Consider the following 140,060-nt stretch of genomic DNA (forward strand, 5'->3'; position numbering starts at 1 on the left):
AAACGTTAAGGGCTGTGCAGTGATCTATTGCAGAGGGCAGAACAGTGAGGGGAGGAAGGGAAGGCTGTATTTCCCTTTCAACACCTCTATCTTGCTCCCTTCGTACTTGTTCACTGTGGACTGCAAGAAAAAAACAAGCAATGCTTTTCTGTTTGTTCTGGGAATTTCTCAGAACTCCACACTCCTGCCTTTTTGCCCAGAATTACTAGCCTCTTCCTCTTTCCTTGAGCAGCTGCCACTGCTTTCTTCGTGATTCTTGGTCATGTTCTTGTCCTAACTACAACACTTTAAACCTAAATCAGAAGTGATTAGGCAGGCTTAGGAAACAGCAAGAGCTTCAAAGGATTAAATGCTACAACTTCCATCTACCCTTAGGGAACTCAAGACATTCTGCACCATGAGCCCTGCAGCAGCGAAAAAAAAAAAGTCCTAAATTTTCCTGAGCAATGGAAGGATTTTAGTGTGGTTGCATGTAAGTAAGAGAAGGAGACTGAGTTATGGGAAAAGATTAAAATGGCTATATTTATATCTCTCTTGGCCATGCCACTGCTAAGGAGCAATGTGGCACCCACACAGAAGAACCTGAAGAGCACAAAGAACACAGAGTTTCATGCTGTTGTAAAGGTCTGTGGCCAGCATGATGGCAGAAATGACACACAGATGACTGACATGCAGGAATGATTACAGGGATCATTGCAGGATGGCAGCGCAATGGCTACAACCAGATTGCAGAGGAGCACTGTTGCCCTGTGGCTGCAAAGCGACTGAGTCATTCCCATCTCCTAATTTCCAGCCTCATGGTCCTGGACCTTAAATCACAGTGGAGTCAATGCCAGGAAGTGAAACTGCAAATATCTGTTAAAAATATATGTATTCATTTTGGTGACCTGAAGCCGCCCAGGCTACCTAAGAAGCTGGATACAGCTCTTTTTGGCTATATACTGAGTTAAGAATCAAAGACCACTTTTGAAATTGCTTGGTGTGTGTATGGGAAATACACGCCGCTCTCCGATAATGAAAAACAAAAACACGGAGAGTAATCTACTCCAAGAGTCCACGTAGCTGATAAACTGCACCAAATTTAAAGCAAAAAAGTAGTTTTTCCTCCGAGGAGCACAAAACTCTCCACGGGCGGCCCTCCTCCCCCGCCCGGGCAGACCGGGTAGGGCGTAGGCCTTCACCCGGCCCCGGCCCCTCCTCGCTAGCGCTGCCCGCCTGACGCCTCCCCGAGGCGGCGCGGTCATGGCGGCGCGGCGCCGCTGAGTGTGGCGGCATGGCGGGGCCCGGTGCGGTTTCTTCGCGGCTGGCGCTGGCCCTCGCCGCCTTGGCCGCACTGGCCGCCGTCAAGTACTACCGGGACGCCGAAGCCGCCCGGCAGCAGGTACCGAGAAGATGGGGGTGCGGGGGGGGGGGGGGCGCCTGTAGCCGCGCTGCCCCTCATGGAGGAGGGTGCGTGCGGAAATGGCGGGAGGAGTCGCTCCCGCCGCCGCCGTGGGGTCGGTGCCGGCGGTGGTGGTCGCCGCAGGGCTGACGGGACCGCAGAGGTGAGGGGACGGCGGGCCTCGAGGGGGCAGCTGGGGTGGAGGTGGTCGTCTCTGGACTGAGGTAACCACAGAGCTTTGGTAGCCAACAGCCATCAGCGGCTGCAGGGCTTGGGGTGGCTGTGGGTGAGGTGACCATAGAGCTGTGGTGCTCACCGTACGCGACCGTCTGTGGGCTTGAGATTTTGTAGAGCAGGCTGAGGTTTTCTGGAGCAGTGGCAGGCACTGGCCTTGAAGTCGCCACTGGGATTGTGTCGGCCACTGCCAGGCTGAAACGGCCGCGGAACTGTGAGCACCACCAGGCACTAATGGTGACCGCCAGGCTTGAGACGGCCGCTGTTGGTCTTGAGATGGCTGCCAAGGGCTGAGGTAACCACCAGACACCAGTGACCATCACACAGCCCTGTGCAGGGCAGTGAGGTGCAGGACACAAGCACCTCCCAATGAGCTCCATGATGGCAGAGCTTTAGTGCCAGCCCCACGGGTTTGAGCTGTGCCTAGCCACCATGCTTAGGATTTGCCCTGAGGATTATTTCTAACTCAGTCATTGTGTCTGGCTGGGCCTCCAGCTCCTCCCCTATCTGCTTTGAGTCCAGTGGCCCCAGCCAGAAGAGGGAGGGACAAGCAAGAGCATCAGACACCCAGCCCTGTTCTTGACATAATGCTTTACACCTCCTCGCATGGCCTCTAAAGATGTCTTTTCTTGCTACTTTATTTCCTTTAAAAAAGGCCCCAAATGCTCAGATTTTTTTTTTCATACTAAAAATGCAGCTTTTGTGTGCCTTGAATGACTCTGTCAGTGGAAGTAACAAAAGAATAGAGAATGGGAGCTGAAAAATGCAATTTTTTATTTTTAAATTTGGCCTCTTGATATTGTTTCTGATTGTAATTTTTATAATTCAGTTGACTTGCATTAAAACGCAGGCTTTGGTATTTCTATAAATAAAAAGACAAGTGTTTTTAAAGTTGTGACAGGGCACTGCTGGAGATAGGAACAAAATGTGAACAGTCCAAGGTGTTTATTTTTTTCCATTTAGCTGAGCAACCCACAAGCAGGTGGGAGAAGAATACTCTTTGTGAACACCATAGCTCTCTTCCTCTACAAAATGACCAAGAAAGCCCTAGTTTGTGAGTATGAAAATGAATTTGTGAAGGGAGTGATCCTGCAGAGCTGACACACTGTGACACTACTTTCTGGGGCACATCTTTCTCTGTTGTAGCTGGCTCCTTAAAGGGATACATTGTTTGGTGGAGACAGGAGGCCTGTAGGGCTGCTGTATTCAGCTAGCTGCTGGCGTTCATGAGATGTGTTCATGCATGCACAGCCGTAAGTCACCTGACCACAAAGCTACTGTCTATCTCTCTGACCGGTTGTGGTCGTAGGAATAATTTTCTGATGGTTCTGCAGCTGATGTTTTTTCATTGTTTAACCAACGTGAAAAGTGGTGGCTCAGAGGACTGGAGTACGCTCTCAATTCTTACCTGTAGGTTGAGTTTTGGATGATAATGTGCAACACTAGGCACCCATATTGCTCCCTTCATATTCTGCCATTTTAGATGCACTCAGAGAGCATAACTGATTCTCATTCTGCCTTCAGCCCTGTTAAGCAAATGATCATGTCTTTTTCCCAATACTACAGCAGCAGGTGGTCTAACCAGCCAAAAACTTGGTCGCTCATTTGCCTTCCATCCCTTGAGGTCTGTGTCTGTGACGTGCAAAAGAAGAGACACTCTGAAAGATTAATAATTCTAATATGCTGTGGAGAGGACTAGGAAGTGGACTGTCTCCTCAGAGCCTAGTATACATCCAGGTCAGCCTCCTGTGCAGAGCAGGATGTCATTGTGCAATTCCCTGTACTGTGTGCTTGCTCCCAGAGAGTGAGCGATCACATGGGCCCTTGCAAGATTAGTGCAGTACGTGCTATGCCCAAGCAAGCTCTGGAGCAGAGAAATATACTGAAGCCTGGCCCAATGGTTCGTGACATGACTCTGGCATCTGGCTGTCAGGTAACAGGGCAGTTGTTCAGGAAAATGTTGCTACTGATTTATACGGCCAAGTATGTTTGTTCCCATTTGTTGGGGTTATAAAGGCAGAGTTTTGTCCCCAGGACTGTGGGGATTCTTGAGTGGTTTGCTCCTGTATGTAGATAAATAACCATCTTGTTCCTTCATTCATTTTTTCAGCTGTGTAGTTCCTGTGTATTCCTCTGTGTTCCATGTTTTGGATCCTTGTCTTTCTCCAGTTGTGTCTGGGTCCATGTTTCTGGTTTATATTCCAGGCTCTTTATTTTTGTCTCTCAGTCCTGAAATTACCTTGGAAGGCTCTTAAGTGCTTCTGTTGCTGCAGTTGACTTCCAGGCTGCATTAGTTCTGCTTCAGGCTGGCAGGCAACAGATGGAAAATAAACTAGTTCAGGAGCTCTGGGGATGGTAACAGTGCTGCAGGCAATAGAGAATAAACACAGTGAAACAGCATACTACAGAGTATTTGGCCTTGCAGCTTTAGGCTTTTACTTGGGTGACAGGGGAAGCTGCCCCAAAATGATAGATCACAGGGGATCTGCCGTAGGCTGGCTGGAAGTGATGTGAATTGTCTGACTTCCCAGTGCGGAGCTTTCTCATTCTGCCTGCAGGTTGTCCTTTTCCCTTCAGTGAATCATAGAATCATAGAATATCCCAAGTTGGAAGGGACCCATGAGGATCATCAAGTCCAACTCCTGGCACCGCACAGGTCTACCCAAAAGTTTAGACCATGTGACTGAGCGCACAGTCCAATCGCTTCTTAAATTCAGACAGGCTTGGTGCAGTGACTGCTTCACTGGGGAGCCTGTTCCAGTGTGCAGCCACCCTCTCGGTGAAGATCCTCTTCCTGATGTCCAGCCTAAACTTCCCCTGCCTCAGCTTAACACCGTTCCCACGGGTCCTGTCACTGGTGATAACAGAGAATAGGTCACCTGCCTCTCCACTGCCCCTCGCGAGGAAGTTGTAGACCACAGTGAGGTCCCCCCTCAGCCTCCTCTTCTCCAGGCTGAACAGGCCCAGTGACCTCAGCCGCTCCTCATATGTCTTCCCCTCTAGGCCCTTCACCATCTTCATTGCCCTCCTCTGGACACCCTCCAACAGTTTCACGTCCTTTTTGTACTGTGGTGCCCAGAACTGCACACAGTACTCGAGGTGAGGCCGCACCAGCGCAGAGTAGGGCGGGACAATCACTTCCCTCGACCAACTGGCGATGCCGTGCTTGATGCACCCCAGGGTACGGTTGGCCCTCCTGGCTGCCAGGGCACACTGCTGGCTCATATTCAACTTGCTGTCAACCACAACCCCCAGATCCCTCTCTGCGGGGCTGCCCTCCAGCGTCTCGTTGCCCAGTCTGTACGTGCAGCCAGGGTTTCCCCATCCCAGGTGCAGGACCCGGCACTTGTTTTTGTTAAACTTCATGCGGTTGGTGATCACCCAGCTCTCCAATCTGTCCAGATCTCTCTGCAAGGCCTTTCCACCCTCATCCGAGTCCACAGCTCCTCCAAGTTTGGTGTCGTCGGCAAATTTGCTCAAAACACCTTCTAGTCCTATATCCAAATCATTTATAAAAACATTGAAGAGGACTGGCCCTAAAATGGAGCCTTGAGGGACCCCAGTAGTGACCATCTGCCAGCCAGATGTGGTCCCATTTACCACAACCCTTTGAGCCCTGCCCGTCAGCCAATTGCTCACCCATCGTGTGATGTTTTTGTTAAGTTGTATGCTGGACATTTTGTCCAGTAGGATCCTACGGGAAACCGTGTCAAAAGCTTGGCTGAAGTCCAAAAAAATTACATCAGCCAGTTTCCCTTGATCGACTGGATGGGTGATCTTATCATAAAAGGAAATCAAATTTGTTAGGCAGGACCTGCCCCTCATGAACCCATGTTGGCTGGGACCAATGACTGCATTGTCCCCCAGGTGCGCTTCAATAACTTCAAGGATCAACTTTTCCATAATTTTACCAGGCACTGATGTGAAGCTGAGTGCTGTGAGTGCTGCAGACTGGAAATGACCAGAATAATTTAGTCTTTCAGGAACTGTTCCAAGTGAGACATTGCATTTCCGTGCACATCGGTGCTGTTTTCCATTGGAGGACCTCCACGTGGGCTTTGCAGGCTGTCCCGCTAAGTATTACAGAGGGAGAAACTGAGGCACAGGGTGGCTGGGATTGTGTAGGGTTTCTGGAGAAGGTGGTTTGAGTTGTGGCTCCCAGCGTATGGCAGAATGGGTAGGCTGTAGTCCCTGTGGAGCAAGGGGTCAAAATGCTCAGCGTAGTCCTGACACTGGAGACTTGGATGGCAACTGGCTGCAGCAGGACAGCGTGCACCATACAATTGGTATGGATCTTGGCCCCAGTTTAAGTTACTTTTTGCAGAAGTACAAGGGTTCAATTGACTTCCTTTGTGTTTTTGTGATGTGACTAGTGACATATTTGACTGACATTGTTTCACTATGCGTTAGCTAATTACAGAAATCAGGATCTCCTGGTGCCCTGAATATTCACGGTTTTAGGAGTGTCTTATAAAAGTTGGAAATTTTTCTGACAATAGACTTTTTCATTTGACTCTGAGCAAATCATTCAGTTTGAATTACTTAGCCAGATGTAGTTTTAACATGTTGATGCCAGCTATTATTCCTGGACACTGATCCTTACTGTAAATAGCACAAAATCTTGCCAAAGGGCATTAATCTTTTGATTTGATCACTGTGTTTCTGTGCTGGAAAGAATGCAAATGAACTCTGAAGCTGAGAGGGGTCAGTGATTTTCTTTGAGAGGTAGGAGTGAAATCTCAGTTGTCTCTTCTTCCTGAATTAGGAGCTGGCACTGAAGTCTTTGGGAAGCGAGGGACTGTTTCTCTTTTCTTCTCTGGACACAAACGATGATCTGTACCTCAGTCCAGAAGAATTCAAGCCAATAGCTGAGAAGCTGACAGGTAGGTTTCTACCTTGCAGAATTCTCTCTGCATAGATGGAGCAAAAGCCAAAGTTAGTGTCCTCAGCAATTTCTCTTGATGTCTTTACTTTTTTCTGTGTGCTGTTTTGGGTCTTATTTACATGAAAAGAGGCTGGTAATGCTTTACATGTTTTTGAAGAGCCTTAAGCAGTAAACATCACTTTCACAAAGTTCAGTTTTTGTAAGACTAAGGGTTCCATTGCTGGACTTAGCAAAGTATGTAAGTTACTTTGTCTAGAGTTTACAGAGGATTTGGGATGGGTGAATGCAACAAATAAAGCTCAGTCCAGCCTAGGCCAACATTATTAGTGAGTCTTATTTCATTCATACGCTTCTCTGGCTATAGCAGTCTCTCTCAGATAGCAATTGTGAGAGATCATGCTGGGAGACAGTAGCAAATGTCTCTTGGTAGTGCCAAACAGGAAATGTGGTTATGATAATGTACAGGAGAATTTACAGTACAATTAAAATACAGAGAGTTGTTTGCTTATGCTGTAATGAATTGGTTAAAGCATGTGTGTCCTCTCGTAGGTGACATAAGAGTGCTTAATTGAGCCATGGGGGTTTGCAGTGTCATCCACTGAAAAAAGGGCTCCCCTTTAATTCACGTGGCAGAAGCCAGTCTCTGGAGTGGGTTTGAGTTCTGGTGGGTGTTCCCTTGCATACAGCATGGTAACAGCTGGGAAGTTCCCAGTGCTCCTGCATTAGCCAGGAAAAAATGTATAATCACTTCAGATGGCTGAAGAGGGGAGGAAGTTGAAACAGCTGCTTAAATTCCTGCCTCTTTGTCTAGGGGTTACTCCTGTCTCAGAATTTGAAGAGGAAGAGACGCCTGATCCAACCGGGGAGACATTGTCCATTGTGGCTAAATTCCAGCCTCTGGTAATGGAAACGATGACAAAGAGCAAAGATGGTTTCTTGGGAGTACGTATCACGCAGGACATGTATGGCCAGAAATTCCAGTATGAACACATCCTATGGGCTGGTGTGATAATCAGGAATAAGCACGAGCGAGGTGGTCTGGCTCCGGCCAGTGGTATTTGCTTTGACCAGCAAACTCATTGCTTTCTTCGTTGTTGCATTGTTTTCAATGCATTCAGTGCTGAGTCCCAATTAATACGCCCTTCCTGGGAAGCTTGAAGCAGACATTAGAGGTGGTTTTCCTGGAACAAAGTCCAAAAGCAGTGGTGTTAGTTGGCCTGTTCCACTGTCTCCCATTTTCTGTTGCTCACATAACTGAAAGTTGACAGAACTATTTGGATGTGTTTGGGGTGGTGGGAAGAATTTAAACATGATTTTTTTTTCCCCCTCTCCTCCAAAGCATAGTTATATCCATCAGCATTGCTGCATGTTTGAGGAGTCTGGTCTAGGCTCTGATGCTATCTTTTGTTGACAGATTTCTCACGTTGCTCTGTCTGGGCTGAGGAATTGGACTGCCCCCGCAGCCCATATGAGTGTAATGCTTGCCAAACAGTTTAAAGCCTTTCTTCCTCCGAAGAATAAACTTGATCTTGGGGATCCGTGGTGGATAATACCTAGTGAATTGAACATCTTCACTGGATATCTTTCCAACAACAGATTTTACCCTCCACCTCCCAAGGGCAAAGAGGTGAGATATAAAACTTGAATTCTGTATATTTGAGAGGTGGCTCTTGTATAAATGTGTACTGCCTTATGGCCCAGATTAATTGCGTGGACAAGGCTGTTACATTATGTCTCCGTGGACTTTCAAAGACAGCTAAAAGGCTGCAATGTACAGCCAGGAGTACTGTCTTCTAAATCAGAGGTAAAAACTGAGAGCAGGCAAAAGCTCTGTGTGTCTGTCATAGACAGATGAGCTGACCAGAGTAACTTCATCTTGCTTTAAGTGTTTGGAAGCACTTGAATGAGGTGATTGTATTTTGCAGAACAGTTGCTTTTTGCCACCCTGGAGGTGAGATATTTCATTGACAACTGAAGCGACGTGTATACATAGTTTGTAAAGCCAGGTGTTTATATTGCATTCACCTGGGGTGCCCAGATAGGTGTTTGTGATCACATAATTGATATACCTTCACAGCCTGGTGTGTTTATTGATTGCATACCCACTCTTTGAAAGTCTTAAGTAGTATTGTTGGATACAGCCCCATAGATCAGTTTACCATACTCAGACATTCACCTGACTGGGAGGATGGAAACTTGGAACAATGGGAATAGCATAAAAAACATGGAGGATGGATTTATTTTAAAGCCAGTCTCTAGTTTTATCTCCTTACTTTGTGACTAGGCAAGTCTCAGAGCTGATTTTTAAGCCATGGCAATTTTCTTGTCTTCCTGATCTGGCAGGTAGTTATTTTGGAGCTGCATCTGACCTGTGATCTGCACTAGGGGAACCATTCTCATTTTTGTTCTCTAACAATTCTTCCCCTAGATCACAATCCACAGACTTCTGAGCATGTTCCACCCACGCCCCTTTGTAAAAACCCGCTTTGCTCCCCAAGGATCTGTGGCCTGTATCCAAGCCATCAGCACCTTCTACTATGCCATAGCATTCAGGTAAGGCCAGGGGTCCAGGTTGTTAGAGGTGTTGGGTAGACCTCTGATTTTGTACCGTATCTCAGGGGAGTGGAGAAAGCTGCTGTGACCCAGTGCCATAGTACTGGATCTGCAGTCATGTTCCCAGACAAGACCAGATGTGCTCTGGCTGGGAGGGAGGTGAAGCAGTTCTAGGAGGAGGGTGGTACCCAGTCAGCTCTTGCCCATGTGTGATGCTTTGCTGGTGCCCAAAGGAGGCGCCCATGATCCCAGTGGCATTGAGTCCCTGGTGAAGCAGGGACTGTTGCCTGGGCCCAGGACAGGAGCCATCCTCTATTGCCCTTGACATAGAAATGTCCCTTGTTGAACAGAGAGAGCCTGATTATCAAAGGAACTTGCTAGATTTTGTTTAATCATGGGATAGAGTGTTTCTCCAAGGCGGGGGGAGGATTCTGTGGAATTGTTCTCATGTTTTGCTGTGATTGTTAAACACAATTTTATTTGCCTGATCAGGATGGAAGGGAGGCTGAGGGAGTTCTAGTCTGTTCCTGTGTTTCAAGGACTGATAATGTAATTCATCCTTCCTGGATGTGCACTTACTGCCCACTTCCAAAAGGCATCAGTACCAGAAACACTGCTGATCCAGGAAATCTGCTCCACTCTTTTACCTTTTTATTGTGTGACATCAAAAGCTTTTTGAACTGAACCTCTCTCTCCTAATTTAGCTTTGTAAATCTGGTGCCTGGAGATCACTTCTCCCTGCTATCATTTGCAGTACATGATCCCTTCTTTCCTTCCGGCACTGGAGCTGATGGCTCCCTTCTAATTTCAGGATCCACGCTGAGTTCCAGCTGAATGAGCCACCAAACTTCCCCTTCTGGTTTTCTCCAGGCCAGTTCACAGGTCACATCATCCTCTCCAAGGATTCTTCCCATGTCCGAGAGTTTAAGCTCTTTGTCCCTAACAACAGGTACAGCTGTTTCTCTCTTTTCTGAGTGCTGAACAGACTTGAGGACAGTTATAAATGAGACCCAGTGGAATCCAGGGACTCTGGGATCCTGTCCTGTACGGAGGTGGGGGACGTGTGTGGGAGGAGACTGGTGGGTTCTTTTTGTTTAAAAATATGGGTGTCCTGAGCAGAGCAATGTCCCTTGCGGTACATGGGTATCTTGGCTTGCACAGGGTAGACATATCTGCAGTCTGAGCTCTGTGCAGGCTAGTTCTGCTGTTTGCTTATCTGTTTTCCTCACACATTCTACTCTCCTAGCGGTCATCACAGTTGTCCAGTCTTCAATACTGTAGATACAGCTGCTCCCAGATTGGATCTGATGCAGTTTTTCAGGAAAGATTCTGTTTATCAACAGGTCTGGGGGGCATCAGGCTGGAAGAGGCAGTGAATGACAAGGGCTTGTCCCTGAGGAGGAACAAGCTGGACAGAGGTTGGAGGGGGCATGGAGCATGGCATGGGCGATAGGTGTCTTTGTGCAATTTGTCTGCAACCAGTACTTGCTTCAGTTGAGAATCCAAGCCTGAGCAGTCCTGTGCCAAACCACTTCAGAAGGGAGGTACCTGCAACCACATGGGTAGGCACATGGGGATAGTGAATTTAAGTTTTCCCAGTATTGTCCAAGAGACGGGCAGCAGCATCTTCATTATTAGCACTTCTGCAAGCTGTCTGTGATCCTCTTCACCTGTTCCAGCAGTCCCTGGCTGTGGTAAGGACTTTTACACATGTCAAATGCCTGTTGCAAACTGAAGAAGGCTCCTTGGGTGTTAGCGCTGGATGAGCTGATGCTTTTCAGCCAAGTCCCTGGAAAATCTGAGTGAAATGAACTTTGCAGTTTGTAAAACTGGCAAATGCATCTCTACAATTGCTGAGGATCCCTGACTTATTTCAGGGTCTGATTCATCACTCACCAGTAACTGTCCCTTTGTGCTTGGAGCATGGGGAGAGACCGGCAGGGTGTGAAGAGGCATCCCCTAGTGATTTTAGTGCCTGGCTGAAAACACTGAAGTTCACCAAAGTCTGATGCTCATGCTTCAAAATATTTTTGATTGTCATTTCACAGGTTAATGTTTTGTGTGCGTAGCTTCATGCTGGCTCGTTCCTGCTCTCTGGCAAGCAGCTGGAAGCATTTGAGGGGAAAGAAGCCTAAAATCTCTTTGTCCGTGATGGCCGGAGTGAAAATTCTGACATTATCCTGGTGACTCAGTCCTTATGGCTCTGTCAGCGCATTTGTTAGAGCAAGCAGACACTTATGGCCCTGCCAGAACTCCTTGCAAAAGCCTTTCGCTTCCAAAAAAAAAAACAATTTTAAAAGTTCAGCAGGATCAGAATGTGCAAGTTAAGTGTTGTCAGGAAAGGGTGTGCAAATATACTTCTTCCCTTAGTTTGACAGTACTCAAAGGTATGAATGCATTTGCCCAGAGGGTTCGGTAGGTGCCTGGACGCTGAGCTAACAGGGATCTAGTGTTGCTAGTCTTGTGCAGGGAACACTGTGATCTCCAAGGACCTAGTGGTTCTGGGCCTCAATGATGACCCTGCAAGAGGAGCATTGGGGTTTTCCATACACAGCTTTAGTATTGGGTGACTCTGAACATATTGGGTTCACCTTGCAGGTCTCTGAACGTTGATATGGAGTGGCTGTACGGAGCGAGTGAAAGCAGCAACATGGAAGTGGATATAGGTTACCTGCCTCAGGTCTGTAGCCACAGTCAGTCTTCTGTATGCATGCAGTATCTTGGCAGGAATTCGTGCTGCCGTGCGCCTGAGCTGTATAACCTCAATTATCCCTGCTCTTCAGAGTTTTCTGTTCAACACTCCAATATAATGATATAATCTCAGGTGATCTGTGTATGTCCTCCGCAGTAATGTGGCTTACTATTGGCAGCTTTTATGATCCCCGCCCCCCCCCCGCCCCAGGTTGAATCTTAAGCTCCTGGAGTCATGCGACTTTTTCCATTTTAAAAAGTTGTCTGCCAGGCAGGGGGAAAATGGAGCTAAACCCAGGCGGTGGGCCCAGAGGGGGATGTATGAACAATGGTGTATCTGGATGTAGAAACTGCATGAAGATATTTGGTGGTAATCCCAGCTGTTGGGACAGGAAACATAAATCAGTATTGTGAACGCCTGAATTTAACGGAACCATTTTCTCCTAATCTAGATCAATGTTACCTTTTTAATTAGCAAAAGTCATGAAAACAAACTTAAAAAATAATTTGTTGTACCTGAGCTCTAAGCTACAGGGAAGCTCCTGAGCAGCTTCCCTGAACAGCACCCTCTCGGACTAGCCATGGGCTGTATAAGGGCTTTGTTGATGGTATGAATGAGACTAGCCCTGCAGATCCCAATGATTTTAAAGGGCTGGTGTCCCACAATCAAAAATCTCCTCTGGGAAGATGGCAACATGGAATGAAGAAGTCTCATGCATTTACAACCTAGCAAGCAGAGGCAGACAATAATTGAAGGAAATGAAGATGCTTTCCTGTTAATCCCCAATAATAAAACACATCTGCAACTGTTAAAGTGCAGCTCCAGGAGACATAGATCCAGCTCTATCTTCATTAGAAGCTGTACAGTCTTAATTTGCATCTTCATCCTGTTCTGGGGTACAAAATAAACAGGAGTGGGATATCCACAGTTTCTAACTCTGAGCTTTTTCTCCTGCAGATGGAGCTGGAATCCACAGGGCCTTCAGTCCCCTCTGTGATCTATGATGAAAACGGAAATGTGATTGACAGCAGAGATCCCTCAGGGGAGCCTATTCAGTTTGTTTTTGAAGAGATAACCTGGCAGCAGGAAATCCCCTGGGAAGTGGCAGCCCAGAAGCTGGAAGTGGCCATGTATCCATTTAAGAAGGTGAGGAAGGGGCTGTACTCTTCCTTGACATGTTTAATTAGGGCAGGTCATTTTTACTGAGATGGCCATTCCACCTTGAGGACGAGCAGAAGCCAGAGGCCATAAACTGATCAGCACTTAGAGTAGTGTGGGGGTGTCAGAGCTCAATGTGTGCCTCCCAGGCACTGGGTGTGTCGTTTGATGGGCCTCCAGTTTTCAGGTGGGGGAGAACAGCATCTCTGAAGGCCAGCTGGGGTTGCACAGCAGCACAGGCAGGAGCAAGGCCTAGATGTCGTGTGCCCCAGACTTGTATTGTAAATGTAGGCTCATCCTTCCTTCCTCTTATCAGTAGCCACCAATGCTGTTTCTGTGTGAGGCAGGTAATTGCACAGCTTTTGAACTCGTTTTTCTTTGGCGCTGCTTTTGCAAATTTCAGCTGCCTTTGGATCAAGCTTTCCTTATCAGCAGAAAACACACAATCTGCCTGTGCTGCTGCATCCTGCAGTGAGACACAAATTAATAGCATTGGGTGACCTAAACTATTTAACATATCAGTAGCCTGTGGAGCAGTGGCAACTGCCTGTTACTGCTTCCTTGGCTAAAGGAATATTTCAGTGGCTGCCTTCTTGTGCTTGAGCTTACAAATGTCCCTTTGTGCTGCCAAGATGTTAATAAAGTTCCCTTCATTTGAGTAATTGAAACGATCTCACTGCATGGTCCCTCACAGACAGATTTTAGGCCATTTCAGTGAGGTTTTGTAGTAAATATTTGAAGTCCAGATTTCATAGGCTGCTGAGGTGCATTTGCAGACAGCCTGCCTGCAATTGTGCAGATGCTGTCTGCAGTGTGTAAATCTGGAGCTCTGTGGGTACCAGTAACATCCCACCTTGCTGTTAGGAGCTCATCGGCTGTTTGTCAGGCCTGAGGGTAACTTTAGCTTCCTGAACATTTCCCAGAGGAAAGACCCTGTGTCACATGGCAACACAGTTAATGCTTCAGACTTAGTATCTGCTGTGCTACATCCTACCTGAGCAGCAGTAACAAGATGACCAGCTGAAAGTGAGGGTGAGAAGAGATTGCTCCTGCCTAGGAAATGCCTGTCTGCCCACTGTAGTCCCTGAAGTGAGGGAAGATAAAAGCTGTCCCTGGGGAAAGGGACAATTGTAATTTGCTTTGATCTACAGAAACTACTGCAGATCTGTGTATGTCACCTGTGGGATGTGGCAGGTCTGGTTCCTTCAGACCCCACTCATATGTGGGAGCTGTTCTGTGTCTGTTTCTCAAGCCGTCTGTCTGCCTCCAGGTCTCCTATTTTCCCTTCACACAAGCTTTTGAGAGAGCAAAAGCAGAAAAGAAGCTGGTGCACTCGATCCTGCTCTGGGGTGCCCTGGATGACCAGTCCTGCTGAGGTGAGGGACACTACCACAGTGGCTGGAGGAATGATGCACCTCGTTCAGGATCTGAGAAGGGCTGCGTGTCAGGGAGCTGGTCAGGAGCCAGGGATAAATAAATGTTGTATTACTCATTTTGGGTGCCTGCACAGAAAAGGGCTGGAAGTGGGGAATTACTGATCAGAGCTTAGGTCCCCAGAGGCAGGATTAAGTCCATTTTAGACAAGTCCTCGACCAACTCGCTAATTCATGTGACTTTGTTGAGGGTGAGCTGTGGATCTGGTCTTTCCTCTTTCTCTTCCCCTCTCAGTCTGCTAGGGTAGAGGCTGCATCTGTGGAGTAAAATGGACGCTGTTCTCTGCTTTGTTGTTAACACTTGCACAGGAGAAGCCAGAGCCAGGGGTGGGATTGAAATTGTCCTGATGTGTAGCCATTCCCCAACGTGCCCAATAATTTGCATACCACATTGGGCAGGAGTAATGGGTGGGAGAGGTGCAGATATCTTTAGTCTTATTTGCTCTGCTCAGTATGAAAAGCAAGAGGCACTCAGGGTAGATGTGCAGAGCCTGATCCTTTCCAAAATGCACCAAACCAGTCAACTTCTATGACAAGCTTGTTCTGGTCCTTGTGTTGTCTTTCAAGTGGATGGGGTCTGCTCTGGTGAGCCTTCTCTGCCAGCAGCACACACTGGAAGCAGTAAGCAATGGAAAACTGCCAGCAAAGGGGAGACTCGACAATATGCCAGGCTGGGGGGGAGCTCAAACCAGCTGCTGCAGCAACTCAAGCAGTGGCATGAATCATGGCAATAGTCAGCGTGGGAGTCACTGCAAACTGCTGTCTGCCTTTCTTTGTATGCCAGGTTCGGGGCGAACTCTCCGGGAGACTGTCCTGGAAAGTTCGCCCATCCTTGCTCTGCTGAATGAGAGCTTCATTAGCAGCTGGTCGCTGGTAAAGGAGCTGGAAGAGCTGCAGGTGAGTGCTGGAGCCACATCTGCCTTCTTTGTGTTCCGTGCTGGTGAACACAGTGCCAGGAGGTGCTGGCAGGAGGGGAGAGCTCACACCTGTACCAATGGGGGTTCCAAGCCCTCTGTGACCTAGCAACTGCAGTGGCAAAACAAACACTAGGTGGAGGCAAGCTAAGAAAACAGCACAGTGAACCCTTTCATTCTGTCCTGTTGCCAATATTAAAAAACAAACCAGATGCTTCACTGCCATATCCCCATCCAAGGCTTTTTGTGGTATCAGCAAGCTGACTTCTCTGTACCCAAGGGAGCAACCAAAATAACTCTCTGAATCCCGATTCCCTGATCGCACCTTTCCCCTCTTGTGAGCCTGCCCCTGGGCCTGTGCTGTCAGCTGGGGTCAGTTACAGAGCTGGAGACATTAGAAAAAGCTAGGGTTGGACTGTTCATGTGACTGGGAACTGCCAGTAATGGGATGATCTTATTTTGTGGGGAGAAAAGCTACAGCTGAAATGTGAGGAGGGGACACCGGCTGAAAGGGAATAGTAAAGCAGATCATGACAGTTGAGACAGCTATCATGGTGGCTCTTTGGGTTGCCCCCTCATCCCACATTAGCTTTACTCCTTCCACTCCATTCTGCTCATTTTGGTGTATGTAAGAGTGTTTCTCTGGGTTCTCCTTACAGACCAACAGAGAGAATGAGTTCTACAGCAAGCTGGCTGACCTGCACCTTGAGAAATACAATTTCCCCGTGGAGATGATCATCTGCCTCCCCAATGGCACGGTGGTATGTTCATTACCCCTTCAGCTGGGCTTGGTTCTCCCCACCAGAATGTGTTTTCATCTGCAGAGTCTCAAGCGAGAGTTGTGCTACTTCAGCTGTTCTCTGGCTCCTCAGACCTTTGTGGGGCTGTGCTTTGCTCTCAGGGATGCTGTGACAGGCAGACAGCAGCAAGTGCTCTACCAAGAAGTCTGATACAAATGTCTTTTTATTCTGAGACAGAGCAACAACATTAAGGGGGAAAAACAATAAAAAATGAACCACATGTCTGCCTACATTTCCTCATTGACCTTTGTTGGAGTTGGTGGTGTTTGAAAAGCCATTGTAGCTTTTTTCCTGCATCCATTGTCCCTTATGTTAATGTTCTGCTTAATTCTCTCCTTGGCAGCAGCTTCTAAGTACGTTTACCTGTATCTTGCTTCCCGGAGTTTTTCACAGCAGATCAGCCATTAACAAGTCCACACACTTTGGCTTTGCTGTGCTCCCCAGTGACCCCTTCTGCCTTGGATTTGGAGAACGACAACAGCTCCTGATGCTTCATGCTGTGGGGCTTTGCTGTTGGTCAGTGGCCTGGCTGCCTGCAGTGGAGGATCCTGCCATTGCTAATTTGATTGTCCCCTGCACTACCCAGACCTTAGCTAGTAATACTTGCAGTGACTCCTTGCTGTCTCTTTAGTGGCTCTGCTCCAAACCGGGCTGCGGACTGGTGAGTGGCTTCTGCTCAAGAAGTTACAGCCTGTAAGGGTTTCTGTGGTCAGTGGCCACACATCCCCCTGTCCTTTATCCTTTGGGGAAATGGAAGGCACAGCAGCATTTTAAGCTCACACACTGGTTTTGCAGCTATGCTAGTCTGAGAACATGCACCCCAGCAGTTAGCATGGGTGGGCTACCATCTCCCTAGCCCTTGATCAGAGCCAAGTTTTACGGCTGCATGACTTTTTCCAAATCACCTTCATATTTTTCTTAACCTAAGTGAGGGCTCAGCACTTCTGGGGAGAAGAACAGACCATTGTCTTTCACACATCTTTCTCTGACTAAAATAGGAACCTGAGTCCTGGATGCTGAATTAGGATTTGCAAAATGTTTGAGATTCTTTAAGAGTTGCTACAGTATTGTCACCTGTGCCCTGGCAAGAGTCCAAGGCAGTAGATGAGGTATTGTGCTTGTCTTTAAAGTCTCCTCTCCTCATCTGTTTTCTTTCCCAGATTCACCATATCAATGCCAACTACTTCTTGGATATTACTTCTATGAAGCCTGAAGATGTTGAAAGTAGCGTCTTTAGTTTCTCAAACAATTTTGATGACCCTTCTACTGCAACTTACCTCCAGTTTCTGAAGGAAGGACTGCAAAGAGCAAAATCATACATGCAGACCTAAAAACAAAGGCACCTGTGTGCCCCCGTGGAGATGGCCAAACACTTCAGACATCTATTTTGATTGCAGCAGTTCTTCCTCATCTTCATGCCACTGATTATAAGATGCAGACCGTTCCAAGAGTGGTGTCCTCCATACCTCCTTGCCAGCAGCAGCAGCAGCTCCAAGCTGTAAGCTACTCTGTGGCATGGATCCCAGTTCTTTGTGGTGACATTTATTGACAGCTATGGCAACCAGTGCATAGTGGGACTGTGGCTGAAAATGCGTAGACATGGAAGTAGGACCTGGCTGGAGGCTTGATCTCTGGAGTAGCCTCCTCCCAGCTCCCTGGATGCCTCAGACACCTATCCTGTGTGACATGGTGTGGGAGCTGTCTCATTTATGCATGTTCTTTGCATCTGGTGAAGATGGTGAGGTTGATACAGTGAAATTAGGAGTGGAGAACAGGGCATTTGAGATATGGTGTAGTTTAGAGATGTCAGTTGTGGATTAACTTGGGGATTAGGGACCAGAGTCTCTGGAAGTGAGCTCTACCTGTACAGTATGTGAGCAACAGGCTATGGACACCATAATGAGCAGTGCCCCCATCCCATTCATACCAAGGCTACTCCCACCCCACATGGTGTGAGAGCTTTATTCTTCCAGTGTCTCTTCAGTGGTGATGAAATACTCGGTCCATGTTTGCTCTGATTTTCCAAGTCCTACTGAATGATGAGCCATGATGAAGTTCCCTTTGGGAAGGGAAGGTTCAGCATTATCCTGAGAGCATTAACTGCTGAGAACTGAGCAGTTTTAAAGGCCAGCAGTATAAAGAAACTGTCAGGAGACTGTCCCAAATAAGCAGTTGTTTAACCAGAACGCCATTGTCCCTTTTCTGCAAACATCCTGAGCAGTTGTTCCTACTCCATTCCAATGCCTGACTACACAGTGAGTGCAGTTTGGGGAAGGAAGGGTTAAGTGAAATGGAGTTTTTAAGCATATTCTTGTAAATAGGTGAGATTAAGCATCTTCAATAGATGGCTGCAAACAGCTATGGCTGTTGATGCTTTTTCTGCTCTCTGAAGCACAGTTTTCTTGGACCAAATCAAAAGTGGTGGGAATGCCTTTTTTTTTTTTTTTTTTTTTTTTTTTTTTTTTTTTTTAGGGAGGGGGTAGAATCACAGAACAGTTGAGATTGGAAAGAAGCTTTGGAGGTCATCTGGTCCAACCCCCCTGCTCAAGCAGGGATGCCCAGAACAAGTTGCGCAGGACCATGTCCAGCTGGCTTTTGAAGATCTGCAAGGAGGGAGATTCCACAACCTCTCTGGGCAGCTTATTCCAATGCTCTGTCACCTGCACAGAAAAGAAGTGCTTCCTGATGTTTAGATGGAACCTCTTGTGTTCCAGTTTGTAGCTGTTGCCTCTTGTCCTGGCACTGGGCACCACTGAAAAAAGCCTGGTTCTGTCTTTTTGCACCCTCCCTTCAGGTATTGATACCCATTGATAAGGTTCCCCACAAACTTTCTCTTCTCCAGCCTGAACAGTCCCAGCTCTCTGTGCCTTCTTACAAGAGAGGTACGACAGTCTCTGTATTGTCTTGGTAGCCCTCTGCTGTACTCTTTGCAGTATGTCCAGGTCTCTTGTACTGGGGAGCCCAGAACTGGACACATAACTCCAGGTGTGGCCTTACCAGCGCTGGGTGGAGTGTAAGGGTCATCTCTCTTGACTTGCTGGCAATGTTTTGCCTAATGCAACCAAAAATAGTTAGCCTTCTTAACAGCAGAGGCACATTGCTGGCTCACGTTCAACTTGGTGTCTTCCAGGGCTCCTAGGTTCTTTTCTGCAGAGCTGCTTTGCAGCGGGGTGGCCTCCAGCATGTACTGATGTCTGGCATTTTTTCCTCCCCACATGCAGGACTTAACACTTTGCCTTGTTGAACTTCATGAGATTCCTGTACCCTTTCCTCATCCTGCTCCAGCCCTTCTGTCTTTATCCATGGCTACAGGCTGAGTTTAGATGGACCTTTGGGTAAGCCAGTGTAGCTTTAGTAATTGCTCTAGTGAGATTAATTACCTGTGGGATTTTTATTTTATGGACTTTATAACTATGCATTAGCTCTGCACTTTTATAGCACTCCAAGGGGCATGTGGTAGTTACAGGATTGGGTTACAGACAGCACTTTTAGTGGTGGCTGTGGAAAGTGTCAAAGCTTCTAGGCAGCATTAGAGACCAAGCTCCTGTCATGCTGGCAGTTTCAGCCCCCTCTGTGTTCCAAGCCAGGAGCAACAGAGCAAACCAAGCGCTTACCTCCCTCCAGCTCCTTGGGTAGCACAGCTTTAGTGTAGATCATCTCTCCTATCTTTTACAGAGCTTTGTGAGTTTGTTTTGTTTGCATCTTTTGTTAGTCCTGCAGTCAATGGCTTCAGACTTCCAAGTGGTGTTTCTTGGTTGTGTGCATGTGGAGAACTCATTCCATTTGCTTTCCTTCCACTGGTTTTGCAGCAGAAGGGGTCAGAGAGGACAGGCAGTAGCTGAGCGCTCAGGGATTGTCGTCTTCTCAAGGCATGGAAAAACAGCTGCAAGAGAGGTTCTGTATAGCCGGGGGTAGTGGGTGGAGGAGGGAGGGGCGCCCTTCGCTCTTGTGTTGTGGTGTGTGCACAGGATGGCAGGAGTGGCTTAAATTGTGGCAGGAGCCCAGGCAGCCACCCGCAGGCTGGAGCCATGTGGGGCATCCTGGGTTCGACTGTGTCCCGGTGTTAGCTCATTAACTACAAAACTGCCCAATCTGATCAACCTGTCACTGTCCATTTACTGCTGTGGGTGGGGCTCTGGACAGAAACTGTTGCCTGAGGCCTTCTTTTTAACGTGTGCCAAGCTTTTTCTTGCATTTGTAAACTTACTACATTTTTTTTCAGTAACCTTGTAATACTTTGGGGGGGGGGGGGGGGGTCGGAGACGCTGCTTTTCACGATCTGCTGTGCCTTGTGATGCTCTGGTCTGAAACCCACACGCGGGTCAGAGCTGATGTCCCACAGCAGCGATGCGGGGGAAAGTGGCGCTGCTCCCGCCTCCCTGCCCTGCGCGGGTCGGGTCGGGTCGGTGCCGTTGGCTGTGACGCGCTGCCCGGCGGGCTGGAACTGCACTAAAACCGATCCCGCACCTCGGCCTCGCTCAGTCCTTGCCTCCTCCGGGGCGGCGGGCGGGGAGGGGCGGGGGCCCGGCCGCGGCGCATGCGGGGGGCCCGCGGCGGAAGGGCGCGGGGCGAGCTCTGCTTCCGGGCCGCGGCGGCGGAGGGGCCGGCGGAGGGGCCGGCAGCGGGGCCGCGCGGCGCCGCCGCCTCTCAGGTACGGCCGGGGGGGCGGGGGGAACGGGGCGCGCCGCGGGTCCGGCGGCCTCCTCGGGCAGCGGGGGCGGGGCCGGGCCGGGCCGGCCGAGCTCGGCGGGGCGCCGGCGACTCGCTCGGCCCGGCCCGGCCCCGCCTCTCGCGGATCGGCTCTGCGGGCGGCCCGGTCCGCAGCAAAGTCGCGCCTGTCTTCCAGGGAGAAGCCCCGGCGCGGCCCGCAGCGGCGTACGATGAAGCCGGTTCGCGTCCGCGGGACCCGCAGCACCCTGCCGTGAGCCCGTCCCGGGGGCGAGTTGCCGGTGCCCGAGATGGCAGCTGATTCCGTAAGCAGGCTGCCCCCAGACCGCGCTCCTCAGCCCGACGGGCGCCGCCGGGGCTGCTTTCCCACGCGGCCTCCCCGAGGCCGACGCCGTGGTCAGCGCGCTTCCCCTTCCGACACTGAATTTAAAATACGTGCTAAGGAGCGTTAAATGTAACTATGTGACTATTGCGTTGAGAGCGACACTCAGGCTTTGTGTACGTAACAAACTCTAGCAGTAAGTTCTTTAATGGACTTGGTGGACTTGGTGGACTGAGCAAAATAAGCTCTTTGGATTCCAGTCTGTCACTGTAGTGTTTGCTGCCCGGTCTCGTGCTGTGTCTTGTCAGAAGGCCAGTGGCAAAGCTGTAAGAATGGCAGAGGGGAGAACAGTCACAGGGGCAGAGCTTTGCTCTTGAATCTGTTCCATTAGTAACCAGAGATTGCTAAAATATTATCTGTTTCTGAAGATGATTGCCAAGACTGTTCTGATTAGCACCCAGTGTAGATAGGTGGTGTGGTTTAACCTGGCCGGCAGCTCAGCACCACGCAGCCGTTTGCTCACCCTTCCCCCTCCCTCTCAGGGATGGGGGAGAGAATCAGAAAAAAAATGAAAGCCTGTGGGTTGAGATAAAGATAGTTTATTAGGACAGAAAAGAAAGGAAAATAATAGTAATAATAGTACTACTACTAATAGTGTGTACAAACAAGTGATGCACAATGCAATTGCTCACCACCCGCTGACCGATGCCCAGCCTATCCCCGAGCAGCCGGCCCCCCACCTGGGCCAGCCCCATCTATAATATTGTTTAGCATGACGTCAGATGGTATGGAATACCATACTGGTATGGAATACCAGTATGGAATGCTGTCCCCGTTGGCCAGTTTGGGTCAGCTGTCCTGGGTCTGTCCCCTCCCAGCTCCTGCTGCACCCCCAGCCTGCTCGCTGGCAGGACAGAGCGAGAAGCTGAAAAGTCCTTGGCTTAGTGTAAGCACTGCTCTGCAACAATTAAAACATCAGTGTGATATCAACATTATTCTCATCCTAAATCCCAAACACAGCACCATACAAGCTACTAGGAGGAAAATTAACTCTATCCTAACTGAAACCAGGACAATAGGCATTGAATAGACTTAATGCTTTGCCATTGTCCAGGAAAAATTCACGGTTTTATCAGTGCGGGTTACTTTCAAGGATCATGAAAGTGAAGGTGTTCCTTTAAATGAGACTTTTCTTCTGATTTAATTTTTCTTCTGGGTTATTCACATGATAACGTTTTCCTCCTTTCCACATAGTTTAATTTGTAACTCAGTGTCTGTTACCGAGTGCTTTTAGTTTTCAGTCCTGAAAATAGTACACCCGTGCTTAAAATACTCCCTAGTAACTGGCTGGCTGTCATTTATGTTAGGCTAAAACACAGTGTTATGGAATTAGGACCTAAACTATTTGTGGGTTCCAAATTAAAAGTATCTCTCAACAAATAAAAAATGAGAGATCAGATTGCATGTGATGATTTCCAATTTAATAGATTTTAAAAAGGACGGGTGACTTGAAATGTTAATAATATAACATGGCTTCTTGTAGACAATCCCCATTTGGCAGAACAAACCCCATGGCTCAACACGCAGCGTTGTCAGGAGGATTGGGTCAAACCTTCCTTTAAAACCCTGTCCCAGAGCAACCTTCGAGGTAAGTAGACTCATAAGGAATTTGGTGATTGCATGTAGGAAGCTGCCATTCTTGAGCCAGACGAGGCACTGTCATGAGCTGCAGTGCTGTGAATCAAATGCGTCTGTAGACTAGTACTTACAAAACCTTTTATGTAGCAGTGTATTTAATTTTTAAGAATTTACTATTTCTTTTTTGTAAATCCTGTGCTTGTAACTGATCATTGGCAAACATTGAGGAAAATACCTCCTAAAATATTGTCTGTGCACAGAGTTAGAGAGATGATAGCTAGAAGAGACAGAAACATGTTGCTGAAACACTGCTTTGTTTTGTGACCTCCAGCAGCTGCAGGTAAAACAAGGTTTATATGGAAATGCTTGCATCACTGTTTAAGCTCAAGGCCAGTGCTGGGATTTGTAATGGCAAAGTGTTGCGCGTGGCCTTGGCAGTGTGTTAAGCTGTATCAGGTACCCATTTGCTGCCTTCCTATTCAGTCCCAAAGAGCACAGTAACACCAGCGCCCCCAGGAACACACACGTAAGCCAACACACTGAAGCACTGCATTTCTGTAAGCTAAATGGTGTTTCTGTCAAGCATCTGGCAGATGCAACTGCTGGCCTGGTGAAGAGGAGAAAGTCTCTAATGGCCAGTGTAGCAAATCTGGGGCGGCTTCAGGAAACAGGGCCACTGTTAACTTACTGTAATTTTCTTCTTTTTAGGTTCTACCAAATGTTTCAGAGCTCTATTTAAATGATGTCCCTCCAGTCCCAACCTTGGCAGACATTGGGTGGATAGCAGCAGATGATGAAGAGACATATGCTAGGGTCAGGTTGGTTTCCTCTTTGTGTCTGCTGATCTTTTTTTTTTTTTTTTTTTTATGAGCTGGTTTATTTTGCCTAGCATAGTCCAGTAATTGATCAAATGCTTGGAACCTACAGTCCTCTTGAGATCTGATGCAATGCCTGTTGAAAGGTATTTTTCCCAAGAGACAGGAAAAATAATTTGGACAAAGGACCCTGGGAGGAATTCACAGGAAGTGCTAAGAGTACTAAGAGCTGAGTCATGCCATGTTTTACTCACTGAAAGATCTGGGCAGAGTAACCAACTGACTTGTGTTATTTTCAGCCTAGAAAGTTGAAGCGTTGAGTTCACAGAATCACAGAATGGTTGAGTTTGGAATGGGCCTCTGTAGGTCGTCTAGTCCAACCCCTCTCCTCAAGAAGGGATGCCCAGAGCAAGTTGCGCAGGACCATGTCCAGTTGGCTTTTGAAGATCTGCAAGGAGGGTGACTCTACAACCTCTCTGGGCAGCTTATTCCAATGCTCTGTCACCTGCACAGTAAAGAGGTGCTTCCTGGTGGTTAGACGGAACCTCTTGTGTTCCAGTTTGTAGCTGTTGCCTCTTGTCCTGGCACTGGGCACCACCAAAAATTAGTCCCAGTTATCCTGGGACTGAAACATTCTGCCCCAGGAGTTTGGTTCTGGTCAATTGAACTTTTGTGCTGTGATACTTTTTGTATCTTGTGAAAGATACTTTTGAAATCAAAGGCAGAAGTTAATGGGTAAGTGACACTTGCCCATCTGCATCCAGCCTGCTCCTCAGTATGGAGACAGTTAGCAGGCGGGAAGTGACTTGTAACTCTGTGAGCACACCCTGACTTTTGTCCCTGCAGCCTTTCACCAATTCTTCTGTCACTTGGCCACGATTTCTTTGACTTTGTGTTCCTTGTAATGTGGAGAAGCAGCACATACAGTGGTGCAGCCTACCTAAACAACTGTGTGTAGAACATAGTGGTGCAGAGGCTTAATTCATTGTGTTGAAGTGTTTTGCTGTCCTGAGGTGGAGGCAGAGAAATGACAAACATTTTCACTGGACTTTGTCAGTGATCAACATTTTTTTGTCCTGTAGAAGCGACACGCGCCCTCTGAAGCACAAATGGAAGCCGAGTCCCTTCACTGTTATACAGCGAAATGCTTCAGTCCCCAACCTGAGGAAGCAGGGAGAGAAGCTGCTTGCCTTGAAAAAACCTGGTTTACCAGCACTGAGCCGAACAACAGAGCTCCAGGATGAGCTGAGTCACCTTCGAAGTCAGATAGCTAAAATCGTTGCTGCAGAGTCAGGTAGGAACACAATGAGTTTTGTTGTTGTTTTTGAACAAGAAGGGCTGAGTTAGAGAACCATGTTATTTCCTCCATACAGAACAGACTTGCTTGTTTTTATTTTAGCAGAACTGTCACTCTTGTTGGCAGGATGCCATCTTTGGTGCCAACTCAGTGCTGGTTCTTTGTCTAGGTGTTTGTTTTGTTGCAAGAGTCCTGCTTGTCTTTAAGAAATACCAGGTGTTGCTTTGTGACTGCATTTGCTTCATTTGATCTGGAGGCTGTCTCATTTCAAATGCCTTGTTTCGTGAAAATATGTGGTGTATTCTTGCCGTTCCTGCTCCAAGTTGGCCATGAGTGTGAGGGCTACATCTTGATTTGGGTAGGAGTGAGACGACAGTGCTTGTTTCTTTTATAAACATGGTAGTGTCATATACATAACAAATAAAGTACTTGGGGAAGAGCCTGGCTGAACTGATTTATTTATTTACTTTAGTAAATTTGTATGCAGCTAAAATTCATGTTTTAGCCACAAAACAAAACTATGAAGAAACAGTTCATCCTTCTCTTCCTTTCATGGCCTTCCCTGTATACTCAGCTCTTGAAATATGAAGATGCTTGGTAGAATCCAAATCCTGGTAGTTCTACAAAGGTCACTGCTACAGTGGCTATTTTAGATTGTGGAAGCTAGTGAAGCCAAAAATGCTTTGGTATCTTTATTTATGGAGTAGTCAGAAGACAGAGTTGTTGATCTCAGAACTCAAAAAACATTGAAAAATGAACAGTTCTGCAAATTTACAGTGATTTAAATCTTATTGACGGCAGTTTTCTTAAGGGCTGCATTCCATGTATGCAGAGTTCTTTGGCCAGTGACCAAGATGACAGATGTGTTATGGCTGTTTTCCAGAGCAAAAGAAGGATCTGTAATTTTCCTGGTACTTCAGAAAACAAAACAGGATTGTGTGATACTTGAAATGATGTCACGAGGCTTAATTCCTGCTTGTGGTTGGTAATAGTAGCTGAAGAAACTTTCTTTACCCTATATATGAAAGCAAATATTTTTTTAAATTCCCAAATTGCTACTCAGAGCCACAATGCATACAGAGTGTGTGCATGGGACCAAATCTCATGATCTGTGAAATACAGCGTGGCTATCTGATTACTGTAGCCCTAAGGCACTTGCAACTTTATTGACTGCTTATATTTAGTCCAATTATCCACGAGACATAAAAGCATTTGAATGTGGAACAGAGTTCTGTTTGATTTAGTTGGAGTGGTGGTTTCTATATGAGAAACTTTTTCAGTTCTGTGTGATTGTCAGTGGATTCTATGAATCTATTTGATAATGTTACTATGAATGTATAGATCACCACCTGAGAATCGACAGTGTTTTAGCATGTGAAGTTGTATTTAGATGAAATTAGGTATTTCTTCTGAGGATCCTTTCACTGCCATGGGAAAATACTATTGTGAGGTAATACATGCAGAGTATACTGGTCTTCCTGTGCTTGTGTTTCCCGTCACCTTCAGTTCTGTAATAATACACTGGATCCTGTATGCCACATGCTTCCACTCTTAGAGCAGCATGGTTAAATGAAGCCACTGGAGGCAAGGGAGCCACATTGTCCTCAACTCTGCAGGGAATAATTGTAAAACAGGGCATTGCAGATGTCTGCTTCAGAGAAGATGCGTATTTCCTCTTCCCCCTTTATGCAAGATCACACGGACAAAGCAATTGGAATAAAGAACAGGGCAAATTCTGTTGTTTTACTCCCCCTATATTGTGAGAATAGTTCTTACTGACTTAGTATCTTCTAAGTCAGTAATGGGGAGGTACGGTTTAGGGCCTAGCTGTAGCTCAATAATCTGAACTATTTAGCAGGCTAATTTTAGAAAGATTGATGTCAGAAAAGAAGTATTGTGCAATCTGCTTTATTTTATACTGTCAGAGAAATCCCCTAATGGGCAATTAATAACGATCTGCAAGTGTACTGTTGAGGCTAAGAACATTTTGGGTTTATTCCGCCCCCCCCCCCCCCCCCCCCCCCCAGTTTTATGTAATAAATATCTAACTCATTTTCATTTCATAACACTTGGAATTTATAGAGATGTTTTTATCCTGATGGCATTTAACAACACGAGCAAAGTAGTCTCATTTTTCCTTTGAAGCAGGTGAATGGTATTCTCATTTTACAGGTGGTGATGGAAAGCAAGTAAGGTCAAAACTGCCTGTAGTCACAGCAAATTGCTCTGAACATCTAGTGTAAAGTGCCAGAGCTTTTGAACCAGCTCTGCATTCACACCAGTCATAATGGTATGGGGATGAGGGAGCATGAAAGTAAACGAAAGCTGTTTTCATAGCGGTGAAGAGCAAGAAGAGAATAATTAAGGCAATTTCGATCTACGTTCTGACACAGGTTCCACCTGTGATCCTGAGCGGCAGCTAAATCTCTGTTTGTCCATTACTTGTCTGTAAAAATGGAAACAGTAAACATTATCTGACTTCTTCAGGGACTGGGTGCAGTATTTGAACTGCAGGGGTGATACAGTGATGAGCACAATAGGAATAGAGATACATAGGGTGAGTTGGTGGTATAAAAATTACTGGAGAAGATCTTGTGTTGCCACATGGTGTTTTAAGAAGCAGAGTAACCATGGAGGGTAACAGAGACTATGATGTGTTTTTTTGTTTGTTTTTTAAATAATATAGGGGAGGATATCTGATAATGCCTCCAGAATTATATTCTGTTGTTTTGGAGAAAAAATAAAAAAGGATATATAAGTTGGCATTTGTTTATCTATCCACCTGTATTTTCTCTTTCAGCTTCTCCTTCATTCACGCCAGATGTATTATCTCCAGGAAGCTCAAATGCTTCTTCTCCTTTACCTTGTTTTGGACCCTCTTTCCAATCTACAACTTCCTTTGTCATTAGTGATATCACAGAGGAGGAAGCAGAACTGGAAACTCCTGAGCTTCCATCAGTCTCCATGCTTTGTTCTGCAACCTCCGAGTGTTGTAAAGTGGAACCAAAGGATCCTGATGAGGAAGATTCTGTGTCTCTTTCCAAGGCCAGCAGTTTTGCAGACATGATGGGCATTCTTAAAGACATTCATAGGATGAAGCAGAGCAAAGACTTGTAAGTGCTTCTTTTACTCTGATTGTATGTTCTCTTTCAAAGTTTGTCATCTTTTTTTTGTCTGTCATATCACTGTAGACATTGGACGTAGCATTTATCTTTTTGTTAGTGCCGCTGTATACTCATGACATGGGGGGGAGAGGAATGTCTGTTTGTACTAGAACTTGCTAATATTTATGCTTTTTGGTTTTTTCCTTTTTGATGGCTTATCTGCTTGGATAGAAAGCAGTAGAGGGGAACTTAAACCGATTAGCACGATGTTTGGCTATTTCAACCTGTTCAACTGAAAAAAAGAGTGCTTTGCCCAGTTGAAAGCCAGAACTATATGTACAAGCAGCTTTCAGAGCAAGGGCTGCACTCCTGTTCTCTGCTTGTAGTGGTTCCAGGTGCTGGTGCTTATGCTGTTTGAAGGCCCAAGTTGTCTCTGGTTGGGAAACTGCAGGTTTTTGTACAGGAATTAAACATGTGGAGTGTCTCATGTTCCTGACTTGCTCTGATTTGCATCGGGCCCAGCTCTGAGCATGGGCAGAGTATGTTTTCATTTGCCCCATGATGAGTTTATACACTGATCATGAGAACACACCTCAAGATGCTGATATGCTGACTGCTGCATGGCTGAGGCAGGATTCTGCCCAGCTGAAAATGTACCTTCTTTAATACATTAGCTGTACTATCTTCATCTTATATGTGAAATCACAGTAATGAAATTCAGTTTTCAAATTCTTCATTACCAAAGCTCTCTCCACCCATTATGCCGTGTCAGTAAGATTCCTGGCCAAAAACATATTGCATGATGGTTATTCACACCTTCTATGCCTAATTCAGTTTAAAAGAAATGTAATTCTCAGCATAGAAAACATTACATAGACAAATGAGAGAAATTTGTCTGTGGTGCCACTGTGGTGTCAGACAAAAAGGAAGGCTTTTTCAGATATGTCAACAGCAAGAGGAGGTCAAAGGAAAACATTAGACTGATACTTGGAGCGGATACCTAAAAAGTAAAGAGGAGGAAAAGGCAGAGGCATTTAATGCTTTTTTTTCCTCGGTATTTAACAGTAACAACAGATCTTGGGCTGCCTGGACCTCAGAGTTGAAGGACCATGACTGGGAGAGCAGTGACTTTCCATCTGTGGTCATTGAAATTGTAAGGGAACAGCTGCATCAGTTCAACAATCATGAGTCCACGGGGCCAGATGGGATTCATCACACAGGGCTGAAGAAATCAACAAATGTTATAGCTGGGCCCCTCTCAACAATTTACCAAAGGTCCCGCATAATTATCAGGTCCAATCCTTCCAGTGATAATCTTAATTCTACATCTAGTGACTGCAACAAGTCTTGCCCTAGCAGGCAAGCTGGAGATTCCTCTGCTAGAACAAATCTTCCCCAAATGCTCTTATTTCCTGGAGTTAATAACAAAGGTTTACTCAACCTCTTCTTTTCCGCTGTCACTCCATGAGTCAAAATAGTTTCCCTAGTCTCAGCATTTCTGGGGATGAAATTTAAGAAGGACAGGGTAGCTCCAGTGTTGACTAGAATTCTGTTTCTTGCCCATCCGCTTTGCCAGCTGTGTGTCCCATATAGTTTATTTCTGTTCTCCACAGAGTGTAGATTCCAATCTCTGAGGTTAGTTTGTCTTTATCACATTCTGGCTCTAGTCATTGAGTTTTTTCTCCACCCAGCTGCTTTTGTAGTCATCTGCTCAATTGCTGTGTGTGTGTCAATGGGGGGCCCTTTGGTACAGTGGGCACCCCTGCTGCAAATGTCCCATATTCCTGCAGTAGTAGCATTCTCTCCTCTCCCTTATTCTTCCTATCCCTGTATCCAGTCCCCCTTCCTTGACCTAATCCATGGCCTAACTTTCCCCTTCCTTGGACTTCTCCATTTCTTCTTCTAGCCTGCAAATTCCTCATGAGTGCCACTGCCTATAAATTAGCCTCTTGTTCTTTAGTTCTCTTTCATTCTTTCATCATTATCACCTTTGTTTTTTTCCTTCTGCTCGTCATAAACCAATATTGCTACACTTAGAATCTTCTGTAATTTCTCCCCTTGACAACCTGGCATATACATTGAAATATTTACGAATGTCATGGGCATCCTGATCTACAAAAATACTTACGGCTTGGACGGTGTTAGAATTCTGGGGGGTCATCTCCCCCCATGTTTGAGCAAAGCTTGCCATAATTGCCTCCAGAAATCACTTGGATGTTCGTCTATCCTTTGTCTGCACTTCTGTGCCTTGGCCCAATTCACCCTTACTTCTCCACACACTCGCATGGTCTTGACTAAATTTCTCAAGGCTGTTTGACGTGCTTCCCTATCCCTCAAAATATTATAGTCCCCATTAGGGTCATTCGGGCCCAAGGATTCCTATTTCTTCCTACTTGTGCGATTTCCGCATCTTTAGCCAGAATTTTATCTTTCTCATCAGACATAAACAGCTCTCTCAAGAGGACTTGGGTGTCCTGCAGATTTGGGCTATAACCAGTGCAAGTTTTAGAGAACAGCTGGGCACACCTTTCAGCATCCTTTCATAAAATAGGCATCTGGCTTCTCCGGAGTGTTTAGTCCCTAGGATTCCGTGGTTGACCAGCCCATACCTGTATCCCGGAAGGAATCTATTGCCTTCCGCCTCCTCGTCCACCCCCTCCATTGCCACATGGTTCAGTAAAACGTGGGGTACCATGGGACACATTCCTACTGGCTGTGGGAATGAGCAAGGTGGAGCCCTTCAAAGGTGTTAAAACTGATCCCAATCCTAATATCCTTTCCTCTTTACCTTGTCACAGGGTCTTCAGCCTCCCTCTGGGTGGGACGTTTTCTTGCCTGCTCTTCCCATACATACCAATGCTGATCTTCCATGTGATACCGAAGGAAGGTTAATTTCTGATGATCGAAGGTCCCATTCAGTGATCACTACAATTGTGAGCCTCCATCCCGAGTGTAGAAAGGCCACTCTTCTGTACATAAGGTCATAGCCTGCTTCTTTGATAGTCTGACAGTCCCAATTTTGTATTCTAATATAATTTTAATATTTTCTCCATTTTTCTAACACTTTTGCTAAAGGGGTCCCTTTCTCTGATTCTGGGACATTCCCCATAGTTTCTGAGGACTCCAATCACTGCTTGCATCTTAAGCTGATCAGCCTGTGTAAGTCTTCCTGCAGTTCTTTCTTTCTCTTCTTGGGGATTGGGAGCAATGACTCTAGCCTCTCTGCTAAAGGAAGTGCACTCACCTCACCAGTCACAGAGTTTGACTTGCACCATCCATGACTTTATCCAGTAGGACTTCATAGCGCCTTTGTGGAGGGCAGTTCCAGTGAGCTGATGGGTGCCCCATTTAGACTCCAATATGCACAGATACGCACAGACACAATTCCTTTGACTCTCTAAGTTTCCGGCTGCTGTAGCAAGGGAGGGACTCAAACCCGCCATGGCATGAGGGGGGACTTGAACCCAACCTAGTCTCTGGATAGTATCTCTCACATGTTGTTGCCACTCAGCCTGGAGGTCCTAAAAGGAAAAAATCCCTTTTATGCAGGCTCTGGATAGCCAAGTTCAAGCAGCTCAGGATGGTGATGTAACCTAGGGTCCCATCTAGGGTGCCAAAACTGCTAGGGGATCCCATTGTTTTCCCAGCAGAATGGGTCTCCCCAGGCATCTGGAATTCACGCAGTCAACTCTTATTTAATGTGGCAAGAATTTAATGGTACCCGTATATCAGCTAGAGCTGGGTGCCTCCAAGGAGGGACCCCACTCAAAACTTTCCCTGGGTTCCTATACCTGTACAATCTTTGTTTCATCCACTACAGTCTAATTAGCTCTGGACACATACAAGTTACATTCCTTCAGATCGGCCGTTCTCTGTTTTGGGGCAGGATGGCTTCTGTTATCTCCCAGGGCAGGCTGTCATCTGTATACTTTTTGTTGTTCTAGCACCTCCTCTATTTGTAACAAAAGGTGATGATAAAGGCCGAAGAAAAATGCTTAAAGAATCTCACCAGAGGTGCCAACGATCAGCTTGGGTGCTTCTGTTTACTGATACACTGCATGTTTGTCTTCCATGTAGAAACCGAACTTCAGTGAAGGAGGAAGACCCTGCTGTTCTTATAGCTGAAGTTTTGAGAAGAAAGTTTGCCCTAAAAGATGAAGATCTAACCGTGAAAGAGAAATGATGTTACTGTTACGAAACTCTGTAAGCAAAAGTGTTAAGCTCCTAGATTTTTTCCACAGTAGCTGCCTTCCTAAGGATTGAACCTTTTGCCACTTTTATTTATTACAAATTTTCTGCACTGAACACTTAGGAAAGACCCTTCAGATTTGACGTTTTGTTATATTAATTTTTTTTTTTTTAAGATGGAAGTTTGTTCCCCTCTGTATTTTGATGCTGATTTTTGCTAAGGATCTTCTAAAGAGTGCAGTGAGTGCTGCTAGATTATATTCTTTCTGCTTACTCAAATTAAGTCATGTTAACGTAAAACTTTTTGTTGCAATATAACTAGTTACCATTTCCAGTATAAATGTATGTCACACATCCAGTTCTTTCTGTTCTGAGTACGGTACAGAGCTACCGCGAATAAGCTAATTAATGCTTCTAGGTCTTCAGCGTTTATGAGGCTGTGGAATCACGGATGTAAAAGGTGTCTTCGCAGTAATGTTGTCTAACCTGATGGTAGGATGAAACTGAAGTCAATGATAAAACCAGTAATGTCTAAGGGCTGTTGGCTGAATTCAGTATGTCCTTGGTATTTCTTAACTCACATATTATCTGCACAGTTGCATGACAAAACAGCCTTAATTTATTGCCAGTAAACTTAATATTTCATTAAGAGTTTGTATTCAGATAATGTATTTTATTTGGCACTCAAAAGGTATATTTATTGAACCACCAATGCTAAGAATGGAGCACCCACCAGAAGAACTGGCATCAGAGAAAAGGGAAGACAGTTCTTGACATTGGCTATGGGTATAGTTCTCACTGACTGAAAATGTTTCCTTCAGCTACACGTTCTCTGCAGTGTTCCTTATCGCTCTATTTAAAGTATGATTTTTTCTCTGTGTAAACTGAAGCCTTAAAAAGAGAGTAGTTGTCCTTGATGTTATTAACATGTCCAAAACATGTCAGAAATGGTGCCTTGTATCTGGGGGGGTGGGAGATTTCAGCTGCTACAGATGAGGTGTTAGATGATAGTGCTGCAGATGAATGTTTCCAGATGCCAATGATTTTCTTAATCCACCAGTCCCTCAGGCTTTGAAAAATTAAATCATCATCCCTACCTTAAAACTGAGAGAAGAGGCTTGTATTTCCTCTGAAAAGGAAACGAGTGAGTGAGACTAGAAATAGAATTTAAGATTTAATCAGTTTTATTTATAGGATACGCAGCTGCAGTTTTAAGAACAGCTCTTCCCCACTGAGATGCAAACCACAAGCTGATTATTCTCTCTGAACCAATAAGGATTGTTCGGATAAGGATTTGGTGGGAATTAGTATGTCTCCAGAGAAGATGGGACTATAACCGCGAGTCCCTGTTCCTGGAATGTGCTCCACGTGCAAGCTGGATTTAAGAGACAGTATCGGCTCAACTTTTGGACTATATCCTAACTCCAGTTTGACCTGTTGTACTGAAATTCTAGCCCAAGGGGAAAGCAAAGGTATCTAAAATGGCAACATTTTCAAAGTTAAAGCAGTGGTTAAGAAAAACTAGATGTACTCAACTTTTTTTTTTTTTTAGATCGTGTGGTTTTTTTCTAACAAAGTAGGTTGTTTTGAAGTGTGATCGGGGTCTTAGATGGACTATGTTCTCCGCTGCTTAGGACCCCTGGGGTTTTTGAGCAGTTAGCCCCTGCACTTCCAAACAGATAAAATACAAAATGCTACATATCTAAAAGCAGGGAATTAAGTTGAATATGCTGTAAAAGCATAATACAGGAAGTACTACTGCTGTTAGTGAGATGGGGCAGCTGCCACATGCAGTTCAACCACTACTGACTATAGTGCTTATGCTGACTGGGAGTGCTCACTGTACAACTTTTCACCTCTATCCTGCTAGCACCAACCTGTGGCTGTTAAGAACTTGAGGAGACCACTTGCCAGCACATCTCGGTCTGTCAAGGTGCATCCTGTCCTATGAAAGAGCAACCCACAAATTCAGTTTCAAGATTACAGTTCAGATTTACCCAGAACAGATGCAATGTTGGAATTCCTGGTCTTTGTCAGTATTCCTTGTTTTAAACCTTTGCTGGACTTGGCAACAGCAGTTAAGTGGTGTGATCTCACATACAGCTAGCAAATGTGTCTCTTTCAGAACTACAGATGCACAAGCAACATCTGAACCACCCTTCATTTCTCTACACAAACATGCACACACACACATCAGTTGTCATGTACAGAGGATGGCACAACTGCAGTTCTGAGATTCCAGATAGGTAGCTGAGCCTAGCACTTCCTTGAGGCAGCAAATGTGAAGTAGATGGTATGAGCTGGTCCTAGAAAAAACTTAATTTGAACATCTAAGATTCTAAGTATTTAGCAGGCCGAAGAGCAGCATGTTACATAAACGCTGGCAGCTGTACTAGAGCCAAGGCCTTAGTCACACAGGCTGTAATCATGACCAAACAGTCAAAGTACTATAAACATACTCCTTTAAAATTTTATTTTCTTTAAAGCAAAATTTCAGAGCACACAGATCCTGTCTGTTGTATGAGTCTACCACATATGCTGGCTAGACCGTACATATATGAAAACAATGGTTACACTTAATTCTGTTTTCTTATAAAAAATGCTTTCCTGAGGCTTCACGCTTACCAGTGTTTAATCACTCTGCTTTCTTCTGAATCTTATGTAAACAGTACGTCATAGCACACATCTAGTTGATGCCTTCCTAGTTTGCTCATAAAAAAGGCCTTAGGCCCATACTGAACAGCAAGAGAAAGCAAACACCAGGTAAGCACTGGCTCTGGCAAAGTATGGGAAAGCTTTATGTCTGGCAAGCCTCATTTTTGAAACAGTTGGTTTTCCGACTCAGTTTTTTAAATGTAGTTATGACTGAGACACAAAAAACTCGCACCAAGTGTTGAATATATGTCCGGTTAGAGATTGTCTCATTTGTGTTAAAAATTTTCAGACAAGGAAGAAAGCGCGGTCATAAGAACAACTTCTGTTTGATCAGTATTACGTGCAGGTTACTGTCAGTGCTGCGACTGCCCTCAGAGTTTCGTGCTTCTGAACCCTGTGAATCTACCGCTTTTGGAGATTCTGATATATCAAGCTCACTTGATAGGGCTGCTGGTGTGTAACAGCCATAAATATAGTGTCACGGGCCAGGCAGTGAAGGAGAATGGAGAGAGCAAGAAATTAGCTGGCAGAGAATATTTGCATTGCATTGATTCTCTGAAAAACGGAAAGGCAAGGCTCTTCTTGGACTCTTGTGGTTGGAAATGCGGAACTGTTGGCCAAAGAACCCAAAGTTTTGTACCCGTGCTTAACGGCAGCCCCTGAGCACTACCCCTTGGCTTATGGCCTCTCTGAAATCTCAGGAACTGCTAACAGCTGCCTCTCAATGTTGCTGTCTCTTTTTAGGGCAGCAAGCCAGCTTCTAAATTACTGTTCTTTATTTTGCTCAGAAAGAAAATAAGGTGGTCAAAAACATTATTAATATTTGAATGGAACGGCTTGGAAGTTTTTGACAACCTGCTGATGAATTCAGGTAGTTTTCAGGTGGCCCTCCTTAAGAGAGCTGCAGTATTACAAAGTAAAAATGAAGGAAGTGAGGGGAAATGAACAAAGGTTTGCATGTATATTTTTAACTTTTGATTCCCCCAGCTGCCTATAGTCTTATGGCAGGGTTGGACTGCTCTGGGACAGGAGTCCTGGCCTGTTTCCTGAACCATCTTATCTTTCTAGTTGTTTTCTAGGAAAACCTAAGAATGGATCCACAGAAGAAATAGTCAGAAGTTGCAGGAATCAAATGCTAACATCTGGAATTAGTGTGACAGCTGCAAACCAGAAAAGCAGCCGTGCCAGTATGTAGTCATCATAGCAGTATTGAGCTTGTCTGCCCCCATATCACCTTTCATAGTCCCCTTTGTTCCCACATTTTTAGAAGACAGTGGCTCTTCTCACAGGCTTTTCTGAGGATTACAGCAAACTCCTTATTCTTGAAATGAATTCCTTGCTCTTGATGCAAAACGTTTTGTCTGACCGTTTGCTTAATTTTAACTCTGACTAGTAATTATTTTCTAGACTGTGCCCAGAAGAATGTGAAAACACCCGAAAAATCAGAGTGATATCCGTGAGGCACCCAATCTGCACAACCAATAAATAGCTCCAGCTGGATCACCGAGCACTTTAAAAAAAAAAAAAAAAGGCAATCAAACAAAAATGCTTTGGCATTCGTCTTTGTGAGTTGCCACTGGCAGGGTGCTCCACCAAATGCATTCCAGTCAAGAGGAGGTTTGTGCAGTAAAGCGGGAGGGAGGGACACCGCTTGACACCTGAAGCCTGGGGCCCCCCAGGGGAAGGGGAGAAAGCACAGGCAGGGAGCCACGCTGCAGCGTCCTTCCCTCCCAGGAGTCCTGCGCATGAGTTAATAAAGAGTTTGCTTTCTGACGTGCACTGCTGTCACTGTTTGCGGCCACAGTGAATGGCTGCTGCCGTGTCCATGGGTGCAGGTTCTGTAGCAGAGTGGGTGCGGACGGGGCAGGAGCTGAGGTTTGGCCCTGCGTTCGTGGGCTTGATTCGCGGAAACGGACTCCACAATCAGTAAGGTTGTAAAGTAAGTATGTTTATTTAGCGCTGGGCAGCACGGGGGGGTAGTCCCACCATAGTCGTGTACCCTTAACGTGGCAACTTGCTTTGGTTGTATGCATTAAAGAGTTACATATGCATGAAGTTTCCCAGTACGCCTATACATATGCATAACCTGTCCCAGCTTAGTATTATAATTAGCGCCAAGAAGTCATTTCCATAAACTCCTCCCATCTGCGCTTGCGCGGTGCCTTCTGGTGGTCGGCGCTGAGGGTTGTGAGGATGAAGTAAGACGTCTTCATCAGGGTTGAACTTTTCACTTCGTGTCCTTGCGTATGCTCTCTGAGCCCTTGGTCACAGTCCAAACCATAAGGTTGGTTTGATCTGGTTCTTGGGGTCCCAGGGGCTCCTGTTATCTGGAGGCCTAAGTGCAGCACAGGCACAGTACATCGCAAATGTAGCACGTTAAGCAATGAGTGTTGCGTACATATTCATTCTTAATCAATCGCTCTCTAATTTCTAACCCCAAGTCTCAGGCTGGGGGTGTGTGATGGGTGTGGACGACCCCTTTGGCTGGGGGGCCGCCTTGCCGGGGGGGGGGCTGCAGGCTCGGACCAGGGGAGGAGGGAAGGGGGAAGAAGGAGGAGGGGGAAGAGGGAAGCGGGGGTAGGAGCCCTGTTCCTCGGGGCGGGTATGCCAGGGCTGGTCTGGGTGGAGGGAGCGGCTGCTTGTGGAGGAGCGGGGGGGGGCCCGGAGGGGCGGGCGGGGAGGATGGCGGGGAGGCCACGTCCCCTGGGATCAGCGGCTGGAGCAGGGGAAGCTCCCGGCGGGGGGGGGGGGCGGGTGTGGAACCGCAGCGCGGGGGCGCTGGGCGGGCCGGGGCGAAGGCGGGCGGGCGGCGGGGCGGGAAGCACCGGGCTGTGCCTGGGGCGCCCGCAGGGTGAGGCGGCGGGGAGGGGCTCGCCCCGCAGCGTGCCGGGAGGTGCGGCCTTCGGGCTCCGGGCTGCCGCTCGGCCACGCTGGTTTCCACAGCACGCCGGGAAATGTAGTTTCGCGTTGCCGCTTGGCTTCCAAGCCGGAAGTGGCACGGGACCAATTAGGATGGGCAGTTCCTGCCGCCGCGGGGCCTTCCCGTGTGCTCTGCGCCGCTCAAAATTGGGGAGGGGGGGGGCGTAGCCCCAAATTAGGGGGGGGTGGAACCTAAGAATTGTGGGAGGCAACCCCAAAACTGGGGGAAGAACCCTTAAATAGGAGGGTGAAACTCCAAAATTGAGTGCAGACCCCCAAAACTGGGGGGGAATCCCCAAAATTGGGGTGGCAGCCCAAAACTCGGGGGGCAAAGCCCCAAATTACAGGAAGGAACCCCAGAAATGTGGTGAGAACCCCAACATCGGGGGAAAGAACCTTAATATTAGGGGGGACAGGCCAAAAAAGGATGGTGGGGGACCCCAAAATTGTGGGGGGAACACCCGGAATTGGGGGGGGAAATCCCCAAAACTGGGGGGAAGCCCCAAATTAGGGGAAGGAACCCCAAGATTGTGGGGCAGAACCCTGAAATGGACAGGTGAAAACCCATAATTGAGGGGAAACCCCATAAACACAAAACAGAAGGGGGAACGTAGAAGGGCAAATAATGGCGTCCTCCGGCAAGCAGCGAGGCTCAATTTTCTAGGGAGTGCTGGGAAATGTAGTTCTCGGTCACATGACTTCCGGGAGGCCATGGTGGCTTCCCCGAGCATGTCGGGAGATGTAGTTCTCGGGCACTGGACTTCCGGGAGGCCATATTGGGTGCCCCGAGCATGTCGGGAGATGTAGTTCTCGGGCACTGGACTTCCGGGAGGCCATATTGGGTGTCCCGAGCATGTCGGGAGATGTAGTTCTCGGGCACTGGACCTCCGGGAGGCCATATTGGGTGTCCCGAGCATGTCGGGAGATGTAGTTCTCGGGCACTGGACTTCCGGGAGGCCATATTGGCTTAGGGTTAGTGTTAGGGTTTGGGGTTAGGTTTAGAGTTTTTTTTTTTTTGGGTCTAGGTTTAGGGTTAGGGCAGGAAGAGGTTCTTCACCGAGAGGGTTGTCGTGCACTGGAACGGTCTCCCCTGGGAAGTAGTCACTGCACCATGCCTGTCAGAGTTTAAGAAGCATTTGGACTGTGCACTTAGTCACATGGTCTGAATTTTTGGGTTTGGAGCGGCGGGTGGGGGGGTGGTTGTGTGTGCTTGGCCGACTCCCCTCTGGGTTGGATGGACTGCTCTGTTCCAAGGCATGCTGGGAGCTGTAGTTCTGCTGTGCCGGGAGGCCACGTGGGCCCCGGGGTGTGCGGCCAGTCTTTCCCCTGATTAGGGAAGCTGAGGCGATTCCAGATAAGAAAGGGTTAAGAATGAAACTATTAAAGGAGAACAGAACATTAGGTGTAGGGCAGGAAGCAGATGTACGGACAATGTATCTCAAAATAGGACATACGGGCAATATATCTCGAACAAGACATTGGAATCCAAGATAAGAAAATAATGAGCAGAAGATTCGAAGAAAAAACAGTCCTCGTGGTTAGGAAGAAAGCTAATTCAGCAGAATCCTGACCAAGGGTGAAAAGTACACTGTGAGGAAGACTTATGGCCTTCCTCTCTGAGACCACCGACCACAGCTCGACGACCCCTGCCCAAGACCACTGAGAGGATCTGCGCAGGCGCAGGACACAAAAAACTGATTAGCATGAGAAGCGAGAGTAGGTGGTGTTAGATAATGAATATGTATAGGCGTTAATAAAATATTAATCACTGTGATGTATAAATTTGGGACGGCTTTTCACTTCGGGATGCACGATAGGCGGAAAGATCCCCCGTGCATCCGGCGCCGTCAATAAAGAATAAATCACTTAAAGAAATTGGATTTATGATCTTTGAATCAATCTGGCACCCCAGATGGGACTTCTTCTCTGTCGGACCGCAGGACCCGCTGGGAACAGGACTCCCTAGGGTACCCCCGGGATTTCCCGGAGGGACTCCTCGACTCAACGGATCACTGCGGAGGCAGACACGGACCCCATCATTGTAAGTGATTATATTCTTTATTTTGGTTTATTTGGTTGACCGGTCAATTGGGGTCGTCTGTAAGTCGGAAAGTAAAAGTTTTCTGCAGGACGGCATTTGGTTTTTTGGAAAGCACTCAGTTGCTGTTGGGAAACAAATAACCTTTGCATGCGAGGTTGGTATTACGTTGTGTTTAAATGTGGAACTTGACCTTGGCTATTGTCTTTGGGATTCTGATTGTACTCTTTATAACGTTACTAGGATCTTGGTGTTATTGTGGAAAGCTGCCGGCTTGTATTGTGTAACAAGAAACATTCTGAACTGTAACATGGGGGGGCAGCAGAGTAGTGGGATTCCGAAGAAAAGCCCGTTGGGATGTATCTTGAGTCATTGGAAAAATATAGGGGGATCCCCCGGTGGAACTGAAAATAAGAAAACGTTGATAAAATATTGTAATCAATGGTGGCCACTTTATAAGTTGGATTGTGAGGAAAAATGGCCACTGAATGGAACCTTAAATTATAATACTTTACTACAGTTAATGTTGTTTCTAAGGAGAGAAGGAAAGTGGGATGAGGTGTCATACGCAGATATGTTTTTCACTTTGAGAAACCACCCGTAATGGCAGAAGGAGTGTGGAATTAACTTAGCCCCACAGGATCCTTTGATCCTGGCAATAGAAAAGGATATGAAGAAGGAAGGGGCAGGAAAAATGAAAAGATGTTTTTCGGCGTGCAGTATCGGGCAGAGATGTTTGAAATTGAATGAGTCAGAGGAGAGAATGGAGGATTATGTCCTCCCGCCCCAGATAATAGAACGAGGCGTGGGGGCGAGCTCAGGAAACGGCAGAATAGATAAGAAAAATGAGAGTTGGGGGAATGGAGACTTTACTCCGATCACGGCTCGAACCCGAAGTAAGGTCGGGCCCATTATTCAAGCCCCGTTACGACAGGCTATGGGGGCTAACGGACCAGCTCGGATAAAAGTACCTTTCACAACTGCTGAGTTAGATTCATGGAAGGAAGCTGTGAAAGGATACCGGGATGATCCAGAATCAGTGGCCCGGAGGTTTGAGCTGATTGTAAAGAATTTAGATCCCAATTGGAAAGATATAGAGATAATGCTGGCAGCATTATCGGAAACGGAAAAGCAACTGGTAATTAAGAATGCACAAACTCAAGTACAGACCCAGGTAACGTCAGGAGTTTTACCTGGAACTGTGGAGGTATATGTGCCCAGAGTGGACCCAAACTGGGACTATAATGATGAGGGTGATTATAGGTTATTAAAAAGATATCAGGAATGGATTAGGATCGCCTTGGAAAGTGCGATACCAAAGTCTGTAAACTGGTCTAGGTTATATACCATAAAACAGGGGCAAACTGAGACCCCGTCAGAATTTCTCGATCGGCTAAGGACAGCAATGCAAAAATTTACAACGATAGACCCCTCTTCTGAGGAAGGTAAAGTCCAGCTAGTATCATTGTTCTTGGGTCAGTCTGCGGACGATATAAGGCGGAAGCTTCAGAAAATGAAAGAGCCGGATGTGAGAGATTTAGAAAGGCTGGTGGAAGAGGCATGGAGGGTATTTAGGAATCGAGAAGGGAATGAGAAACAAAGGCTGGGTAGGGCTATTGCTGCGGCAACTGTTGCGGCCTTACAGAGGCAAGAAGAACCTTTTCGGGGAAAAGGAAGAGGGAATGGGATAAGGGGAAGGTCAGTAAAGCCTCCCCTGAGACCGAATCAGTGTGCATATTGTAGGGAAGTGGGTCATTGGAGAAGGGAATGTCCGAAACAACGGGAGAAGAACAGGTTGATGGTAGCTAGTGTATCTCCCGACCAATGAAGTGGACCGGGGGATTCTACCCTAGCAGATCCGCTGGTTAAAATTAAGCTAGGGAAATCAGGACAGGAAGTGGAGTTTTTAATTGACACAGGAGCGACTTATTCTGTGTTAAACCAGAAATTGATACCAGAGGATGAGGATTTTGTGACGGTGATAGGAGCTACAGGCCAGCACGAGAAAGCCTTTTTCCTAAGGCCTTTAAAATATAAGTTAGGGAAACAGATGGGAATACATAGGTTTTTATATTTACCAGGATCCCCGAAGTCTTTGCTGGGGCGAGATTTACTAGAACAATTAGAAGCGGAAATTGTCTTTGAAAAAGGGAAGGTGGGGTTAAAGGTGAGAGAAGAAAAGCTGATAACCGCGCTAAGCTTAACGCTGATACAAGCAGACCCCATCGGTAAAGTACCTTCGGAGATTTTAGACCAAGTTTACCCAGGAGTCTGGGCTACTGACATCCCTGGGCGAGCCAAAAATGCAGCCCCGATAGTGGTGAGATTAAAGCCAGGGGAAAGGCCAGTTAAGATTAAGCAATATCCCCTAAGATTAGAAGACAGGAAAGGAATTAAGGGGATAGTGGATAAGTTTTTAAAACATGGACTGCTGGTTGAGTGTGAATCTGAATATAATACTCCCATACTACCAATTAAGAAGCCAGATGGGAAGAACTATAGATTAGTGCAGGATTTAAGAGCTATAAATAAGATCACTGAAGATATACACCCTGTGGTAGCCAACCCGTACACATTACTGACTAAATTAAAAGATAATTTAGTTTGGTTTACCGTACTGGATTTAAAAGATGCCTTCTTCTGCCTGACTTTAGCCCCAGAAAGTCAGAAGCTTTTTGCTTTTGAATGGGAAAATCCAGACTCAGGACGAAAGGCTCAATTGACCTGGACCGTATTGCCGCAGGGATTCAAAAACAGCCCCACGATTTTTGGGAATCAACTAGCAAAAGAACTTGAGGTTTGGGAGGCCCCAAACACCGAAGGAGTTCTGCTGCAATACGTTGATGACCTTTTGATAGCCACTGAGAATAGAAGCAGCTGCATGCAATGGACGATAAGTCTCCTTAATTTTCTGGGTTTGAATGGGTATCGAGTCTCTCAACAGAAGGCTCAGCTGATTCAGTCACGTGTAACTTACTTGGGGTTTGAGATTTCAGGGGGACAAAGGGAGTTAGGAACAGAACGGAAAGAAACTATCTGCCGTACTCCAGAACCACAGACCATTAAGGAATTACGAACTTTTCTAGGGATGACAGGTTGGTGCCGTCTATGGATTAATAATTATGGACTAATTGTAAAACCCCTATATGACCTCATCAAGAATAACCAATCAAAATTGGTCTGGACGGGGGAAGCACGGGCTGCCTTTAAGAAGCTTAAATTGGAGTTAATGCGAGCACCAGCTTTGGGTCTACCGGACTTGTCTAAACCCTTTTGGTTGTACTCCTATGAGAGACAAGGGATGGCTCTGGGGGTGCTGGCACAGAAGCTGGGCCCCTACAGGAGAGCTGTGGCCTACTTCTCTAAACAACTGGATGAAGTAAGTAAAGGTTGGCCGGGTTGCCTTCGAGCGGTGGCCGCTGTCATCATGAATATACAGGAGGCTCGGAAGTTCACTATGGGACAGAAGATAACCGTGCTGGTATCACACACTGTCTCGGCAGTCTTGGAGCAGAAAGGGGCACACTGGTTATCCCCTCAAAGATTTTTAAAATACCAAGCAATACTGGTGGAGCAAGATGACGTAGAAATTGTGGTTACTAACATTGTGAACCCAGCTTCTTTCCTTAGTAACGCTCCTGACGAGCCAGTGGTCCACGATTGTATCGAAACTATGGAAACTGTGTATTCTAGCCGACCAGATCTCAAGGAGGAGCCCTTGGAAGACGCGGACGAATCATGGTATACTGATGGAAGCAGCTTTGTGAAACAAGGACAACGCAAAGCAGGGTATGCGGTGACGACCACTCAACGGGTAATTGAGTCGAAACCATTACCCCCTGGGACGTCTGCTCAGAAAGCAGAAATAATTGCCCTTACGCGGGCATTGGAACTAGCAGCAGGAAAGAAAGTAAATATCTGGACAGACTCTAAGTATGCATTTGGTGTGGTGCATGCACATGGGGCTATCTGGAAGGAACGAGGATTATTAACGGCCCAAGGAAAACAAATAAAATATGCTGAGGAGATTTTGAAGTTGTTGGAAGCGGTAAAGCACCCAGAGAAGGTGGCTGTTATACATTGCCGGGGACACCAAAAAGGAACCGCTGACTTCGAGGTAGGGAACCGACTGGCTGACCAAGAAGCAAAAAGGGTGGCCGGATTGGCTGAGGCAGAAGCGCTCACTTTAATACCAGACGGTAAAATACAAACTTTAGGTGAAGGACAGGAACCTAGGTACACACGGGAAGATCAAAAGTTAATTGGGGACCTGGGAGGAAAAGCAAGGAGTGATGGATGGGTATACCTGAAAGATAATAGGGTTGTACTACCCTCTAATTTAATATGGCCTATGGTCATGGCAGAACATAATAAGACTCATTGGGGAGCAGACACCTTATATAAAAATCTGAGTCGAGTCTTGGTGGGAAGAAATCTGTATACTACGGTAAAACAAGTAACCCAGCAATGCAGTATTTGTTTGCATCATAACCCTAATACAGAAAATAGGGTAAAGTTCGGAATAATCAGTAAAGGAAACTATCCAGGACAACAATGGCAGATAGATTTTTCAGAACTGCCAAGAAAAGGGGGGTATCGATACTTGTTGGTTTTGACAGATACTTTTTCCGGGTGGCCGGAGGCTTTTCCCTGTCGAACCAACAAGGCAAGAGAAGTGGTTAAGGTTTTACTGAATGAGATAATACCGCGTTTCGGAATTCCGGCAGCAATGTCCTCGGATAGAGGCTCTCATTTTTGTGCGCAAATAGTTCAAGAAGTAAGTAAGGTCTTAGGGGTAGACTGGCAACTCCATACCCCTTACAGACCACAGGCAAGCGGACAAGTGGAAAAGATGAATCATCTAATCAAACAACAAATAGCCAAAATAGGGCAAGAGACTAATTTATCATGGCCTCAGTCTCTCCCTTTGGCTTTACTTAGAATTAGAGTAAAACCACGGACAAAGGAAAATCTAAGCCCTTTTGAAATATTATACGGAAGACCCTATCAGTTTTTGTTCAGCGGGGAGGACCTGACGCAACTGGGGTCGGGATACTTGTATAATTATTTAATAGGACTCCAAAAACAGTTGGATCAAATATCTAAAGTTGTCTCAGGAACCAGGGCTAGAGGGCTGGACCAACCAATCCACCCCTTTAAACCTGGGGATTATGTGTATGTAAAAGCATTTGCAGGTCGCCCTTTGGAAGAAAAGTGGACGGGACCATACCAGGTGCTGCTGACAACACATACCGCCATCAAGATTAAGGAGCAAACGGCCTGGATCCATTATTCGAGAGTGAAGAAAGCTCCAAAAGCCCCCTGGAAAGTAACGCTGGGTGACGGTGAACTGAAACTAAAGTTCAGTCAAGCAAAATGAAGACACTATGGTCAGGAGTATTTAGTAATGTAGTTAGCAGAAATTTAGTTAACAGAATTGTTTTATTTCTGTGGCTTATAGTTGTAATTGTGATTCAAGAATTGGAAGGTGCTTCTATGATGATAGAGAATGGTGGGTGGCCTTGGTCTGAAGCCGTAACCATGGAGGATAAGAACATTAATGGAAAGTTAGCTGTTGTGGTTATTTGGCGAACAAATGGTGATCATTTACATGCATTATCAGAATGGCAAAATTTAGGGGAAGGGTGGATACACCAAAGAACTGTAGGGGACGAAATTGAAATAGGGTGCCGAATGATTAATGGAACAGCCCACGAGAAAGCAACGGGGATTTTAGTAAAACCGACTTCCAAAAGTGGCCAACAAGAAGGTTGTATCCGCCCAGGTAAATTAGATTGTTGGTATAATTTTATATTAACACAGACTGTAGCAGTTAACTGTTTTTGGACTAATAATGGTCAAAAGCTCGAGATCAAGGAAGGCGAGAGCCTCATGATAAATTTTACAATATATGCTATACTTCCTACGACAGTGAGACCCCCTATAGCACTTCCTTCCCCTACAACCTATGCCCAAACCCCAGTCAAGCTGGAACCCAAAATTTATGAAACAGGCCCGTATGTAGTAAGGAACACAGGCCAACAACAATTGTTATTTAATCCAGAATGGTCTCTCAAGCATGTTGAATTGCTAATACAAATTAACATCTCAGCAGTTCAACCAGCCTATTCTCCTTTCCTAAAGACATCATTAGAAGGCTGGACAATATGGTCACAAAAGCAAGTACACCTCAGGGGCAGAACACAAAGAGACTTAACTGGAATGCTAGGAACAGGATTAGGAGTTTTAAATGGAATTGATTCAGAAATACTAATGAATAAGCTAGCCACAGCAACAAGCGATTTGACAAAGCTAAAACAGCCCCTGCAATCATCCTTACTGGCATTGGGAACTAGCCAATGGCAAGTTTCAAAGGTGTTACCAATATGGGAAAAGGCTGAAGACCAGGACCACAGACTAATAATAGATGCACTTAGTATGGCACAAGATAATGTATCTTTAGCTCTTAGTTGTATACAGGTACAGTTATGGATGCAGGCAACGGCTGCCTTGATCATTAGGGAAGGAAGTGAAGGCATTTTTCCGGCTGAAGTCCGAAAGATTGTTTGGGACAATGCCAATGATTTTGAAAAGAAGTTCCAATCTTGGTGGACTCTGGTAAATTTTACCTATGATCCCATTATTAACATGGCTACTGCCTTTGTGCTTACTATACGTAATGCTACAGTTTATGTTATCCACCCCATTGTTGCACTAGGGTTAAATCATGAGGAAACAGTGCTCTATCCTTCGGAGCATAGAACCTGGGCCCGGATGAAGAACGGGAAATGGCAGTCTGTGAATCTAGAATCATGTGTTACCCGGGAACAACAAGGATTTATTTGTGAGAGCAACACAATTGATGCTCAGGATGTCTGTCTTGACACTGAGCAAGGTGTTTGCCACTTTGAAATTCATCCAAATACTAGTCAAAAGACTGTGCTTGTATATATTGGTCAAGGCTGTGTGTGTTTAAGGACTGCTTGTGCTTTTGTAGAAGTAGATGAGGAAAACATAACTCTACCTAGCAAAAATCACTCTAACTTTTGTATTTGTAACTTTGTTAGAATCATCGGGTGTGATTTTTTATATTCAGCACCAGTGGTATCCCACCAGTTGATCAAGTCCAACCACACAATGTATCCCAAGTTATTACCCACACCTATTGGGATGAACCTCACGCTAGTGAAGCAATTACTTAAACACCAAGACCTGATCAAAATTTTAAAAGGCATTCAGGAAGATGGAGAGAAGACTTTAATCACTGTCCACCATGATACAAAAGAAATAAACAGAGTTTTGCAAAGAGTAAAACAAGACACAGATCATAGCTGGTGGGACAAACTCTTTGGATGGTCGCCAACTGCAACTGGGATTTTGAACACATTGTGTCACCCAATTATTGTTCTATTGATGTTAGTTGGTATAAGTTTAATATTGTCTTTTGTAATACTTGTTTGGAATTGGAAATTGTTACAACGAATGGCAATATTAGCTTCCCTGACGAAAGTACATGGCAAGGTATTGAGAGATACATATCGTAGAGGCTGGGAAGAAGAATTTTTGTATTCGGAAAGGTCTCTACCGACATAGAGGAAATATAGAAACAAACAAAGGTTCTGTATAAGATTAGTAAGGATAACATTTCATGGGGCTTTGAGGAAATATGGAATAAGTTAACTTCATGGTTACCCAACTTTCAATAGTTAGAACAAGTTTTTACTGATCTGGTTATGTTATTGGTAGTAGGAATATTTGTATGTATGTCACTGCGATACTGCTAATGATAAGGGCATGCAATGCAAAAGAATTTGCATGGGGAAAAGAAAAGGGGGGATTGATTAGGGAAGCTGAGGCGATTCCAGATAAGAAAGGGTTAAGAATGAAACTATTAAAGGAGAACAGAACATTAGGTGTAGGGCAGGAAGCAGATGTACGGACAATGTATCTCAAAATAGGACATACGGGCAATATATCTCGAACAAGACATTGGAATCCAAGATAAGAAAATAATGAGCAGAAGATTCGAAGAAAAAACAGTCCTTGCGGTTAGGAAGAAAGCTAATTCAGCAGAATCCTGACCAAGGGTGAAAAGTACACTGTGAGGAAGACTTATGGCCTTCCTCTCTGAGACCACCGACCACAGCTCGACGACCCCTGCCCAAGACCACTGAGAGGATCTGCGCAGGCGCAGGACACAAAAAACTGATTAGCATGAGAAGCGAGAGTAGGCGGTGTTAGATAATGAATATGTATAGGCGTTAATAAAATATTAATCACTGTGATGTATAAATTTGGGACGGCTTTTCACTTCGGGATGCACGATAGGCGGAAAGATCCCCCGTGCATCTGGCGCCGTCAATAAAGAATACATCACTTAAAGAAACTGGATTTATGATCTTTGAATCACCCCGACATACATAAAAATACAATTTTCTGTATTCCAAGGTAGTCGTGTAGTCATAATAAGGGGAAATGCTAAGTAGATAAGTGTAGTCCTGGCTTTAAGCGTAGGCGTAGCTAATGATTGTTACTCAGGTGGTTTGATTGTTACTCAAGCTAATGATTGTTCCTTTATCTTGAGTTGAATTTTTGTGCAGCGCTGTGTTTGCAGTGGTAACATTGCGGCCGAGGTGTTTTTGATTAAAAACGATCTTAACTGTAATAGTGAATTCACTGATTGTGGCTTTGTATAATGACTCCCACGATCATAACATTTTTCTCCTTTGTCACAGATAGGAGAAAAGCTCTTTCCAGAGAGATAGATAAGGAATTAATTATACCTCTGCCTCATCCTGTGAGACCAGAAGACATGGAGTAACTGTAAGCTGCGATTCTCAGGAGACATACTAAGAGTCTTGGGTTCCTTTTCTGCCTTTCCCCCAAGGCCTTGGGCATGTTGGGTTCACCCAGGGAAGGGCATGTTGCTCAGGGCAGTTACTTCCTCCCTGAGACGACGTGGGGTGCGTTTTTCTGCTGCACTTGTGGTTTTCCACGTGGTTCGCACTGCTTCCATTATTGAGAAAATGGTTTGGAAAGCTGTGTCTGCCGTTTCTCAGGATTTTCTGCCACCACCTGCTGGCAAAAAAAATCAGTAACGCAGGTGGAGCCATGTAGGACTTCTCAGAGGTATGGGGACCCCTAAAATCATGTGCCGAGCATGCAAGACAAATGTCCGTGGCACAAAGATCAAGGACGACTTCTCAGAGGTAAGCAGCTTTTCCTTTGTTTCCACGTCCTCTCAGGAGCCCTCTTTACGATGCTTGTACACACTTCAGGATCACAACACTCATTTTCTCCTCTACTTAGTATTCCTAGTCCCTGCCTAACCTGCCCTCTCTCCCCCCACTTTCCAAAGACCTATGTGCTCTGCTCAGGTCTCTTCTGAGGTCTTACAGATCTTTTAAATCTGCTCAGCATCCTTTCCGGCTTGTACTGTTCCATTATTTTTTCCCTGCTCCTTTTGAGAATGTCTGTACCCTTTTCAGATCTTGATTGGGTTGGCTTTTTTGGACCCATCTGCATAGACTTTTGTTTTTTGGATAGTCTACTAAGGTATGTTACTTCTCCTGTGAGTTATTTTACTACATTGAATTGTATTTTTGTGGTTTGTAATCTGTTACACTCCTAGATTATTTCTACCTATGTAAAGAAAGGTTTCAGCTAATTACAGTCAAAAACAGTTTTAGTTACCTACTTGGTCATGTTGTCATTTCAATAATCAGAACTGAAGCAAAAGCACAGGAATTGTCGCTTCTAGTAACACTCCACACACTGTTGAGCTAAGCCAAATAAAAAACACAGCTGCTGCTCTCTTTATCCCTTCCTGTGCTTTGCCCCTCCGCTTTCCCAGGTGATTGGGTTTGGGTGTCGGGTGGGGCCTAATGGTATATGAGCCCCAGCTGTGCTATTAGAGAGCTCATTCTGCCTGGGCTGCTCTTTGGGGTAAGTGCTTTGTTTTTCCTTCAGTCAGTTGCAGGGTTCTTTGGGCAGGTTGGTGTCTGTGGATTTCTAGATTTTAAGTGCTTGGAAATCACTTACTAGAGGGATATTTAGCAGAGGTTGCTGGCTCACTTGTTTTTGGGATGGTGGGATACACTTCTGGTTTTGGGTTATGTTTTAATCTCTAGATGTATCAAACCACTTGTGTAACTCTCCAGAGGACTAAAAAGAGCTTGATTACACGCTACAAAGAGGCTTGACCATGTAGGCGCAGTATTACCAAGAGACTGAGCAGGGTCGTATCAGAGTTACCTCTTTCATCTGTAAAGGGTAAGTCTGTGATTGCTGGCACTGCCCGGGCACATTTATCTCAGATCGAGCTAACGAGCAGCTGAGGTAAAGCAGCTGGGAAGAGGGAGGTATTGCAGCAAGTGCAGTGTGGCTGTGAGGTGCCTCAGGGTGTGCTTTTCTCTTGTCTCTGCAGGTGCCTAGTGCAGTCTTGGACAGGGAAATCCCCATGTCAGGGAGCAGTGAGGGAAGGTGAGAGTGCTGTCAGCCTGATTGTCCCTTAACCGAAGTGAAGGGATGTAGTGGGTTTACGTGGCAAGGTTTTGGTAGCTGGGGGCTATAGGGGTGGCTTCTGTGAGAAGAATCTAGAAGCTGCCCCACGTTAGTTAAGGGCCCTACTGCTGACCAGAGTGGAGCCAATAAGTGGTGTTGTTTGCGCGTCTGTGAGAGCATATTTAAGATAGGAAAAAAAACATGCTGCGCCACACAGCAGCTGGGAGAGTGAGAGGAATGAGGAACAGCCTTGCAGGCGCCAAGGTCAGTGAAGAAGGAGGGGGAGAGGTACTCCAGGCGCCAGAACAGAAGTCCCCTGTGGCCTGTGGTGAGGACCATGGTGAAGCAGGCTGTCCCCCTGCAGCCCATGGAGTACCACAGTGGAGCAGGGTTCCACGCTGCAGCCTGTGGAGGAGACCTGACAGAGACTGACGGAGGCTGCGGCCTGTGGAAGAATCCTGCCGGAGCAGAATCTGGGCCGGAATCTCAAGTATGTGATTTTTTGTGCAAGTGATGTTACTACATTGAGTTGTTGTGTTTTTTTGGCGTGTACTCTGTTATGTTCCTAGATTTTTCTTCATTCATAAAGAAAGGTTTGAGAGAATTCCAGCTGAAATAGTTTGAATTGCTTGCTTGTTTGTATTGTTCTCTCAGTGTTCAAAGCTGAAGCAAAAGCATGGGTATTGTTGCTTCTAGGAACACCCCAGTTCTCATCTGCACTCTGCATGCTGTTGAGCTAATCTAGATTTGAAAAAAAAAAACTACAAAAAAAACCCACACAGCTGGTGCTCATCCTGCTCTTTCTCCTTTGTTGCTTTTTGCCCCTCCCCTTTCCCAGGTGATTGGGTTTGGGTGCTGGGCGGGGCCAAGTGGTATATGAGCCCAAGGCAAGGCATGAGGGAGCTCATTCTGCCTGGGCTGCTCTTAGGGGTAAGTGCTTTGTTTTTCCTTCTGTCAGTTGCAGGGTTCTTTGGGTGGGTCAGAGTCTCTGGAGTGCTTGGAATTCACTTGGTAGAGGGCTATTTAGCAGAGGTTGCCGTCTCGCTCGTTTTTGGGATGGTGGGGTACGCTTCTGTTTTGGGGTTATATTTTAGTCTCTAGATGTATCAAACCACTTGTGTAACTCTCCAGAGGACTAAAAAGAGCTTGATTATCTTGACCACAGGCGCAGTATTGCCAAGAGACTGAGCAGGGTCATATCAGAGTTACCTTTTTCATCAAAGGGTAAGTCTGTGATTGCTGCTGCTGGGGCTGCTGTGTGTGCATGGCTTTTTGGCATTTGTGGAGCTCTTTTTTTTGTAAAAAAAAAAAAAAAAAATTGTAATAGAGGGATAGAGGATTAACAAACAAAAAAAAAATTAAAAATAAAAGAAATTGTAGTAGAGGGATATTTAGGAGGGGTTGCTGGCTAACTTGTTTTTGGGACATGGTGATATATGCTTCTGTTTTTGGGTTCTATTTTAATCTCTAGATATATCAAGCCATTTGCATAACTGTCCAGAGGATTCACAAAGAGCTTCAGTATGCACCACACGGGGCTTGACTGCATAGGTGCAGTATTACAAAGAGGCTGAGCAGGGTCACTTTTTTCATCTGTCAAGGGTAAGTCTGTGATGACTCCTGTCGGGTCTGCTGTGTATTCCTGGCCTTTTGGCATTTGTGGACCTGCAAGGAGCTGTGCCATTAGCGTGTCCATCATGGGCATGACCTTCTCTTTTTGTTTCTAGTAGCCCAGGTCATAGGCACGGACTACGCTGGAAACTTGCACAAGGGTGAGTGGATGGCAGTGTGGGCCCTGAGTTGGTGGGTGGATTATGTTAGTCTTTTTGGCCTGTTGGGCAGGCTTTGCAAGCACCTTGCAACAGCAGAGTACATCTCCTGCCACGTTCCTGAGTCGTGCCAGATGTCATCGGTTCCAGTTTCTGAAATGCTGGAGAAGCTCAGAGCGTAAAAGGAGCAGGGAGCGTGATACATCTCTTTGGGATGTTAGGTGAGCGGTGGTACTGGGCTGGGGGGATGTGGGTCTGGGGCTTCTTGGCTGTTGGGGTAGAGGACAAAAGGAGTGGGTATGGACTGTTTTGTGGATTATTGTCACGTTTGTCTGCTCTTTCTCCTTGGTCTAAGCCACGTGACCTTGGCTCAGCATGGCGAACAGAAGCACTAAGCCTGGATTGGAAGGTGAGTGGAGAAAAGTTGGAAAACAGGCATTGTTTTTGGTTTGGTAGTCTATTGGTCCACCTCTGGGTGAGTCCTCTTTTCCAGTGATAAAGATGATACTGGGAACATCCTAGTTGGCCTCTGTGTTCCACATTGAGGATGGATTCTGAGCCCTGAGAATTAAGTCCAGGGGCAAATACTACGTGTTGGGGGTGGTTGGCAGGGGGAGGTGGGGAGTTGTGTAGTGGTTGTCTATCTGATTTCAGTAGCAGAGCAGGTGAGTTGACTACTGTTTTGTTTCTGAGGTGGGTGTTTCATTGGAAGATGCTTGGCCTGCGTGCCTTTGCCTAATGGCACTTTGTTTCTGCAGGTAAAGTGGAGCCTCGTGCCTGAAGCAATGTCCTGGCTAGCCTTTGTGTTCCTTGTTGATGATAGAACCTGCCTCCCAGCATTCCCAAGCTAAGTTGGGGGACAAGTGCTATGTTTGGGTTGGGGTTGTGAGTGGACCCATAGGGTTAGGGTTATGAGGGTCTGTGCTTTTAAGTCATTGCAGTGGATGGGGCCTTTTAGGATTGAGCATGGTCAGACAGAGAGAGGGGGTGGGGATTCTGTCAGGTACAGCTTGAGCACGCGCCAGGCAGGGCAGTTCCAGCTTGGTGTCTGTGTTTTGTGTTGTCTGTGCTGTGGGTCTTGGTGCTCAGTAGGCCCTGGGGAAGCCATCCTGAGGGTATTGAACACTTGGTCCCATCGGAATACTGCTGATGCTCAATTGGAAGCTGAGCACCTCTTGTCTTGCAGTGGGAGCTTGAGATCATTTTTTCTGTGCGTGTAATTTTTTTTGTCAAATGTTTCCTGATACGATCATCATATGTTACGTGCTCCTCAGGTCTTGATATCCTCGTTGCCTTCTTCCACTGGACAGATTAGATGGGCAACTTGCTAGCCACACCAAGGGTCCTAAATGCCAGTTTCATCGTGGTAGGGCTGATCTGAGCACTTTTTGACTTGCAGTCGCAGCTTAAAGCGCAGATGCATTTCAGGTCTTGTGCATCGTATTCGGTTTCAGATCGCATCTGTTTCCATCGTCGTTGTTGTGGAAGTCACGTGGGCTTCATCAGGAGCTCTGGCTTGGGAATTCATTTCCGAAGCATTTCTCTTAAGGGGTTTGCACTCCCCATCCTTCTGGTCTCTGGTCTTAAAGGCAGGCTTTTTATGCCTCCATCATCCCAGTTCTGGCAGTTGCTTCCAGTCACAGGTCTTGACATTGGAGTCTCTCCTTGGGTCTGCTGCAGAGCACCTGTTCTGGCTTGCTGTCACTGTAGGGCTTCCCTCTGGGAGTCTTTTTTTGTTGGTGGTGTGCCTTGCGTTCTGTGTTTTGTTCGTAATGTTTGTAGCGTGCCTGTGTGTGCGTTTGGCCTAGAGCTGTCCTGCCTGGCAGTTAGTGATGGTAGCTAATGTGGCAGTCCGTCGGTGTACTAATACATTGTCCAGACTGTTTTGGCAAAGACATCCGGTGTGCCTCTGGGCACGTACTGAAGGGCAGCTGGCACAGAGTCATCTCCGTGGTGTTTGGCAGATGTGGAGGTGGAGACTTGAGCTGCTTGCAAGCAGCTCTTCACGTAGTGCTGGAGAAGGTCCGTTGTCGAATCTTGAAAGATCGCAGATGTAGGGTGTGTTTTGGTTTTGTCCCGACATTTTTTTTTTTCTCCAGCCTTAGGTAAACCTTAGGAGGAACCGATCAAAGGAAAGAGCGCCTTCTGGAACTGTCAAGCTCTCGTTCGGCAGCTCGGTGACTGGCTTGGTCTACTTCTGAGGTACCAAGGCAAGTTGTCTGCTGTTCCGGTATGATAAAAATAGAAACGGGGTCACTTGTGTTGTTGAGGGGTGGGTGCTAGTGCTGGCAGCTGAACGATTATCTTCTATGTTTTCATTTGTTAAAGCTTAAACGCAGTGTACAACCTGGGATGTCACACCCAGAGCTGCCTCTGGCTAGGTGAGCGATGAACAGATGGAGCAGTTATAGTTGGGTTGCGGTTCTTGCTGTTGCTCTAAGTGTCCCCTCTTTTCTCTTTTAGAGGTGTTGTAGCTGGCTTAAGAGGGTAGATGGAAGCATCTGCCTCGGGGTAGGTAAGCGGGTAGAGAGAGGTAAGGCAGCAGATGAGAGTAACTGTCCTAGCTGTGCTGCGGCTTTGGATGCTGCCTCGGCCTATGCTTTTCTTCCTCTTTCACAGGTGTCTCGCACAGGCTCAAAGGAGCAAACTGCATTCTGAAGAGCTGCTTAAGTAGGGGGGCTGGTCATGAGCTGGGCTGGAGCGGAATGGCCAGGTAGTGCGAGGTGACTATGAAAGGTCTCTGTCTTGCTTTGCAGGTGCCATGGCAGGCTCTCCACAGAAATGGCTGAGGACTTGAGATGAGGCTGGAGAGTGACAAGGAGCAGCACGTGCAGGGATGGTTTCCAAGCGCTGCGGTTGCTTTCTCTTCTGTTTATCAGGTGCCACAGGCAAGGTGGGCTGTGATGTTAGTCTTTAGAATCGGAGCAGAGCAGGTCACTTGAATGCTGCAGGGCATCTGAGAAGGGTATTTTAACAGGAAAAGTTTGTCTGGTGAAGAGGTGCCTGAGCCCCCATCCTGTCTAGCTTGCGCACACCTTGCTGAGAATGAAAGCTGCTTTCCAGTAATTCAGACAGCCAAGTTACGTCTCAGCCTTGAGCATCTGGGGGCATGCACTTTTGGGCCTGTCTGTAGCCTTTGGCACCTGCATTAATACTTTGTTGGCATATGTTTAGGCTTTTGGGGCCTGCGTTGCGGGGGGGGAGGTTGGGGCCAGTGTCTAGGGGGGGTGTGCAACTGCTTGTACACCTTTGGGGTGCCCCTCTGGGGGGGGGGTTTGGTGCCTGCATCTGGGGGGGGGGGAGTGGTTCAGAGCTGCTTGTACACTGTAGGAGCCTGCATTGGAGGGGTTTGGAGCTGCTTCTACACCTTTGGGACTTGTATCTGGGGGGGGTTGGGTGCTGGTTTTACACTGTAGGGGCCTGCTTTGGGGGGGGGGTTGAGGCCTGCGTCTGGGGGAGGGATGGGAGCTGCTTGTACACTGTAGGTGTCTGCGTCTGGGGGGGTGGGGTTGGGGCCTGGTTGTACACCTTTGGAGCTTGCATTGGGGGGGGTTGGGATCTGCTTGTACACTGTTGGGGCCTGTGCCTGGGGGGGGGGGGGGCTGGGACCTGCTTGTGCACTGTAGGTGTCAGCCCTGGGTGGGGTTGCGAGCTGCTTGTACACTGTAGGGGCCTGGTTCCTGGAAGGGGGTCGGGGCTGTTTGTACATTTTTTGGGGCCTGCCTCTGAGGGGTTGGGAGTTGCACGTACACCTTTGGGGCCTATGTCTGGGGAGGGTTGGAGCCTGTGCCTGGGGGGTTGGGAGCTGCTTGTACATGGTAGGGGCTTGCCTTGGTGGGGGTTGGGAGCCGCTTGTACACTGTAGGGGCTTGCCTCTGGGGAGGGTGGGGAGTTGCTTGTATGTCTCTGGGGCCTGTCTCTCGTGGGTGTTGGGGGCCTGTGCCAGGGGGGTTGGGAGCTGCTCATACACCCTAGGGGCCTCCCTCTGGCGGGCTTTGGGGCCTCCCTTTGAGGGGGGGGAGTTGGGAGCTGGTTGTATGCCTTTGGGGCTTGTGTCTGGGGTCCTGGGTCAGGGGCTTGCATCTGGGTGGGGGTGGGATCCAGTTCTTGGGGGGGGGGGGTTGGGAGCTGCTTGTGGACAGTTTGGGTCTGCATCTGGGTGTGGTTGGGGCCTGCTTGTAGACTTCTGTAGCCTGCATCTGCGGTTTTGGGGCTTTTCTGTAGCGTTTGGGGCCTGCATTTTGGCTTTGAGATGTGTTTTGAGCTTTTGGGGCCTAGCTGTAGTGCTTGGGGTCTGTGTCTGGGGTTTTCTGTAAAACTGCTGACTTTGCACGAATGTGCAGTAACTTCTGACAGCCGGCCAAGAGACCACTAGATAAGGAGGAAGAATATGAGCCTCCCTGTCTCCCTGTCTGAGCGGCCCCTGAGAAAGTAACAGAGACTGATAAGCAGGTGCACCTGGAAGGACGTCGGATTCGGGAAACCAATTATAATAACCTTGCCTCTTTTAGAAGTAGTAATAAATATGTATTAGCCTAGGAGTATAAAAAATTAGATGCCTTACGTAACGGGTGTGCGTCCCGGTGGAGCAGAGACTCCCGGCGCACCCAGCGCTGTTTGCTTGCCTCTATTTGTTTAATAAATTGTAAACTCTGATTGTAATCCTATTTGGGACTCAGTCATTTATAACAATTGGGGGCTCGTCCAGGATGGTCTTGGTTCCTGAATTCTGACTTGATCTAGGAGGGGCGCCCCCACCATTTGGTGGCTCCTGTTCGAGTCAGGTCGGGACTAATGCCATCTCGAACCTGAATAAGGGCAAGCAAAGATTTAGATTTTTATGAGCTCCCTTTTGCCAGCTGCAGCACTATATTTTGCCCGTAATTCTGCACGCGAAGATCCGAACGAAGACGACTGAGTCGTAAGTATTTAATGTGTATACCGTTCGGTTGGGTGGGATTCGGTTGCCTGTGTGTGTGAGAGTGTGACTGAGCCGGAATGTAGTTCCGAAGCGATTGTGGAGGTCTTCTAACCGCGGTTCCAATCTCCCGCGAGGGCCTTGGCCGGTGAAGGACCGAAGCGATTCCTATAGGATTCGTGGGTGGGTGATAGGTCCTAAACCCCCTGCAAGGCACTCTCACTAAGGCAACCAAGGGCTGTAGGAATTGCCACAGTAAAATTCCTAGATGGGTCAGATTAAATCGAAGACCCGGGACCAGAGAAAAGGGAGCAAATTACCAGACATACCACCAGAAAGTCCATTAGGGATAATGATTAGAAATTGGAACGATAGGGGCCCCAGAAAAGCAAAAAGCAAAGTAAAAATGATTCAGTATTGTATGATAGAATGGCCAGAGGAGCCTTTAAGACCACATGTCTTTTGGCCTATTTTCAGATCTTTTGAAGACTGGGTTTGCCAGGCTTTAAATCTACATGTTAACTCAAAAGGAACCTTTTAGTCAGGAGGAAAGTGATTATGCAGGATTATGGATCAGGACTTCACGTCCTTTTCCAGCCTCAGTATTTACACTAAAAACAGAGGAGGAGTTTGAAGAAGGAGAAGAAAAACGGGAAAAAGAAAAAGAGGATAAATGGGAGCCATTAGATAATTTACCACCTCTATATTCTAACAATCCACCTCTGGCAGTGGCCCCACCTCCGGCAGCTGTGGTATCTCCACCGCCGACAGCACCGGAATCAGACCGACCCCCGGCTGCATGTACAAGAAGTAGGACTGCCACATCTGAGGGAGCTTCTCTATATCCCTTAAGAGAGGTACCCCTGGGAGGCAATCAGGGAGGCATTGGGTTTGTGGCAGTCCCCTTAAATACCACAGATGTAAGGAATTTCAAGAAAGAAATGGGGGCCTTATTAGATGACCCCCTTGGAGTAGCTGAAAGACTGGACCAATTCCTAGGTCCCAATACTTATACCTGGGAAGAAATACAGTCCATTTTAGGGATCTTATTTACTGTCGAGGAAAAAGGAATGATTAGGCAAGCTGGAATGAGAATGTGGGAGAGACAGAATCAGGCAGGACCCCCAGGAGACCAAAAATGGCCAAACGTGGATCCCCACTGGGATCATCAACAACCCCAAGGAAGACAGAATATGAGGGATTTGAGAACATTAATCATACAAGGAATAAGGGAAGCTGTTCCCCGAGGGCAAAACATTAATAAAGCATTTAATGAGCAACAAGGGAAAGACGAATCTCCAACAGAATGGTTGGAGAGATTAAGGAGAAGTTTACAAATGTATTCTGGAATTGACCCGAATACAGTGGCTGGAACTGCAGTCCTTAGAACGCAATTTGTAGCTAAATCCTGGGGGGACATAAGGAGGAAATTAGAGAAGCTGGAAGATTGGCAAGAGAGGGGATTAGAAGAGTTACTTAGGGAAGCACAGAAAGTATATGTTAGGAGAGATGAGGAAAAACAAAAAGCAAAAGCTAAGATTTTTGTAGCAGCAGTAAGAGAAAGTCAGAGAAGTAAGACTCTGTCCGGAGAAAGGAGGGAGACGGGAATAGAGAAAGCCCCTAGGGGGCAGTCTTGTCGAGAGAAATACACCATTCCCGCTCGTTACTATTGCAACAAGAAGGGACACATTCAGAGGAACTGTCGTAAGCGGGAACAAGATGAGAAAACATTCAAAGAAGAATAGGGGTGTCAGGGGCTATATCTTCTGGGGACGTCAACATCAACGGAGCCCTTGATGAAACTACTAATTGGTCCCCATAAAGAGGAAGTTTTGTTTTTAGTGGACACAGGAGCTGAAAAATCTACTATTCAAAAACTTCCAAAAGGAGTAGAGGAAGGGAACAATTATATGTCAGTGATAGGGTCAAAAGGAGAGCCTTTTAGAGTGCCTGTCTTGAAAAATGTAAAAGTAGAAACTGGGAAGAAAACTTATGTTAATGATTTTCTTTTGCTCCCTGAAGCGGAGTACAATTTACTGGGGAGAGATTTGATTTTAAGATTGAATTTGAGCATTCAGAGTCAAGGGGACGAATTGCAGATTAAATTATACACTTTGACACAAAAAGATGAAGTCATTAACCCTTTAGTATGGTATAAGGAGGGGGAGACTGGAAGGATAGAAATGGACCCCATAAATATTCAAATAATGGATCCCCATCGTCCAATCCGAGTCAAACAATACCCTATACCAATGGAGGGTTGAAAGGGGTTAAAACCTGTAGTTGACAGACTTCTGGAAAAAGGAACTTTAGAACCGTGCATGTCGCCTCATAATACACCCATCCTCCCCGTAAAAAAATCGGATGGGTCATACAGGATGGTGCAAGACCTGAGAGCTGTAAATCAGCGAACACTCGCTAAATTCCCTGTGGTGGCAAATCCTTATACTTTATTGAGTCGCATATCTCCCAAACATAGCTGGTATAGTGTAATAGATCTGAAAGATGCATTTTGGGCCTGCCCTCTGGCTGAGAGATCCAGAGATTATTTTGCCTTCGAGTGGGAGGACCCCGAAACGGGACGAAAACAACAATTAAGATGGACTGTGCTACCACAGGGGTTTACAGAGTCACCAAATCTATTTGGACAAACTTTAGAAAAAATTTTACAAGATTTCACATTACCTAGGGGGGTCAAATTATTGTAATATATGGATGATCTATTAATAGCAGGAGAAACTGAAGAGGGAACCTGAGAAGCTACTATTAAATTGCTAAACTTTTTAGGGGAAAGGAGATTAAAGGTGTCTCGATCGAAATTACAGTTTGTGGAACAGGAAGTAAAATACTTGGGGCACTGGCTGAGTAAGGGGAAAAAGAAATTAGATCCTGACAGGATATCAGGGATTCTATCTTTAAGACCCCCACAAACTAAAAAGGAAATTCGGCAAGTATTGGGATTATTAGGATATTGTAGACCGTGGCTTGAAGGCTACAGTGAAAAGGTCAAATTCTTATATGAGAAATTAACTAATAACCAGCTTAAGTGGTTCACAGAGGATGATCAGAAATTTGAGGAAATAAAAAGGGCTTTAATACAGGCACCTGTACTGAGCCTTCCAGATCTGGAAAAACCTTTCTATCTCTTTGTAAATACATCGAACCAAACAGCATATGGAGTTCTCACTCAAGATTGGGCAGGGATTAAGAAACCTGTAGGGTATTGCTCTAGGTTGCTTGATCCAGTAAGTGGAGGGTGGCCTGCTTGTCTTCAAGCTCTGGTCGCTACAGCATTATTAGTAGAAGAAGTTAGGAAGATTACCTTTAGTGCTCCTTTAAAGGTGTATACTCCGCACAATGTTAGAAGTGTCTTACAGCAAAAAGCAGAAAAATGGTTAATGGATAGTCGGATCCTAAAGTATGAAGCAATACTAATTGACTCACCTGACTTAGAACTGAGGGTAACCTCTGCTCAGAGCCCAGCACAATTTTTGTTCGGAGAACCACAGGAGGGAGTACAACATAACTGTTTAGAGGTAATTGAGACTCAGACAACAGTGAGGCCAGATTTAAAGGATGCTGAGTTGGAGAAAGGAGAGGCACTGTTTGTAGATGGCTCCTCCCGAGTAGTGGAAGGGAGGAGGAAATCAGGATATGCAATAATTAATAAGAACTTAGAACCTGTGGAATCCGGACCTTTGAGCCCATCATGGTCAGCTCAGGCTTGTGAGCTGTATGCCCTATGTAGGGCCCTGGAACTATTAAAAGGGAAAAGTGGGACGATATATACAGACTCTAAATATGCATATGGGGTGGTCCATACTTTTGGAAAAATTTGGGAAGAAAGAGGTCTAATTAATACTCAAGGGAGGAATCTTATACATCAAGAGTTAATAAGAAAAATTTTAAGGGCATTAAGAGAACCAAAGGAGATAGCAGTGGTACATGTAAGAGGACACCAAAAGGGATTGGATTATCGAATCAGAGGAAATAATCTAGCAGATAAGGAGGCCCAGGAAGCAGCCCTGAGGACTCAGGTTGTTAAAATCAATGTGATACGAGAGGAAGAAAGGCGAGAAAGAGAAGAAAAGAAATTTACCCCTGAAGAACAAGCAAAATTGGAGAAAATAGGGGCTAAGTTAGAACAAGGAGAATGGACACTGCCTGATGGGCGAGAGATATTGCCAAAAGCCTATGCGAGGCAAATACTGGAACGTTTACATGCACAAACACATTGGGGTATGAAGGCATTAAGCGATCATTTCCTTAAACAATTTGGTTGCATTGGAATTTTTGAAATAGCGAAACAAATTACACAGGGTTGTTTAACTTGTCAGAAAATAAATAAGAAAGTGTTTCGACAAGCAGCTATGGGAGGGGGAAAAACAGCTTATAGGCCTTTTGAGAAAGTACAAGTTGATTTCACTGAATTGCCCAAGGTAGGGAGAATGAAATATCTATTGGTAATCGTAGATCATTTAACACAACGGGTAGAAGCTTATCCTGTAGCACGAGCTACTGCACAGACAGTGGTAAAAATTTTATTGGAACATTTAATACCAAGGTATGGGATAATCCAGTACATTGATTCTGATCAGGGCACACACTTTACTTCTAAAATAATAAAATTGTTGTGTCAATCATTAGGTATTCAGTGGGAATACCACACTCCCTGGCACCCACAGAGCTCAGGGAAAGTAGAAAGGATGAATCAAACAATAAAACAACACTTGACTAAGTTAATGATCGAGACACAGCTGCCCTGGACGAAATGCTTACCATTGGCACTTTTAAACATAAGAACTAAACCACACAGTGAGACTGGATTATCATCATACGAAATGTTATATGGTATGCCTTATTCTCAAGGGATGCCCCTAGGGAACAATGTAATTGAGGATCATAGTATCCAGAAATACATAATTACCATTGGAAGGAGATTACAGGAGCTAAGAGAAATTGGGATGATGACTCAGACACCACCTTTAGGATTTGCTATTCATAAGATACAACCAGCAGACAAGGTCTTAATAAAAACCTGGAGAGAAGAATCATTGAACCCCCGATGGGAGGGACCGTACCTTGTTTTACTTACTACTGAAACAGCTGTGAGAACAGCAGAAAGGGGTTGGACCCACGCATCCAGAATAAAAGGACCAATAACTACCGAAGCCTGGAGGGTTGAGTCCACTCCTGGGGAACTGAAACTGAGATTAAAGAGGAACTGATATCCCAGCAATAAGGTTCTGCATGAATTAAGGGCACTGGATAAAGAGGACAAGTCTGAAGGGAGGAAAGGGAGAAGGCAAGACCGGGGTAGGACCCTCTACTGTGGTGTGTATGGTCTACCGAGGGAGGCAACCCCTATGGGTATTGACCGCCGAGTGAGAGGGCCTCGACCGGACTTCTCCCGTGCTAAGATCAGGTTGTCCTGAGAAAAACATGAGAACCTCTTAAGCCCATAATGAAATTGTGATTAGTTTTTCCAGGAGCTGGATCACCCCAAAGGGCTGAATGGTAACACAAGCTCTGAAAGCGGGCCCAACCTCATGATTGAAGGCGTTTCCCACACTCTCAAGATTGGACGATGAAAAAGGATAAGAAATGCTATACTTTCTGGTATTGTTTTTACAGGGGCAATTGGACCATGGGCAAGAATGGAGGAATAACTTTTTCACTTTGGGGGAGGAAGTGGCTAGGGCCTTTAACCTTAGTAACTGCTGGATTTGTGGAGGACCGGGGGGAACTGAAAGTTGGCCCTGGGTAGCAGGTCCAGTTGAACCCAAGTGGTGGGTCAGTAATCTGAGCGAAGTTCATAATAGGACGCAATTTTGGAAAGAGGAAGGAGGCCCATGGCAGTTGCACTCGTCAGCTCGGGGTGTATACTGCTTGAACAGAACAGGAACAGTGGCGGTGGGAAAAAGCATTTGCAATTGGACTCTGTCTCCTGGATATGATTGTACCGATCCTGGATGTAGTCCTATAAACTGTACAGCACGTAGTGGGAAATGGAACACCACACATGTTCAGCTGAGAAATGGGACTTGGCTGAAATGCTCATACAGATAATTTTTTGGATCCGGATGTAAAACTGTGGCAAGAGCACAAGCGGGGGGACAATTCGATGGTCAAATCTTGAGCTGTCAGCGCGATAACACCACTAAGGAACAGCATGTGGTGTGGGTCTATCGCTGGAGATGGCAGAATGAGAATGGGAGGCGAGTGTTCTTTAAGCATTTCTGGTCAGCTTATAATATAACTGGCCACCAAGGAGAACTGAATTGTGACTGTAAGTGGAAACCCGATGCGGGAGCTTGGAAGTGCGCATATACGAGTACGAACGGGGCAGACATTGTAACAGGACCACTCGGTAACAAGGACACTCTGTATTATCACGCCCCAAGGGCTAAAAAGGGATGGAATGGTCCTTTTCCAAATGGGACATGGGCCCTAAAGGGACATTATTGGGTGTGTGGCAAACATGCTTACAAGAGGCTACCTGAAAATTGGTCAGGAATATGCTATGTGGGGTACATAAGACCCTTGTTCTTTTTATTGTCACAAACACAAGGAAATCATTTAGGAATAAGATTATATGATGACCTGAACAGAATGAAACAATCTATAGATACTTCCTTAACCGGGGGTAGTGCCCAAAAATGGGGAAAGGATGAATGGCCTCCTGAAAGAATCATACAGCATTATGGGCCAGCTACCTGGAACCCGAATGAGTTGATATCAGGAGCCCGAGAACCTATTTATAATTTGAACCGAATAATTAGGTTGCAAGCTATCCTCGAAGTTGTAACAAATCAAACAGCGACAGCCTTGGATCTTTTGGCTGATCAATCCACTCAAATGAGAAATGCTATATTCCAACATAGAATAGTCTTAGACTATTTACTAGCAGAAGAAGGGGGAGTATGTGGAAAACTGAACGATTCTAATTGTTGTCTACAGATTGATAATGGAAAAGTGGTCAAGCAGATAACAAAGGAAATTAGAAAGCTAGCCCACGTCCCAGTACAAACTTGGAAGGGTATGGATTGGGATTTCTTTTCATGGTTGCCTGGTGAACCATGGGTTAAAAGGATGCTGTTTTTATTTTTATGTGGTATAGTGACATTATTGTTTATACCTTGTATGATACCTTGCTTTACGTTGTTGATATGGCGAGTAATAAATAGCACCCAATTTGTGATGACTTCAGTGGAGAGAAAAGGTGACGTGTCGATAATGATGCTTAAGAAGTGGACACCCCGAGAACTGACTGATGAAATCCAATTGTTACTGACAAAGGTTGAAGGAGAGACACGAATTGATGATTAAAAAAAAAAAAAAAGGGAGGAATTGTAAGGAATAGTCCAGCAATTCGTGCCACTAAGGGGTTTTGAAGGGTTAACATTGAGGCCTGGGTTTAGGCGAGAAGAGAACAAAGGGATTTCTTCGGAGAAAAACTGCTGACTTTGCACGAATGTGCAGTAACTTCTGACAGCCGGCCAAGAGACCACTAGATAAGGAGGAAGAATATGAGCCTCCCTGTCTCCCTGTCCGAGCGGCCCCCGAGAAAGTAACAGAGACTGATAAGCAGGTGCACCTGGAAGGACGTCGGATTCGGGAAACCAATTATAATAACCTTGCCTCTTTTAGAAGTAGTAATAAATATGTATTAGCCTAGGAGTATAAAAAATTAGATGCCTTACGTAACGGGTGTGCGTCCCGGTGGAGCAGAGACTCCCGGCGCACCCAGCGCTGTTTGCTTGCCTCTATTTGTTTAATAAATTGTAAACTCTGATTGTAATCCTATTTGGGACTCAGTCATTTATAACAAGTGTATAAACTGTGTTATGGAACTAGTAGGTGGCTTGTGGGACGCCTGCCATTGCAATCGCGGATAAAAATGCTACTTCAATGAGATCCTCGCCTGAGCCTATGTTATCGGCTACAGCGTGTTTCTAACAAGGTGTTGGTTTTAGGGTTTCAGGGCTAGGGCACTAGGGTTGGGTTTCAGGGTTAGGGTTTTCAGGGTTTAGGGTTAGGATTTTAAGGCTTTTAGGGTTGGAGTTGTAACAGTTAGGGTTTTAAGGGTTTGGGGGTTAGCGTGTTAGGGTTTTAGAGTTTTTTGGGTTTTAGTGTTATTAGGGTTTTTAGGGTTAAGGTCTTAGGGTTTTATGTATGGTCAGGTATTTAGGGTTAGGGTTTTAAGGTCGTAATTGTTTTTTTTCAGGTTAGGGGTTTGAGGGTCTTAATTTTTTTGGGATAGGGTTTTTAGGCGTAGGTGTTTAGGGGTTTAGTGTGGAAAATTTTATTGGGGTAGGGCTGTAAGGGTTTCTAGGGTTTTTAGGGTAAGGGCTTTAGGGTTTCTAGCATTTTTAGTGTTAGGATCAGGGGTTGGATTAGATCCGTGGGGTCCTTAGGGTTAAGGGTCAGAGTTCATAGGGGTTAGGCCTTTATTAGTGCAGAAGGCCAAAATAAGAGGGTGGGGGACCCCCTTATTGAGGGGTCGAAGCCCCAAATTAGGGGAAAGAACCCCAAAATTGTGGGGAAGTACCCTGAAATGGAGAGGTGAAAACCCAAAATTGAGGGGAAATCCCCAAAACGCGGGGAAAACCTCCATAAACACAAAACGGAAGAGGGAATGTAACAAAGCAAATAATGGTGTCCTACGGCAAGCAGCGAGGCTCAATTTTCTGGGGAGTGCTGGGAAATGTATTTGTTGGGCACTGGGTTTCGGGGAGGTCATGTTGTCTTCCCATGGCATGCCGGGAGGTGTAGTTCCTGGACATTGAACTTCCGAGAGGCCATATTGGATTGGGGTTAGGCTCGGGTCGGGGGTTAGGCTCGGGGACCCGCCGGGAGTCACCGGCGCGGGCCCTCCGGGGTGCCCGTGGACCCGCCGGGAGTTTCCTGGTTCAAGTTAGGACAGAGTTAATTTTCCTCCTAGTAGCTGGTAGGGTGCTATGTTTTGGATTAGGATGAGAAGAGCGCTGATAACATGCTGATGTTTTAATTGTTGCAGAGCAGTGTTTACACCAGGCCAAGGACTTTTCGGCTTCTCGCTCTGTCCTGCCAGCGAGCAGGCTGGGGGTGCAGCAGGAGCTGGGAGGGGACAGACCCAGGACAGCTGACCCAAACTGGCCAAAGGGGTATTCCATACCATCTGACGTCATGCTAAACAATATATAGGGGTGGCTGGCCGGAGTGGGGCGCCGGCTGCTCGGGGATAGTCTGGGCATCGGTCAGTGGGTGGTGAGCAATTGCATTGTGCATCACTTGTTTCTTACACATTATTATTATTATTAATACTATTATCATTATCACTATTATTATTATTGTTATTATTATTTTCCTGTCTTAATAAACTGTCTTTATTTCAACTCACGGGCTTCACTTGCCCGTTTCTCTCCCCCATCCCAGAGAGGGAGGGGGGAGGGTGAGCGAACGGCTGTGTGGTGTTTAGCTGCCAGCCGGGTTAAACCACAACACAGATACTTCACAATATTATTCGAATTTCACGTAAATAGAACAGACTAGCAACTTACTTAGGAGAAGTAATACGATTTCAGAAATATTCAAAACCAAAGGCATTCCAAACTAAGTTTAAGTTCAGAGGAAATCCAAAGGAAAAACTAATTTAGAAACTAATAATCAGAGAACATAATCTTCTACAAACGATAGATTTTCCTCCTGCATTGGGTAATTCTGATCTGTCTTTAATGATCATCTCGACATGGCTTTGACACTGAGTATTTTGCTTTGCCACTGCATTAAGTCTTCTTCTCATGTGTGGTAAATGTCCTGCTCTCATGGGATGGGCCTAGGAGACATACGCACTGTGTCTCATGATGCTTGGATATCATCTTAAATCTGTGAGAAGAGGAAAGGTCTCACTGCTTCCTGAACAGGGAATTGGATGTCTGCAGTTGAGAACCCTCTGTCTAATCTAGAAACGTGAAGGAAGGAGTTTGCTGGATTGCAAGTGACAGTGAAGAAAGCCACAGATGACATATCAAACTGATTAAAATGTTATTTAGCTCAGGGCATGGCTAATGATGTGGAGCTGGAATAGTCTGACGATTGTAATTACACTCACTATCATTGTTATTTGTTTACAGGATGGTAATGCCTAAAGGTCCCGCTGGAGCCTGAAACAAGGTTGTGCTGGGTGCTGCACGTGCATATATCAGTGGCGATTTGAGAGCTAGTGATACAAACAGACAAACCAGAGATTGAAAGGAGAAACAGAAGGATAGAGATAAGAAGATCTCCCTGCAGGTCATTTAGGGTAACCAGCCATGAGTGCAGTGCATCCAGGTCTCCAGTGCTCTGCTGGCCCAGCCAGATGAATGGAAAACATTGCAGCTTTGGAAAAATAGTGTTTCTTCGAATTCTTTGGCCACAGTTTTGATGTTTTAGGACTGCTTTTTTTTTTTTTCTTTTCCCCATTTGTGCTAGAAAAGGTGAACTTTTCAAATACCTATTCTGAATTAAAATATCGTTTTCATTGTTATGTTTCTGTTTTGTTGGCACTATTCATAATGACTTCTACCCTTCGGTGGAAGCAAAAGCTTATCATACCATAAAATTGGAAAGATCACAGAAAACTTCAGAGCTTTTGAAGAAAGGTGAGGAAAATCCATTCCCTGCTCTAGGCAGAGAGAGTGGCTGATTTCCAGAAAGGTAAATGGGCACGATAAGGCCGCTTCATGTTCACTGATGGCCAGTTGTATGGACTGTGAAGATAATGGACTACCAGCACAAGAGACGGTGCCAATAATCTAATCCAATACAATCTATTTCAAGTGGTGGAGACCTGATACTCTATGACAATGTGAGGAAGACCTAACTGTCAGGCAAACTTTGAGATGATCATGTTCAGGATCTAAAACTGTTATGACAAGTGTTAATACAGGAAGGGTGAAACAAAGGCATGAATGTCATACAAGGACCGATAAATCTCAGGAAGGCTGGAAACCAAGGCAAATGGATGGAATAAGATGGTGCTTTGTGTTAGCAAGAAGCAGAGGATAGAGAAATTAAATGTTATGGGTCAGCAAAAGCGTGGTTTTGTGCAAATCACTGCTAAAGATAGACAGCCTTGCTAGCCTGCTCTTTGCTCTTAGCTCCAGTGTAATAGTGAATTATCTCTGTACAGTTATCAGACACGTAAACAATAATGGGAATTATGGGAGACTTTAACTTCCCAGCAAAAGATTGAAAGATAAATACCACTTATGTTCATACAGGTATACTATGTGATGGATTTCTTCCCAAAAGTGAAAAAATATAAGACCATTTTAGACTTGGCTCCTGTATGGGTTTAAATGTAGTAAAATTTGAATAAAGTTTGATCGTGAGCTGACTTTTCTCATTTTACATTTCAAGACAGACAAAACCAGGTTTAGAATGAAGGTTCTGAGGCTTAGAAATGCAAACTTTGAAATCTAAGGAAATGAATAATTGAGTCTGACTAAGCAGCTCTGGGACTTGAGTGCAGAGAAGGCATAGTTAAAATTCAAACTTCAAACAGGAAAAAAAGTGATGAGAAAAGGTATGTTTCAGAGGTTAAAAACTGCAGAAATAAAGTAGGAATGACCAAAAACCTCCTTCACGTAGGAAATTAAACAATAATAGTAAGTGGTACTTAAGCCACAGAAACCAGGGGGAAGAAAGAGAACAAATTAGGACAGTTGCACACTTGAGGCAAAAATAGGTCAAAAGTTACTGATGTCTCAAATGCTGCAAATCTTATTTCCTGCATCTAACAGCAACAACAATGTGATATTAAGGGCAGTGACAGGACTCCCATTGAAAAAGAGGGTAGGGCACTAGGCGCAACATCATCTGGGGTGAAATAAAAATCTATAGTGATTCAAGTGAAAAATGAAAAGCTGATATCTACCTAGCCTGTTAACAGCATTGGCACGCAGAACAACAAGTCAAGTAGGAAAAATGCATAACAATTGTGCAAATCGGGGATAGTCCCCAGAATGGGAGAGTAACAAATATACTTCTGTCCAGAAGAGGGTAAAGAGTCATCCAGACAAGTGTGGGCCTGTTAGTTTGACATCAACACTGTGCAAAGTTTTGTAGCAAGAACAGATAAGACCAGGGAAGGAGGGGGTAATGTGTAATTTACAAGATAATTTATCAGAGCTAAATTGTTTCCAGATAATTTAGTAGCTTTCCTTTGTAGGACCAGTTCTTCCCTACACAGGGGATGAACTCCATCTATTTCACTTTCTGTGAGCTTCTGATACATTATCTACGGATTTGGGCTTTGGGGCTGCAAGTGAATAAAGGGAATTTGCAATTGTTCACACTGAAGAGGGAATTACCAGCAAAGGAGTGGTTACCTATGGTAATTCTCAGAGACAGTTCTGAAACTGCAGCTGCTAAGGAGGCAAAGACTCATGGAGAAATGTAGGCTGGAAGGGACCTCTGAAAACCCAACCTCCTATTCAGGGCAGAGCTGACTTCAAAGTTAGATATGTTCGGTATGGACATGGTGGCTGAAGATTAAAAATTACACAGGAGCTTTGAGATTTGCAGGTGACATAAGGTTGGGAAGTACTACCAAGCCTGACAGAAGGCTATCGCTTGTGATTGAAATGGGTCAGGTGAAGTGACGTGATAATACAAAGCAGAGCCATTCTCAGAGATTCTCAAAAAAGGGTGTTTTTTGTCATATTTGCTATATGGTAGTCAGGAGTTTAAAACAAACAAACAAACAAACAAAATGACAACAAAACCTCACGTTCATGCACTGTTAGCACAAGGAGGACTGAAAAAGTTAAGTGGTTATATAGTGTGTATGGCTATTCATTTTTTTTCCCCTCCAGTATGAATACACTGGACAAGGCAGCCCTGACACTCATTTGAGACATGAGGCACAGTTCTGCCACTTGTATTCACATTGAACTTAGGAGGAAGAGTTCACAAGACAGAAGGAACAAGTTGCCTATTGTCTGGAAGGGAATTAAAGGACATCATTCTGCCCAGCCAGAGGCCAGTTGAGAGAAGAATATGTTGTCTCTACGTAAATGAATTTCTTGAGTAAATATCAAGGAGAAATAGGAAATGTGTAAGTTGGGAGACACATCTGAAATGATGACTGCAGTTGGCTTATGAGCAAGTTTGGACAGGAAATTGGTAGAAACTTCCCATTTTAAGAATGAAGTGCACCATAGCTATGAAGTCAGCATTCACCTAAGCAGTAATGGCCAACTCAAATCCCCCACAAGAAAGCAGTGGACAAACCAGAACACTAATAAACATGTTGGGGTCTAGAGTCAAACAGATATACCTAACTTTATTATACCTCAGCATCTGAGGGACTGCTTTTAGAGGCTGAGGGCTTGTACCCCATTTCCAATCACTTTCTCTGTGCCCCCTTCCCCAGAGAAGGAAGCTGCTTGGCTTCACTGCCCGCTGAGGCTGCCCGCTCCTCAGCACCTGTAAGCAGCAGCACCTTCAGGTCTCCTCCTGCACCAGCAGCACATCAGCGTCTCTTGTTCCAGCAGCAGGACATCGGCGTCTCCCATTGCACCATGCAGACCTCCACGCCTCGAGTGCCACCAGCAGTACTCAATGCGAGCTGGACGCTCAGGGCACTTATGGCCACCCACCTTTGTGAGGTCAAAGGCTGACAGTGACCCTCTGCTGACCTCACACGGCTCTCGGGCGCCCCGATGGCAGAGGTTACGGCGGTAAGCTGACTGCCAGGAGAAAAGGCTGACATGAAGTGGCTGCTCCACAATGCCAGGAGCGAGGTCTGCTGGAATGGGGGTTCGGAGGGGAGCTCGGCCTTCGGCCTGGGAACTGTGCCTGGGAGCCAGGGACGTCCTTGGTGTGCAGCTGGACACCTGGGCCTGAGAAAGCAAGGTTTCTTTAGAGAGAATTGGAAGCATCGTCACCTAGTGGCTGTGTCAGGGGGACGAGAGAAATGCACAGCATCTCTTGGTTCCCTGAAGTGCACGTGTCCTACGCCCTTGGATGTCTCCATGATAGAAAAAGGGACTGATTTTTACCCAAAACAGAGCTCCTTGCTCTCGGGAGCTTCTCATGCTGCGTGTCCTCCTCTCTTTCTTGTTGTCCTGGTTCCAGTTAGGACAGAGTTAAGTAGCTCATAGTAGCTGGTAGGGTGCTATGTTTTGGATTAGGATGAGAAGAGCGCTGATAACATGCTGATGTTTTAATTGTTGCAGAGCAGTGTTTACACCAGGCCAAGGACTTTTCGGCTTCTCGCTCTGTCCTGCCAGCGAGCAGGCTGGGGGTGCAGCAGGAGCTGGGAGGGGACAGACCCAGGACAGCTGACCCAAACTGGCCAAAGGGGTATTCCATACCATCTGACGTCATGCTAAACAATATATAGGGGTGGCTGGCCGGGGTGGGGGGGGCCGGCTGCTCGGGAATAGGCTGGGCATAGGTCAGCGGGTGGTGAGCAATTGCATTGTGCATCACTTGTTTTCTTACACATTATTATTGTTAATACTATTATCATTATCACTATTATTATTATTATATTCCGGTCTTAATAAACTGTCTTTATCTCAACTCACCGGCTTCACTTTCCCGTTTCTCTCCCCCATCCCAGAGAGGGAGGGGGGAGGGTGAGCGAACGGCTGTGTGGTGTTTAGCTGCCAGCCGGGTTAAACCACAACACTTGTATTTGGCTATGACTTTAGGCTTGTTCTTGCTACTCCTTAAGCAGACTGAAGCTTCCTGGGAACATCACGTTAACTGATTTTCACTACCTCTAAGTGCCTTTCCTCCACTTCTCATCTAATTAATTAGTGCTATCCTCTTCACGCCTGCTACAGAGGTATCTTTCCTACCTGGTACAAGCTAGAAGAGCTTAGCAGCATCCATACGTCTCTTTCCTTTAGTCATCACAGTTACTTGCTCGAGGTAATTTGTGTTGAGCAGTAATCAACAGGAAGTGTCACCAAGCCAAGGCTGCATTTGCTTGTGTCTTATGGAATCCCTGCAGCTGTGTCCCCTCCCAGCTTCCTGTGTGCCCCAAGCATCCTCGCTTGCAGGGCAGTAGAAGATGCAGAAAAGTCCTGGCCTTAGTGGAAGCACTGCCCTGCAAGAGCTAAGACATCCCTCTTAGCAGCACACTGTAGCCCCGAAATCCCAAAAAACGGCACATGCCAGCTACTGGGAAGGAAATGAACTCTGTCATTGTGATATACCCGCTCAAGGCCCTGCTCTTTGGCCCAGGTGTCTACGAGGCGGTTTTGGAAATGAATCCTGTTGTGTGACTCCGTTCTTTCTGGGTGCTACGTCCCCATAAAGCTTGCTTTTCAAGGCCCAGGAGGCTCTGCCGGGCACTGGCCTGGGTTCCCAGCCTGACCCACCTGCTGGGAATCAGGGAGGCTCGGTCGGTGTCTTGTGTTGGGTTTACGAGGACAGGTTCTGGTAGCGGGGGGGCTGCAGGGGTGTCCTCTGTGAGGAGAATGCAGCAGCTGCCCCATGTTAGATAAGGGCCGGTTCCAGGAGGCTCCAGAGGGACCCGCTGCTGCCCAGAACTGAGACAAAAAGGATGATGTCTGCGCCTGTGTGAGAGCCCACCTAAGAAAGGGAAAGAAACCTGCTGCACAGCAGCGTCTGGGTCAGGGAGGAGTGAGAAACCTCTCTGCAGCCCCCAAGGTGAGTGCAGCAGGAGGCAGGAGGTGCTCCAGGCTCACAGCAGCAGTTCCCCTGCGGCCTGGGGAGAGGCCCCTGGTGGAGCAGGCTGTCCCCCTGCAGCCCACGGGTCCCACATGGAGCAGATCTCCACGCTGCAGCCCGTGGAGGAGCCCCCGGTGGAGCAGGTGGATGTGGCCTGGAGGAGGCCGCGGCCTGTGGAGAGCCCCCGCAGGAGCAGGCCCGGGCTGGACTGGAACAGGCTCTGCTGAGCCTCTTTTGCCCGTGACGATCATAGTGGAGTGATCTCCCTGTCCTTCTCTCAGCCCTTGAGCGCTTTCCATCCTATTTTCTCCCCTTTCCGTTTGAGGAGGGGCAGGGAGAGAGCGGTTGAGGTGGAGCTCAGCTGCCCAGCTGAGGAAAAACACCACACCTGCTGTTCTTCGACCCTCAGCAACCCCACAGCATCTTCCTGGAAGGGATCCCTTTCCTTCACGCCTGACAGGCGCCGCCTCCAGAGGCTTGTGCCTCGTTTCCGATCGCTTTCTCAGTGCCCCCTTCCCCAGAGAAGGATCCCAGCTGCTTGGCTTCCCTGCCCTCCGATTCCAGGCTCCCGGAGCTGTTATCCCAGCATCGCAGCAGCCAGGTGACAATGTGCTCGCCTGCATGACAGCTGAAATCTTGTCCCATGTCTCGCAGCTCGCCCAGGGATGGGGATCACCTGCCTACTGCTGCTTTTCTCTCTTTTCTATTTTATAACAGCCTCCTCTTCCCTTCGATGGCCCTACATTGGGGTCGCCTGCCTCGCCTTCCTATTGCTCCTTCCCCGTCTTAGGAGGACTTTCTTCCCTGCCTAAACGAGATGACTTCTGCATCCATTCCTTCATCTTGTGTTTATTGGCGACTGATACGGCAACGGGGTAGTCCCCGGAGCCAGCTGTAGGGCCTGTCCCAGGGTTGGAGTGGCTGCAGGGAACATCACAAGGGTTGTTGGAGGGGCTGCAGGTAAAATCACAGGGGTTGGAAGGGCTGCAGGTAAAAGCGCAGTTGTTGGAGGGGCTGCAGGTATAATCACAGGGGTTGGAGGGGCCGCAGGGTGCGTCACAGGTTTGCATCAGATCAAGACGCATTTCCCTAGAACCACATATTTCCTCCTGAAGCTGCTGAATAGTATTGAATGGTCTTCAAAATGCAGAGAGCAGACCCCAGCAAACGTACAGCTGGTGCTCGGAAGTAGTTAACTTTTATTTTGTTGTTGTTAATTTTGTTTCATGATAACAGATGCAAATATGTATCTTGAGTTGAGGGCAAAGGTGACCTTGGATCTGAAGCACACAGGCGTTCACTAATGTCCCCCCCACCCTGAGTGAATCCAGAACGACTCGGAAGGAAAACTAAAGTACAAAGCAGTGCGTTGTGATAAAGAGAGTTTAATAGGGTAGAAAAGGAAGAGAACCTAAAAAAATGCCATCCTGTACAATACAGTCAATAAAGTAAATTTAATGAAATAAAAAAAAAAACCAATTTTTCCCATTCTAATGAATTCCTATCCCCATCGTGACTTCCCATCCCACTGATCATTTCCTATCCCAACAACCTCCCGTGTCTGATCCCAAGGCTGAATTCCCAACTCCCATCACCCTCCCATCCACCCAGCCGTCCACCCATTTTCTCCCGTCCGTGCTGGCCATGCCCACATTCATGCACGGACTGAGCATGGGCAGCGGGAGCGGGCTGCATGAAATCCCCTCGGCATCCCAGTGCAAGAACAGCTGCAGGCAGAGGCCTTGCTGAGTGAACACCTACACTAGAGGAATTTAATAAGGAAGGCACTAAATAAGAGAAATGACCCGAACGAAGAAATAAGTTTGGGATCTCAGCCATTTGGTGTCCCAACAAGCAGTTCCCATGCCCAACCTTTCCCACCCCAGCTATTGCCAACATCCCAACAGCTTCCCACTGCAACGTTCATTCGTGACCCACGCATTTCCCATTGCCCCAGTTGCCCATCCCTGAAAGTGGCAAACACTGCCCAGCTCCAGCACTGGAGAAGGGAGAGGGCAAGCGAGGGGGGCAAGGGCTGAGGAGCGTGGCTGAAGCTGGAGCAGGCGCCTGCAGAGGTCTCTGTGCCTGCATGCTGAGCGGGCCCGGGTGCTGCGGGGGCCGTCGAGGAGCGCAGGGTCACGGGTAGCCGTAATACTTGGCTATGGCGTGGTCCTTCTGCCGCTGCACGAAGAATTGCACGGGGCCGATCTTCATCTGGTGGGCCGCCCGCTGCCGCTCCTCCTGGGCCAGCTTCTTCAGGCGCTCCCGCTCGGGACGCTGCTGCGGCGTGATGGGCACCGACGCCTCCTGCTCCTCCAGCGGCGTGGGCGCCGCGTCGCCGCCCGCCCAGGGCCCCACGCAGGGCACGTAGTCCACGCGGGGCTGCGCCGGACGCTGCAGCGTGCGTGGCTGCGTGGGCAGAGGCTCCCACTGCGCTTGGCCCCCCGCGGCTGGCAGGCACGGCGCTCTGGGCGCCTGCTGCACGGGAGCTCTCCACGCTCGCGCCGTGCTGCCTGGTGGTGCCGGCACCGCCTGGGCCTTGTCGCCAGCTGGGGGCCGGGGGGCAGCGGGCACAGCGCTGGAGCCTGGCACCGTTGGCGGGGCCCTGGGCATGCTGCTGGGGCCGCTGGAGGTGGGCTGCAGCTGCACACAGGGCGGCTGGCGCACTGGCCCCAGCGCCTTCGCCCTGGCCCCCAGCGGCTGCAAAGTCTCGCTGGGGGTCTTTGTCCCCGGGTGCTGGCTCTGCAGTGTCTTGTCCCCGATGGCTTGGGGACGGAGCCTGTCCTGGGCCCGCACGGCACGGGCACGGGGCTTAATGGGGGGGGGCTCCAGCAGCAGCAGCGCTCTCCGGGGAGGCGGTGCTGCTGCTCCTTGCCCCCCAGCAGCCCCCGGGCTTCGGGCTCTCTTGCTGGGCGCCCTGGTGCTGTCGCTCGCCGGCTGCTGCCTGCCGCCGCCCGCTTGGCTGCTGCTGCCAGCCACCGCGCTGTGGCCACCCGTCTTCCCCTGGCACAGCGTCTTGGGGCCTTGGCCACCCTGGCCCAGCAGCGTCGTCTTCTCCTTGCCGGGGGTTTTCTCCGTCGCCGGCCTCCTGTGCTGGGAGCTCTGCGCTGTGCTGGGGGTGCTGGTGGGCGCGGGGCGCTTGGCCCCCCACTTGGTGCCGGTGGGCGCAGGGGCAGGCGGGGGGCTCTTGAGGGGACTCAGAGGGGGATTGTGCAGGGGCCTCCTAAGGGCTCTAATAAATTCAGGGCCGGGGGGGCTCTTGAGGGGACCCAGAGGGGGATTGGGCAGGGGTCTCCTAAGGGCTCTAATAAATTCAGGGTCGGGGGGGCTCTTGAGGGGACTCAGGCGAGGCTTGGGCAGGGGTCTCCTAAGGGAATTAAGGAATTCAGGGTCGGGGGGTCTCTTGAGGGGACGCGAGGGAGGGTTGGGCAGGGGTCTGCTAAGGGCAGTGAGGAATTCAGGGTGGGGGGGCCTTTTGGGGAGAGTGAAGGGAGGGTTGGGCAGGGGTCTCCTGAGGGCACTGAGCTGGGGACTGGCTGCAGGCTTGAGGGGGGAGCTCGCTGCCGGCACAGCAGGGGGCTGCACCGCCCGCCCACCCTGCACCTTCTCGGGGTGCACCCCAGGGGTTGAGGGTACCTCACCCAGCGCTCTGGTGGCTGCCAGTCCCTGTGTGCTCGGCTCCTCCATGTCCTCGCAGAGGTCGGGCAGCTCAGACAGGAAGCGGCTGAGCACAGGACTGCTGGGGACACCGGGGAAGGCGTCCTGGGGCTCCACGGCATCGAGCCAGCTGAGCAGCTCCTCCAAGCCGGAGATGTCCAGGTCGGCCGGGAGCTGGTCCTGCAGGTGCTGCAGCTGCTGGCTGTCCCCTGCCAGGTGGGGAAAGGCCTCGGCGAAGGCATCGGGGCCCAGCTCAAGCAGCTCCAGGGGCTCCTCAGGCACCTCTGCAACTGTCGCCGCTGAGGAAAAAGCAAGCAAATCCCCCAGGATGGGCGATGCCAGCTTTCCCATGGCTCCTGGGTGTGGGGCGCCCAGCGGCCGGCTGCGCCAGCCCCAAACTCACCGTCGGGCGTCACCGTCCGGGTGCTGGCGGTCGTTGGAGCCTGGGCAGGCTCGGGGGGAGTGGGGCCGGGCAGCGGGGGCCCCTGGTCCTCGCTGAGCCCCACGGCGTGGTCGCAGGGCTCCGGCAGCTGCCCCCGGCTGCTGGTCAGGGTGCGGGGCGCGGGGAGCGCCTGCCCCCGCAGCGGAGGCCCCGGGACGAGGAGGGGTGGGGGGCCGGGGTGGGCAGGGGCCTGCAGCAGGCAGGTGCCTGCGGGGTGCAGGAGCTCCCCATGGAGCACGGCCCCGGGCCCCAGCCAGAGGGGATCCTGGGGCAGCACCGTCCCCGTCCCCACGGGCTGTCCCCACTGGTAGACGGGGGCCCAGGGAGGAGCGGTGTGGGGGAGCTGCCCCACAGCAGGGAGCTGCCCCACGGCGGGGAGCTGCCCAAGCTGCAGGTGGTGCCCCTCGGGTGGGAGGTGCCCCCCAGGTGCCAGCTGCACCCCGGCGGGGAGCTGCAGCACCTGCCCCTGGACCCCCGGCACCACGTGCCAGACGGTGGCCTGGGGCAGCGCGTAGGGGAGGGTGGGTACCTGGGGGGGCTGCAAGGGCAGCGCCATCGCTCCGGGGAGGGAGGGCAGCAGCCACGCAGCCACCGTTGGCGGCACGGCTGGGACGACGAAGGGGGAGTTTTGCGTCTGCGGAAGCCGCGGAAGCCGTCTGGGGAAACCCTCTGTGGGAAAAAGGGCGCTGGGGTGAGATCTGGGGCGCTGGGCTCGCCAGCAGGGCCGCAGCCCCGGGAGGAGCGGGAGCCGGCTGCTGTACCTGCCATGGTGGCTGGAGAGTGGGGCGGTCGGTTGGGGAACGCGGGCAACGGCGGTTCCGTCCCAACGGCTGACCAGCCCCTCACCGCCATCTTGGTGAGGACTGCAGGTTTTGGACCCAAGCAGGCTTCCCGTCGCAAGACTTTTCCATCCCCATCAGGCTTTCCCTCCCACGCATCATTTGCCATGCCCAGGACGGTTTCACACCAACACTTCCCCGTCCCAAGCATTTCCCGTCCCAGTACCAGCTTTTCATCCTAACGGTCATTTCCCATCCTTACAATTTCACATGATAACAGATTCCCATACGAGATATTTCCCATCGACACGAAGCGTTTCTTAATCCAAAGAGATCTCATCCCGAAGAATTCCCATCTCTCTGATTACTTTTCCAAGTACTTCCTTCCCCAGTGAACGTTACCCGCCCCATTAAAGACTTCCCATCCCAATACTTCCCCATCCCCGGAGTGATTTCCCATCCCGACGCTTTTGCTCCCCAATGATTTCAAACCCAGGGAAGATTTCCCATCTCTTTGATTTCCTAGCCCAATGGCTTTCCACCCCAAGGAAGTCTTCCCATCCCAGCAATGATTTCTCGGCCCACTCATCATTTCCCATCCCAATCATTTCCCATTTTCACCATCCAACAGACAGCTTAGCCAGCCCACAGCTGTAGAGAGATCACAACAGGGATTTGGACGATTCTGTTAGATGCAAGGTCACGCAGACTTGGTGTGCTACCGATTGCTCTTTATTACAGATCAACACAGATCGCCAGTACCAAGGGCGCTGGGATGAATCTGCTGAATATGCAGATACAAGGCTCTTACATTTCTTACCAGGAAATAAACAGATATGGGCATTTCTCTCTACCCACCTTAGTAAAAAGATAGGAAGGGTAGAGCAGTAATTAAGAGGAGCATGCTCAGCCACCGGCACGGAGGCTGCCCGCTCCTCAGCACCTGTAAGCAGCAGCACCTTCAGGTCTCCTCCTGCACCAGCAGCACATCAGCGTCTCTTGTTCCAGCAGCAGGACATCGGCGTCTCCCATTGCACCATGCAGACCTCCACGCCTCGAGTGCCACCAGCAGTACTCAATGCGAGCTGGACGCTCAGGGCACTTATGGCCACCCACCTTTGTGAGGTCAAAGGCTGACAGTGACTCTCTGCTGACCTCACACGGCTCTCGGGCGCCCCGATGGCAGAGGTTACGGCGGTAAGCTGACTGCCAGGAGAAAAGGCTGACATGAAGTGGCTGCTCCACCATGCCAGGAGCAAGGTCTGCTGGAATGGGGGTTCGGAGGGGAGCTCGGCCTTCGGCCTGGGAACTGTGCCTGGGAGCCAGGGACGTCCTTGGTGTGCAGCTGGACACCTGGGCCTGAGAAAGCAAGGTTTCTTTAGAGAGAATTGGAAGCATCGTCGCCTAGTGGCTGTGTCAGGGGGACGAGAGAAATGCACAGCATCTCTTGGTTCCCTGAAGTGCACGTGTCCTACGCCCTTGGATGTCTCCATGATAGAAAAAGGGACTGATTTTTACCCAAAACAGAGCTCCTTTCTTTCGGGAGCTTCTCATGCTGCGTGTCCTCCTCTCTTTCTTGTATTTGGCTATGACTTTAGGCTTGTTCTTGCTACTCCTTAAGCAGACTGAAGCTTCCCCGGATCATCACGTTAACTGATTTTCACTACCTCTACGTGCCTTTCCTCCACTTCTCATCTAATTAATTAGTGCTATCCTCTTCACGCCTGCTACAGAGGTATCTTTCCTACCTGGTACAAGCTAGAAGAGCTTAGCAGCATCCATACGTCTCTTTCCTTTAGTCGTCACAGTTACTTGCTCGAGGTAATTTGTGTTGAGCAGTAATCAACAGGAAGTGTCACCAAGCCAAGGCTGCATTTGCTTGTGTCTTATGGAATCCCTGCAGCTGTGTCCCCTCCCAGCTTCCTGTGTGCCCCAAGCATCCTCGCTTGCAGGGCAGTAGAAGATGCAGAAAAGTCCTGGCCTTAGTGGAAGCACTGCCCTGCAAGAGCTAAGACATCCCTCTTAGCAGCACGCTGTAGCCCCGAAATCCCAAAAAACGGCACATGCCAGCTACTGGGAAGGAAATGAACTCTGTCATTGTGATATACCCGCTCAAGGCCCTGCTCTTTGGCCCAGGTGTCTACGAGGCGGTTTTGGAAATGAATCCTGTTGTGTGACTCCGTTCTTTCTGGGTGCTACGTCCCCATAAAGCTTGCTTTTCAAGGCCCAGGAGGCTCTGCCGGGCACTGGCCTGGGTTCCCAGCCTGACCCACCTGCTGGGAATCAGGGAGGCTCGGTCGGTGTCTTGTGTTGGGTTTACGAGGACAGGTTCTGGTAGCGGGGGGCTGCAGGGGTGTCCTCTGTGAGGAGAATGCAGCAGCTGCCCCATGTTAGATAAGGGCCGGTTCCAGGAGGCTCCAGAGGGACCCGCTGCTGCCCAGAACTGAGACAAAAAGGATGATGTTTTGCGCCTGCGTGAGAGCCCACCTAAGAAAGGGAAAGAAACCTGCTCACAGCAGCGTCTGGGTCAGGGAGGAGTGAGAAACCTCTCTGCAGCCCCCAAGGTGAGTGCAGCAGGAGGCAGGAGGTGCTCCAGGCTCACAGCAGCAGTTCCCCTGCGGCCTGGGGAGAGGCCCCTGGTGGAGCAGGCTGTCCCCCTGCAGCCCACGGGTCCCACACGGAGCAGATCTCCACGCTGCAGCCCGTGGAGGAGCCCCCGCTGGAGCAGGTGGATGTGGCCTGGAGGAGGCCGCGGCCTGTGGAGAGCCCCCGCAGGAGCAGGCCCGGCCTGGACTGGAACAGGCTCTGCTGAGCCTCTTTTGCCCGTGACGATCATAGTGGAGTGATCTCCCTGTCCTTCTCTCAGCCCTTGAGCGCTTTCCATCCTATTTTCTCCCCTTTCCGTTTGAGGAGGGGCAGGGAGAGAGCGGTTGAGGTGGAGCTCAGCTGCCCAGCTGAGGAAAAACACCACACCTGCTGTTCTTCGACCCTCAGCAACCCCACAGCATCTTCCTGGAAGGGATCCCTTTCCTTCACGCCTGACAGGCGCCGCCTCCAGAGGCTTGTGCCCCGTTTCCGATCGCTTTCTCAGTGCCCCCTTCCCCAGAGAAGGATCCCAGCTGCTTGGCTTCCCTGCCCTCCGATTCCAGGCTCCCGGAGCTGTTATCCCAGCATCGCAGCAGCCAGGTGACAATGTGCTCGCCTGCATGACAGCTGAAATCTTGTCCCATGTCTCGCAGCTCGCCCAGGGATGGGGATCACCTGCCTACTGCTGCTTTTCTCTCTTTTCTATTTTATAACAGCCTCCTCTTCCCTTCGATGGCCCTACATTGGGGTCGCCTGCCTCGCCTTCCTATTGCTCCTTCCCCTTCTTCTGAGGACTTTCTTCCCTGCCTAAACGAGATGACTTCTGCATTCATTCCTTCATCTTGTGTGTATTGGCGACTGATACGGCAACGGGGTAGTCCCCGGAGCCAGCTGTAGGGCCTGTCCCAGGGTTGGAGTGGCTGCAGGGAACATCACAAGGGTTGGAGGGGCTGCAGGTAACTTCACAGGGATTGCAGGGGCTGCAGGTAAAATCACAGGGGTTGCAGGGGCCGCAGGGTGCGTCACAGGTTTGCATCAGATCAAGACGCATTTCCCTAGAACCACACATTTCTTCCTGAAGGTGCTGAATAGTATTGAATGGTCTTCAAATGCATAGAGCAGACCCAGCAAACGTACAGCTGGTGCTCGGAAGTAGTTAACTTTTATTTTGTTGTTGTTAATTTTGTATCATGACAACAGATGCAAATATGTATCTTGAGTTGAGGGCAAAGGTGACCTTGGATCTGAAGCACACAGGCGTTCACTAATGTCCCCCCCACCCTGAGTGAATCCAGAACGACTCGGAAGGAAAACTAAAGTACAAAGCAGTGCGTTGTGATAAAGAGAGTTTAATAGGGTAGAAAAGGAAGAGAACCTAAAAAAATGCCATCCTGTACAACACAGTCAATAAAGTAAATTTAATGAAATAAAAATGAAACCAATTTTTCCCATTCTAATGAATTCCTATCCCCATCGTGACTTCCCATCCCACTGATCATTTCCTATCCCAACAACCTCCCGTGTCTGATCCCAAGGCTGAATTCCCAACTCCCATCACCCTCCCATCCACCCAGCCGTCCACCCATTTTCTCCCGTCCGTGCTGGCCATGCCCACATCCATGCACGGACTGAGCATGGGCAGCGGGAGCGGGCTGCATGAAATCCCCTCGGCATCCCAGTGCAAGAACAGCTGCAGGCAGAGGCCTTGCTGAGTGAACACCTACACTAGAGGAATTTAATAAGGAAGGCACTAAATAAGAGAAATGACCCGAACGAAGAAATAAGTTTGGGACCTCAGCCATTTGGTGTCCCAACAAGCAGTTCCCATGCCCAACCTTTCCCACCCCAGCTATTGCCAACATCCCAACAGCTTCCCACTGCAACGTTCATTCGTGACCCGCGCATTTCCCATTGCCCCAGTTGCCCATCCCTGAAAGTGGCAAACACTGCCCAGCTCCAGCACTGGAGAAGGGAGAGGGCAAGCGAGGGGGGCAAGGGCTGAGGAGCGTGGCTGAAGCTGGAGCAGGCGCCTGCAGAGGTCTCTGTGCCTGCATGCTGAGCGGGCCCGGGTGCTGCGGGGGCCGTCGAGGAGCGCAGGGTCACGGGTAGCCGTAATACTTGGCTATGGCGTGGTCCTTCTGCCGCTGCACGAAGAATTGCACGGGGCCGATCTTCATCTGGTGGGCCGCCCGCTGCCGCTCCTCCTGGGCCAGCTTCTTCAGGCGCTCCCGCTCGGGACGCTGCTGCGGCGTGATGGGCACCGACGCCTCCTGCTCCTCCAGCGGCGTGGGCGCCGCGTCGCCGCCCGCCCAGGGCCCCACGCAGGGCACGTAGTCCACGCGGGGCTGCGCCGGACGCTGCAGCGTGCGTGGCTGCGTGGGCAGAGGCTCCCGCTGCGCTTGGCCCCCCGCGGCTGGCAGGCACGGCGCTCTGGGCGCCTGCTGCACGGGAGCTCTCCACGCTCGCGCCGTGCTGCCTGGTGGTGCCGGCACCGCCTGGGCCTTGTCGCCAGCTGGGGGCCGGGGGGCAGCGGGCACAGCGCTGGAGCCTGGCACCGTCGGCGGGGCCCTGGGCATGCTGCTGGGGCCGCTGGAGGTGGGCTGCAGCTGCACACAGGGCGGCTGGCGCACTGGCCCCAGCGCCTTCGCCCTGGCCCCCAGCGGCTGCAAAGTCTCGCTGGGGGTCTTTGTCCCCGGGTGCTGGCTCTGCAGCGTCTTGTCCCCGATGGCTTGGGGACGGAGCCTGTCCTGGGCCCGCACGGCACGGGCACGGGCACGGGGCTTAATGGGGGGGGGCTCCAGCAGCAGCAGCGCTCTCCGGGGAGGCGGTGCCGCTGCTCCTTGCCCCCCAGCAGCCCCCGGGCTTCGGGCTCTCTTGCTGGGCGCCCTGGTGCTGTCGCTCGCCGGCTGCTGCCTGCCGCCGCCCGCTTGGCTGCTGCTGCCAGCCACCGCGCTGTGGCCACCCGTCTTCCCCTGGCACAGCGTCTTGGGGCCTTGGCCACCCTGGCCCAGCAGCGTCGTCTTCTCCTTGCCGGGGGTTTTCTCCGTCGCCGGCCTCCTGTGCTGGGAGCTCTGCGCTGTGCTGGGGGTGCTGGTGGGTGCGGGGCGCTTGGCCCCCCACTTGGTGCCGGTGGGCGCAGGGGCAGGTGGGGGGCTCTTGAGGGGACTCAGAGGGGGATTGGGCAGGGGCCTCCTAAGGGCTCTAATAAATTCAGGGCCGGGGGGGCTCTTGAGGGGACCCAGAGGGGGATTGGGCAGGGGTCTCCTAAGGGCTCTAATAAATTCAGGGTCGGGGGGGCTCTTGAGGGGACTCAGGCGAGGCTTGGGCAGGGGTCTCCTAAGGGAATTAAGGAATTCAGGGTCGGGGGGTCTCTTGAGGGGACGCGAGGGAGGGTTGGGCAGGGGTCTGCTAAGGGCAGTGAGGAATTCAGGGTGGGGGGGCCTTTTGGGGAGAGTGAAGGGAGGGTTGGGCAGGGGTCTCCTGAGGGCACTGAGCTGGGGACTGGCTGCAGGCTTGAGGGGGGAGCTCGCTGCCGGCACAGCAGGGGGCTGCACCGCCCGCCCACCCTGCACCTTCTCGGGGTGCACCCCAGGGGTTGAGGGTACCTCACCCAGCGCTCTGGTGGCTGCCAGTCCCTGTGTGCTCGGCTCCTCCATGTCCTCGCAGAGGTCGGGCAGCTCAGACAGGAAGCGGCTGAGCACAGGACTGCTGGGGACACCGGGGAAGGCGTCCTGGGGCTCCACGGCATCGAGCCAGCTGAGCAGCTCCTCCAAGCCGGAGATGTCCAGGTCGGCCGGGAGCTGGTCCTGCAGGTGCTGCAGCTGCTGGCTGTCCCCTGCCAGGTGGGGAAAGGCCTCGGCGAAGGCATCGGGGCCCAGCTCAAGCAGCTCCAGGGGCTCCTCAGGCACCTCTGCAACTGTCGCCGCTGAGGAAAAAGCAAGCAAATCCCCCAGGATGGGCGATGCCAGCTTTCCCATGGCTCCTGGGTGTGGGGCGCCCAGCGGCCGGCTGCGCCAGCCCCAAACTCACCGTCGGGCGTCACCGTCCGGGTGCTGGCGGTCGTTGGAGCCTGGGCAGGCTCGGGGGGAGTGGGGCCGGGCAGCGGGGGCCCCTGGTCCTCGCTGAGCCCCACGGCGTGGTCGCAGGGCTCCGGCAGCTGCCCCCGGCTGCTGGTCAGGGTGCGGGGCGCGGGGAGCGCCTGCCCCCGCAGCGGAGGCCCCGGGACGAGGAGGGGTGGGGGGCCGGGGTGGGCAGGGGCCTGCAGCAGGCAGGTGCCTGCGGGGTGCAGGAGCTCCCCATGGAGCACGGCCCCGGGCCCCAGCCAGAGGGGATCCTGGGGCAGCACCGTCCCCGTCCCCACGGGCTGTCCCCACTGGTAGACGGGGGCCCAGGGAGGAGCGGTGTGGGGGAGCTGCCCCACAGCAGGGAGCTGCCCCACGGCGGGGAGCTGCCCAAGCTGCAGGTGGTGCCCCTCGGGTGGGAGGTGCCCCCCAGGTGCCAGCTGCACCCCGGCGGGGAGCTGCAGCACCTGCCCCTGGACCCCCGGCACCACGTGCCAGACGGTGGCCTGGGGCAGCGCGTAGGGGAGGGTGGGTACCTGGGGGGGCTGCAAGGGCAGCGCCATCGCTCCGGGGAGGGAGGGCAGCAGCCACGCAGCCACCGTTGGTGGCACGGCTGGGACGACGAAGGGGGAGTTTTGCGTCTGCGGAAGCCGCGGAAGCCGTCTGGGGAAACCCTCTGTGGGAAAAAGGGCGCTGGGGTGAGATCTGGGGCGCTGGGCTCGCCAGCAGGGCCGCAGCCCCGGGAGGAGCGGGAGCCGGCTGCTGTACCTGCCATGGTGGCTGGAGAGTGGGGCGGTCGGTTGGGGAACGCGGGCAACGGCGGTTCCGTCCCAACGGCTGACCAGCCCCTCACCGCCATCTTGGTGAGGACTGCAGGTTTTGGACCCAAGCAGGCTTCCCGTCGCAAGACTTTTCCATCCCCATCAGGCTTTCCCTCCCACGCATCATTTGCCATGCCCAGGACGGTTTCACACCAACACTTCCCCGTCCCAAGCATTTCCCGTCCCAGTACCAGCTTTTCATCCTAACGGTCATTTCCCATCCTTACAATTTCACATGATAACAGATTCCCATACGAGATATTTCCCATCGACACGAAGCCTTTCTTAATCCAAAGAGATCTCATCCCAAAGAATTCCCATCTCTCTGATTACTTTTCCAAGTACTTCCTTCCCCAGTGAATGTTACCCGCCCCATTAAAGACTTCCCATCCCAATACTTCCCCATCCCCGGAGTGATTTCCCATCCCGACGCTTTTGCTCCCCAATGATTTCAAACCCAGGGAAGATTTCCCATCTCTTTGATTTCCTAGCCCAATGGCTTTCCACCCCAAGGAAGTCTTCCCATCCCAGCAATGATTTCTCGGCCCACTCATCATTTCCCATCCCAATCATTTCCCATTTTCACCATCCAACAGACAGCTTAGCCAGCCCACAGCTGTAGAGAGATCACAACAGGGATTTGGACGATTCTGTTAGATGCAAGGTCACGCAGACTTGGTGTGCTACCGATTGCTCTTTATTACAGATCAACACAGATCGCCAGTACCAAGGGCGCTGGGATGAATCTGCTGAATATGCAGATACAAGGCTCTTACATTTCTTACCAGGAAATAAACAGATATGGGCATTTCTCTCTACCCACCTTAGTAAAAAGATAGGAAGGGTAGAGCAGTAATTAAGAGGAGCATGCTCAGCCACCGGCACGGAGGCTGCCCGCTCCTCAGCACCTGTAAGCAGCAGCACCTTCAGGTCTCCTCCTGCACCAGCAGCACATCAGCGTCTCTTGTTCCAGCAGCAGGACATCGGCGTCTCCCATTGCACCATGCAGACCTCCACGCCTCGAGTGCCACCAGCAGTACTCAATGCGAGCTGGACGCTCAGGGCACTTATGGCCACCCACCTTTGTGAGGTCAAAGGCTGACAGTGACTCTCTGCTGACCTCACACGGCTCTCGGGCGCCCCGATGGCAGAGGTTACGGCGGTAAGCTGACTGCCAGGAGAAAAGGCTGACATGAAGTGGCTGCTCCACCATGCCAGGAGCAAGGTCTGCTGGAATGGGGGTTCGGAGGGGAGCTCGGCCTTCGGCCTGGGAACTGTGCCTGGGAGCCAGGGACGTCCTTGGTGTGCAGCTGGACACCTGGGCCTGAGAAAGCAAGGTTTCTTTAGAGAGAATTGGAAGCATCGTCGCCTAGTGGCTGTGTCAGGGGGACGAGAGAAATGCACAGCATCTCTTGGTTCCCTGAAGTGCACGTGTCCTACGCCCTTGGATGTCTCCATGATAGAAAAAGGGACTGATTTTTACCCAAAACAGAGCTCCTTTCTCTCGGGAGCTTCTCATGCTGCGTGTCCTCCTCTCTTTCTTGTATTTGGCTATGACTTTAGGCTTGTTCTTGCTAGTCCTTAAGCAGACTGAAGCTTCCTGGGAACATCACGTTAACTGATTTTCACTACCTCTACGTGCCTTTCCTCCACTTCTCATCTAATTAATTAGTGCTATCCTCTTCACGCCTGCTACAGAGGTATCTTTCCTACCTGGTACAAGCTAGAAGAGCTTAGCAGCATCCATACGTCTCTTTCCTTTAGTCCTCACAGTTACTTGCTCGAGGTAATTTGTGTTGAGCAGTAATCAAGAGAAAGTGTCACCAAGCCAAGGCTGCATTTGCTTGTGTCTTATGGAATCCCTGCAGCTGTGTCCCCTCCCAGCTTCCTGTGTGCCCCAAGCATCCTCGCTTGCAGGGCAGTAGAAGATGCAGAAAAGTCCTGGCCTTAGTGGAAGCACTGCCCTGCAAGAGCTAAGACATCCCTCTTAGCAGCACGCTGTAGCCCCGAAATCCCAAAAAACGGCACATGCCAGCTACTGGGAAGGAAATGAACTCTGTCATTGTGATATACCCGCTCAAGGCCCTGCTCTTTGGCCCAGGTGTCTACGAGGCGGTTTTGGAAATGAATCCTGTTGTGTGACTCCGTTCTTTCTGCGTGCTACGTCCCCATAAAGCTTGCTTTTCAAGGCCCAGGAGGGTCTGCCGGGCACTGGCCTGGGTTCCCAGCCTGACCCACCTGCTGGGAATCAGGGAGGCTCGGTCGGTGTCTTGTGTTGGGTTTACGAGGACAGGTTCTGGTAGCGGGGGGCTGCAGGGGTGTCCTCTGTGAGGAGAATGCAGCAGCTGCCCCATGTTAGATAAGGGCCGGTTCCAGGAGGCTCCAGAGGGACCCGCTGCTGCCCAGAACTGAGACAAAAAGGATGATGTTTTGCGCCTGCGTGAGAGCCCACCTAAGAAAGGGAAAGAAACCTGCTGCACAGCAGCGTCTGGGTCAGGGAGGAGTGAGAAACCTCTCTGCAGCCCCCAAGGTGAGTGCAGCAGGAGGCAGGAGGTGCTCCAGGCTCACAGCAGCAGTTCCCCTGCGGCCTGGGGAGAGGCCCCTGGTGGAGCAGGCTGTCCCCCTGCAGCCCACGGGTCCCACACGGAGCAGATCTCCACGCTGCAGCCCGTGGAGGAGCCCCCGCTGGAGCAGGTGGATGTGGCCTGGAGGGGGCCGCGGCCTGTGGAGAGCCCCCGCAGGAGCAGGCCCGGCCTGGACTGGAACAGGCTCTGCTGAGCCTCTTTTGCCCGTGACGATCATAGTGGAGTGATCTCCCTGTCCTTCTCTCAGCCCTTGAGCGCTTTCCATCCTATTTTCTCCCCTTTCCGTTTGAGGAGGGGCAGGGAGAGAGCGGTTGAGGTGGAGCTCAGCTGCCCAGCTGAGGAAAAACACCACACCTGCTGTTCTTCGACCCTCAGCAACCCCACAGCATCTTCCTGGAAGGGATCCCTTTCCTTCACGCCTGACAGGCGCCGCCTCCAGAGGCTTGTGCCCCGTTTCCGATCGCTTTCTCAGTGCCCCCTTCCCCAGAGAAGGATCCCAGCTGCTTGGCTTCCCTGCCCTCCGATTCCAGGCTCCCGGAGCTGTTATCCCAGCATCGCAGCAGCCAGGTGACAATGTGCTCGCCTGCATGACAGCTGAAATCTTGTCCCATGTCTCGCAGCTCGCCCAGGGATGGGGATCACCTGCCTACTGCTGCTTTTCTCTCTTTTCTATTTTATAACAGCCTCCTCTTCCCTTCGATGGCCCTACATTGGGGTCGCCTGCCTCGCCTTCCTATTGCTCCTTCCCCTTCTTCTGAGGACTTTCTTCCCTGCCTAAACGAGATGACTTCTGCATCCATTCCTTCATCTTGTGTGTATTGGCGACTGATACGGCAACGGGGTAGTCCCCGGAGCCAGCTGTAGGGCCTGTCCCAGGGTTGGAGTGGCTGCAGGGAACATCACAAGGGTTGGAGGGGCTGCAGGTAACTTCACAGGGGTTGCAGGGGCTGCAGGTAAAATCATAGGGGTTGCAGGGGCTGCAGGTAAAATCACAGGGATTGCAGGGGCTGCAGGTAAAATCACAGGGGTTGCAGGGGCCGCAGGGTGCGTCACAGGTTTGCATCAGATCAAGACGCATTTCCCTAGAACCACACATTTCCTCCTGAAGGTGCTGAATAGTATTGAATGGTCTTCAAATGCATAGAGCAGACCCAGCAAACGTACAGCTGGTGCTCGGAAGTAGTTAACTTTTATTTTGTTGTTGTTAATTTTGTATCATGACAACAGATGCAAATATGTATCTTGAGTTGAGGGCAAAGGTGACCTTGGATCTGAAGCACACAGGCGTTCACTAATGTCCCCCCCACCCTGAGTGAATCCAGAACGACTCGGAAGGAAAACTAAAGTACAAAGCAGTGCGTTGTGATAAAGAGAGTTTAATAGGGTAGAAAAGGAAGAGAACCTAAAAAAATGCCATCCTGTACAACACAGTCAATAAAGTAAATTTAATGAAATAAAAATGAAACCAATTTTTCCCATTCTAATGAATTCCTATCCCCATCGTGACTTCCCATCCCACTGATCATTTCCTATCCCAACAACCTCCCGTGTCTGATCCCAAGGCTGAATTCCCAACTCCCATCACCCTCCCATCCACCCAGCCGTCCACCCATTTTCTCCCGTCCGTGCTGGCCATGCCCACATCCATGCACGGACTGAGCATGGGCAGCGGGAGCGGGCTGCATGAAATCCCCTCGGCATCCCAGTGCAAGAACAGCTGCAGGCAGAGGCCTTGCTGAGTGAACACCTACACTAGAGGAATTTAATAAGGAAGGCACTAAATAAGAGAAATGACCCGAACGAAGAAATAAGTTTGGGACCTCAGCCATTTGGTGTCCCAACAAGCAGTTCCCATGCCCAACCTTTCCCACCCCAGCTATTGCCAACATCCCAACAGCTTCCCACTGCAACGTTCATTCGTGACCCGCGCATTTCCCATTGCCCCAGTTGCCCATCCCTGAAAGTGGCAAACACTGCCCAGCTCCAGCACTGGAGAAGGGAGAGGGCAAGCGAGGGGGGCAAGGGCTGAGGAGCGTGGCTGAAGCTGGAGCAGGCGCCTGCAGAGGTCTCTGTGCCTGCATGCTGAGCGGGCCCGGGTGCTGCGGGGGCCGTCGAGGAGCGCAGGGTCACGGGTAGCCGTAATACTTGGCTATGGCGTGGTCCTTCTGCCGCTGCACGAAGAATTGCACGGGGCCGATCTTCATCTGGTGGGCCGCCCGCTGCCGCTCCTCCTGGGCCAGCTTCTTCAGGCGCTCCCGCTCGGGACGCTGCTGCGGCGTGATGGGCACCGACGCCTCCTGCTCCTCCAGCGGCGTGGGCGCCGCGTTGCCGCCCGCCCAGGGCCCCACGCAGGGCACGTAGTCCACGCGGGGCTGCGCCGGACGCTGCAGCGTGCGTGGCTGCGTGGGCAGAGGCTCCCGCTGCGCTTGGCCCCCCGCGGCTGGCAGGCACGGCGCTCTGGGCGCCTGCTGCACGGGAGCTCTCCACGCTCGCGCCGTGCTGCCTGGTGGTGCCGGCACCGCCTGGGCCTTGTCGCCAGCTGGGGGCCGGGGGGCAGCGGGCACAGCGCTGGAGCCTGGCACCGTTGGCGGGGCCCTGGGCATGCTGCTGGGGCCGCTGGAGGTGGGCTGCGGCTGCACACAGGGCGGCTGGCGCACTGGCCCCAGCGCCTTCGCCCTGGCCCCCAGCGGCTGCAAAGTCTCGCTGGGGGTCTTTGTCCCCGGGTGCTGGCTCTGCAGCGTCTTGTCCCCGATGGCTTGGGGACGGAGCCTGTCCTGGGCCCGCACGGCACGGGCACGGGCACGGGGCTTAATGGGGGGGGGCTCCAGCAGCAGCAGCGCTCTCCGGGGAGGCGGTGCCGCTGCTCCTTGCCCCCCAGCAGCCCCCGGGCTTCGGGCTCTCTTGCTGGGCGCCCTGGTGCTGTCGCTCGCCGGCTGCTGCCTGCCGCCGCCCGCTTGGCTGCTGCTGCCAGCCACCGCGCTGTGGCCACCCGTCTTCCCCTGGCACAGCGTCTTGGGGCCTTGGCCACCCTGGCCCAGCAGCGTCGTCTTCTCCTTGCCGGGGGTTTTCTCCGTCGCCGGCCTCCTGTGCTGGGAGCTCTGCGCTGTGCTGGGGGTGCTGGTGGGCGCAGGGCGCTTGGCCCCCCACTTGGTGCCGGTGGGCGCAGGGGCAGGCGGGGGGCTCTTGAGGGGACTCAGAGGGGGATTGTGCAGGGGCCTCCTAAGGGCTCTAATAAATTCAGGGCCGGGGGGGCTCTTGAGGGGACCCAGATGGGGATTGGGCAGGGGTCTCCTAAGGGCTCTAATAAATTCAGGGTCGGGGGGGCTCTTGAGGGGACTCAGGCGAGGCTTGGGCAGGGGTCTCCTAAGGGAATTAAGGAATTCAGGGTCGGGGGGTCTCTTGAGGGGACGCGAGGGAGGGTTGGGCAGGGGTCTGCTCAGGGCAGTGAGGAATTCAGGGTGGGGGGGCCTTTTGGGGAGAGTGAAGGGAGGGTTGGGCAGGGGTCTCCTGAGGGCACTGAGCTGGGGACTGGCTGCAGGCTTGAGGGGGGAGCTCGCTGCCGGCACAGCAGGGGGCTGCACCGCCCGCCCACCCTGCACCTTCTCGGGGTGCACCCCAGGGGTTGAGGGTACCTCACCCAGCGCTCTGGTGGCTGCCAGTCCCTGTGTGCTCGGCTCCTCCATGTCCTCGCAGAGGTCGGGCAGCTCAGACAGGAAGCGGCTGAGCACAGGACTGCTGGGGACACCGGGGAAGGCGTCCTGGGGCTCCACGGCATCGAGCCAGCTGAGCAGCTCCTCCAAGCCGGAGATGTCCAGGTCGGCCGGGAGCTGGTCCTGCAGGTGCTGCAGCTGCTGGCTGTCCCCTGCCAGGTGGGGAAAGGCCTCGGCGAAGGCATCGGGGCCCAGCTCAAGCAGCTCCAGGGGCTCCTCAGGCACCTCTGCAACTGTCGCCGCTGAGGAAAAAGCAAGCAAATCCCCCAGGATGGGCGATGCCAGCTTTCCCATGGCTCCTGGGTGTGGGGCGCCCAGCGGCCGGCTGCGCCAGCCCCAAACTCACCGTCGGGCGTCACCGTCCGGGTGCTGGCGGTCGTTGGAGCCTGGGCAGGCTCGGGGGGAGTGGGGCCGGGCAGCGGGGGCCCCTGGTCCTCGCTGAGCCCCACGGCGTGGTCGCAGGGCTCCGGCAGCTGCCCCCGGCTGCTGGTCAGGGTGCGGGGCGCGGGGAGCGCCTGCCCCCGCAGCGGAGGCCCCGGGACGAGGAGGGGTGGGGGGCCGGGGTGGGCAGGGGCCTGCAGCAGGCAGGTGCCTGCGGGGTGCAGGAGCTCCCCATGGAGCACGGCCCCGGGCCCCAGCCAGAGGGGATCCTGGGGCAGCACCGTCCCCGTCCCCACGGGCTGTCCCCACTGGTAGACGGGGGCCCAGGGAGGAGCGGTGTGGGGGAGCTGCCCCACAGCAGGGAGCTGCCCCACGGCGGGGAGCTGCCCAAGCTGCAGGTGATGCCCCTCGGGTGGGAGGTGCCCCCCAGGTGCCAGCTGCACCCCGGCGGGGAGCTGCAGCACCTGCCCCTGGACCCCCGGCACCACGTGCCAGACGGTGGCCTGGGGCAGCGCGTAGGGGAGGGTGGGTACCTGGGGGGGCTGCAAGGGCAGCGCCATCGCTCCGGGGAGGGAGGGCAGCAGCCACGCAGCCACCGTTGGCGGCACGGCTGGGACGACGAAGGGGGAGTTTTGCGTCTGCGGAAGCCGCGGAAGCCGTCTGGGGAAACCCTCTGTGGGAAAAAGGGCGCTGGGGTGAGATCTGGGGCGCTGGGCTCGCCAGCAGGGCCGCAGCCCCGGGAGGAGCGGGAGCCGGCTGCTGTACCTGCCATGGTGGCTGGAGAGTGGGGCGGTCGGTTGGGGAACGCGGGCAACGGCGGTTCCGTCCCAACGGCTGACCAGCCCCTCACCGCCATCTTGGTGAGGACTGCAGGTTTTGGACCCAAGCAGGCTTCCCGTCGCAAGACTTTTCCATCCCCATCAGGCTTTCCCTCCCACGCATCATTTGCCATGCCCAGGACGGTTTCACACCAACACTTCCCCGTCCCAAGCATTTCCCGTCCCAGTACCAGCTTTTCATCCTAACGGTCATTTCCCATCCTTACAATTTCACATGATAACAGATTCCCATACGAGATATTTCCCATCGACACGAAGCCTTTCTTAATCCAAAGAGATCTCATCCCAAAGAATTCCCATCTCTCTGATTACTTTTCCAAGTACTTCCTTCCCCAGTGAATGTTACCCGCCCCATTAAAGACTTCCCATCCCAATACTTCCCCATCCCCGGAGTGATTTCCCATCCCGACGCTTTTGCTCCCCAATGATTTCAAACCCAGGGAAGATTTCCCATCTCTTTGATTTCCTAGCCCAATGGCTTTCCACCCCAAGGAAGTCTTCCCATCCCAGCAATGATTTCTCGGCCCACTCATCATTTCCCATCCCAATCATTTCCCATTTTCACCATCCAACAGACAGCTTAGCCAGCCCACAGCTGTAGAGAGATCACAACAGGGATTTGGACGATTCTGTTAGATGCAAGGTCACGCAGACTTGGTGTGCTACCGATTGCTCTTTATTACAGATCAACACAGATCGCCAGTACCAAGGGCGCTGGGATGAATCTGCTGAATATGCAGATACAAGGCTCTTACATTTCTTACCAGGAAATAAACAGATATGGGCATTTCTCTCTACCCACCTTAGTAAAAAGATAGGAAGGGTAGAGCAGTAATTAAGAGGAGCATGCTCAGCCACCGGCACGGAGGCTGCCCGCTCCTCAGCACCTGTAAGCAGCAGCACCTTCAGGTCTCCTCCTGCACCAGCAGCACATCAGCGTCTCTTGTTCCAGCAGCAGGACATCGGCGTCTCCCATTGCACCATGCAGACCTCCACGCCTCGAGTGCCACCAGCAGTACTCAATGCGAGCTGGACGCTCAGGGCACTTATGGCCACCCACCTTTGTGAGGTCAAAGGCTGACAGTGACTCTCTGCTGACCTCACACGGCTCTCGGGCGCCCCGATGGCAGAGGTTACGGCGGTAAGCTGACTGCCAGGAGAAAAGGCTGACATGAAGTGGCTGCTCCACCATGCCAGGAGCAAGGTCTGCTGGAATGGGGGTTCGGAGGGGAGCTCGGCCTTCGGCCTGGGAACTGTGCCTGGGAGCCAGGGACGTCCTTGGTGTGCAGCTGGACACCTGGGCCTGAGAAAGCAAGGTTTCTTTAGAGAGAATTGGAAGCATCGTCGCCTAGTGGCTGTGTCAGGGGGACGAGAGAAATGCACAGCATCTCTTGGTTCCCTGAAGTGCACGTGTCCTATGCCCTTGGATGTCTCCATGATAGAAAAAGGGACTGATTTTTACCCAAAACAGAGCTCCTTTCTCTCGGGAGCTTCTCATGCTGCGTGTCCTCCTCTCTTGCTTGTATTTGGCTATGACTTTAGGCTTGTTCTTGCTAGTCCTTAAGCAGACTGAAGCTTCCTGGGAACATCACGTTAACTGATTTTCACTACCTCTACGTGCCTTTCCTCCACTTCTCATCTAATTAATTAGTGCTATCCTCTTCACGCCTGCTACAGAGGTATCTTTCCTACCTGGTACAAGCTAGAAGAGCTTAGCAGCATCCATACGTCTCTTTCCTTTAGTCCTCACAGTTACTTGCTCGAGGTAATTTGTGTTGAGCAGTAATCAAGAGAAAGTGTCACCAAGCCATGGCTGCATTTGCTTGTGTCTTATGGAATCCCTGCAGCTGTGTCCCCTCCCAGCTTCCTGTGTGCCCCAAGCATCCTCGCTTGCAGGGCAGTAGAAGATGCAGAAAAGTCCTGGCCTTAGTGGAAGCACTGCCCTGCAAGAGCTAAGACATCCCTCTTAGCAGCACGCTGTAGCCCCGAAATCCCAAAAAACGGCACATGCCAGCTACTGGGAAGGAAATGAACTCTGTCATTGTGATATACCCGCTCAAGGCCCTGCTCTTTGGCCCAGGTGTCTACGAGGCGGTTTTGGAAATGAATCCTGTTGTGTGACTCCGTTCTTTCTGGGTGCTACGTCCCCATAAAGCTTGCTTTTCAAGGCCCAGGAGGCTCTGCCGGGCACTGGCCTGGGTTCCCAGCCTGACCCACCTGCTGGGAATCAGGGAGGCTCGGTCGGTGTCTTGTGTTGGGTTTACGAGGACAGGTTCTGGTAGCGGGGGGCTGCAGGGGTGTCCTCTGTGAGGAGAATGCAGCAGCTGCCCCATGTTAGATAAGGGCCGGTTCCAGGAGGCTCCAGAGGGACCCGCTGCTGCCCAGAACTGAGACAAAAAGGATGATGTTTTGCGCCTGTGTGAGAGCCCACCTAAGAAAGGGAAAGAAACCTGCTGCACAGCAGCGTCTGGGTCAGGGAGGAGTGAGAAACCTCTCTGCAGCCCCCAAGGTGAGTGCAGCAGGAGGCAGGAGGTGCTCCAGGCTCACAGCAGCAGTTCCCCTGCGGCCTGGGGAGAGGCCCCTGGTGGAGCAGGCTGTCCCCCTGCAGCCCACGGGTCCCACACGGAGCAGATCTCCACGCTGCAGCCCGTGGAGGAGCCCCCGCTGGAGCAGGTGGATGTGGCCTGGAGGAGGCCGCGGCCTGTGGAGAGCCCCCGCAGGAGCAGGCCCGGCCTGGACTGGAACAGGCTCTGCTGAGCCTCTTTTGCCCGTGACGATCATTGTGGAGTGATCTCCCTGTCCTTCTCTCAGCCCTTGAGCGCTTTCCATCCTATTTTCTCCCCTTTCCGTTTGAGGAGGGGCAGGGAGAGAGCGGTTGAGGTGGAGCTCAGCTGCCCAGCTGAGGAAAAACACCACACCTGCTGTTCTTCGACCCTCAGCAACCCCACAGCATCTTCCTGGAAGGGATCCCTTTCCTTCACGCCTGACAGGCGCCGCCTCCAGAGGCTTGTGCCCCGTTTCCGATCGCTTTCTCAGTGCCCCCTTCCCCAGAGAAGGATCCCAGCTGCTTGGCTTCCCTGCCCTCCGATTCCAGGCTCCCGGAGCTGTTATCCCAGCATCGCAGCAGCCAGGTGACAATGTGCTCGCCTGCATGACAGCTGAAATCTTGTCCCATGTCTCGCAGCTCGCCCAGGGATGGGGATCACCTGCCTACTGCTGCTTTTCTCTCTTTTCTATTTTATAACAGCCTCCTCTTCCCTTCGATGGCCCTACATTGGGGTCGCCTGCCTCGCCTTCCTATTGCTCCTTCCCCTTCTTCTGAGGACTTTCTTCCCTGCCTAAACGAGATGACTTCTGCATCCATTCCTTCATCTTGTGTGTATTGGCGACTGATACGGCAACGGGGTAGTCCCCGGAGCCAGCTGTAGGGCCTGTCCCAGGGTTGGAGTGGCTGCAGGGAACATCACAAGGGTTGGAGGGGCTGCAGGTAACTTCACAGGGGTTGCAGGGGCTGCAGGTAAAATCATAGGGGTTGCAGGGGCTGCAGGTAAAATCACAGGGATTGCAGGGGCTGCAGGTAAAATCACAGGGGTTGCAGGGGCTGCAGGTAAAATCACAGGGGTTGGAAGGGCTGCAGGTAAAATCACAGGGATTGCAGGGGCTGCAGGTAAAATCACAGGGGTTGCAGGGGCCGCAGGGTGCCTCACAGGTTTGCATCAGATCAAGACGCATTTCCCTAGAACCACACATTTCTTCCTGAAGGTGCTGAATAGTATTGAATGGTCTTCAAATGCATAGAGCAGACCCAGCAAACGTACAGCTGGTGCTCGGAAGTAGTTAACTTTTATTTTGTTGTTGTTAATTTTGTATCATGACAACAGATGCAAATATGTATCTTGAGTTGAGGGCAAAGGTGACCTTGGATCTGAAGCACACAGGCGTTCACTAATGTCCCCCCCACCCTGAGTGAATCCAGAACGACTCGGAAGGAAAACTAAAGTACAAAGCAGTGCGTTGTGATAAAGAGAGTTTAATAGGGTAGAAAAGGAAGAGAACCTAAAAAAATGCCATCCTGTACAACACAGTCAATAAAGTAAATTTAATGAAATAAAAATGAAACCAATTTTTCCCATTCTAATGAATTCCTATCCCCATCGTGACTTCCCATCCCACTGATCATTTCCTATCCCAACAACCTCCCGTGTCTGATCCCAAGGCTGAATTCCCAACTCCCATCACCCTCCCATCCACCCAGCCGTCCACCCATTTTCTCCCGTCCGTGCTGGCCATGCCCACATCCATGCACGGACTGAGCATGGGCAGCGGGAGCGGGCTGCATGAAATCCCCTCGGCATCCCAGTGCAAGAACAGCTGCAGGCAGAGGCCTTGCTGAGTGAACACCTACACTAGAGGAATTTAATAAGGAAGGCACTAAATAAGAGAAATGACCCGAACGAAGAAATAAGTTTGGGACCTCAGCCATTTGGTGTCCCAACAAGCAGTTCCCATGCCCAACCTTTCCCACCCCAGCTATTGCCAACATCCCAACAGCTTCCCACTGCAACGTTCATTCGTGACCCGCGCATTTCCCATTGCCCCAGTTGCCCATCCCTGAAAGTGGCAAACACTGCCCAGCTCCAGCACTGGAGAAGGGAGAGGGCAAGCGAGGGGGGCAAGGGCTGAGGAGCGTGGCTGAAGCTGGAGCAGGCGCCTGCAGAGGTCTCTGTGCCTGCATGCTGAGCGGGCCCGGGTGCTGCGGGGGCCGTCGAGGAGCGCAGGGTCACGGGTAGCCGTAATACTTGGCTATGGCGTGGTCCTTCTGCCGCTGCACGAAGAATTGCACGGGGCCGATCTTCATCTGGTGGGCCGCCCGCTGCCGCTCCTCCTGGGCCAGCTTCTTCAGGCGCTCCCGCTCGGGACGCTGCTGCGGCGTGATGGGCACCGACGCCTCCTGCTCCTCCAGCGGCGTGGGCGCCGCGTCGCCGCCCGCCCAGGGCCCCACGCAGGGCACGTAGTCCACGCGGGGCTGCGCCGGACGCTGCAGCGTGCGTGGCTGCGTGGGCAGAGGCTCCCGCTGCGCTTGGCCCCCCGCGGCTGGCAGGCACGGCGCTCTGGGCGCCTGCTGCACGGGAGCTCTCCACGCTCGCGCCGTGCTGCCTGGTGGTGCCGGCACCGCCTGGGCCTTGTCGCCAGCTGGGGGCCGGGGGGCAGCGGGCACAGCGCTGGAGCCTGGCACCGTTGGCGGGGCCCTGGGCATGCTGCTGGGGCCGCTGGAGGTGGGCTGCGGCTGCACACAGGGCGGCTGGCGCACTGGCCCCAGCGCCTTCGCCCTGGCCCCCAGCGGCTGCAAAGTCTCGCTGGGGGTCTTTGTCCCCGGGTGCTGGCTCTGCAGCGTCTTGTCCCCGATGGCTTGGGGACGGAGCCTGTCCTGGGCCCGCACGGCACGGGCACGGGCACGGGGCTTAATGGGGGGGGGCTCCAGCAGCAGCAGCGCTCTCCGGGGAGGCGGTGCCGCTGCTCCTTGCCCCCCAGCAGCCCCCGGGCTTCGGGCTCTCTTGCTGGGCGCCCTGGTGCTGTCGCTCGCCGGCTGCTGCCTGCCGCCGCCCGCTTGGCTGCTGCTGCCAGCCACCGCGCTGTGGCCACCCGTCTTCCCCTGGCACAGCGTCTTGGGGCCTTGGCCACCCTGGCCCAGCAGCGTCGTCTTCTCCTTGCCGGGGGTTTTCTCCGTCGCCGGCCTCCTGTGCTGGGAGCTCTGCGCTGTGCTGGGGGTGCTGGTGGGCGCAGGGCGCTTGGCCCCCCACTTGGTGCCGGTGGGCGCAGGGGCAGGCGGGGGGCTCTTGAGGGGACTCAGAGGGGGATTGGGCAGGGGCCTCCTAAGGGCTCTAATAAATTCAGGGCCGGGGGGGCTCTTGAGGGGACCCAGAGGGGGATTGGGCAGGGGTCTCCTAAGGGCTCTAATAAATTCAGGGTCGGGGGGGCTCTTGAGGGGACTCAGGCGAGGCTTGGGCAGGGGTCTCCTAAGGGAATTAAGGAATTCAGGGTCGGGGGGTCTCTTGAGGGGACGCGAGGGAGGGTTGGGCAGGGGTCTGCTAAGGGCAGTGAGGAATTCAGGGTGGGGGGGCCTTTTGGGGAGAGTGAAGGGAGGGTTGGGCAGGGGTCTCCTGAGGGCACTGAGCTGGGGACTGGCTGCAGGCTTGAGGGGGGAGCTCGCTGCCGGCACAGCAGGGGGCTGCACCGCCCGCCCACCCTGCACCTTCTCGGGGTGCACCCCAGGGGTTGAGGGTACCTCACCCAGCGCTCTGGTGGCTGCCAGTCCCTGTGTGCTCGGCTCCTCCATGTCCTCGCAGAGGTCGGGCAGCTCAGACAGGAAGCGGCTGAGCACAGGACTGCTGGGGACACCGGGGAAGGCGTCCTGGGGCTCCACGGCATCGAGCCAGCTGAGCAGCTCCTCCAAGCCGGAGATGTCCAGGTCGGCCGGGAGCTGGTCCTGCAGGTGCTGCAGCTGCTGGCTGTCCCCTGCCAGGTGGGGAAAGGCCTCGGCGAAGGCATCGGGGCCCAGCTCAAGCAGCTCCAGGGGCTCCTCAGGCACCTCTGCAACTGTCGCCGCTGAGGAAAAAGCAAGCAAATCCCCCAGGATGGGCGATGCCAGCTTTCCCATGGCTCCTGGGTGTGGGGCGCCCAGCGGCCGGCTGCGCCAGCCCCAAACTCACCGTCGGGCGTCACCGTCCGGGTGCTGGCGGTCGTTGGAGCCTGGGCAGGCTCGGGGGGAGTGGGGCCGGGCAGCGGGGGCCCCTGGTCCTCGCTGAGCCCCACGGCGTGGTCGCAGGGCTCCGGCAGCTGCCCCCGGCTGCTGGTCAGGGTGCGGGGCGCGGGGAGCGCCTGCCCCCGCAGCGGAGGCCCCGGGACGAGGAGGGGTGGGGGGCCGGGGTGGGCAGGGGCCTGCAGCAGGCAGGTGCCTGCGGGGTGCAGGAGCTCCCCATGGAGCACGGCCCCGGGCCCCAGCCAGAGGGGATCCTGGGGCAGCACCGTCCCCGTCCCCACGGGCTGTCCCCACTGGTAGACGGGGGCCCAGGGAGGAGCGGTGTGGGGGAGCTGCCCCACAGCAGGGAGCTGCCCCACGGCGGGGAGCTGCCCAAGCTGCAGGTGGTGCCCCTCGGGTGGGAGGTGCCCCCCAGGTGCCAGCTGCACCCCGGCGGGGAGCTGCAGCACCTGCCCCTGGACCCCCGGCACCACGTGCCAGACGGTGGCCTGGGGCAGCGCGTAGGGGAGGGTGGGTACCTGGGGGGGCTGCAAGGGCAGCGCCATCGCTCCGGGGAGGGAGGGCAGCAGCCACGCAGCCACCGTTGGCGGCACGGCTGGGACGACGAAGGGGGAGTTTTGCGTCTGCGGAAGCCGCGGAAGCCGTCTGGGGAAACCCTCTGTGGGAAAAAGGGCGCTGGGGTGAGATCTGGGGCGCTGGGCTCGCCAGCAGGGCCGCAGCCCCGGGAGGAGCGGGAGCCGGCTGCTGTACCTGCCATGGTGGCTGGAGAGTGGGGCGGTCGGTTGGGGAACGCGGGCAACGGCGGTTCCGTCCCAACGGCTGACCAGCCCCTCGCCGCCATCTTGGTGAGGACTGCAGGTTTTGGACCCAAGCAGGCTTCCCGTCGCAAGACTTTTCCATCCCCATCAGGCTTTCCCTCCCACGCATCATTTGCCATGCCCAGGACGGTTTCACACCAACACTTCCCCGTCCCAAGCATTTCCCGTCCCAGTACCAGCTTTTCATCCTAACGGTCATTTCCCATCCTTACAATTTCACATGATAACAGATTCCCATACGAGATATTTCCCATCGACACGAAGCCTTTCTTAATCCAAAGAGATCTCATCCCAAAGAATTCCCATCTCTCTGATTACTTTTCCAAGTACTTCCTTCCCCAGTGAATGTTACCCGCCCCATTAAAGACTTCCCATCCCAATACTTCCCCATCCCCGGAGTGATTTCCCATCCCGACGCTTTTGCTCCCCAATGATTTCAAACCCAGGGAAGATTTCCCATCTCTTTGATTTCCTAGCCCAATGGCTTTCCACCCCAAGGAAGTCTTCCCATCCCAGCAATGATTTCTCGGCCCACTCATCATTTCCCATCCCAATCATTTCCCATTTTCACCATCCAACAGACAGCTTAGCCAGCCCACAGCTGTAGAGAGATCACAACAGGGATTTGGACGATTCTGTTAGATGCAAGGTCACGCAGACTTGGTGTGCTACCGATTGCTCTTTATTACAGATCAACACAGATCGCCAGTACCAAGGGCGCTGGGATGAATCTGCTGAATATGCAGATACAAGGCTCTTACATTTCTTACCAGGAAATAAACAGATATGGGCATTTCTCTCTACCCACCTTAGTAAAAAGATAGGAAGGGTAGAGCAGTAATTAAGAGGAGCATGCTCAGCCACCGGCACGGAGGCTGCCCGCTCCTCAGCACCTGTAAGCAGCAGCACCTTCAGGTCTCCTCCTGCACCAGCAGCACATCAGCGTCTCTTGTTCCAGCAGCAGGACATCGGCGTCTCCCATTGCACCATGCAGACCTCCACGCCTCGAGTGCCACCAGCAGTACTCAATGCGAGCTGGACGCTCAGGGCACTTATGGCCACCCACCTTTGTGAGGTCAAAGGCTGACAGTGACTCTCTGCTGACCTCACACGGCTCTCGGGCGCCCCGATGGCAGAGGTTACGGCGCTAAGCTGACTGCCAGGAGGAAAGGCTGACATGAAGTGGCTGCTCCACAATGCCAGGAGCAAGGTCTGCTGGAATGGGGGTTCGGAGGGGAGCTCGGCCTTGGGCCTGGGAACTGTGCCTGGGAGCCAGGGACGTCCTTGGTGTGCAGCTGGACACCTGGGCCTGAGAAAGCAAGGTTTCTTTAGAGAGAATTGGAAGCATCGTCACCTAGTGGCTGTGTCAGGGGGACGAGAGAAATGCACAGCATCTCTTGGTTCCCTGAAGTGCACGTGTCCTACGCCCTTGGATGTCTCCATGATAGAAAAAGGGACTGATTTTTACCCAAAACAGAGCTCCTTTCTTTCGGGAGCTTCTCATGCTGCGTGTCCTCCTCTCTTTCTTGTATTTGGCTATGACTTTAGGCTTGTTCTTGCTACTCCTTAAGCAGACTGAAGCTTCCTGGGAACATCACGTTAACTGATTTTCACTACCTCTACGTGCCTTTCCTCCACTTCTCATCTAATTAATTAGTGCTATCCTCTTCACGCCTGCTACAGAGGTATCTTTCCTACCTGGTACAAGCTAGAAGAGCTTAGCAGCATCCATACGTCTCTTTCCTTTAGTCATCACAGTTACTTGCTCGAGGTAATTTGTGTTGAGCAGTAATCAACAGGAAGTGTCACCAAGCCAAGGCTGCATTTGCTTGTGTCTTATGGAATCCCTGCAGCTGTGTCCCCTCCCAGCTTCCTGTGTGCCCCAAGCATCCTCGCTTGCAGGGCAGTAGAAGATGCAGAAAAGTCCTGGCCTTAGTGGAAGCACTGCCCTGCAAGAGCTAAGACATCCCTCTTAGCAGCACGCTGTAGCCCCGAAATCCCAAAAAACGGCACATGCCAGCTACTGGGAAGGAAATGAACTCTGTCATTGTGATATACCCGCTCAAGGCCCTGCTCTTTGGCCCAGGTGTCTACGAGGCGGTTTTGGAAATGAATCCTGTTGTGTGACTCCGTTCTTTCTGGGTGCTACGTGCCCATAAAGCTTGCTTTTCAAGGCCCAGGAGGCTCTGCCGGGCACTGGCCTGGGTTCCCAGCCTGACCCACCTGCTGGGAATCAGGGAGGCTCGGTCGGTGTCTTGTGTTGGGTTTACGAGGACAGGTTCTGGTAGCGGGGGGCTGCAGGGGTGTCCTCTGTGAGGAGAATGCAGCAGCTGCCCCATGTTAGATAAGGGCCGGTTCCAGGAGGCTCCAGAGGGACCCGCTGCTGCCCAGAACTGAGACAAAAAGGATGATGTTTTGCGCCTGCGTGAGAGCCCACCTAAGAAAGGGAAAGAAACCTGCTGCACAGCAGCGTCTGGGTCAGGGAGGAGTGAGAAACCTCTCTGCAGCCCCCAAGGTGAGTGCAGCAGGAGGCAGGAGGTGCTCCAGGCTCACAGCAGCAGTTCCCCTGCGGCCTGGGGAGAGGCCCCTGGTGGAGCAGGCTGTCCCCCTGCAGCCCACGGGTCCCACACGGAGCAGATCTCCACGCTGCAGCCCGTGGAGGAGCCCCCGGTGGAGCAGGTGGATGTGGCCTGGAGGAGGCCGCGGCCTGTGGAGAGCCCCCGCAGGAGCAGGCCCGGCCTGGACTGGAACAGGCTCTGCTGAGCCTCTTTTGCCCGTGACGATCATAGTGGAGTGATCTCCCTGTCCTTCTCTCAGCCCTTGAGCGCTTTCCATCCTATTTTCTCCCCTTTCCGTTTGAGGAGGGGCAGGGAGAGAGCGGTTGAGGTGGAGCTCAGCTGCCCAGCTGAGGAAAAACACCACACCTGCTGTTCTTCGACCCTCAGCAACCCCACAGCATCTTCCTGGAAGGGATCCCTTTCCTTCACGCCTGACAGGCGCCGCCTCCAGAGGCTTGTGCCCCGTTTCCGATCGCTTTCTCAGTGCCCCCTTCCCCAGAGAAGGATCCCAGCTGCTTGGCTTCCCTGCCCTCCGATTCCAGGCTCCCGGAGCTGTTATCCCAGCATCGCAGCAGCCAGGTGACAATGTGCTCGCCTGCATGACAGCTGAAATCTTGTCCCATGTCTCGCAGCTCGCCCAGGGATGGGGATCACCTGCCTACTGCTGCTTTTCTCTCTTTTCTATTTTATAACAGCCTCCTCTTCCCTTCGATGGCCCTACATTGGGGCCGCCTGCCTCGCCTTCCTATTGCTCCTTCCCCTTCTTCTGAGGACTTTCTTCCCTGCCTAAACGAGATGACTTCTGCATCCATTCCTTCATCTTGTGTGTATTGGCGACTGATACGGCAACGGGGTAGTCCCCGGAGCCAGCTGTAGGGCCTGTCCCAGGGTTGGAGTGGCTGCAGGGAACATCACAAGGGTTGGAGGGGCTGCAGGTAACTTCACAGGGGTTGCAGGGGCTGCAGGTAAAATCATAGGGGTTGCAGGGGCTGCAGGTAAAATCACAGGGGTTGGAAGGGCTGCAGGTAAAATCACAGGGATTGCAGGGGCTGCAGGTAAAATCACAGGGGTTGCAGGGGCCGCAGGGTGCGTCACAGGTTTGCATCAGATCAAGACGCATTTCCCTAGAACCACACATTTCCTCCTGAAGGTGCTGAATAGTATTGAATGGTCTTCAAATGCATAGAGCAGACCCAGCAAACGTACAGCTGGTGCTCGGAAGTAGTTAACTTTTATTTTGTTGTTGTTAATTTTGTATCATGACAACAGATGCAAATATGTATCTTGAGTTGAGGGCAAAGGTGACCTTGGATCTGAAGCACACAGGCGTTCACTAATGTCCCCCCCACCCTGAGTGAATCCAGAACGACTCGGAAGGAAAACTAAAGTACAAAGCAGTGCGTTGTGATAAAGAGAGTTTAATAGGGTAGAAAAGGAAGAGAACCTAAAAAAATGCCATCCTGTACAACACAGTCAATAAAGTAAATTTAATGAAATAAAAATGAAACCAATTTTTCCCATTCTAATGAATTCCTATCCCCATCGTGACTTCCCATCCCACTGATCATTTCCTATCCCAACAACCTCCCGTGTCTGATCCCAAGGCTGAATTCCCAACTCCCATCACCCTCCCATCCACCCAGCCGTCCACCCATTTTCTCCCGTCCGTGCTGGCCATGCCCACATCCATGCACGGACTGAGCATGGGCAGCGGGAGCGGGCTGCATGAAATCCCCTCGGCATCCCAGTGCAAGAACAGCTGCAGGCAGAGGCCTTGCTGAGTGAACACCTACACTAGAGGAATTTAATAAGGAAGGCACTAAATAAGAGAAATGACCCGAACGAAGAAATAAGTTTGGGACGTCAGCCATTTGGTGTCCCAACAAGCAGTTCCCATGCCCAACCTTTCCCACCCCAGCTATTGCCAACATCCCAACAGCTTCCCACTGCAACGTTCATTCGTGACCCGCGCATTTCCCATTGCCCCAGTTGCCCATCCCTGAAAGTGGCAAACACTGCCCAGCTCCAGCACTGGAGAAGGGAGAAGGCAAGCGAGGGGGGCAAGGGCTGAGGAGCGTGGCTGAAGCTGGAGCAGGCGCCTGCAGAGGTCTCTGTGCCTGCATGCTGAGCGGGCCCGGGTGCTGCGGGGGCCGTCGAGGAGCGCAGGGTCACGGGTAGCCGTAATACTTGGCTATGGCGTGGTCCTTCTGCCGCTGCACGAAGAATTGCACGGGGCCGATCTTCATCTGGTGGGCCGCCCGCTGCCGCTCCTCCTGGGCCAGCTTCTTCAGGCGCTCCCGCTCGGGACGCTGCTGCGGCGTGATGGGCACCGACGCCTCCTGCTCCTCCAGCGGCGTGGGCGCCGCGTCGCCGCCCGCCCAGGGCCCCACGCAGGGCACGTAGTCCACGTGGGGCTGCGCCGGACGCTGCAGCGTGCGTGGCTGCGTGGGCAGAGGCTCCCGCTGCGCTTGGCCCCCCGCGGCTGGCAGGCACGGCGCTCTGGGCGCCTGCTGCACGGGAGCTCTCCACGCTCGCGCCGTGCTGCCTGGTGGTGCCGGCACCGCCTGGGCCTTGTCGCCAGCTGGGGGCCGGGGGGCAGCGGGCACAGCGCTGGAGCCTGGCACCGTTGGCGGGGCCCTGGGCATGCTGCTGGGGCCGCTGGAGGTGGGCTGCAGCTGCACACAGGGCGGCTGGCGCACTGGCCCCAGCGCCTTCGCCCTGGCCCCCAGCGGCTGCAAAGTCTCGCTGGGGGTCTTTGTCCCCGGGTGCTGGCGCTGCAGCGTCTTGTCCCCGATGCCTTGGGGACGGAGCCTGTCCTGGGCCCGCACGGCACGGGCACGGGCACGGGGCTTAATGGGGGGGGGCTCCAGCAGCAGCAGCGCTCTCCGGGGAGGCGGTGCCGCTGCTCCTTGCCCCCCAGCAGCCCCCGGGCTTCGGGCTCTCTTGCTGGGCGCCCTGGTGCTGTCGCTCGCCGGCTGCTGCCTGCCGCCGCCCGCTTGGCTGCTGCTGCCAGCCACCGCGCTGTGGCCACCCGTCTTCCCCTGGCACAGCGTCTTGGGGCCTTGGCCACCCTGGCCCAGCAGCATCGTCTTCTCCTTGCCGGGGGTTTTCTCCGTCGCCGGCCTCCTGTGCTGGGAGCTCTGCGCTGTGCTGGGGGTGCTGGTGGGCGCGGGGCGCTTGGCCCCCCACTTGGTGCCGGTGGGCGCAGGGGCAGGCGGGGGGCTCTTGAGGGGACTCAGAGGGGGATTGGGCAGGGGCCTCCTAAGGGCTCTAATAAATTCAGGGCCGGGGGGGCTCTTGAGGGGACCCAGAGGGGGATTGGGCAGGGGTCTCCTAAGGGCTCTAATAAATTCAGGGTCGGGGGGGCTCTTGAGGGGACTCAGGCGAGGCTTGGGCAGGGGTCTCCTAAGGGAATTAAGGAATTCAGGGTCGGGGGGTCTCTTGAGGGGACGCGAGGGAGGGTTGGGCAGGGGTCTGCTAAGGGCAGTGAGGAATTCAGGGTGGGGGGGCCTTTTGGGGAGAGTGAAGGGAGGGTTGGGCAGGGGTCTCCTGAGGGCACTGAGCTGGGGACTGGCTGCAGGCTTGAGGGGGGAGCTCGCTGCCGGCACAGCAGGGGGCTGCACCGCCCGCCCACCCTGCACCTTCTCGGGGTGCACCCCAGGGGTTGAGGGTACCTCACCCAGCGCTCTGGTGGCTGCCAGTCCCTGTGTGCTCGGCTCCTCCATGTCCTCGCAGAGGTCGGGCAGCTCAGACAGGAAGCGGCTGAGCACAGGACTGCTGGGGACACCGGGGAAGGCGTCCTGGGGCTCCACGGCATCGAGCCAGCTGAGCAGCTCCTCCAAGCCGGAGATGTCCAGGTCGGCCGGGAGCTGGTCCTGCAGGTGCTGCAGCTGCTGGCTGTCCCCTGCCAGGTGGGGAAAGGCCTCGGCGAAGGCATCGGGGCCCAGCTCAAGCAGCTCCAGGGGCTCCTCAGGCACCTCTGCAACTGTCGCCGCTGAGGAAAAAGCAAGCAAATCCCCCAGGATGGGCGATGCCAGCTTTCCCATGGCTCCTGGGTGTGGGGCGCCCAGCGGCCGGCTGCGCCAGCCCCAAACTCACCGTCGGGCGTCACCGTCCGGGTGCTGGCGGTCGTTGGAGCCTGGGCAGGCTCGGGGGGAGTGGGGCCGGGCAGCGGGGGCCCCTGGTCCTCGCTGAGCCCCACGGCGTGGTCGCAGGGCTCCGGCAGCTGCCCCCGGCTGCTGGTCAGGGTGCGGGGCGCGGGGAGCGCCTGCCCCCGCAGCGGAGGCCCCGGGACGAGGAGGGGTGGGGGGCCGGGGTGGGCAGGGGCCTGCAGCAGGCAGGTGCCTGCGGGGTGCAGGAGCTCCCCATGGAGCACGGCCCCGGGCCCCAGCCAGAGGGAATCCTGGGGCAGCACCGTCCCCGTCCCCACGGGCTGTCCCCACTGGTAGACGGGGGCCCAGGGAGGAGCGGTGTGGGGGAGCTGCCCCACAGCAGGGAGCTGCCCCACGGCGGGGAGCTGCCCAAGCTGCAGGTGGTGCCCCTCGGGTGGGAGGTGCCCCCCAGGTGCCAGCTGCACCCCGGCGGGGAGCTGCAGCACCTGCCCCTGGACCCCCGGCACCACGTGCCAGACGGTGGCCTGGGGCAGCGCGTAGGGGAGGGTGGGTACCTGGGGGGGCTGCAAGGGCAGCGCCATCGCTCCGGGGAGGGAGGGCAGCAGCCACGCAGCCACCGTTGGCGGCACGGCTGGGACGACGAAGGGGGAGTTTTGCGTCTGCGGAAGCCGCGGAAGCCGTCTGGGGAAACCCTCTGTGGGAAAAAGGGCGCTGGGGTGAGATCTGGGGCGCTGGGCTCGCCAGCAGGGCCGCAGCCCCGGGAGGAGCGGGAGCCGGCTGCTGTACCTGCCATGGTGGCTGGAGAGTGGGGCGGTCGGTTGGGGAACGCGGGCAACGGCGGTTCCGTCCCAACGGCTGACCAGCCCCTCACCGCCATCTTGGTGAGGACTGCAGGTTTTGGACCCAAGCAGGCTTCCCGTCGCAAGACTTTTCCATCCCCATCAGGCTTTCCCTCCCACGCATCATTTGCCATGCCCAGGACGGTTTCACACCAACACTTCCCCGTCCCAAGCATTTCCCGTCCCAGTACCAGCTTTTCATCCTAACGGTCATTTCCCATCCTTACAATTTCACATGATAACAGATTCCCATACGAGATATTTCCCATCGACACGAAGCGTTTCTTAATCCAAAGAGATCTCATCCCGAAGAATTCCCATCTCTCTGATTACTTTTCCAAGTACTTCCTTCCCCAGTGAATGTTACCCGCCCCATTAAAGACTTCCCATCCCAATACTTCCCCATCCCCGGAGTGATTTCCCATCCCGACGCTTTTGCTCCCCAATGATTTCAAACCCAGGGAAGATTTCCCATCTCTTTGATTTCCTAGCCCAATGGCTTTCCACCCCAAGGAAGTCTTCCCATCCCAGCAATGATTTCTCGGCCCACTCATCATTTCCCATCCCAATCATTTCCCATTTTCACCATCCAACAGACAGCTTAGCCAGCCCACAGCTGTAGAGAGATCACAACAGGGATTTGGACGATTCTGTTAGATGCAAGGTCACGGAGACTTGGTGTGCTACCGATTGCTCTTTATTACAGATCAACACAGATCGCCAGTACCAAGGGCGCTGGGATGAATCTGCTGAATATGCAGATACAAGGCTCTTACATTTCTTACCAGGAAATAAACAGATATGGGCATTTCTCTCTACCCACCTTAGTAAAAAGATAGGAAGGGTAGAGCAGTAATTAAGAGGAGCATGCTCAGCCACCGGCACGGAGGCTGCCCGCTCCTCAGCACCTGTAAGCAGCAGCACCTTCAGGTCTCCTCCTGCACCAGCAGCACATCAGCGTCTCTTGTTCCAGCAGCAGGACATCGGCGTCTCCCATTGCACCATGCAGACCTCCACGCCTCGAGTGCCACCAGCAGTACTCAATGCGAGCTGGACGCTCAGGGCACTTATGGCCACCCACCTTTGTGAGGTCAAAGGCTGACAGTGACTCTCTGCTGACCTCACACGGCTCTCGGGCGCCCCGATGGCAGAGGTTACGGCGGTAAGCTGACTGCCAGGAGGAAAGGCTGACATGAAGTGGCTGCTCCACAATGCCAGGAGCAAGGTCTGCTGGAATGGGGGTTCGGAGGGGAGCTCGGCCTTGGGCCTGGGAACTGTGCCTGGGAGCCAGGGACGTCCTTGGTGTGCAGCTGGACACCTGGGCCTGAGAAAGCAAGGTTTCTTTAGAGAGAATTGGAAGCATCGTCACCTAGTGGCTGTGTCAGGGGGACGAGAGAAATGCACAGCATCTCTTGGTTCCCTGAAGTGCACGTGTCCTACGCCCTTGGATGTCTCCATGATAGAAAAAGGGACTGATTTTTACCCAAAACAGAGCTCCTTTCTTTCGGGAGCTTCTCATGCTGCGTGTCCTCCTCTCTTTCTTGTATTTGGCTATGACTTTAGGCTTGTTCTTGCTACTCCTTAAGCAGACTGAAGCTTCCTGGGAACATCACGTTAACTGATTTTCACTACCTCTACGTGCCTTTCCTCCACTTCTCATCTAATTAATTAGTGCTATCCTCTTCACGCCTGCTACAGAGGTATCTTTCCTACCTGGTACAAGCTAGAAGAGCTTAGCAGCATCCATACGTCTCTTTCCTTTAGTCATCACAGTTACTTGCTCGAGGTAATTTGTGTTGAGCAGTAATCAACAGGAAGTGTCACCAAGCCAAGGCTGCATTTGCTTGTGTCTTATGGAATCCCTGCAGCTGTGTCCCCTCCCAGCTTCCTGTGTGCCCCAAGCATCCTCGCTTGCAGGGCAGTAGAAGATGCAGAAAAGTCCTGGCCTTAGTGGAAGCACTGCCCTGCAAGAGCTAAGACATCCCTCTTAGCAGCACGCTGTAGCCCCGAAATCCCAAAAAACGGCACATGCCAGCTACTGGGAAGGAAATGAACTCTGTCATTGTGATATACCCGCTCAAGGCCCTGCTCTTTGGCCCAGGTGTCTACGAGGCGGTTTTGGAAATGAATCCTGTTGTGTGACTCCGTTCTTTCTGGGTGCTACGTGCCCATAAAGCTTGCTTTTCAAGGCCCAGGAGGCTCTGCCGGGCACTGGCCTGGGTTCCCAGCCTGACCCACCTGCTGGGAATCAGGGAGGCTCGGTCGGTGTCTTGTGTTGGGTTTACGAGGACAGGTTCTGGTAGCGGGGGGCTGCAGGGGTGTCCTCTGTGAGGAGAATGCAGCAGCTGCCCCATGTTAGATAAGGGCCGGTTCCAGGAGGCTCCAGAGGGACCCGCTGCTGCCCAGAACTGAGACAAAAAGGATGATGTTTTGCGCCTGCGTGAGAGCCCACCTAAGAAAGGGAAAGAAACCTGCTGCACAGCAGCGTCTGGGTCAGGGAGGAGTGAGAAACCTCTCTGCAGCCCCCAAGGTGAGTGCAGCAGGAGGCAGGAGGTGCTCCAGGCTCACAGCAGCAGTTCCCCTGCGGCCTGGGGAGAGGCCCCTGGTGGAGCAGGCTGTCCCCCTGCAGCCCACGGGTCCCACACGGAGCAGATCTCCACGCTGCAGCCCGTGGAGGAGCCCCCGGTGGAGCAGGTGGATGTGGCCTGGAGGAGGCCGCGGCCTGTGGAGAGCCCCCGCAGGAGCAGGCCCGGCCTGGACTGGAACAGGCTCTGCTGAGCCTCTTTTGCCCGTGACGATCATAGTGGAGTGATCTCCCTGTCCTTCTCTCAGCCCTTGAGCGCTTTCCATCCTATTTTCTCCCCTTTCCGTTTGAGGAGGGGCAGGGAGAGAGCGGTTGAGGTGGAGCTCAGCTGCCCAGCTGAGGAAAAACACCACACCTGCTGTTCTTCGACCCTCAGCAACCCCACAGCATCTTCCTGGAAGGGATCCCTTTCCTTCACGCCTGACAGGCGCCGCCTCCAGAGGCTTGTGCCCCGTTTCCGATCGCTTTCTCAGTGCCCCCTTCCCCAGAGAAGGATCCCAGCTGCTTGGCTTCCCTGCCCTCCGATTCCAGGCTCCCGGAGCTGTTATCCCAGCATCGCAGCAGCCAGGTGACAATGTGCTCGCCTGCATGACAGCTGAAATCTTGTCCCATGTCTCGCAGCTCGCCCAGGGATGGGGATCACCTGCCTACTGCTGCTTTTCTCTCTTTTCTATTTTATAACAGCCTCCTCTTCCCTTCGATGGCCCTACATTGGGGTCGCCTGCCTCGCCTTCCTATTGCTCCTTCCCCTTCTTCTGAGGACTTTCTTCCCTGCCTAAACGAGATGACTTCTGCATCCATTCCTTCATCTTGTGTGTATTGGCGACTGATACGGCAACGGGGTAGTCCCCGGAGCCAGCTGTAGGGCCTGTCCCAGGGTTGGAGTGGCTGCAGGGAACATCACAAGGGTTGGAGGGGCTGCAGGTAACTTCACAGGGGTTGCAGGGGCTGCAGGTAAAATCACAGGGGTTGGAAGGGCTGCAGGTAAAATCACAGGGATTGCAGGGGCTGCAGGTAAAATCACAGGGGTTGCAGGGGCCGCAGGGTGCGTCACAGGTTTGCATCAGATCAAGACGCATTTCCCTAGAACCACACATTTCCTCCTGAAGGTGCTGAATAGTATTGAATGGTCTTCAAATGCATAGAGCAGACCCAGCAAACGTACAGCTGGTGCTCGGAAGTAGTTAACTTTTATTTTGTTGTTGTTAATTTTGTATCATGACAACAGATGCAAATATGTATCTTGAGTTGAGGGCAAAGGTGACCTTGGATCTGAAGCACACAGGCGTTCACTAATGTCCCCCCCACCCTGAGTGAATCCAGAACGACTCGGAAGGAAAACTAAAGTACAAAGCAGTGCGTTGTGATAAAGAGAGTTTAATAGGGTAGAAAAGGAAGAGAACCTAAAAAAATGCCATCCTGTACAACACAGTCAATAAAGTAAATTTAATGAAATAAAAATGAAACCAATTTTTCCCATTCTAATGAATTCCTATCCCCATCGTGACTTCCCATCCCACTGATCATTTCCTATCCCAACAACCTCCCGTGTCTGATCCCAAGGCTGAATTCCCAACTCCCATCACCCTCCCATCCACCCAGCCGTCCACCCATTTTCTCCCGTCCGTGCTGGCCATGCCCACATCCATGCACGGACTGAGCATGGGCAGCGGGAGCGGGCTGCATGAAATCCCCTCGGCATCCCAGTGCAAGAACAGCTGCAGGCAGAGGCCTTGCTGAGTGAACACCTACACTAGAGGAATTTAATAAGGAAGGCACTAAATAAGAGAAATGACCCGAACGAAGAAATAAGTTTGGGACCTCAGCCATTTGGTGTCCCAACAAGCAGTTCCCATGCCCAACCTTTCCCACCCCAGCTATTGCCAACATCCCAACAGCTTCCCACTGCAACGTTCATTCGTGACCCGCGCATTTCCCATTGCCCCAGTTGCCCATCCCTGAAAGTGGCAAACACTGCCCAGCTCCAGCACTGGAGAAGGGAGAGGGCAAGCGAGGGGGGCAAGGGCTGAGGAGCGTGGCTGAAGCTGGAGCAGGCGCCTGCAGAGGTCTCTGTGCCTGCATGCTGAGCGGGCCCGGGTGCTGCGGGGGCCGTCGAGGAGCGCAGGGTCACGGGTAGCCGTAATACTTGGCTATGGCGTGGTCCTTCTGCCGCTGCACGAAGAATTGCACGGGGCCGATCTTCATCTGGTGGGCCGCCCGCTGCCGCTCCTCCTGGGCCAGCTTCTTCAGGCGCTCCCGCTCGGGACGCTGCTGCGGCGTGATGGGCACCGACGCCTCCTGCTCCTCCAGCGGCGTGGGCGCCGCGTTGCCGCCCGCCCAGGGCCCCACGCAGGGCACGTAGTCCACGCGGGGCTGCGCCGGACGCTGCAGCGTGCGTGGCTGCGTGGGCAGAGGCTCCCGCTGCGCTTGGCCCCCCGCGGCTGGCAGGCACGGCGCTCTGGGCGCCTGCTGCACGGGAGCTCTCCACGCTCGCGCCGTGCTGCCTGGTGGTGCCGGCACCGCCTGGGCCTTGTCGCCAGCTGGGGGCCGGGGGGCAGCGGGCACAGCGCTGGAGCCTGGCACCGTCGGCGGGGCCCTGGGCATGCTGCTGGGGCCGCTGGAGGTGGGCTGCAGCTGCACACAGGGCGGCTGGCGCACTGGCCCCAGCGCCTTCGCCCTGGCCCCCAGCGGCTGCAAAGTCTCGCTGGGGGTCTTTGTCCCCGGGTGCTGGCTCTGCAGCGTCTTGTCCCCGATGGCTTGGGGACGGAGCCTGTCCTGGGCCCGCACGGCATGGGCACGGGCACGGGGCTTAATGGGGGGGGGCTCCAGCAGCAGCAGCGCTCTCCGGGGAGGCGGTGCCGCTGCTCCTTGCCCCCCAGCAGCCCCCGGGCTTCGGGCTCTCTTGCTGGGCGCCCTGGTGCTGTCGCTCGCCGGCTGCTGCCTGCCGCCGCCCGCTTGGCTGCTGCTGCCAGCCACCGCGCTGTGGCCACCCGTCTTCCCCTGGCACAGCGTCTTGGGGCCTTGGCCACCCTGGCCCAGCAGCGTCGTCTTCTCCTTGCCGGGGGTTTTCTCCGTCGCCGGCCTCCTGTGCTGGGAGCTCTGCGCTGTGCTGGGGGTGCTGGTGGGCGCGGGGCGCTTGGCCCCCCACTTGGTGCCGGTGGGCGCAGGGGCAGGCGGGGGGCTCTTGAGGGGACTCAGAGGGGGATTGGGCAGGGGCCTCCTAAGGGCTCTAATAAATTCAGGGCCGGGGGGGCTCTTGAGGGGACCCAGAGGGGGATTGGGCAGGGGTCTCCTAAGGGCTCTAATAAATTCAGGGTCGGGGGGGCTCTTGAGGGGACTCAGGCGAGGCTTGGGCAGGGGTCTCCTAAGGGAATTAAGGAATTCAGGGTCGGGGGGTCTCTTGAGGGGACGCGAGGGAGGGTTGGGCAGGGGTCTGCTAAGGGCAGTGAGGAATTCAGGGTGGGGGGGCCTTTTGGGGAGAGTGAAGGGAGGGTTGGGCAGGGGTCTCCTGAGGGCACTGAGCTGGGGACTGGCTGCAGGCTTGAGGGGGGAGCTCGCTGCCGGCACAGCAGGGGGCTGCACCGCCCGCCCACCCTGCACCTTCTCGGGGTGCACCCCAGGGGTTGAGGGTACCTCACCCAGCGCTCTGGTGGCTGCCAGTCCCTGTGTGCTCGGCTCCTCCATGTCCTCGCAGAGGTCGGGCAGCTCAGACAGGAAGCGGCTGAGCACAGGACTGCTGGGGACACCGGGGAAGGCGTCCTGGGGCTCCACGGCATCGAGCCAGCTGAGCAGCTCCTCCAAGCCGGAGATGTCCAGGTCGGCCGGGAGCTGGTCCTGCAGGTGCTGCAGCTGCTGGCTGTCCCCTGCCAGGTGGGGAAAGGCCTCGGCGAAGGCATCGGGGCCCAGCTCAAGCAGCTCCAGGGGCTCCTCAGGCACCTCTGCAACTGTCGCCGCTGAGGAAAAAGCAAGCAAATCCCCCAGGATGGGCGATGCCAGCTTTCCCATGGCTCCTGGGTGTGGGGCGCCCAGCGGCCGGCTGCGCCAGCCCCAAACTCACCGTCGGGCGTCACCGTCCGGGTGCTGGCGGTCGTTGGAGCCTGGGCAGGCTCGGGGGGAGTGGGGCCGGGCAGCGGGGGCCCCTGGTCCTCGCTGAGCCCCACGGCGTGGTCGCAGGGCTCCGGCAGCTGCCCCCGGCTGCTGGTCAGGGTGCGGGGCGCGGGGAGCGCCTGCCCCCGCAGCGGAGGCCCCGGGACGAGGAGGGGTGGGGGGCCGGGGTGGGCAGGGGCCTGCAGCAGGCAGGTGCCTGCGGGGTGCAGGAGCTCCCCATGGAGCACGGCCCCGGGCCCCAGCCAGAGGGGATCCTGGGGCAGCACCGTCCCCGTCCCCACGGGCTGTCCCCACTGGTAGACGGGGGCCCAGGGAGGAGCGGTGTGGGGGAGCTGCCCCACAGCAGGGAGCTGCCCCACGGCGGGGAGCTGCCCAAGCTGCAGGTGGTGCCCCTCGGGTGGGAGGTGCCCCCCAGGTGCCAGCTGCACCCCGGCGGGGAGCTGCAGCACCTGCCCCTGGACCCCCGGCACCACGTGCCAGACGGTGGCCTGGGGCAGCGCGTAGGGGAGGGTGGGTACCTGGGGGGGCTGCAAGGGCAGCGCCATCGCTCCGGGGAGGGAGGGCAGCAGCCACGCAGCCACCGTTGGCGGCACGGCTGGGACGACGAAGGGGGAGTTTTGCGTCTGCGGAAGCCGCGGAAGCCGTCTGGGGAAACCCTCTGTGGGAAAAAGGGCGCTGGGGTGAGATCTGGGGCGCTGGGCTCGCCAGCAGGGCCGCAGCCCCGGGAGGAGCGGGAGCCGGCTGCTGTACCTGCCATGGTGGCTGGAGAGTGGGGCGGTCGGTTGGGGAACGCGGGCAACGGCGGTTCCGTCCCAACGGCTGACCAGCCCCTCACCGCCATCTTGGTGAGGACTGCAGGTTTTGGACCCAAGCAGGCTTCCCGTCGCAAGACTTTTCCATCCCCATCAGGCTTTCCCTCCCACGCATCATTTGCCATGCCCAGGACGGTTTCACACCAACACTTCCCCGTCCCAAGCATTTCCCGTCCCAGTACCAGCTTTTCATCCTAACGGTCATTTCCCATCCTTACAATTTCACATGATAACAGATTCCCATACGAGATATTTCCCATCGACACGAAGCCTTTCTTAATCCAAAGAGATCTCATCCCAAAGAATTCCCATCTCTCTGATTACTTTTCCAAGTACTTCCTTCCCCAGTGAATGTTACCCGCCCCATTAAAGACTTCCCATCCCAATACTTCCCCATCCCCGGAGTGATTTCCCATCCCGACGCTTTTGCTCCCCAATGATTTCAAACCCAGGGAAGATTTCCCATCTCTTTGATTTCCTAGCCCAATGGCTTTCCACCCCAAGGAAGTCTTCCCATCCCAGCAATGATTTCTCGGCCCACTCATCATTTCCCATCCCAATCATTTCCCATTTTCACCATCCAACAGACAGCTTAGCCAGCCCACAGCTGTAGAGAGATCACAACAGGGATTTGGACGATTCTGTTAGATGCAAGGTCACGCAGACTTGGTGTGCTACCGATTGCTCTTTATTACAGATCAACACAGATCGCCAGTACCAAGGGCGCTGGGATGAATCTGCTGAATATGCAGATACAAGGCTCTTACATTTCTTACCAGGAAATAAACAGATATGGGCATTTCTCTCTACCCACCTTAGTAAAAAGATAGGAAGGGTAGAGCAGTAATTAAGAGGAGCATGCTCAGCCACCGGCACGGAGGCTGCCCGCTCCTCAGCACCTGTAAGCAGCAGCACCTTCAGGTCTCCTCCTGCACCAGCAGCACATCAGCGTCTCTTGTTCCAGCAGCAGGACATCGGCGTCTCCCATTGCACCATGCAGACCTCCACGCCTCGAGTGCCACCAGCAGTACTCAATGCGAGCTGGACGCTCAGGGCACTTATGGCCACCCACCTTTGTGAGGTCAAAGGCTGACAGTGACTCTCTGCTGACCTCACACGGCTCTCGGGCGCCCCGATGGCAGAGGTTACGGCGGTAAGCTGACTGCCAGGAGAAAAGGCTGACATGAAGTGGCTGCTCCACCATGCCAGGAGCAAGGTCTGCTGGAATGGGGGTTCGGAGGGGAGCTCGGCCTTCGGCCTGGGAACTGTGCCTGGGAGCCAGGGACGTCCTTGGTGTGCAGCTGGACACCTGGGCCTGAGAAAGCAAGGTTTCTTTAGAGAGAATTGGAAGCATCGTCACCTAGTGGCTGTGTCAGGGGGACGAGAGAAATGCACAGCATCTCTTGGTTCCCTGAAGTGCACGTGTCCTACGCCCTTGGATGTCTCCATGATAGAAAAAGGGACTGATTTTTACCCAAAACAGAGCTCCTTTCTTTCGGGAGCTTCTCATGCTGCGTGTCCTCCTCTCTTTCTTGTATTTGGCTATGACTTTAGGCTTGTTCTTGCTACTCCTTAAGCAGACTGAAGCTTCCTGGGAACATCACGTTAACTGATTTTCACTACCTCTACGTGCCTTTCCTTCACTTCTCATCTAATTAATTAGTGCTATCCTCTTCACGCCTGCTACAGAGGTATCTTTCCTACCTGGTACAAGCTAGAAGAGCTTAGCAGCATCCATACGTCTCTTTCCTTTAGTCATCACAGTTACTTGCTCGAGGTAATTTGTGTTGAGCAGTAATCAACAGGAAGTGTCACCAAGCCAAGGCTGCATTTGCTTGTGTCTTATGGAATCCCTGCAGCTGTGTCCCCTCCCAGCTTCCTGTGTGCCCCAAGCATCCTCGCTTGCAGGGCAGTAGAAGATGCAGAAAAGTCCTGGCCTTAGTGGAAGCACTGCCCTGCAAGAGCTAAGACATCCCTCTTAGCAGCACGCTGTAGCCCCGAAATCCCAAAAAACGGCACATGCCAGCTACTGGGAAGGAAATGAACTCTGTCATTGTGATATACCCGCTCAAGGCCCTGCTCTTTGGCCCAGGTGTCTACGAGGCGGTTTTGGAAATGAATCCTGTTGTGTGACTCCGTTCTTTCTGGGTGCTACGTCCCCATAAAGCTTGCTTTTCAAGGCCCAGGAGGGTCTGCCGGGCACTGGCCTGGGTTCCCAGCCTGACCCACCTGCTGGGAATCAGGGAGGCTCGGTCGGTGTCTTGTGTTGGGTTTACGAGGACAGGTTCTGGTAGCGGGGGGCTGCAGGGGTGTCCTCTGTGAGGAGAATGCAGCAGCTGCCCCATGTTAGATAAGGGCCGGTTCCAGGAGGCTCCAGAGGGACCCGCTGCTGCCCAGAACTGAGACAAAAAGGATGATGTTTTGCGCCTGCGTGAGAGCCCACCTAAGAAAGGGAAAGAAACCTGCTGCACAGCAGCGTCTGGGTCAGGGAGGAGTGAGAAACCTCTCTGCAGCCCCCAAGGTGAGTGCAGCAGGAGGCAGGAGGTGCTCCAGGCTCACAGCAGCAGTTCCCCTGCGGCCTGGGGAGAGGCCCCTGGTGGAGCAGGCTGTCCCCCTGCAGCCCACGGGTCCCACACGGAGCAGATCTCCACGCTGCAGCCCGTGGAGGAGCCCCCGGTGGAGCAGGTGGATGTGGCCTGGAGGAGGCCGCGGCCTGTGGAGAGCCCCCGCAGGAGCAGGCCCGGCCTGGACTGGAACAGGCTCTGCTGAGCCTCTTTTGCCCGTGACGATCATAGTGGAGTGATCTCCCTGTCCTTCTCTCAGCCCTTGAGCGCTTTCCATCCTATTTTCTCCCCTTTCCGTTTGAGGAGGGGCAGGGAGAGAGCGGTTGAGGTGGAGCTCAGCTGCCCAGCTGAGGAAAAACACCACACCTGCTGTTCTTCGACCCTCAGCAACCCCACAGCATCTTCCTGGAAGGGATCCCTTTCCTTCACGCCTGACAGGCGCCGCCTCCAGAGGCTTGTGCCCCGTTTCCGATCGCTTTCTCAGTGCCCCCTTCCCCAGAGAAGGATCCCAGCTGCTTGGCTTCCCTGCCCTCCGATTCCAGGCTCCCGGAGCTGTTATCCCAGCATCGCAGCAGCCAGGTGACAATGTGCTCGCCTGCATGACAGCTGAAATCTTGTCCCATGTCTCGCAGCTCGCCCAGGGATGGGGATCACCTGCCTACTGCTGCTTTTCTCTCTTTTCTATTTTATAACAGCCTCCTCTTCCCTTCGATGGCCCTACATTGGGGTCGCCTGCCTCGCCTTCCTATTGCTCCTTCCCCTTCTTCTGAGGACTTTCTTCCCTGCCTAAACGAGATGACTTCTGCATCCATTCCTTCATCTTGTGTGTATTGGCGACTGATACGGCAATGGGGTAGTCCCCGGAGCCAGCTGTAGGGCCTGTCCCAGGGTTGGAGTGGCTGCAGGGAACATCACAAGGGTTGGAGGGGCTGCAGGTAACTTCACAGGGGTTGCAGGGGCTGCAGGTAAAATCATAGGGGTTGCAGGGGCTGCAGGTAAAATCACAGGGATTGCAGGGGCTGCAGGTAAAATCACAGGGGTTGCAGGGGCTGCAGGTAAAATCACAGGGGTTGGAAGGGCTGCAGGTAAAATCACAGGGATTGCAGGGGCTGCAGGTAAAATCACAGGGGTTGCAGGGGCCGCAGGGTGCGTCACAGGTTTGCATCAGATCAAGACGCATTTCCCTAGAACCACACATTTCTTCCTGAAGGTGCTGAATAGTATTGAATGGTCTTCAAATGCATAGAGCAGACCCAGCAAACGTACAGCTGGTGCTCGGAAGTAGTTAACTTTTATTTTGTTGTTGTTAATTTTGTATCATGACAACAGATGCAAATATGTATCTTGAGTTGAGGGCAAAGGTGACCTTGGATCTGAAGCACACAGGCGTTCACTAATGTCCCCCCCACCCTGAGTGAATCCAGAACGACTCGGAAGGAAAACTAAAGTACAAAGCAGTGCGTTGTGATAAAGAGAGTTTAATAGGGTAGAAAAGGAAGAGAACCTAAAAAAATGCCATCCTGTACAACACAGTCAATAAAGTAAATTTAATGAAATAAAAATGAAACCAATTTTTCCCATTCTAATGAATTCCTATCCCCATCGTGACTTCCCATCCCACTGATCATTTCCTATCCCAACAACCTCCCGTGTCTGATCCCAAGGCTGAATTCCCAACTCCCATCACCCTCCCATCCACCCAGCCGTCCACCCATTTTCTCCCGTCCGTGCTGGCCATGCCCACATCCATGCACGGACTGAGCATGGGCAGCGGGAGCGGGCTGCATGAAATCCCCTCGGCATCCCAGTGCCAGAACAGCTGCAGGCAGAGGCCTTGCTGAGTGAACACCTACACTAGAGGAATTTAATAAGGAAGGCACTAAATAAGAGAAATGACCCGAACGAAGAAATAAGTTTGGGACCTCAGCCATTTGGTGTCCCAACAAGCAGTTCCCATGCCCAACCTTTCCCACCCCAGCTATTGCCAACATCCCAACAGCTTCCCACTGCAACGTTCATTCGTGACCCGCGCATTTCCCATTGCCCCAGTTGCCCATCCCTGAAAGTGGCAAACACTGCCCAGCTCCAGCACTGGAGAAGGGAGAGGGCAAGCGAGGGGGGCAAGGGCTGAGGAGCGTGGCTGAAGCTGGAGCAGGCGCCTGCAGAGGTCTCTGTGCCTGCATGCTGAGCGGGCCCGGGTGCTGCGGGGGCCGTCGAGGAGCGCAGGGTCACGGGTAGCCGTAATACTTGGCTATGGCGTGGTCCTTCTGCCGCTGCACGAAGAATTGCACGGGGCCGATCTTCATCTGGTGGGCCGCCCGCTGCCGCTCCTCCTGGGCCAGCTTCTTCAGGTGCTCCCGCTCGGGACGCTGCTGCGGCGTGATGGGCACCGACGCCTCCTGCTCCTCCAGCGGCGTGGGCGCCGCGTCGCCGCCCGCCCAGGGCCCCACGCAGGGCACGTAGTCCACGCGGGGCTGCGCCGGACGCTGCAGCGTGCGTGGCTGCGTGGGCAGAGGCTCCCGCTGCGCTTGGCCCCCCGCGGCTGGCAGGCACGGCGCTCTGGGCGCCTGCTGCACGGGAGCTCTCCACGCTCGCGCCGTGCTGCCTGGTGGTGCCGGCACCGCCTGGGCCTTGTCGCCAGCTGGGGGCCGGGGGGCAGCGGGCACAGCGCTGGAGCCTGGCACCGTTGGCGGGGCCCTGGGCATGCTGCTGGGGCCGCTGGAGGTGGGCTGCAGCTGCACACAGGGCGGCTGGCGCACTGGCCCCAGCGCCTTCGCCCTGGCCCCCAGCGGCTGCAAAGTCTCGCTGGGGGTCTTTGTCCCCGGGTGCTGGCTCTGCAGCGTCTTGTCCCCGATGGCTTGGGGACGGAGCCTGTCCTGGGCCCGCACGGCACGGGCACGGGCACGGGGCTTAATGGGGGGGGGCTCCAGCAGCAGCAGCGCTCTCCGGGGAGGCGGTGCCGCTGCTCCTTGCCCCCCAGCAGCCCCCGGGCTTCGGGCTCTCTTGCTGGGCGCCCTGGTGCTGTCGCTCGCCGGCTGCTGCCTGCCGCCGCCCGCTTGGCTGCTGCTGCCAGCCACCGCGCTGTGGCCACCCGTCTTCCCCTGGCACAGCGTCTTGGGGCCTTGGCCACCCTGGCCCAGCAGCGTCGTCTTCTCCTTGCCGGGGGTTTTCTCCGTCGCCGGCCTCCTGTGCTGGGAGCTCTGCGCTGTGCTGGGGGTGCTGGTGGGCGCGGGGCGCTTGGCCCCCCACTTGGTGCCGGTGGGCGCAGGGGCAGGCGGGGGGCTCTTGAGGGGACTCAGAGGGGGATTGGGCAGGGGCCTCCTAAGGGCTCTAATAAATTCAGGGCCGGGGGGGCTCTTGAGGGGACCCAGAGGGGGATTGGGCAGGGGTCTCCTAAGGGCTCTAATAAATTCAGGGTCGGGGGGGCTCTTGAGGGGACTCAGGCGAGGCTTGGGCAGGGGTCTCCTAAGGGAATTAAGGAATTCAGGGTCGGGGGGTCTCTTGAGGGGACGCGAGGGAGGGTTGGGCAGGGGTCTGCTAAGGGCAGTGAGGAATTCAGGGTGGGGGGGCCTTTTGGGGAGAGTGAAGGGAGGGTTGGGCAGGGGTCTCCTGAGGGCACTGAGCTGGGGACTGGCTGCAGGCTTGAGGGGGGAGCTCGCTGCCGGCACAGCAGGGGGCTGCACCGCCCGCCCACCCTGCATCTTCTCGGGGTGCACCCCAGGGGTTGAGGGTACCTCACCCAGCGCTCTGGTGGCTGCCAGTCCCTGTGTGCTCGGCTCCTCCATGTCCTCGCAGAGGTCGGGCAGCTCAGACAGGAAGCGTCTGAGCACAGGACTGCTGGGGACACCGGGGAAGGCGTCCTGGGGCTCCACGGCATCGAGCCAGCTGAGCAGCTCCTCCAAGCCGGAGATGTCCAGGTCGGCCGGGAGCTGGTCCTGCAGGTGCTGCAGCTGCTGGCTGTCCCCTGCCAGGTGGGGAAAGGCCTCGGCGAAGGCATCGGGGCCCAGCTCAAGCAGCTCCAGGGGCTCCTCAGGCACCTCTGCAACTGTCGCCGCTGAGGAAAAAGCAAGCAAATCCCCCAGGATGGGCGATGCCAGCTTTCCCATGGCTCCTGGGTGTGGGGCGCCCAGCGGCCGGCTGCGCCAGCCCCAAACTCACCGTCGGGCGTCACCGTCCGGGTGCTGGCGGTCGTTGGAGCCTGGGCAGGCTCGGGGGGAGTGGGGCCGGGCAGCGGGGGCCCCTGGTCCTCGCTGAGCCCCACGGCGTGGTCGCAGGGCTCCGGCAGCTGCCCCCGGCTGCTGGTCAGGGTGCGGGGCGCGGGGAGCGCCTGCCCCCGCAGCGGAGGCCCCGGGACGAGGAGGGGTGGGGGGCCGGGGTGGGCAGGGGCCTGCAGCAGGCAGGTGCCTGCAGGGTGCAGGAGCTCCCCATGGAGCACGGCCCCGGGCCCCAGCCAGAGGGGATCCTGGGGCAGCACCGTCCCCGTCCCCACGGGCTGTCCCCACTGGTAGACGGGGGCCCAGGGAGGAGCGGTGTGGGGGAGCTGCCCCACAGCAGGGAGCTGCCCCACGGCGGGGAGCTGCCCAAGCTGCAGGTGGTGCCCCTCGGGTGGGAGGTGCCCCCCAGGTGCCAGCTGCACCCCGGCGGGGAGCTGCAGCACCTGCCCCTGGACCCCCGGCACCACGTGCCAGACGGTGGCCTGGGGCAGCGCGTAGGGGAGGGTGGGTACCTGCGGGGGCTGCAAGGGCAGCGCCATCGCTCCGGGGAGGGAGGGCAGCAGCCACGCAGCCACCGTTGGCGGCACGGCTGGGACGACGAAGGGGGAGTTTTGCGTCTGCGGAAGCCGCGGAAGCCGTCTGGGGAAACCCTCTGTGGGAAAAAGGGCGCTGGGGTGAGATCTGGGGCGCTGGGCTCGCCAGCAGGGCCGCAGCCCCGGGAGGAGCGGGAGCCGGCTGCTGTACCTGCCATGGTGGCTGGAGAGTGGGGCGGTCGGTTGGGGAACGTGGGCAACGGCGGTTCCGTCCCAACGGCTGACCAGCCCCTCACCGCCATCTTGGTGAGGACTGCAGGTTTTGGACCCAAGCAGGCTTCCCGTCGCAAGACTTTTCCATCCCCATCAGGCTTTCCCTCCCACGCATCATTTGCCATGCCCAGGACGGTTTCACACCAACACTTCCCCGTCCCAAGCATTTCCCGTCCCAGTACCAGCTTTTCATCCTAACGGTCATTTCCCATCCTTACAATTTCACATGATAACAGATTCCCATACGAGATATTTCCCATCGACACGAAGCGTTTCTTAATCCAAAGAGATCTCATCCCAAAGAATTCCCATCTCTCTGATTACTTTTCCAAGTACTTCCTTCCCCAGTGAATGTTACCCGCCCCATTAAAGACTTCCCATCCCAATACTTCCCCATCCCCGGAGTGATTTCCCATCCCGACGCTTTTGCTCCCCAATGATTTCAAACCCAGGGAAGATTTCCCATCTCTTTGATTTCCTAGCCCAATGGCTTTCCACCCCAAGGAAGTCTTCCCATCCCAGCAATGATTTCTCGGCCCACTCATCATTTCCCATCCCAATCATTTCCCATTTTCACCATCCAACAGACAGCTTAGCCAGCCCACAGCTGTAGAGAGATCACAACAGGGATTTGGACGATTCTGTTAGATGCAAGGTCACGGAGACTTGGTGTGCTACCGATTGCTCTTTATTACAGATCAACACAGATCGCCAGTACCAAGGGCGCTGGGATGAATCTGCTGAATATGCAGATACAAGGCTCTTACATTTCTTACCAGGAAATAAACAGATATGGGCATTTCTCTCTACCCACCTTAGTAAAAAGATAGGAAGGGTAGAGCAGTAATTAAGAGGAGCATGCTCAGCCACCGGCATGGAGGCTGCCCGCTCCTCAGCACCTGTAAGCAGCAGCACCTTCAGGTCTCCTCCTGCACCAGCAGCACATCAGCGTCTCTTGTTCCAGCAGCAGGACATCGGCGTCTCCCATTGCACCATGCAGACCTCCACGCCTCGAGTGCCACCAGCAGTACTCAATGCGAGCTGGACGCTCAGGGCACTTATGGCCACCCACCTTTGTGAGGTCAAAGGCTGACAGTGACTCTCTGCTGACCTCACACAGCTCTCGGGCGCCCCGATGGCAGAGGTTACGGCGGTAAGCTGACTGCCAGGAGGAAAGGCTGACATGAAGTGGCTGCTCCACAATGCCAGGAGCAAGGTCTGCTGGAATGGGGGTTCGGAGGGGAGCTCGGCCTTCGGCCTGGGAACTGTGCCTGGGAGCCAGGGACGTCCTTGGTGTGCAGCTGGACACCTGGGCCTGAGAAAGCAAGGTTTCTTTAGAGAGAATTGGAAGCATCGTCACCTAGTGGCTGTGTCAGGGGGACGAGAGAAATGCACAGCATCTCTTGGTTCCCTGAAGTGCACGTGTCCTACGCCCTTGGATGTCTCCATGATAGAAAAAGGGACTGATTTTTACCCAAAACAGAGCTCCTTTCTTTCGGGAGCTTCTCATGCTGCGTGTCCTCCTCTCTTTCTTGTATTTGGCTATGACTTTAGGCTTGTTCTTGCTACTCCTTAAGCAGACTGAAGCTTCCTGGGAACATCACGTTAACTGATTTTCACTACCTCTATGTGCCTTTCCTCCACTTCTCATCTAATTAATTAGTGCTATCCTCTTCACGCCTGCTACAGAGGTATCTTTCCTACCTGGTACAAGCTAGAAGAGCTTAGCAGCATCCATACGTCTCTTTCCTTTAGTCCTCACAGTTACTTGCTCGAGGTAATTTGTGTTGAGCAGTAATCAACAGGAAGTGTCACCAAGCCAAGGCTGCATTTGCTTGTGTCTTATGGAATCCCTGCAGCTGTGTCCGCTCCCAGCTTCCTGTGTGCCCCAAGCATCCTCGCTTGCAGGGCAGTAGAAGATGCAGAAAAGTCCTGGCCTTAGTGGAAGCACTGCCCTGCAAGAGCTAAGACATCCCTCTTAGCAGCACGCTGTAGCCCCGAAATCCCAAAAAACGGCACATGCCAGCTACTGGGAAGGAAATGAACTCTGTCATTGTGATATACCCGCTCAAGGCCCTGCTCTTTGGCCCAGGTGTCTACGAGGCGGTTTTGGAAATGAATCCTGTTGTGTGACTCCGTTCTTTCTGGGTGCTACGTCCCCATAAAGCTTGCTTTTCAAGGCCCAGGAGGGTCTGCCGGGCACTGGCCTGGGTTCCCAGCCTGACCCACCTGCTGGGAATCAGGGAGGCTCGGTCGGTGTCTTGTGTTGGGTTTACGAGGACAGGTTCTGGTAGCGGGGGGCTGCAGGGGTGTCCTCTGTGAGGAGAATGCAGCAGCTGCCCCATGTTAGATAAGGGCCGGTTCCAGGAGGCTCCAGAGGGACCCGCTGCTGCCCAGAACTGAGACAAAAAGGATGATGTTTTGCGCCTGCGTGAGAGCCCACCTAAGAAAGGGAAAGAAACCTGCTGCGCAGCAGCGTCTGGGTCAGGGAGGAGTGAGAAACCTCTCTGCAGCCCCCAAGGTGAGTGCAGCAGGAGGCAGGAGGTGCTCCAGGCTCACAGCAGCAGTTCCCCTGCGGCCTGGGGAGAGGCCCCTGGTGGAGCAGGCTGTCCCCCTGCAGCCCACGGGTCCCACACGGAGCAGATCTCCACGCTGCAGCCCGTGGAGGAGCCCCCGCTGGAGCAGGTGGATGTGGCCTGGAGGAGGCCGCGGCCTGTGGAGAGCCCCCGCAGGAGCAGGCCCGGCCTGGACTGGAACAGGCTCTGCTGAGCCTCTTTTGCCCGTGACGATCATAGTGGAGTGATCTCCCTGTCCTTCTCTCAGCCCTTGAGCGCTTTCCATCCTATTTTCTCCCCTTTCCGTTTGAGGAGGGGCAGGGAGAGAGCGGTTGAGGTGGAGCTCAGCTGCCCAGCTGAGGAAAAACACCACACCTGCTGTTCTTCGACCCTCAGCAACCCCACAGCATCTTCCTGGAAGGGATCCCTTTCCTTCACGCCTGACAGGCGCCGCCTCCAGAGGCTTGTGCCCCGTTTCCGATCGCTTTCTCAGTGCCCCCTTCCCCAGAGAAGGATCCCAGCTGCTTGGCTTCCCTGCCCTCCGATTCCAGGCTCCCGGAGCTGTTATCCCAGCATCGCAGCAGCCAGGTGACAATGTGCTCGCCTGCATGACAGCTGAAATCTTGTCCCATGTCTCGCAGCTCGCCCAGGGATGGGGATCACCTGCCTACTGCTGCTTTTCTCTCTTTTCTATTTTATAACAGCCTCCTCTTCCCTTCGATGGCCCTACATTGGGGTCGCCTGCCTTGCCTTCCTATTGCTCCTTCCCCTTCTTCTGAGGACTTTCTTCCCTGCCTAAACGAGATGACTTCTGCATTCATTCCTTCATCTTGTGTGTATTGGCGACTGATACGGCAACGGGGTAGTCCCCGGAGCCAGCTGTAGGGCCTGTCCCAGGGTTGGAGTGGCTGCAGGGAACATCACAAGGGTTGGAGGGGCTGCAGGTAACTTCACAGGGGTTGCAGGGGCTGCAGGTAAAATCACAGGGGTTGGAAGGGCTGCAGGTAAAATCACAGGGATTGCAGGGGCTGCAGGTAAAATCACAGGGGTTGCAGGGGCCGCAGGGTGCGTCACAGGTTTGCATCAGATCAAGACGCATTTCCCTAGAACCACACATTTCCTCCTGAAGGTGCTGAATAGTATTGAATGGTCTTCAAATGCATAGAGCAGACCCAGCAAACGTACAGCTGGTGCTCGGAAGTAGTTAACTTTTATTTTGTTGTTGTTAATTTTGTATCATGATAACAGATGCAAATATGTATCTTGAGTTGAGGGCAAAGGTGACCTTGGATCTGAAGCACACAGGCGTTCACTAATGTCCCCCCCACCCTGAGTGAATCCAGAACGACTCGGAAGGAAAACTAAAGTACAAAGCAGTGCGTTGTGATAAAGAGAGTTTAATAGGGTAGAAAAGGAAGAGAACCTAAAAAAATGCCATCCTGTACAACACAGTCAATAAAGTAAATTTAATGAAATAAAAATGAAACCAATTTTTCCCATTCTAATGAATTCCTATCCCCATCGTGACTTCCCATCCCACTGATCATTTCCTATCCCAACAACCTCCCGTGTCTGATCCCAAGGCTGAATTCCCAACTCCCATCACCCTCCCATCCACCCAGCCGTCCACCCATTTTCTCCCGTCCGTGCTGGCCATGCCCACATCCATGCACGGACTGAGCATGGGCAGCGGGAGCGGGCTGCATGAAATCCCCTCGGCATCCCAGTGCAAGAACAGCTGCAGGCAGAGGCCTTGCTGAGTGAACACCTACACTAGAGGAATTTAATAAGGAAGGCACTAAATAAGAGAAATGACCCGAACGAAGAAATAAGTTTGGGACCTCAGCCATTTGGTGTCCCAACAAGCAGTTCCCATGCCCAACCTTTCCCACCCCAGCTATTGCCAACATCCCAACAGCTTCCCACTGCAACGTTCATTCGTGACCCGCGCATTTCCCATTGCCCCAGTTGCCCATCCCTGAAAGTGGCAAACACTGCCCAGCTCCAGCACTGGAGAAGGGAGAGGGCAAGCGAGGGGGGCAAGGGCTGAGGAGCGTGGCTGAAGCTGGAGCAGGCGCCTGCAGAGGTCTCTGTGCCTGCATGCTGAGCGGGCCCGGGTGCTGCGGCGGCCGTCGAGGAGCGCAGGGTCACGGGTAGCCGTAATACTTGGCTATGGCGTGGTCCTTCTGCCGCTGCACGAAGAATTGCACGGGGCCGATCTTCATCTGGTGGGCCGCCCGCTGCCGCTCCTCCTGGGCCAGCTTCTTCAGGCGCTCCCGCTCGGGACGCTGCTGCGGCGTGATGGGCACCGACGCCTCCTGCTCCTCCAGCGGCGTGGGCGCCGCGTCGCCGCCCGCCCAGGGCCCCACGCAGGGCACGTAGTCCACGCGGGGCTGCGCCGGACGCTGCAGCGTGCGTGGCTGCGTGGGCAGAGGCTCCCGCTGCGCTTGGCCCCCCGCGGCTGGCAGGCACGGCGCTCTGGGCGCCTGCTGCACGGGAGCTCTCCACGCTCGCGCCGTGCTGCCTGGTGGTGCCGGCACCGCCTGGGCCTTGTCGCCAGCTGGGGGCCGGGGGGCAGCGGGCACAGCGCTGGAGCCTGGCACCGTTGGCGGGGCCCTGGGCATGCTGCTGGGGCCGCTGGAGGTGGGCTGCAGCTGCACACAGGGCGGCTGGCGCACTGGCCCCAGCGCCTTCGCCCTGGCCCCCAGCGGCTGCAAAGTCTCGCTGGGGGTCTTTGTCCCCGGGTGCTGGCTCTGCAGCGTCTTGTCCCCGATGGCTTGGGGACGGAGCCTGTCCTGGGCCCGCACGGCACGGGCACGTGCACGGGGCTTAATGGGGGGGGGCTCCAGCAGCAGCAGCGCTCTCCGGGGAGGCGGTGCCGCTGCTCCTTGCCCCCCAGCAGCCCCCGGGCTTCGGGCTCTCTTGCTGGGCGCCCTGGTGCTGTCGCTCGCCGGCTGCTGCCTGCCGCCGCCCGCTTGGCTGCTGCTGCCAGCCACCGCGCTGTGGCCACCCGTCTTCCCCTGGCACAGCGTCTTGGGGCCTTGGCCACCCTGGCCCAGCAGCGTCGTCTTCTCCTTGCCGGGGGTTTTCTCCGTCGCCGGCCTCCTGTGCTGGGAGCTCTGCGCTGTGCTGGGGGTGCTGGTGGGCGCGGGGCGCTTGGCCCCCCACTTGGTGCCGGTGGGCGCAGGGGCAGGCGGGGGGCTCTTGAGGGGACTCAGAGGGGGATTGGGCAGGGGCCTCCTAAGGGCTCTAATAAATTCAGGGCCGGGGGGGCTCTTGAGGGGACCCAGAGGGGGATTGGGCAGGGGTCTCCTAAGGGCTCTAATAAATTCAGGGTCGGGGGGGCTCTTGAGGGGACTCAGGCGAGGCTTGGGCAGGGGTCTCCTAAGGGAATTAAGGAATTCAGGGTCGGGGGGTCTCTTGAGGGGACGCGAGGGAGGGTTGGGCAGGGGTCTGCTAAGGGCAGTGAGGAATTCAGGGTGGGGGGGCCTTTTGGGGAGAGTGAAGGGAGGGTTGGGCAGGGGTCTCCTGAGGGCACTGAGCTGGGGACTGGCTGCAGGCTTGAGGGGGGAGCTCGCTGCCGGCACAGCAGGGGGCTGCACCGCCCGCCCACCCTGCATCTTCTCGGGGTGCACCCCAGGGGTTGAGGGTACCTCACCCAGCGCTCTGGTGGCTGCCAGTCCCTGTGTGCTCGGCTCCTCCATGTCCTCGCAGAGGTCGGGCAGCTCAGACAGGAAGCGTCTGAGCACAGGACTGCTGGGGACACCGGGGAAGGCGTCCTGGGGCTCCACGGCATCGAGCCAGCTGAGCAGCTCCTCCAAGCCGGAGATGTCCAGGTCGGCCGGGAGCTGGTCCTGCAGGTGCTGCAGCTGCTGGCTGTCCCCTGCCAGGTGGGGAAAGGCCTCGGCGAAGGCATCGGGGCCCAGCTCAAGCAGCTCCAGGGGCTCCTCAGGCACCTCTGCAACTGTCGCCGCTGAGGAAAAAGCAAGCAAATCCCCCAGGATGGGCGATGCCAGCTTTCCCATGGCTCCTGGGTGTGGGGCGCCCAGCGGCCGGCTGCGCCAGCCCCAAACTCACCGTTGGGCGTCACCGTCCGGGTGCTGGCGGTCGTTGGAGCCTGGGCAGGCTCGGGGGGATTGGGGCCGGGCAGCGGGGGCCCCTGGTCCTCGCTGAGCCCCACGGCGTGGTCGCAGGGCTCCGGCAGCTGCCCCCGGCTGCTGGTCAGGGTGCGGGGCGCGGGGAGCGCCTGCCCCCGCAGCGGAGGCCCCGGGACGAGGAGGGGTGGGGGGCCGGGGTGGGCAGGGGCCTGCAGCAGGCAGGTGCCTGCAGGGTGCAGGAGCTCCCCATGGAGCACGGCCCCGGGCCCCAGCCAGAGGGGATCCTGGGGCAGCACCGTCCCCGTCCCCACGGGCTGTCCCCACTGGTAGACGGGGGCCCAGGGAGGAGCGGTGTGGGGGAGCTGCCCCACAGCAGGGAGCTGCCCCACGGCGGGGAGCTGCCCAAGCTGCAGGTGGTGCCCCTCGGGTGGGAGGTGCCCCCCAGGTGCCAGCTGCACCCCGGCGGGGAGCTGCAGCACCTGCCCCTGGACCCCCGGCACCACGTGCCAGACGGTGGCCTGGGGCAGCGCGTAGGGGAGGGTGGGTACCTGCGGGGGCTGCAAGGGCAGCGCCATCGCTCCGGGGAGGGAGGGCAGCAGCCACGCAGCCACCGTTGGCGGCACGGCTGGGACGACGAAGGGGGAGTTTTGCGTCTGCGGAAGCCGCGGAAGCCGTCTGGGGAAACCCTCTGTGGGAAAAAGGGCGCTGGGGTGAGATCTGGGGCGCTGGGCTCGCCAGCAGGGCCGCAGCCCCGGGAGGAGCGGGAGCCGGCTGCTGTACCTGCCATGGTGGCTGGAGAGTGGGGCGGTCGGTTGGGGAACGCGGGCAACGGCGGTTCCGTCCCAACGGCTGACCAGCCCCTCACCGCCATCTTGGTGAGGACTGCAGGTTTTGGACCCAAGCAGGCTTCCCGTCGCAAGACTTTTCCATCCCCATCAGGCTTTCCCTCCCACGCATCATTTGCCATGCCCAGGACGGTTTCACACCAACACTTCCCCGTCCCAAGCATTTCCCGTCCCAGTACCAGCTTTTCATCCTAACGGTCATTTCCCATCCTTACAATTTCACATGATAACAGATTCCCATACGAGATATTTCCCATCGACACGAAGCGTTTCTTAATCCAAAGAGATCTCATCCCAAAGAATTCCCATCTCTCTGATTACTTTTCCAAGTACTTCCTTCCCCAGTGAATGTTACCCGCCCCATTAAAGACTTCCCATCCCAATACTTCCCCATCCCCGGAGTGATTTCCCATCCCGACGCTTTTGCTCCCCAATGATTTCAAACCCAGGGAAGATTTCCCATCTCTTTGATTTCCTAGCCCAATGGCTTTCCACCCCAAGGAAGTCTTCCCATCCCAGCAATGATTTCTCGGCCCACTCATCATTTCCCATCCCAATCATTTCCCATTTTCACCATCCAACAGACAGCTTAGCCAGCCCACAGCTGTAGAGAGATCACAACAGGGATTTGGACGATTCTGTTAGATGCAAGGTCACGGAGACTTGGTGTGCTACCGATTGCTCTTTATTACAGATCAACACAGATCGCCAGTACCAAGGGCGCTGGGATGAATCTGCTGAATATGCAGATACAAGGCTCTTACATTTCTTACCAGGAAATAAACAGATATGGGCATTTCTCTCTACCCACCTTAGTAAAAAGATAGGAAGGGTAGAGCAGTAATTAAGAGGAGCATGCTCAGCCACCGGCATGGAGGCTGCCCGCTCCTCAGCACCTGTAAGCAGCAGCACCTTCAGGTCTCCTCCTGCACCAGCAGCACATCAGCGTCTCTTGTTCCAGCAGCAGGACATCGGCGTCTCCCATTGCACCATGCAGACCTCCACGCCTCGAGTGCCACCAGCAGTACTCAATGCGAGCTGGACGCTCAGGGCACTTATGGCCACCCACCTTTGTGAGGTCAAAGGCTGACAGTGACTCTCTGCTGACCTCACACAGCTCTCGGGCGCCCCGATGGCAGAGGTTACGGCGGTAAGCTGACTGCCAGGAGGAAAGGCTGACATGAAGTGGCTGCTCCACAATGCCAGGAGCAAGGTCTGCTGGAATGGGGGTTCGGAGGGGAGCTCGGCCTTCGGCCTGGGAACTGTGCCTGGGAGCCAGGGACGTCCTTGGTGTGCAGCTGGACACCTGGGCCTGAGAAAGCAAGGTTTCTTTAGAGAGAATTGGAAGCATCGTCACCTAGTGGCTGTGTCAGGGGGACGAGAGAAATGCACAGCATCTCTTGGTTCCCTGAAGTGCACGTGTCCTACGCCCTTGGATGTCTCCATGATAGAAAAAGGGACTGATTTTTACCCAAAACAGAGCTCCTTTCTTTCGGGAGCTTCTCATGCTGCGTGTCCTCCTCTCTTTCTTGTATTTGGCTATGACTTTAGGCTTGTTCTTGCTACTCCTTAAGCAGACTGAAGCTTCCTGGGAACATCACGTTAACTGATTTTCACTACCTCTATGTGCCTTTCCTCCACTTCTCATCTAATTAATTAGTGCTATCCTCTTCACGCCTGCTACAGAGGTATCTTTCCTACCTGGTACAAGCTAGAAGAGCTTAGCAGCATCCATACGTCTCTTTCCTTTAGTCCTCACAGTTACTTGCTCGAGGTAATTTGTGTTGAGCAGTAATCAACAGGAAGTGTCACCAAGCCAAGGCTGCATTTGCTTGTGTCTTATGGAATCCCTGCAGCTGTGTCCCCTCCCAGCTTCCTGTGTGCCCCAAGCATCCTCGCTTGCAGGGCAGTAGAAGATGCAGAAAAGTCCTGGCCTTAGTGGAAGCACTGCCCTGCAAGAGCTAAGACATCCCTCTTAGCAGCACGCTGTAGCCCCGAAATCCCAAAAAACGGCACATGCCAGCTACTGGGAAGGAAATGAACTCTGTCATTGTGATATACCCGCTCAAGGCCCTGCTCTTTGGCCCAGGTGTCTACGAGGCGGTTTTGGAAATGAATCCTGTTGTGTGACTCCGTTCTTTCTGGGTGCTACGTCCCCATAAAGCTTGCTTTTCAAGGCCCAGGAGGGTCTGCCGGGCACTGGCCTGGGTTCCCAGCCTGACCCACCTGCTGGGAATCAGGGAGGCTCGGTCGGTGTCTTGTGTTGGGTTTACGAGGACAGGTTCTGGTAGCGGGGGGCTGCAGGGGTGTCCTCTGTGAGGAGAATGCAGCAGCTGCCCCATGTTAGATAAGGGCCGGTTCCAGGAGGCTCCAGAGGGACCCGCTGCTGCCCAGAACTGAGACAAAAAGGATGATGTTTTGCGCCTGCGTGAGAGCCCACATAAGAAAGGGAAAGAAACCTGCTGCGCAGCAGCGTCTGGGTCAGGGAGGAGTGAGAAACCTCTCTGCAGCCCCCAAGGTGAGTGCAGCAGGAGGCAGGAGGTGCTCCAGGCTCACAGCAGCAGTTCCCCTGCGGCCTGGGGAGAGGCCCCTGGTGGAGCAGGCTGTCCCCCTGCAGCCCACGGGTCCCACACGGAGCAGATCTCCACGCTGCAGCCCGTGGAGGAGCCCCCGCTGGAGCAGGTGGATGTGGCCTGGAGGAGGCCGCGGCCTGTGGAGAGCCCCCGCAGGAGCAGGCCCGGCCTGGACTGGAACAGGCTCTGCTGAGCCTCTTTTGCCCGTGACGATCATAGTGGAGTGATCTCCCTGTCCTTCTCTCAGCCCTTGAGCGCTTTCCATCCTATTTTCTCCCCTTTCCGTTTGAGGAGGGGCAGGGAGAGAGCGGTTGAGGTGGAGCTCAGCTGCCCAGCTGAGGAAAAACACCACACCTGCTGTTCTTCGACCCTCAGCAACCCCACAGCATCTTCCTGGAAGGGATCCCTTTCCTTCACGCCTGACAGGCGCCGCCTCCAGAGGCTTGTGCCCCGTTTCCGATCGCTTTCTCAGTGCCCCCTTCCCCAGAGAAGGATCCCAGCTGCTTGGCTTCCCTGCCCTCCGATTCCAGGCTCCCGGAGCTGTTATCCCAGCATCGCAGCAGCCAGGTGACAATGTGCTCGCCTGCATGACAGCTGAAATCTTGTCCCATGTCTCGCAGCTCGCCCAGGGATGGGGATCACCTGCCTACTGCTGCTTTTCTCTCTTTTCTATTTTATAACAGCCTCCTCTTCCCTTCGATGGCCCTACATTGGGGTCGCCTGCCTCGCCTTCCTATTGCTCCTTCCCCTTCTTCTGAGGACTTTCTTCCCTGCCTAAACGAGATGACTTCTGCATTCATTCCTTCATCTTGTGTGTATTGGCGACTGATACGGCAACGGGGTAGTCCCCGGAGCCAGCTGTAGGGCCTGTCCCAGGGTTGGAGTGGCTGCAGGGAACATCACAAGGGTTGGAGGGGCTGCAGGTAACTTCACAGGGGTTGCAGGGGCTGCAGGTAAAATCACAGGGGTTGGAAGGGCTGCAGGTAAAATCACAGGGATTGCAGGGGCTGCAGGTAAAATCACAGGGGTTGCAGGGGCCGCAGGGTGCGTCACAGGTTTGCATCAGATCAAGACGCATTTCCCTAGAACCACACATTTCCTCCTGAAGGTGCTGAATAGTATTGAATGGTCTTCAAATGCATAGAGCAGACCCAGCAAACGTACAGCTGGTGCTCGGAAGTAGTTAACTTTTATTTTGTTGTTGTTAATTTTGTATCATGACAACAGATGCAAATATGTATCTTGAGTTGAGGGCAAAGGTGACCTTGGATCTGAAGCACACAGGCGTTCACTAATGTCCCCCCCACCCTGAGTGAATCCAGAACGACTCGGAAGGAAAACTAAAGTACAAAGCAGTGCGTTGTGATAAAGAGAGTTTAATAGGGTAGAAAAGGAAGAGAACCTAAAAAAATGCCATCCTGTACAACACAGTCAATAAAGTAAATTTAATGAAATAAAAATGAAACCAATTTTTCCCATTCTAATGAATTCCTATCCCCATCGTGACTTCCCATCCCACTGATCATTTCCTATCCCAACAACCTCCCGTGTCTGATCCCAAGGCTGAATTCCCAACTCCCATCACCCTCCCATCCACCCAGCCGTCCACCCATTTTCTCCCGTCCGTGCTGGCCATGCCCACATCCATGCACGGACTGAGCATGGGCAGCGGGAGCGGGCTGCATGAAATCCCCTCGGCATCCCAGTGCAAGAACAGCTGCAGGCAGAGGCCTTGCTGAGTGAACACCTACACTAGAGGAATTTAATAAGGAAGGCACTAAATAAGAGAAATGACCCGAACGAAGAAATAAGTTTGGGACCTCAGCCATTTGGTGTCCCAACAAGCAGTTCCCATGCCCAACCTTTCCCACCCCAGCTATTGCCAACATCCCAACAGCTTCCCACTGCAACGTTCATTCGTGACCCGCGCATTTCCCATTGCCCCAGTTGCCCATCCCTGAAAGTGGCAAACACTGCCCAGCTCCAGCACTGGAGAAGGGAGAGGGCAAGCGAGGGGGGCAAGGGCTGAGGAGCGTGGCTGAAGCTGGAGCAGGCGCCTGCAGAGGTCTCTGTGCCTGCATGCTGAGCGGGCCCGGGTGCTGCGGGGGCCGTCGAGGAGCGCAGGGTCACGGGTAGCCGTAATACTTGGCTATGGCGTGGTCCTTCTGCCGCTGCACGAAGAATTGCACGGGGCCGATCTTCATCTGGTGGGCCGCCCGCTGCCGCTCCTCCTGGGCCAGCTTCTTCAGGCGCTCCCGCTCGGGACGCTGCTGCGGCGTGATGGGCACCGACGCCTCCTGCTCCTCCAGCGGCGTGGGCGCCGCGTTGCCGCCCGCCCAGGGCCCCACGCAGGGCACGTAGTCCACGCGGGGCTGCGCCGGACGCTGCAGCGTGCGTGGCTGCGTGGGCAGAGGCTCCCGCTGCGCTTGGCCCCCCGCGGCTGGCAGGCACGGCGCTCTGGGCGCCTGCTGCACGGGAGCTCTCCACGCTCGCGCCGTGCTGCCTGGTGGTGCCGGCACCGCCTGGGCCTTGTCGCCAGCTGGGGGCCGGGGGGCAGCGGGCACAGCGCTGGAGCCTGGCACCGTTGGCGGGGCCCTGGGCATGCTGCTGGGGCCGCTGGAGGTGGGCTGCAGCTGCACACAGGGCGGCTGGCGCACTGGCCCCAGCGCCTTCGCCCTGGCCCCCAGCGGCTGCAAAGTCTCGCTGGGGGTCTTTGTCCCCGGGTGCTGGCTCTGCAGCGTCTTGTCCCCGATGGCTTGGGGACGGAGCCTGTCCTGGGCCCGCACGGCACGGGCACGGGCACGGGGCTTAATGCGGGGGGGCTCCAGCAGCAGCAGCGCTCTCCGGGGAGGCGGTGCCGCTGCTCCTTGCCCCCCAGCAGCCCCCGGGCTTCGGGCTCTCTTGCTGGGCGCCCTGGTGCTGTCGCTCGCCGGCTGCTGCCTGCCGCCGCCCGCTTGGCTGCTGCTGCCAGCCACCGCGCTGTGGCCACCCGTCTTCCCCTGGCACAGCGTCTTGGGGCCTTGGCCACCCTGGCCCAGCAGCGTCGTCTTCTCCTTGCCGGGGGTTTTCTCCGTCGCCGGCCTCCTGTGCTGGGAGCTCTGCGCTGTGCTGGGGGTGCTGGTGGGCGCGGGGCGCTTGGCCCCCCACTTGGTGCCGGTGGGCGCAGGGGCAGGCGGGGGGCTCTTGAGGGGACTCAGAGGGGGATTGGGCAGGGGCCTCCTAAGGGCTCTAATAAATTCAGGGCCGGGGGGGCTCTTGAGGGGACCCAGAGGGGGATTGGGCAGGGGTCTCCTAAGGGCTCTAATAAATTCAGGGTCGGGGGGGCTCTTGAGGGGACTCAGGCGAGGCTTGGGCAGGGGTCTCCTAAGGGAATTAAGGAATTCAGGGTCGGGGGGTCTCTTGAGGGGACGCGAGGGAGGGTTGGGCAGGGGTCTGCTAAGGGCAGTGAGGAATTCAGGGTGGGGGGGCCTTTTGGGGAGAGTGAAGGGAGGGTTGGGCAGGGGTCTCCTGAGGGCACTGAGCTGGGGACTGGCTGCAGGCTTGAGGGGGGAGCTCGCTGCCGGCACAGCAGGGGGCTGCACCGCCCGCCCACCCTGCATCTTCTCGGGGTGCACCCCAGGGGTTGAGGGTACCTCACCCAGCGCTCTGGTGGCTGCCAGTCCCTGTGTGCTCGGCTCCTCCATGTCCTCGCAGAGGTCGGGCAGCTCAGACAGGAAGCGTCTGAGCACAGGACTGCTGGGGACACCGGGGAAGGCGTCCTGGGGCTCCACGGCATCGAGCCAGCTGAGCAGCTCCTCCAAGCCGGAGATGTCCAGGTCGGCCGGGAGCTGGTCCTGCAGGTGCTGCAGCTGCTGGCTGTCCCCTGCCAGCTGGGGAAAGGCCTCGGCGAAGGCATCGGGGCCCAGCTCAAGCAGCTCCAGGGGCTCCTCAGGCACCTCTGCAACTGTCGCCGCTGAGGAAAAAGCAAGCAAATCCCCCAGGATGGGCGATGCCAGCTTTCCCATGGCTCCTGGGTGTGGGGCGCCCAGCGGCCGGCTGCGCCAGCCCCAAACTCACCGTCGGGCGTCACCGTCCGGGTGCTGGCGGTCGTTGGAGCCTGGGCAGGCTCGGGGGGAGTGGGGCCGGGCAGCGGGGGCCCCTGGTCCTCGCTGAGCCCCACGGCGTGGTCGCAGGGCTCCGGCAGCTGCCCCCGGCTGCTGGTCAGGGTGCGGGGCGCGGGGAGCGCCTGCCCCCGCAGCGGAGGCCCCGGGACGAGGAGGGGTGGGGGGCCGGGGTGGGCAGGGGCCTGCAGCAGGCAGGTGCCTGCAGGGTGCAGGAGCTCCCCATGGAGCACGGCCCCGGGCCCCAGCCAGAGGGGATCCTGGGGCAGCACCGTCCCCGTCCCCACGGGCTGTCCCCACTGGTAGACGGGGGCCCAGGGAGGAGCGGTGTGGGGGAGCTGCCCCACAGCAGGGAGCTGCCCCACGGCGGGGAGCTGCCCAAGCTGCAGGTGGTGCCCCTCGGGTGGGAGGTGCCCCCCAGGTGCCAGCTGCACCCCGGCGGGGAGCTGCAGCACCTGCCCCTGGACCCCCGGCACCACGTGCCAGACGGTGGCCTGGGGCAGCGCGTAGGGGAGGGTGGGTACCTGCGGGGGCTGCAAGGGCAGCGCCATCGCTCCGGGGAGGGAGGGCAGCAGCCACGCAGCCACCGTTGGCGGCACGGCTGGGACGACGAAGGGGGAGTTTTGCGTCTGCGGAAGCCGCGGAAGCCGTCTGGGGAAACCCTCTGTGGGAAAAAGGGCGCTGGGGTGAGATCTGGGGCGCTGGGCTCGCCAGCAGGGCCGCAGCCCCGGGAGGAGCGGGAGCCGGCTGCTGTACCTGCCATGGTGGCTGGAGAGTGGGGCGGTCGGTTGGGGAACGCGGGCAACGGCGGTTCCGTCCCAACGGCTGACCAGCCCCTCACCGCCATCTTGGTGAGGACTGCAGGTTTTGGACCCAAGCAGGCTTCCCGTCGCAAGACTTTTCCATCCCCATCAGGCTTTCCCTCCCACGCATCATTTGCCATGCCCAGGACGGTTTCACACCAACACTTCCCCGTCCCAAGCATTTCCCGTCCCAGTACCAGCTTTTCATCCTAACGGTCATTTCCCATCCTTACAATTTCACATGATAACAGATTCCCATACGAGATATTTCCCATCGACACGAAGCGTTTCTTAATCCAAAGAGATCTCATCCCAAAGAATTCCCATCTCTCTGATTACTTTTCCAAGTACTTCCTTCCCCAGTGAATGTTACCCGCCCCATTAAAGACTTCCCATCCCAATACTTCCCCATCCCCGGAGTGATTTCCCATCCCGACGCTTTTGCTCCCCAATGATTTCAAACCCAGGGAAGATTTCCCATCTCTTTGATTTCCTAGCCCAATGGCTTTCCACCCCAAGGAAGTCTTCCCATCCCAGCAATGATTTCTCGGCCCACTCATCATTTCCCATCCCAATCATTTCCCATTTTCACCATCCAACAGACAGCTTAGCCAGCCCACAGCTGTAGAGAGATCACAACAGGGATTTGGACGATTCTGTTAGATGCAAGGTCACGGAGACTTGGTGTGCTACCGATTGCTCTTTATTACAGATCAACACAGATCGCCAGTACCAAGGGCGCTGGGATGAATCTGCTGAATATGCAGATACAAGGCTCTTACATTTCTTACCAGGAAATAAACAGATATGGGCATTTCTCTCTACCCACCTTAGTAAAAAGATAGGAAGGGTAGAGCAGTAATTAAGAGGAGCATGCTCAGCCACCGGCATGGAGGCTGCCCGCTCCTCAGCACCTGTAAGCAGCAGCACCTTCAGGTCTCCTCCTGCACCAGCAGCACATCAGCGTCTCTTGTTCCAGCAGCAGGACATCGGCGTCTCCCATTGCACCATGCAGACCTCCACGCCTCGAGTGCCACCAGCAGTACTCAATGCGAGCTGGACGCTCAGGGCACTTATGGCCACCCACCTTTGTGAGGTCAAAGGCTGACAGTGACTCTCTGCTGACCTCACACAGCTCTCGGGCGCCCCGATGGCAGAGGTTACGGCGGTAAGCTGACTGCCAGGAGGAAAGGCTGACATGAAGTGGCTGCTCCACAATGCCAGGAGCAAGGTCTGCTGGAATGGGGGTTCGGAGGGGAGCTCGGCCTTCGGCCTGGGAACTGTGCCTGGGAGCCAGGGACGTCCTTGGTGTGCAGCTGGACACCTGGGCCTGAGAAAGCAAGGTTTCTTTAGAGAGAATTGGAAGCATCGTCACCTAGTGGCTGTGTCAGGGGGACGAGAGAAATGCACAGCATCTCTTGGTTCCCTGAAGTGCACGTGTCCTACGCCCTTGGATGTCTCCATGATAGAAAAAGGGACTGATTTTTACCCAAAACAGAGCTCCTTTCTTTCGGGAGCTTCTCATGCTGCGTGTCCTCCTCTCTTTCTTGTATTTGGCTATGACTTTAGGCTTGTTCTTGCTACTCCTTAAGCAGACTGAAGCTTCCTGGGAACATCACGTTAACTGATTTTCACTACCTCTATGTGCCTTTCCTCCACTTCTCATCTAATTAATTAGTGCTATCCTCTTCACGCCTGCTACAGAGGTATCTTTCCTACCTGGTACAAGCTAGAAGAGCTTAGCAGCATCCATACGTCTCTTTCCTTTAGTCCTCACAGTTACTTGCTCGAGGTAATTTGTGTTGAGCAGTAATCAACAGGAAGTGTCACCAAGCCAAGGCTGCATTTGCTTGTGTCTTATGGAATCCCTGCAGCTGTGTCCGCTCCCAGCTTCCTGTGTGCCCCAAGCATCCTCGCTTGCAGGGCAGTAGAAGATGCAGAAAAGTCCTGGCCTTAGTGGAAGCACTGCCCTGCAAGAGCTAAGACATCCCTCTTAGCAGCACGCTGTAGCCCCGAAATCCCAAAAAACGGCACATGCCAGCTACTGGGAAGGAAATGAACTCTGTCATTGTGATATACCCGCTCAAGGCCCTGCTCTTTGGCCCAGGTGTCTACGAGGCGGTTTTGGAAATGAATCCTGTTGTGTGACTCCGTTCTTTCTGGGTGCTACGTCCCCATAAAGCTTGCTTTTCAAGGCCCAGGAGGGTCTGCCGGGCACTGGCCTGGGTTCCCAGCCTGACCCACCTGCTGGGAATCAGGGAGGCTCGGTCGGTGTCTTGTGTTGGGTTTACGAGGACAGGTTCTGGTAGCGGGGGGCTGCAGGGGTGTCCTCTGTGAGGAGAATGCAGCAGCTGCCCCATGTTAGATAAGGGCCGGTTCCAGGAGGCTCCAGAGGGACCCGCTGCTGCCCAGAACTGAGACAAAAAGGATGATGTTTTGCGCCTGCGTGAGAGCCCACCTAAGAAAGGGAAAGAAACCTGCTGCGCAGCAGCG

At 53.2% G+C, this 140,060-nt stretch overlaps 3 protein-coding genes and 1 long non-coding RNA gene across 54 annotated transcripts; 3 read left to right on the plus strand and 1 right to left on the minus strand.

Moving 5' to 3' along the window:
- The first annotated feature begins 1,195 nt into the window (after positions 1 to 1,195).
- Positions 1,196 to 20,516, plus strand: SELENON (selenoprotein N). Of its 2 annotated transcripts, none has more exons than XM_083810145.1 (12): positions 1,196 to 1,381; positions 6,381 to 6,498; positions 7,312 to 7,400; positions 7,915 to 8,127; positions 8,929 to 9,053; positions 9,865 to 10,002; positions 11,652 to 11,733; positions 12,703 to 12,891; positions 14,174 to 14,279; positions 15,121 to 15,233; positions 15,910 to 16,011; positions 17,211 to 20,516. In XM_083810145.1, exons 1-12 carry the CDS (start codon positions 1,274 to 1,276, stop codon positions 17,379 to 17,381), a joined length of 1,554 nt encoding a protein of 517 aa, XP_083666271.1. In that variant the 5' UTR covers positions 1,196 to 1,273; the 3' UTR covers positions 17,382 to 20,516. The 2 variants fall into 2 exon arrangements, with proteins under 2 accessions (XP_083666271.1, XP_083666270.1); XM_083810144.1 differs by having other exon boundaries at positions 1,199 to 1,381; positions 7,312 to 7,442.
- LOC310886081 lies at positions 20,293 to 20,971 on the minus strand. Its single transcript, XR_014575165.1, has 2 exons — positions 20,832 to 20,971; positions 20,293 to 20,753 (listed from the first exon to the last, which is right to left on the minus strand). It is a non-coding gene; the product is annotated as an uncharacterized lncRNA (long non-coding RNA).
- MTFR1L (mitochondrial fission regulator 1 like) lies at positions 20,567 to 32,908 on the plus strand. Its single transcript, XM_083810155.1, has 7 exons — positions 20,567 to 20,701; positions 20,897 to 21,023; positions 22,584 to 22,688; positions 23,387 to 23,496; positions 24,576 to 24,787; positions 27,591 to 27,903; positions 31,972 to 32,908. The coding sequence occupies exons 2-7, from the start codon at positions 21,009 to 21,011 to the stop codon at positions 32,075 to 32,077; spliced, it is 861 nt and encodes a 286-aa protein (XP_083666281.1). The 5' UTR covers positions 20,567 to 20,701; positions 20,897 to 21,008; the 3' UTR covers positions 32,078 to 32,908.
- Positions 32,909 to 38,961: 6,053 nt separating this feature from the next.
- Positions 38,962 to 64,688, plus strand: LOC310886074 (uncharacterized protein). Of its 50 annotated transcripts, none has more exons than XR_014575142.1 (14): positions 38,962 to 48,142; positions 48,430 to 50,687; positions 51,363 to 51,421; positions 51,669 to 51,799; positions 51,925 to 51,969; positions 52,040 to 52,187; positions 52,322 to 52,375; positions 52,725 to 54,176; positions 54,295 to 54,347; positions 54,430 to 54,481; positions 54,586 to 54,636; positions 54,723 to 54,859; positions 54,944 to 55,045; positions 56,310 to 64,688. XR_014575142.1 is itself a non-coding variant. In XM_083810146.1 (12 exons), exon 1 carries the CDS (start codon positions 40,365 to 40,367, stop codon positions 41,520 to 41,522), a length of 1,158 nt encoding a protein of 385 aa, XP_083666272.1. In that variant the 5' UTR covers positions 38,962 to 40,364; the 3' UTR covers positions 41,523 to 48,142; positions 48,430 to 50,687; positions 51,363 to 51,421; positions 51,669 to 51,799; positions 51,925 to 51,969; positions 52,040 to 52,187; positions 52,322 to 52,375; positions 52,725 to 54,176; positions 54,295 to 54,347; positions 54,430 to 54,859; positions 54,944 to 55,045; positions 56,310 to 64,688. The 50 variants fall into 50 exon arrangements, 1 of the variants encoding a protein (XP_083666272.1); XR_014575146.1 differs by having other exon boundaries at positions 54,430 to 54,477; XR_014575125.1 differs by having other exon boundaries at positions 38,963 to 48,142; positions 48,430 to 49,966; positions 50,121 to 50,176; positions 50,562 to 50,687; positions 54,430 to 54,859.
- Positions 64,689 to 140,060: the final 75,372 nt, after the last annotated feature.

The sequence above is a fragment of the Anser anser genome (assembly GCF_964211835.1).
Source record: "Anser anser genome assembly, chromosome: 24".
Taxonomy (NCBI): Eukaryota; Metazoa; Chordata; class Aves; order Anseriformes; family Anatidae; genus Anser; species Anser anser.

Coding starts and splice junctions, on each gene's coding strand:
- MTFR1L (XM_083810155.1), top strand. Junction 22,689..23,386: donor GTCCCAGAGCAACCTTCGAG/GTAAGTAGACTC, acceptor TCTTCTTTTTAG/GTTCTACCAAATGTTTCAGA. Junction 23,497..24,575: donor GAGACATATGCTAGGGTCAG/GTTGGTTTCCTC, acceptor TTTGTCCTGTAG/AAGCGACACGCGCCCTCTGA.
- LOC310886074 (XM_083810146.1), top strand. CDS start 40,365: ATGAAGAAGGAAGGGGCAGGAAAAATGAAAAGATGTTTTTCGGCGTGC.